The sequence below is a fragment of the Pistacia vera genome, unplaced genomic scaffold, assembly GCF_008641045.1.
Source record: "Pistacia vera cultivar Batoury unplaced genomic scaffold, PisVer_v2 Contig140, whole genome shotgun sequence".
NCBI classification, from domain to species: domain Eukaryota; kingdom Viridiplantae; phylum Streptophyta; class Magnoliopsida; order Sapindales; family Anacardiaceae; genus Pistacia; species Pistacia vera.
The window spans coordinates 1,866,663-1,972,839 of NW_022195467.1; the positions used below are offsets into that span (position 1 = coordinate 1,866,663).

Sequence of the window (106,177 nt, forward strand, 5' to 3'; positions counted from 1 at the left end):
AACAAAAGCGAGAAAGAAAGAAAATGGAAAAAGAAAGCAACTGAAAGTGATGGGCATTCATACCAATACACATTACACTAACATTAGAATTCCATTTTTTTTTTTTTATTTTACAGTATTTTTCAAATTACTACGACTGCTACGTTGTATGTATTTTTGAAGATCGAATGTGAATGTATATATTTCCAACACGTAATCAAACGACTGTACATCTTCCATTAATAACTCGGGAAACAATAAAATGTTTCTTCCGACAAAACTCCTTACCTTCTTCATCTCTAACTTAAACAGGGAACTAACTAGTTGAGTACTTGAGTTACTCTGTCACAGTTGGATTCAGATGCACGATTTTATTTTATTCAGGGGTCCATAAGTCGTTTTTAAAATTTAAGGTAAAATTTTTTTACCCTCAAAGAACTGAAATTTCACTTTTGACCCACATCTTTTACGATTAAGATAAACGGTACGGTTTCACGATTTCACCTTTATTGACTAGATAAATGGTGGGCATAGACATGGGGACAAAATCGTCTCTTTAACCACTATTGTGTGGTTAAATAGTCAATTAGGACTTTTGGGTTCAAGAAGTCTTAAGTTCGATTTATCTTAGTTGCTAGTAGGGATAACCACTGGATATTTAATTAAGTCATTAACTTCAGAGTTTTAGAAGATTAGTTGAGGTGCACGTAAACTGGTTTGTACACCTCCGATAAAAATAAAATAATAAACCTCTCTTACTTAAATGAGTAACTATACTTACTCGAGAAAATCTTTAATAAGTTAGTTCATATCTATAAATTTGATTGATTGTAAGTACCAAGTAATCTTAAGTGTGTATCCAGTAAGATTATAATTATATTTTTATCTTTTTTAACTAAATAAAACTAAAAGTGTAAATATGAAATCATGGGTGCATTTGGCTCCCTATTTATACCCATATTCCCAATCTTATTCTCCAAACATTGTTTGGCACATTATTCCAAAAATATTACTATATTTTTTAATTACTTTTAGACCCCTTAAGTTTATTAATTTCATTAAATACCTCTAGAAAAAAAAGTTTAAAAATTAACAAAAACACCCTCATCAACCCATACTTCAGATTCCGGCAATCACCGTTGATGGTAGCCGAAATCTGTACAACGACCTACACCACAACCAGAACTGGTTGGAAAAGGCCAGATTTGGCCGTCAGCGACGGCCAAAGAAATGGCCGTTGTTGACGGTCAACGACGGCCATATCTTTGGCCTTTTTCGGTCGACGACCACATCTGGCCGTAGATCTAGCCTTTTCCGGCCAGATCCGTGGTGGATCTGGTCGGAAAAGGCCATAGCGACGCTTTATGACACAAATCCGACCGGTCTATGTCGTAACGTAATTTTTCGACCAGATTCCGGCGGTGGTGGCCAGAATCTGGTACTGTAGGTAGTAGGGGTGTTTAATTAAATTAGCAAACCTAGGGGTTTTTTTATAAATTTTTAAATTTTACCTCATAATACTCCCCTATTCAACTACCCAATATTATACCCAAAATCCTATCCAAAATAATAAACCAAACGCACCCAGACTTTTACTTTCTTTTATTTACATTAAGAGAAAATCTTTACTCAGATTGTTCAAATCTGTAAACCAGAATATATATTATTATAAGTATCAAGTAATCTTAATTGCATATCTAGCTAGGTGGTGATTTTATATTTATCTTTATTGACTAAATGAACCGTAAGCTTGATTAGGTCATAATCAAGCCGAGCCCGAGCCGAGCTTAAGCCCCCATATTTTTCTCAAGCTCGAGCTCAAGCTCAACATTTGAAGTTCGGTGAGCTTTGGCTATTCCAACTCAGCTTGGCTCGATTATACCCCTAGTCAAGCTTTTTACTTTCTTAATTAAGAAGTTATAATACATCCAAAGAAAGTCTATTATAAAGTTTGAATCTATATAATGGATTTTTTTTTTTTTTTATATGTATATAAATGGACATTGGGAATTATTAAAATATGATATAATTAGAGATGTACTCTTAATTATGAACGTATTGTGCCATTAATTAAGGAATCTAAAACTCACCAATAGAGTGATTAATAGTTTATTTAATGTGGTATTTTCACATGTATTTAATATCCATAAAACAATAATGGGGGAGCCAAGACTTGGGGGCCCATGGGCCCTCAGACTTGTTGGCTGGCTCCGCCAGAGTGTTATATACTTTAAAACTTTATATAAACAATGAAATCAAATAAAAAATAATTAATTGAGATTAATATAATGTTTAATTATAGTTTCTTTTAAGAATCTTAGAGTTGTATTCTTATTTTTTTTTTTTCTCATGATTTTATTAGTATGAAGATACCAATACGAATACTATATTTCCATTATTATTCTCTTATGACAACTCTTAAGGTGGCCTTCAATTATAGTTATGATCAATAATAATTTTGGCATTTAAAATTGATTTTTTTTTTTTAAAGTTGATTTAATTATTAAAGCACTATCATGGACATTTTGAATGCCCCTGATTGGTTGATTAATTGATTCATTTTTAGCTTAAAGTATATTCAATACTAGGGGTGTTCGGTTTCGGGTACCCTGCATTTTTTGAAGGAACCGGAATTGACGATTCCTTGAAATTTGGAACCAGAATCGGAACTGACGATTCCGATTCCTGGGTACCCAGAACCAGAACCTGTAACAACGGTTCCGATCCCGGTTCTGGGTACCCTGTAAAATTACATGACCTCCCAAAAGTTTTTAAAATCGTAAAAAAACCTTTAAAAACTTACAAATACTCCCCCACCTGGCACTTGTTAACAAAAATAAAATCANCCATTATTATTCTCTTATGACAACTCTTAAGGTGGCCTTCAATTATAGTTATGATCAATAATAATTTTGGCATTTAAAATTGATTTTTTTTTTTTTAAGTTGATTTAATTATTAGAACACTATCATGGACATTTTGAATGCCTCTGATTGGTTGATTAATTGATTCATTTTTAGCTTAAAGTATATTCAATACCACCTACTAGCTTATAAATTCTTGCTACTAAGAACTATACATCTTCGCCGTAACTCTAGTTTCTGGTCAGACTTCGGTAACTCTTCCTCCTCATAGCTCTCACTAAATAGTCTCTCTCAGCTTTTCTGACTTGAGCGTTGAAGTGCTTATAGCAAGCACCACACCAATGTTTTACATAAGTTTTGCGTTTTTTTCCTTTATGTGCAGGTTCAACAGATCGTTAGTGGCCTCAACCTCACAAGACCAATCCTTCTTTATAACCAAAGAATATTTTTATCGTCTACAGTTGTCCGCCTAATCCTCAGGGTCACAGAACACTCTACAAGTCAAATGAATCAAGGTAACTGTACAAATATAACAGGTGCCTACCTTGGGACTCGAACAGAAGACCCTTGGGTAAAACTAAACCCTAATGACTAAAGGGTTTGTCATCCGATCACAAAGAGAGAGGTTAAACAACTTATTTTAGATGAGCTTACTTCAAATTTTTTAATAGAAATTTTTATCACGGGAACATAATTTAAGTTGGTAAAATTTACATTAAATTTAATATTTATTTGGGTACAATTTCATCAATTTGTATTGAAGTTTCTTTATGAGAAGCAAAATCAGTTTTAAATTTTTAATAGTGACCGACAAAAATTGATTTGGGGATTGGGAAAATGGGCAAGTGTTTTTAGATTCTGGGCCTGTTTATGAAAATGATTGAGCCTAAAGGCCCAAATCAAATGGGCCTAACTCAAAATTTAAAAAAGCCCATCTTAGTTTCATAATATTTTCTTGGCATTACTTTCACTTCATCACTTTCTTATGAAATTATTGTATTATATTCATCAAGGAAAATGTTATAGATTTATCATGTACCTGAAACTTATAGGAATTGGAAAACAAACTAGAATTGGAAAACAAACTAACCCTTGGTTAGTCGAGTGGTTCGATAGGGATTTTTGGGTGTATTACTCAAGAAGTATTGAGTTCGAACCCCTCCTTGATCACTAATACGTGTAACCACTAGAACTCTTACTCAGTCGATCATTTCAGAGTTTTGAAGGATTCGTTGAGGTGTCTGTAGACTGATCTGGACAGCTCTCATCATTAAAAATAAAAATAAAAAAACTGGAAAACAGGTACCGTTCTTATAAGATCAATAATCAATGTCAGCCACAGCTTTTATAACTTTCCTTTTAGGGTAAATGAAGAAATTCCAAGTTCCAAGAACAGCCATAGATAATTGTGAAACTCCATCTCATCTCATGCATGAATGATGAACCTTTCTTATAATTTCTTTAATAATATTCCAACAGAAACCAAGAAAATACCAGATTAGTTTCAGCTTCAACTTAATTGTTGCTGGAAATGACAGTCACATGTTATCAAAGTTATAAACACATCTTCAATTCTAAGTACATTATTCTTGTCTCTGTATTATTTCTTTACTTTTCCCTATAAGAGTCCTATCCGGATCCAGCATTAATTGTTTCTTCAGCTTTATTTTTGAGCTAATTCAGCAAGATATATATATATAATATATATATATATATATATTAAGACATCTCCATACTATGTGAATTGTGAAGGATATAACTTAATAAGGGTATAGTTAAAAAAATTTCTTATTTTATAATTCATATTTTAATAGTACAATACTAAGATTTTAATTAATATTTTAATAATATTAAGGTTTCAATTCAGCGTTTCAATTGTTTATTTTTTAAACGGATAGAAGGTCATGTTTTGAAACCAACAAAGATAACTATCCTTAATAGAATTGTAAATACAGCTACTACATGACAACTGATGTGAAGCCATAGACAATTGCTAATTGTTTTAAGCATTATAAAATTAGGACCCTCAATATCGATGAATTACAAGTTACAAATGAAGTGGATGAGAAGAATCAAAAAGTCATTGTAGAATTGAGTGATCAAATTTGACAACTTTACTACATTAATCGAATGAATATTAATATCTTTCTTAATCATCCAAATGAGTAACAAGTCATGTATGCTTTAACAAAAGAAGAAATCATTTCCACAATTAAACAAGAAGAGAAAGGAAATAATTATGAGGATGATAGTACGGAAATACAAAAATTTTCATGGTAAGAAGCTTTAAACATGCTTGAAAAGCTAGAAATGTTTTGGTTTTAACAAGAAAATGTTCATGCTAGAGAGTAATGTACCCACAAGTTAAAAGATGTAATAACAACTCTAAAGCATAAATTATTGTCCCAAACAATTTCAGATAAATATTTTATTTCATCTTAAACCTTTAATGTAACATACCATATATTTTTTTGCAATATATAGATAATTATTACTATATGGAGCCAACTTTTCTTAAGACGGGAATTATAAAAAATTATCACTTATTACAATGTAGAGTTTATTCTTATTTATAACTATCCCAAATTAGGAATATAATTTTTTATCACTATGTAAAATTTATTTCTATATAAAATATTAAATATTAGAATAAATTTTGGATACGTGAAACCATGCATCCACACAAAATACAAATTCTGAAGAAATGTAAAAGAGCATCTTCTTGTTTGAATATTAAGTTGAAATAAACAAAGCAAAATGTTATAATATATCTCATTTTCATGGATGTGATTGAAAAGTGATGAGAAATCACAATATTCATCACGGGATCACTACCTCCTTCAACCAAAAAGGACAAAAAGCACCATCTTATTGCTCAAAACATGATACCTGTCAAGCAGTGATTTTCTCTTAGATTTTGGAATTTTACCCTTAAAGAAAGGAGAAGATAGAATACATAGAAGCAATATGATCCACTATTATTGGATAAAATGTGAACGGTATATATGTACTCTCTCCTTTGGGACCTAGCTAGCTACCCAGACTTAGAAATACAAATATCCACCACCACGATTTTTTTTTTTTGTTTTAGTGATCGGAGTGTCCAGATTAACTTGTATATATCTCAACTAATCTCCTAGAATCCTGAAACTATTAGTCAGTTAAAAACTCCAATGTCTATCTTTATTAGTAGCTGTGAGGCTTAAAACTCAAAAAACCATGTAAACTTAGATCCTCCTTTACTCTTTTACTATTAGATTACCTAACGGTGGTTCATCATACAAATTTCACGTTAAAGAATTCAATTTGATTCAAATAATAATATTGTATATACAAACTTTATATATTATAATATATAAAATATATAAATAAATAAATATCGACATGTAAGAAAAGAACACCGCATTGATTTCTATATAAATTTGGAATGCGTAACATTACTTTCTCGGTATATATTAGGAACAAGAAGAATCTCTATAAAGAAATAGTTTGTGATACATCATTGACTTTGAGAGTGACCCACATGACTTTTGGTATTTTCTTTTTGTTTTTCATATTACACTACTAATGGCGTAATTTCACTTATTGCTTGTAGGAAATCTTCTATTAATTTCACCCTCTGCAAGCACTCAAAAATCATATTATGTAAAGTTCTCCATTGCTTTAACTTGTAAACACCATTGTTNAATATTAGAATAAATTTTGGATACGTGAAACCATGCATCCACACAAAATACAAATTCTGAAGAAATGTAAAAGAGCATCTTCTTGTTTGAATATTAAGTTGAAATAAACAAAGCAAAATGTTATAATATATCTCATTTTCATGGATGTGATTGAAAAGTGATGAGAAATCACAATATTCATCACGGGATCACTACCTCCTTCAACCAAAAAGGACAAAAAGCACCATCTTATTGCTCAAAACATGATACCTGTCAAGCAGTGATTTTCTCTTAGATTTTGGAATTTTACCCTTGAAAGAAAGGAGAAGATAGAATACATAGAAGCAATATGATCCACTGTTATTGGATAAAATGTGAACGGTATATATGTACTCTCTCCTTTGGGACCTAGCTAGCTACCCAGACTTAGAAATACAAATATCCACCGCCACAACTTTTTTTTTTTTTTTTTTTTTTAATAATGATCAGAATGTCCAGATTAATTTGTGTACATCTCAACTAATCTTTCAGAATCCTGAAACTATTGGTCAAGTAAAAACTCTAATGTCTACCATTATTAGTAACTGTGAGGATTGAAACTCGAGAGATTATATAAACTTAGATCCTCTTTTACTCTTTTACCATTAAACCACCTAACGGTGGTTCATCACACAAATTTCACGCTAAAGAATTCAATTTGATTCAAATAGTAATATTGTATATACAAACTTTATATATTATAATATATAAAATATATAAATAAATAAATAAATATCAAGATGTAAGAAAAGAACACCACATTAATTTCTATATAAATTTGGAATGCGTAACATTACTTTCTCGGTATATATTAGGAACACGAAGAATCTCTATAAAGAAATAGTTTGTGATACATCATTGACTTTGAGAGTGACCCACTTATATATAATGACTTTTGGTATTTTCTTTTCGTTTTTCATATTACACTACTAATGAAGTAATTTCACTTATTGCTTGTAGGAAATCTTCTATTAATTTCACCCTCTGCAAGCACTCAAAAATCAGATTATGTAAAGTTCTCCATAGCTTTAACTTGTAAATACCATTGTTTTTACCGTAAAATCTGCCAAATGCCTTAGCAAATATTATATCCGCCAAAACGATGATCGATATAGAAACTCTTTAGAAGTGTATGCATAAATAAATAAAAGTGGATATATGATTTGAAATGTGATAATGGGGCGGTGAGCAATCAGTTGGATGTTTGCAACTTTTTCTCATGATTCTGCCACCAACTTGCACTTGTCCTCACTGTCGCTGCACCTTTTTTTTTTTTTTAAAGAAAACAACTAGAGGCAGCTGGGGCTACGCATCTCTTTGGCTCTCTCTGTTCCTGCTCCTCCTGCCGTGGTCTCTGGCCATATCTTCGACAGTTACTCAGACCCCACTTCAGGATAAGATGCAGTTGGCCGTCCATCTTCATTGCAGATAATTAGTGTCATTAACCATCGTTGTTTATTAAATTTTAGGGTTAATTCATGAGTCAAGTTTGTAGAACTTATAAAAACTAATGTAAAAAAAAAATATATATATATATATATATATACAACGGTATTGAAGTTTCATGCATAAAAACATCATATACAATAGTAATATTTTCATGATGTATAAGAATATTTATGTAAAACTAGAAATACAATTGTCATAAAAAATGGGACCATATATTACAAAGTAGACCAATAATATAAGACTCAGAAGGATAAAAAATGTAACACATATATACAAACAAATATAAGGAGTTAATTATTGGGGGTTGGTGACCACTTCAACAATTAAGATGGCAGCTCGTCAACACAAGCTAGTCAACTTGAGATTGTAACTCATCTCCCCGACGCATACGGGGTCTAATAATAGTAGTTTTTTCTTTTAATAAATCTAGTATATGAACATATTAGATAAAGAGATATTTCAATAATACTAACTTTATTGATTATAGTTAAGATTTTGAATGAATTAAAGTAAATCGTGCGTATATTTTTTCTTTATTGTCTATATTATTAGACACTATTTATGTGTGATTATTTACTTATTTATTCCCTATTACTTTCTAGATTTTTTCATTAATCACATAGAAATTGTGAATTTTTCAAGAGGATTTATCGTAGACATGGTATCGATTATTTGTTGATGGTAATATCAATTGTTAATGCATTCGGTGAGTGAGAATTATAAGATAAGAAGAAAGAGGGAGAGAGAATGGAGACCGTGCAGTGTCTTTTTTGCAAACCAAGGAAGGGAACATGAACCTAAAGGGAAAGAAAGGAATCAGAACTCTGCATTTATTATTATTGTATTGAGGCGAACAGACATTGATTTACGAGTCCCTTTCACTTCCCTAGAATCAAGATCAACTACCCCCACTTTTTTTTTTTTTTCCCCCGAAACTCCACTGCAAATGCCCCATCTCCTGTATTAATTATTATATTATTAATTTTATTTCTTTTTCTTGGAGGAATATCAATTTATAGACAATTATTTTAAAAAAAAAATCTCTTTTAAATATCGTGGATAGTTTTGTATTTTAAATTTTCCCTTAAATTTATTGGTAATTAACGATAAAAAATAAAAATAAAAAAAAAAAGAAGAAGAAATTTGTCCCTTTTTGTATGTTTCATAACTTTTGTTCGTTCAAGATAAGTTTCCAGAAAAAGTGTCCAGAATTATTCTCTCCCTTTTCTTTTCTACAAAAAATGTTTGAAATTGACCCTTCAATATATTTCATGATCTACACGTTGATCCGCAACCCCACCTCTTTTCACTTGTCATTCTGTCAAACATTACTTATATGCATTTTTCACAAAATTCCGACTATGCATGAATATGCATTTTTCTTTAATTGAATTCGGACTTTGAATTACTCTAAACATATAGAATTTTAGAAGAAAAGTTTTTTTTCTATATATGACTGTCTTGTACTCTCAGTCATTCTTTCGATGAAATGAGATGGATGGCTATGAAAAAAAAATTTGTGTTACAATTTCAATTATATGTTTTTCAGAGAGAAAATTATACTGGCACTGGCTCTTCAGTCTTCAGTCGACAAGAATTAAGTTCATTCAATAAATCAAATGAATAATCGCTGCAGCAATTAATGAACTCCAGTAAATTAGTGCTCCATATATATATTCGAAAATTATTTGCTGCGATTGTTTCGTTATTTCACCGCTATTCTCGCCTTATTCCAAATACAAATAAGTGATTATTCCCTCATCATAAATTAAAAAATTATTTTAAATCCTCTAGGTTTATTAATTAACAAAAACACTTCTAACAAAAAAATTTATAAATTAATAAAAATACCCTCACCCACCCATAATCGTCAGATTTCGACAACCACCATCGATGGTGGTTAAAATCTATCACAACGACACACTGTCGATCGAAATTGACTGGTAATGAATCGATTTGACATTTTTCGATCAGATCCACTATGGATCTAGCCAAAAAAGACTAGATTTGGTTGTCAACGACGGCCAAGAGATTGCCATCGTTGACCTTCAACGACGACTAAGAGTTGGCCGTTGTTGACCTTCGATGATGACAATATCCTTTGTTGTCGCTAACGGCCAGATCTGGCTGTAGATCTAGCTAGATCCGTGATGGATTTAGTAGGTTGTGTGCTGTAACGCCAGATTTTAGACTTTGGGTGGGTGGGGGTGTTTTTGTCATTTTACAAAATTTTTATATATTAGGGTGTTTAGTTAAATTAGCAAACCTAAGGGGTTTTTCTTGTTAGTTTTTAAATTCTACCTCGTAATAATCACCTAACTCTACCTATGAATAATATTTCAAAAATACTACTCAAAATAATAAAACAAACATACTTGTACTATTTTAGGTATTGTTCATACCAATTTTATTTGTTTTTTTTAATGATAGAGGGTATTTGAATCAGTTTATACGTATTTCAATTAATCTTTTGATACAATAAAACTATCGATCAGATAAAAGTTTTAATAACTAGTAACTATCTCTATTAACAATTTATAAGAAATTTAAACTCAAAACTTCTTAAATATTAATATTTAAGAGTCTTTATCAAATCATTTATTGATCAAATAATAGTTATACAAATTTCTTTCTAATTGCTATATTTGTAATTACGTTTTTTCTTAAATTACCAGTCTAGTTTAGTTTGGATGGGAAGGTGAGAGCGAGGGTGATGGAACACAGAAGGGACCTTATCACATCATATCACCACTTTATTCTACTGGACCAAAGTTAATAATATGCTTGTAAAGCTGTCGTCGTCATCATATCATATCATGTCGTCTCCACCCTCGATACAAGATCATGCATTAATTGTTTTTATTATCAAATTTTGCAAACCGTATGGTCGTTGCCTTGCCTCTCTCTTCCCATCTCAATTCTATATAAGGCTCGCTCATTTACACTTTCTTTTTCATTATGAGTAAGATGTTATCATACATACTCTCTAGCAACCTTACATGTAGGTTTAGAAAGTATGGTGCAGCCAAGGATGACTTGCCGATCGACTCTTTGTATTCAAAAACATAAATAAATAGCTAAAGCTTCTGTGAATTAAATGTATAAATTGGCAAGTGGTCTTTGGCTACATGTTTCTTTCTGCTCCTCATGTTAGGCTTTTGGAGATAAGTTACAAGCTCTTCTGAAGGATATCACGACCAGAAAAAATTGTTCTCCTTCACAGACAGACCCTTCTTGACAGACTACGTTTCCTCTGGTTCACCATCGACCATAAAGTTCGAAGACTGCTAGCTAGCTGCATGCTCTTCAGCTAGCGTATATTTCAATATCATGGTAACGAGACATCAATCATTGATTAAACTTTTTGCTCACAGATTAATTATCTATCAAGTTTTGATGTGTTTAATACTCTCTCTTTGACTCTTTCTGCTAAAATTTGTTGCAGTGAAGATAGCTAGCAGCCAGGTAGGATTGTGTAAAATTTGTCTTTTCTGTGTATCTTTAGGAAAAAAAATTTATGCACACACTTGTGTGGAAATGTTAAACTCATCTGGTAGCTTAAAGTTCTCTCCAAATGACAGAAGTCTACAATGAAATTCACTTTTAACGATGCATCACGTGCTCCACCGCTAGTTTCTTCTCCAGCTTTCCGTAATAACCTAGAACTTGTTATATGTATATAGATGGATACATGTGATCACATTATGATAAAGACTACATATTCAAAGAGATCAGCCTGGAAATAATATATTCTTGTTATGAGTTTTTATTAATTTGAAGCTTATTAATTAACGTGCTCCTGCTATTGTTTTTTTTTTAATCTTCTTTCTTCTTTGGTGACTGTAACTATTTGTTTATATGCATTGTTACATATACATATATTTTCCCTTGTTAAAGCATGAAGACATTTCCTTCTCTCCTATGCTTGAAAGGGAATCTTCAAAGAAATGTTAACTTTGAGTGACTGGTCGGTTGGTTCTATTAATTTCCAACGACATTGGTTAGCTATTGAAGACATTTGTCTCTAAAAATTAGGAAGGGCTGGCTGTAGCAGTCAAACCTTTTGATAGCTCTTCAATTGACAAGTCGTTTGGATGTGAAAGTCATGATATTCGTAAACTGACAAACCTTTAACTTCATGTCGTCTACTCAATGAAAGTATGAATCCATCTCCTTCAAGGTCCCAAAGAGCAATTTGCATTCATTTTGAGTAACTATGAATGACGGGGTATTATTCTACCAACAAAATTATAAGCAATAAGTCTTTTACTTTATAATTAAAAATGATTTTGGGATTGCAATTTCTTAAGAAGCACTTTTGCTCAGTAATACTTTATCTAAAAAGATATTAATATAAAAGTACTCTCAAATACCTTTTAAATTATAAACAATAAATCAATCATTTTTAATTACAAAAAACTGAACCTTCATTTCCGCATACTGAGTCCTTAAAATTGATTGAGTTAACCTTGAGGGATTGGTCGGGTGGTCGAATGGTTTACTCTCTTTATTGATTTTTTTGGGTTTAAATCACTTTAGGGTCATTGACTATATTTATGGTTTTACTTAAGGTGTTCAATAGATTTCGCAGATTAGTTGAGGTACGCTTAAACTGGATGAAAAAAAAAATAAAAAAAAATTAATTGAGGTATGAAGTGTTTCAACTATAATGATAAACAAAACTTACATTATCTTGTTAACACTCACTCAACAAGACCCAACAAAAAATCAACTGGGCTTGTATCAAAAGAATGTAGTTTGGGCTTGTTGGGTCTGAAATTTTAGCCCAGCCTAATCCACCATCCAGGCTCTAAGTTTGACCCGAGTCTGATTCTGTCTCGGTTCGATCCAGAGCACTTGTTCCAATCTATTAGCTCTCGATTTTTTTGATCTGCTACTGGAAAAAAGAAATTGTGAAAGAAGTATAATAGATGAACTGATCTGGGTACTTTCAGTGTAATGAAAAGCAGGTAGTAGATGTGCTAACCAAAAATAAATGAGTCTTGAGCTTTTATTTGGCATGTATTCATAGACCAAAATTTTCCCTTCTCCACGAATGCAGTAACAAGAAATATCTATCAATCAAAAGATATAGTTCAAGAAATATCAACAATTAATCCCCATGAAAATTCTAATTCATGTTAGCCAACAGTGTGAAATTGCTTACTGATGTATAAAGATTTACATCTCATATATATGCTTCTATTCCCTTCCAGAAATGGCATTCTGTCTTCATTTTTTTCTTCTCTTTTTTTTCTCGGGGGAAAATTTCCAGTGACTTTCTTTTGTTTTTAATTGGCTTTATTTCAGGTTGTGATTCAAAATTTTCAAATCGAAGTCCTCTTCAAAATTGTATGTCTTCCAATAAAGATATGACTGTAGAATGTACTACTGCCTATACCTAATAAAAGGACTCGCTGGATAGGTGCAGAATTATCATGTATATCACCTTGGTTGAGTGTGTCTATTGTTGCAGCAACATGAAAATGATAAAAGTATTTGGTGAATACTGTTGTTTTAGTTAGCCATTGATAATTAATCTGATAAGAAAAGATGGGTGAATTCCAAATTAAAAAGAGTTGTTTGATTTATGTATCATCTTTCTATCTTAGACTTCTCATTTGTCTTTCAATTTCTTTCTTTCATCTTGTTGGGGAGAGAGTTGTAGATTTAACTCACGTTAGAGTGTGGTTACCCATTTTAAGTGCAGCGGAATAATTATCAAGTAGATTAAACATTTCCAATTTAAACACATCAAACATAAGTGTGGAAAATAAAGAAAAAGCCATATACATGGTTCCGCTAAATCTACTTTTAGCCTACATCCATGGGACTTTGTCCAGATTGAAGCAATCCACTAAGTTAAAAACACATTACAAGATATAGTTCAAAGTTGATCTAAGTTACAGTAAAAAGAACTCTCTATTCAACTTTACATTTAGCACCACACTTTGAATCCTCAACGTATAGCAATTACTTAGACCTTTTTCACGCCGGGAACACACCCGTTAGCAGCTTGTGAACCACCAAGCTTCAAGCACCGTTGCCACACTCCAACATCAGCAAAGGAACCACGTTCCGAGAGCCATCGAGACAGTGTTTGATATGGTGAAGTTTTGGCATAAATATGGAAATGAACCTTAAACCTTAAGAGAAAGAAAATACTCTAAGAAATTTAGAGTACAATAAAACAAAATATCCAAAATATTAGATTCATGCATACTAGAAAGGGTATTTTATAATGAAAATTTTCTTGCTCAACATTATAGTGCTAAGTCAACCAACAAGGACTGATGCATGTTTGTCCAATTAAGGAAAATATTCATTCTTTTGGTTTGGACCACAAAACAAATTGGGAAGAAAACTTTATTCCCTAAGACCACTTAAGAATGTTATGACACACGTAAAAAGGTCATAAAAAGTGAGAGATAGAGATAAACAATATTTTTTTTACTTTATCAGATACGTAACTCGTGCTGGGTTACAACTATCTAAAACGAGAGAGAGAGCACAAATTGTTGTGCACACACTCTCTAAACGAAATAAGTCAAGACTTAAGTTTGGCAACCAGTGTGCACACAGAACATATGTCCACACATACAATTCATAAGTTTGACAAATATGAGTTTTCCGTACATCTTTTACCCATTAACGGATTTGACTTGACAAAGAAATTCTAAGTTTAGGAAGCGAAGTGGTACATGACAACACTGAACGAGATAATACTCTTACATTGAACAGCAAGGTTAATGAAAGCAGAGTAGCCTTTATGCGTGGCATTTCTTCCTCTCATCCTCTGTTTTTAACTTTGATTCACCAGTTCTAGAAATAATCTTTTAAGTCTAGGTTGAGCTTCTCTGCGTGTAATGAGATGACATGGTTAGTCAAATACTACATTATTGTTGAGCAGATGCAGTAATTATACATCAATATTTGGATTCACATCCAAAATGTTTACTTATTTTGCATACAACATTACTCTTTCTAAAAAAAGGGTCGATCGGAACAGTGTTTTCATTAGATTGTATCGAAGAAGTATTAAATATGTGAGTATTTATTATCCCGGAAATTCCAATAAATTCAGAACTACATAAGAATGAGATCCACCATCAAATCTTTCATTATTCTAAGTACGAAAGCTTCACAGAGTCCAGTAAATCCCACACTTTAACTTGAAATACACAGAAACAATGGCAAGAAAGGAAGAATAAAAGAGAGCTTTTATTACTACAATTCACCTTACTCAGTAAAATACAAAGAAAAAAGATCCAATTTAAACTAGTGGGAAGAGATACTAGTTGTGTGAAGAGTGCAGCTACAGCTTAATTCCAAGTAGGACTGTGATATGTGTCATAGCTACCTCATAAGTGGCTGTGTCATCACCAAGTGGAGCTGACTTCTCTGGACACATTAGCAGAACGGTAAAGTCAGTTATCATACAAAAGGAATTCCAATCTTACTCTCGTGTCCTGGAAAAAAAATTGTCCCTTTGCCTTTATCGTGGATCCATTACTGATATGGTTAAGTTATTGTCTGTATTCTCTGCCCTGTTTATTCCACTCGCATTGTCCACAACAATCTTTCTTTCAATGGAAAATGCAGGCTGTTTTGGCACTGGCAATTTTACACCTTCACTTGTTGACATAGAAATAACAACTGACATGATAGGTCTGTCCATTGGATTGTGTTCAACACAAAGCAAGGCCAAGTTTATACATCTCAAAACTTGGTCCTCACAGTATGAATCACGTAGTGTTGGATTCATTAGTCCTGTGGCCACACCTTCCTTCCACAACTGCCATGCCTGTGTCAAAACAATTAAATAATTATTAAACATTGAGATAAACATATATGTTGGGTTTACACATAATAACACATAATATTAGTACTGCATTATGAACTTACATATGCAATCAGGTTAAGAGGCTGACCATCATAAAAGATAATGTTGTTGCAACTCCTACCACTTATGATCTCCAAAACTAGAACTCCGAAACTGAATACATCAGATTTCTCAGAAAAGATGCCATCTATAGCGTATTCAGGAGCCATATAACCACTTAATTTCATTTATAAAGTACAATCAGTTATTTGTAAAAAAAAAATAAAAAAAAAATAAATGAATAATCAAGTTTGTTGGAGTAGCAAATTTTAATTTCCACACAAATTCAAAGAGAGATTCTTAAATTTATGTTTACTCACCGTGTGCCTACAATTCTATTCGTATTTGCTTCAGATTGACTTTTGGTAAACACTTTTGCCATACCAAAGTCTGATATCTTGGGATTCATATCTTTATCTAGTAATATATTGCTGGCTTTCAAGTCTCTATGAATTATTCTCAATCTTGAATACTTGTGTAGATAAAGTAGTCCGTGAGCTATTTCTTCAATGATGTTAAAACATTTGTTCCAATCAAACAAATTCCTTTTAGATTCATCTGTTATAATGAAAAAAGAAAGGTTTGAGGAATGTGTAACATAATAATCAAGTAGAAGTTTCAATAATGTGAAGAAACCAAGCATAGATAGTTAAAGAAATATGCATATTTACCAAAAATATATGTGTCCAAGCTTTTATTTAGCATGTATTCGTAGACCAATATTTTCTCTTGCCCTTGAATGCAGAAACCCAAGAGCCGCACCAGATTGGTGTGTTGTAATTTAGCTGCTATTATAAGCTCATTCTTGAATTCCACTAGTCCTTGTTTGGATTTTCCTGATAGCCTCTTTATTGCTACCTCTTGCCCGTCAGGCAACAAACCCTGTACAATAATAAATAGTCATTGCTTGATATGTTAGACATAAGCCTTTTGTGAAAGCAAATATACCTTGTAAACAGGTCCAAAACCACCCTCTCCAAGTTTAGTTTCAGATGAGAAATTATCTGTAGCTAGCATAATGGATGACACTTTATATACTTTCAAATTGACGCCTTTCTTTCCATCGATCTCAAGCTCCTTTGCTTCACTCATTAAATCAAACATAAACTTTGCTGTTTGGAAATTGAAAAGAAAAAGTTTGATCAGCTTGGCATTCAATAAAATATTTAATCATATTTATTTGCTCTTCATTCCATATATATATGGTTAATTTGTTGTATATATTACCTTCTAGTTGAAATGTTCTCCGTCTAATGAAGAAAAAGATACCCAAGACGAGTATAAGGGTTAATCCAACCACTATAACAGGTGAAATCCCCATCCATTTCAATAACTCAGGAGCTGCAGCATCCAATGGTGAAATCATTTACACATATAAAAATATTGTCTTCATCTGCTTCTTTGACCATTTTTTTTTTCCAATTAAGTTTGTACGTAGTAAGATACTGAAATTATAATTATAATATTTTTTCATTGAGTTCTCATCAAACGAAATTATTTTACCTAGGCGTTTAATTCTATCTACAATAATTTACTATTTTAGAAAATTTTATCTTATCAGAGGGTTTTTTATACTTCATAATTAGTTTTTAAGAATTTTAAGGAGGTTTAATAATCTCAAGAGGATTTACAGTACCAAATTATATGTGAAATTGAATAATATATAATTTATAATAATAGTCTTTATTCCTAGGAACTACTAAATAAACCTAGCTTGGAGCTAGTAATAGTCAAAACACAATACACTCAATCTAAAATGAATACAAGGGAGAGTTAATCCATTTATAAGCGGATGAGTACTGGAATTGAGGAATTCATGAGGAAATAACCCTCCATTTCAACAGACGAATATCCTTTTTACAAAATAAAAATAAATATAATTAATAATAATAATTCTCACAAAAAAATTCTGTTTGAAATATTAATAATAGTCCATGCTAAACTGAAGACATAGTATTTTGACTAAAAACACTAAACAAGAGGTAGAGTCTGACGAATAAAACTCAACAAACAAACAAAATCCTTACTGAGGACTTGTTAATTTGATTTTAGGTTGTTGTTTTTCAAGTGAACACACAGTAGAAGATATACTTTTTGTTAATATTTTATTGCTTATTTTATTTTAGGAAACCAAGCAGTTGCGGTGGCGGAGCAAAGAAATTTCACCGGTGGGCCTAAAGCGAAGGTAAAAAACCAATAAAAGCGTTCCACTTCTACAGCTGTGTATACTATTCAATATTCAAATGCAAATCGTCAAACCTGTCAGCTTTTTCTTGTCCGGAATTGAAGGAAGCGAAGAGAGATCAAGAGCTCCAGCTTGTCCATTGATTTTAAAACTCCAGCCTAAAATATAATGAAAACTAATACGAGTACCTGTTGCAGAAGAGAAGCCAATATACATGAACTTATTGAAGATTGGTGAAAGATCTAGGTGAACAGACAAGAGGGGCAATCTTGGTTTGAAAGAATGTGGAGAGATGGTGACATTTAACAAATTTTCAGATGCATCGTAATCGATCCAAGCCAGGATTGGTTTTCCACTGTCGAGACTCAAGTTTTGTTTGGTTGAATTGTTATCGAAGTAGGCTGCAGCTGAAGACTTATCAGAGATCAAGCTATTGATGTCGATGCCAACGTGGTTGCCGTCGATGTCGTAAAACTCAGGACTCTCAACTGTATCAAACTCAACAGCAAATAAATGATTTGAAGCTTTTCCGTTATTGGTTAGATTAAAGAGGCCTAGATAAGCACCAGCTACAGTATCTTTGAGCTCTTTAGATGGTGAGATGGTGAAGGCCATGCCGTGGCCACCATCATTTGGATAGGAAGGGACGATACCTAGAGCAAATGATGAAGAGAAAGAAAAGACTTCTCCATTTGTCGAGTTCTTGAATTGGATTGGCAAGCTATAGAAGGCTTGGCCTAGTAAACGTTCACTGTCGTTTGTTAAGCAAAGAACGCCATCTTTCTCAAATTTTGCAGCTCCACTTAAGGTTAGGTTGGCGCTGAAATATTTGAATCCTGGAAAATAGAGTTCATTGTCATTGAGTTGGGATGATACTGGAATGGAGAGAAAGAGGAAAGCAGAGAAGAACATGAGAAAATTTCTGGCCATGATAAGGACAAAAAGGGAAAGAACTGTGGACGCTTGAATAAAAAACAACTTGATAAGATTTTGAAGAGGTTAAGAGGTTTGGGGTTATTATTTATCATGAGGGACGGAGGTAGAAAATTTGTTCAGAAGAGTCTGACATTGAACCATTTTAAAATAAAGAAAAAAGAGCTTTTATTATCTCTAAAATAGTAATTGATGACACTTTCTTATTATTGTGGCTCAAACCTATTGACAAATCCTACTCAAAGAAATAAGTTGTTACTTAAGCAAAACATGCGAGTTTCCAGTCTTTCTCAATTAACTGATAGATGGAGGGTTGAAGCTACCCTAGCAGGTTAATAGATCACTTCATCATAATATACATATCGTACGTCCTATGTTAAGTAAAGATTTTGAGACAATAAACTCAATTTTGTATTTCAAGTATCCAAATAAATTTTCTTTATATGAGATCTTTTATTTAATGACTAACATTATTGAATAATCATTAAGATAACATAAAACTATATTTTGATACTTACAATCATAACCAATCAATTAAGCTTATTTTTTATTTGAACTCTAATCATTCTCTATATCATAATTGGGCATACACTTTTTTTTTTTAATAATAATATTATATTTTGAATTGAATAAGATATAATTTAATCAAATAGGATAAGATTCTAAGAATATGTTTGGTACATTTTTGGAAAACATTTTTTAAAAATATTTAGATTATTTTTTAACCCCCTATATTTTAGCTAAAGACCCTGCAAAATAAAAGTTTATAAATTAAAAAAAACACTTTCACTCACCTAACTGATTACCGGTAGCTGGCTATTACTATCGGACAGTGGCTAAAAGTTATCGGAATGACGCATGATTGGTTGGATTTGACTGGTCATGCACCAATTTAGCCGTTTTTGGCCAAATCTACAGCCAAATAACGACCAAGATATGATCATTGTCAATAGCCAGATCTTTGGCTGTATATCTGACTGTTTTCGGCTAAATCCATGGTGAATATGACTAGAAACAGATAATCGGCTAGATCTGACTGATCGTGAGTCATTCTGGTGTTGACGTTGATTGTTGGCAAGCGACTGTTGCTTGAGTAGATGGAGGATTTTTTTTGTTAATTTATAAATTTTTATTAAAAAATATAATTGTTAAATATTTTGAATTGAATATAATATGATTGAATTTTGAATTAAATAATTAATATTAAAACAAATATATTTTTCATTTTTTAGGATAAAGTAGTAAAATAAAATAGGATAATACATTCCTATGTATCTAAATTCTTTTTCTACAAACATTAATATTTGATATGGACATGGGTTAGCTGACAAATCAAAACAAGACAGAGCAGGCGGTCCCCAAACTCCAACGTCTCTGACTTGTCAAAATTTGATTCGTTAAATTTTATACATGGTGCTGCTTCTGTTAGCCATTGATAAGGTAATTAATAATATTCCACAACTGATGGAGCCTGCGATAACATCAGTCAACTAGTGGAAATCGGATCAATTATACGTGGATAGAAATGCTTCACGTGGATAGAAATGCTTCCCTCGCGATAGTCGTACCGTATGTTCCAAGTCAAAATAATAATAATAATAATAATAAATAAATAAATAACTTGACGTCTGCTAGAAGATAAGAGTTCTTATAAACTCTATGCTTTACTTAGCTTATGTGTGTGCCTCCATTTCTATGTGATGATTTTTTATCAAAGAGAAGAAATGAAAGCTAATACATAAGAGAAAAATCAAGAGAATCAAAGTTTGAGAGAATTCGAATGAATTTTCGTTAATTGATAAAATGATTACAAGCTGTTTGTATACTTAGATTCCAGTAAATCCAAGGGAAAGATGAGGTGACGGGTGAGAAGAAGAAAGAGAAGAAGATGAAGTGCCATTTTGAAAATATATAATATAAGAAAAGAGATACGGAAAAAGAGAGAGTGGCAAAAAAGAAGGAGAAAAGAAGAAAGAAAAGACAAATTACATGTTGGAAATAAATATAATAAATATTATGATATCTTGACAGTCCATCTGTCAGACCGGTTGGACCGTTTAGATCGAAACCGGTCCATTACGAATCACCTTCGGTCCGTTTCGGAACATTCTTTGTAACCAAGAATTTTCCATAGCAGTTTTTTCCGTGAATAATTATGACCAAGTACGAACAAATGTGGAGTAAATTTATTTTCTTTTGAGTTGGGAGTCTTGAGTTCATTTTTGGATGGAGAGTTCGGACGTGATTGAGCGAGAGGGTCGCATGGTGTGGAGAAGACTATATTTGTTGCAGTGGGGAAGAAGTAAAGAGTAAACGATCAGAGCTTTTTGGAAGAAGATTTGCTTGCTTCATGTTCACAAGCCTGCTGTGTTGTTGCATGGGTGAATTGTCGTTTAATTCTCTGTCTGGTTTGCGAATTTTTAAGCATAGATGATGTGTATTTACTTCTTTTGTTTTATTAAAAGAAAATGAAGAATATAATTTCTTTCGGAAAAGAAAAAATGAATCGCTTTCTATTTTCGAATTAGATCTATACAAACTTTGATCATATTCTAAGTTTTAGAATTTTTCTGATATTGTTGCATTATTTGCAGAGGAAAGTAATTATACTGTCGATGAGCGGAAAAAGATTTAGTTCTAAGCACCTCGTGAACTTGAAAGGCAAAAAGTGCAAGAAATTCTAAATCATATTTGCTTATTCTCATCAATATGAGTATTGTTTCTTCTCGGTATTTGATTTGGATTTTTTTTATGCATTCTAAAACAAAGTCAGAAGATAATGATTTTGATATCATTTGCAGCGGTTGGTTATACTGCTACATATTATCTGGTTTATATTCAAATTCAAAAGAGTTGTTTGATTTTGATATATCTTCTATCTTAGACTTCTCATCGTCTTTCAATTTCTTTCTTTCATCTTTTACCCATTACGATTTTACTTGACACAAGTTTAGGAAGCGAATTGGTACATGACACACTGAACAGATAATACTCTTACATTGAACAGCAAGCTTACTGAAAGCAGAGTACCCCTCCTCTCATCCTCTGTTTTTAACTTTGATTCACCAGTGAAAGAATAATTTTTTAGGTCTAGGTTGAGCTTTTTGAGTGTAAAGATGACAGGGTACGGAAATACTACATTACTCTTGAGCAGATGGAAGTAATTATACATTATATTTGGATTCAAATCCAAAATCTTTACTAATTTGTATGCAACATTATCCCAACAAATATTGCATATGTGAGTATAATCATCCGAATCCAATAAATTCAGAACTACAAAGATGAGATCCACCATCAAATCTTTCATTATTATGAGTCAAAAGCTTCATAAATCCAGTAAATGCACGACTTTAACTAGAAATACACTGAAACTGGCAAGAAAGGAGAATAAAATAGAGCTTTTATTACTACAATTCACCTTACTCAGTAGAGTACGAAGAAAAAAGTCTTCATCGTGGATCCATTACAGATATAGTTAGTTATTATTGTATCTCTGCCCTGCTTATTCCACTCGCATTGTCCACAACAATCTTTCTTTCAATGGAAAATGCAGGCTGTTTGGCACTGGTAATTTTACTCCTTCACTTGTTAACATAGAATAACAACTGACATGATAGGTCTGTCCATTGATTTGTTCAACACAAAGCAAGGCCAAGTTAATACATCTCAAAACTTGTTCTTCACAAAATGATCATGTAGTGTTGGATTCATTAGTTCTTGCTACACCTTCCTTCCACATCTGCCATCCTGTGTCAAAAGCATTAATATTAACATTGAGATAAGCAGAGGTTGTAATTTTAACAATAAAAAGCGGCAGTGCTACATTATGAACTTACATATGCAACGAGGTTGAGAGGTTGACCATCATAAAAGATGTTGTTGTTGGACCTTCTCCACCTTATGATCTCCAAATTAAAACTCACCTGAATACATCAGATTTCTCAGAGAAGATGCCACTATAGCATATTCAGGAGCCATATAACCACTGGATTTCATTTGTAAAGTAGAACTAGTTTTTATGTAGAAAAAAATAGATAATCAGGTTCATTGGAGCAGCAACTTTAATTTCATACAAATTCAAAAGAGATTCTAAATTATAATTTACTCACCGTGTGCCCACAACTCTATTTGTATTTGCTTCAAGTGAGTTGTGGTAACACTTAGCCATACCAAAATCAGATATTTTGGGATTCTATTTTTTGTCAAGTAATATATTGCTGGCTTTCAAGTCTCTATGAATTATTCTCAGTCTTGAATACTTATGTAGATAAGTATCCTTGAGCTATTCTTCAATGATGTTAAAATATTTGTTCCAATCAATCAACTTCCTTTTAGATTCATCTGTTATAAAGAAAAAAGAGTTTGAGGAACGTGTAACATATAATCAAGCGAAGTTTCAATAATGTGAAGAAACCAAGCATAGATAGTTAAAGAAATAAGCATATATACCAAAATATATATGTTCCAACTTTTATTTGGCATGTATTCATAGACCAATATTTTCTCTTCCCCTTGATGCAGAAACCCAAGAGCCGCACCAGATGGTGTGCTGTAATTTAGCTACAATTATAAGCTCATTCTTGAACTCCACTAGGCCTTGTTTGGATCTTCCTGATAACCTCTTTTATTGCTACCTCTTGCCCTTCAGGCAACAACCCTGAACATAATAATATTCATTGCTTGATATGTTAGACATAAGCCTTTTGTGAAAGCAAATATACCTTGTAAACGGTCCAAAACCACCCTCTCCAATTTAGTTTGAGATGAGAAGTTATCGGTAGCTTGCATAATGGACGACGCTCTATATACTTTCAAATTGACGCCTTTCTTTCCATCTACTCACAGCTCCTTTGCTTCATCATTTAAGTCAACAGAAACTTTGCTGTTTGGAAATTGACAAAAAAAGTTTGATCAGCTTGGTATTCATAAAAATAAAACTCTAATATTTGCTCTTCTTCCTATATATATATATGGTTTAATTTGTTGTATATATTACCTTCTAGTCGAAATCTTCTCCATCTAATAGAAAATTAAACCCAAAACGAGTACAACGATATCCAACCACTATAACAAGTGAAATCCCCGTCCAATTCAATATCTCAGGAACTGCAGCATCCAATAGTAAAATCATTTCTCATAAAAAATTTGTCTTATCTTTTTCTTTAACCTTCTAATTTTTGCAATTAAGTTTGTCTGTAATTAGATACTAAATTAAATTATAATATGTTTTAATTGGGTTCTCATCAAACTCAATTAATTTGCGTACATCACATTTAAGTGTTTTTTTATACTTCATAATTAGTTTATAAGAATTTTAAGGAGGTTTAATAATCTCAAGAGGACTATAGTACGAAATTATGTATGAAATTGAATATATCCTAAAGAGGGTCTACAGTGTTTAATCTTTATTCCTAGCAACTCCTAAATAAACTAGCTTCGAGCTGTTATAGTCCAACACAAGTATACACTAATCTAAAATGAAAACAGTGACTGTAATGTAAATATTTTATTGTGGTGGTGGCCCAAAGCGAAGGTAACAACGAATAAACGTTCTACTTCTACATTTCAGCATTACTGATTTTCTTGATGACGTAGAATAACATTTACTATTCAATATTCAAAGGCAAATCGTCAAACCTGTCGCTTTTCGTTTCCGGAATTGACGGAAGAGAAGAGAGATCAAGAGCTGTAGCTTCTCCATTGATTTTAAAACTCCAGCCAAATATATGAGATTGAGAAGCACCAATAGAACGTGTGAAGAAGAGAAGCCAATATACATGAACTCATGAAAGATTGGTGAAAGATTGACGTTAAAAGACAAGAGGGGCAATCTTGGTTTGGAAGAATGTGGAGAGGGTGACATTTAACAATTTTCAGAGCATCGTAATCGATCCAACCAGGATTGGTTTTCCACTAATGAGACTCAATTTTGTTTGTTGAACTGTCATCGATGTAGGCTGCAGCGGAAAGATATTCGACGCCAAGCTGTTGATGTCGATGCCAACATGGTTGTCGTTGATGTCTAGAAACTCGGTATTTTGATCGATCAAACTCAACCGCAAATAAATGATTTGATAAGCTTCCCATGTTGTTTTCATTAAAGAGGCCTAGGTACTGCTGGAAAACCTCTGAGCTCTTAGATGGTGAATGGTGAAGGCCATGCCATGGCCCCGAAATTCTGGATGGAGGGCGATACCTAGAGCAAATGAGGAAGAGAAAGAAAAGACTTCTCCATTTGTCGAGTTCTTAAACTGGATCGGCAAGCTATAAAGGCTTGACCTTGTAATTGTTTAACGATATCGTGTAATCAAAAATGGTATGTTTGTTAAGCAAGAAATCCTTTTCTCAATTTTTGCACCTCACTTAAGGTTAGGTTGGCGCTCAAATCTTTGAATCCTGAAAATAGAGTTTTTTTCATTGAGTTGGGATGATACTGGAATGGAAGAAAGAGGAAACAGAGAAGAACATAGAAAATTTCTGGCCATGATAAGGACAAAAGGGAAGACGGGACGCTTGAATAAAAAACAACTTAATAAGATTTTGAAGAGGTTAAGAGTTTGGGGTTATTATTTCAAGAGGGACGGAGGTAGAAAATTTGTTCAGAAGAGTGACATTGAACCATTTAAAATAAGAAAACTCACATTATTTTATTATCTCTAAAATTAGTATCATCATATACTTTAGAGATAATGAGTTACAAAACAAAAAGGTATCTAAAACAATACTTGGAGACAACAAACATTAACATAACTTATTATGTTTTAGAGTCTATCCTTACCTTGAAAAAAGTAGTCTTTGTCATAAACGACCATAGATCTAACCCTGAAACAGTGTACAACTAACCATATTACGGTTTGATCGTATGCCATTATGACGATTTTTGATAGCCTCGCCGGTGGTCCACGGTGGTTGGTGGTAATGGCTAGTTCTAGTACAATGATATTTCTGTAAATAAGGATAATAATAGGGTAAGTTCATCCTAAAAATTTAAAAGTGAGGACAAAAGGATTTGTATGATGAATAGGGTGTTTTGTAAATCTTAACAAATATAAGCTAGTTTAGACCAAATTCTCAACGTATGTGAAAAGTCAGATAACCATGTGAAAATGGACCAGAATATACTTATAAAAATTACTTCTAGTAGACAGTGATAAAAGCTTTATTTATTAAAAAAAAAAAAAAAATTTAAGCAGTTATTAGGAACTGGCCCGCGATTCACCGATTCAAGTTCAACCGAGGCCCAAGGGAGTTGGACTGCTGGTCGAAGGGGCAAAAATATATACTCATATGTTAAATGTTTCAAAATTTCCTTCTGAAATGTCATGCTAACTTTAGATAGTACATTATGTGCTTAGATAACAAATATTGTTATATTCATTTATCAAATTGATAGATTATAATAAGGTATAAAGTGAAATCGAGAAGTTTTGGCACATTATTATTTATTTTCCTGTAAAACCGTAAAAGGTAGTTAAAATTTATGTGTTCATAAATCCAAATTATGTATTGATGACGCTTTCTTATGACGTGGCTCAATCCATTGACAATTCCTACTCAAAGAATAAGTTGTTATTAACAAAACATGTGAGTCCTAGTCTTTCTCAATAATTGATAGATGGAGCATTGAATATCATTAAACCGTTCGTTAGCAGTTAATAGATTACTTCATCAATATACATATCGTACATCTATGTTAAGTAAAGATTTTAGACAATAACTCAATTTTGTGTTTTAAGTATCCAAATACAATTTCTTTTATATTATTTTTTTATCTAATGACTAACTTATTGAATAACATTAAGATAGCATAACTATATTTGATACTTACAATCATAACAATCATTAGACTTACCTTATTTTCATTTGACTCTAATCTACTCTAAATCATAATTGGCCTGTTTGTATACTTTTTTTTTTTAATAATATTCTATTTTGAATTGGATAAGATATGATATAATCAAATAGGATATGATTCTAGAATGTGTTTAGTGCTTTTTTGAAAACATTTTCTGAAAATATTTAATTATTTTTTAACTCCTCACCTTTTAGCTAACACCCCCCAATAAAAGTTTATAAATTAAAAAAAACACTCCCACCACCTAATTGATTGCCGGTAGCAGGTTACTATTACGGACGGTGTCTAAAGTCACCGGAATGGCGCATGGCTGTTGGATTTGTTGGTCGTGCACCAATTCTGGTTGTTTTTGGCCAATCTACACCAAACACAAATGACACCAAGATATATTATCTTAACGGCCGAATCTTTACCGTATATCTACTGTTTTCGAGTCAGATCCATAGTGAATATGGCTAGACATAGACAAGTCGCCAATCTGACTGATCGTGAGTCATTCCATGCTAATGGTGATTGTTGACAAACGACTGTTGTTTAGGTGGATGAAATTTTTTTTTTATTATTTATAAAACTTTTATTAAAAATATAATTAAATATTTGAGTTGAATATATAAGATTAGATTTTAAATTAAATGTTATATTAAAACAAATATATTTTTCACTTTTAGAATAAATGTAAAAAAATAGAGTAACGTATTCATATGTATCTAATTCTTTCTCTACAACATATATTTGATACGGACATGTGTTCGTTGACAAATCAAACAAGACAGAAGCTGTCCCCAACTCCAACGTCTCTGACTTGTCAAAATTTGATTCGTAATTTATACATGGTGCTGCTTCTGTTAGCCCTTGATAAGTAATTAATATATTCCCAAACTGACTGCGTTAAAAATACATCAGCAACCAGTCTTTTTTGTTTTTTTTTTTTCATTTAAAAGGACAAAATTCTTCAAAGGATGTGCACTGACTAATTAGCAAACAACTCAACGAGTGGTCCACAGTCGAAATCGATCATTATATGTCGAATAAATGCTTCCCTCGCGATTTTCGTTCTCATGGTCCAGTTGTACCGTTTACTACGTAATATTAATAGAAATTATGCACTCAGAACTTTAACTTTTTCATACCCTAGGAATTATATATACGGTTTTTACAAAAGAGATGAGGAAATTTCCCACCAACCTTCCTACAAGGACATCAGGACTCTCTAAGTTGTTAGGTGAGGTATCCTTGTACTGCTCACTGTAACAGATTTGCTTTTGCATTGCAGTGTGCTCATCTATTGCTATGGGGCTAGGTGCAATAGCAGATCCAAAAATTCTTGTTAGGATGGTTAAATAAAATATAATAGATATAATATTCATATTCTATGTTTTTAGTTGAAATTGATATAAAAGAAAAAAATTACTTATAAATTTTTTTAAATAATTGGAGGAATACTCTAGATTCACCCCTGGCTAGTTTGTTCTCTTATTGGGTTGATTGGATGCCAGTTGTAGTCTTATTGTTGGTCAAGGTGTTACTCCTTTCCTTATGTATTTTCATTTTCTCTCACAAATGAACTCATTGCTTAGCATCAAATTAACTTATTATAACCCCCTACTGAGTGGTATGAATGTACAAGAGTAAATGAGGATCTAATATGATTTCTCAGTTTGAGTCTCATTGATGACAGAAGAGTAAAAGGAGCATCTAACATTGTCGTTCGAGTTTGAGTCCCCACGACCTCTACTAAAGTGATCACTAGAGTTTGTATCCGACTGATGGTTTCAGAGTCTCAAAAAAATTAGTTAAAGTGACGCAAACTGATCTAAACACCCCTAAGCATAAAAAATAAATAAATATAAATACTTGATGTCTGCTAGAAGATAAGAGGTCTTATAAACTCTATGCTTTACTTAGCGTATGGTGGGTGCTTCCATTTTCTATTGATGATTTTTGATAAAAGAGAAGAAATGAAAGCTAATACAGAAGAAAAATCAAGACAATCACAGTTTAAGAGAATTCGAATGAATTTTTCGTTAATTGATGAAATGATTACAAGCTGCTTTATATACTAGCAGAAATGACAGTTACACGTGTTTGGTGACTTCTTGAAATGTAAACTTGGGATTAAGTTCAATCATTCAGATACCAAAAAAGATATAGATAGAAATAGTGTTCTATTTATGAGTTGGAAAGCTTCACAGCTTGCGTAATCCAAGATTTAATCGAAAAACACGGAAACAAACGAAATCCCTCTTATTTCTGTTATTCTCCTTGCTGTGGAATCTAAAAAGAAAAGAAGTCGGATTTACACCAACTTAGGAAAGAACTTGCTGATTCACCCCTGTTCTCCCTGTCCAGAACGTTATACTATGAGCTGTCATGTCTGCGCCATTAGTCCTCCGAGGCATCACCAGTTGGAGCTGACTTGCCTTACACATCAACAGGTTTAACTCCATTTCTTTCACTTTCTTCCATTGGCTTATAATTGCTTCTGCAACTTCCCATATCATCACAGATATAGGGCCACGATTTCATAGATAATTGCTTCTGCAACTTTATATTGATTTTTTAAAAATGGACTATAGATAGAAATAGTGTTCTATTTATTAATTTGATGGAAACAATTTCTTAAAAATGTGTACACATCTTTATGAAAATTCCAACTAATTAACCTTGTATAAGAATGGCTTTTTCATTATTATGAGTTGGAAAGTGTTGGTTTTGAGGCCGGGAATTCTAAAAAAGATAAGGAGATACAATTGGAAATACTGAACTTCACACTTTCATTACCTACAACTACCATTCAGATTTTTAAATTTAAAAACAAAGTTGGCCACTTAATACATCCTTAATCTAAGCTGATTACACCAAATCATGCACACACAACACACTTCAGCAGCTTCAATCTCGGCAGCAAGTGGGAATGCAGCAGCAATTTGGTGCCAAAAACTCATTCAAACAAACTAACTTCAACTGATTTCCAGCAAATTATCATACTTCAACAGAAGCTTCACAGATTCCGGTAAATCAGAGATTTAATCAGAAAAACACTGAAAGAAACGAAATCCCTCTTATTACTGCTATTCTCCTTCTGTGGAATGTACAAAAGAATCGATTTACACAACTTAGAAACCTAATACCTGATTTCACGCCCTGTTCCATGTCCTCGAGTCATCACCAGTTGAGCTGACTTGTCTTGACACGTCAAACAGGTTGTAAACTCATTTATTTCACTTTCTTCCATCGGCATTAATTGCTTCTGCAACTTCCCATATCAATATTCATGCCTGCTTCAGCCTTCATGCCTGCAAGACAAAGATTAAATCAGCAAATAGGGCCACGTTTGATACCCTGAAAATATATGTTATGAACCTTATTATTGTAGATATATACAAGTATTCATGTAGAAAAATGTACATGCCTCGCCTTCATCGTGGATCCATCTCAGATATGTTAAGTTTATTTTGTATTTTCTGCCCTGTTTTTCCTCGCATTGTCGCACAATCTTTCTTTCAATGAAAATGCAGGCTGTTTTGGCACTGGTAATTTTACACCTTCACTTGTTTACAAAGAAATAAACCAAAAATTAGGTCTGTCCATTGGATTGGTGTTCACCAAAAGCAAGCCCAAGTTTATGCATTTCAAACTTGTCTCACACATGAATCACGTAGTGTTGGATTCATTAGTCTTTGGCTACACCTTCCTTCCACAACTGCCATGCCTGTGTCCAAACACATTAAATAATTAATAACATTGAGATAAACAAGTTGTAATTTTAACACATAATAAGCACATACTACATTGTGAACTTACAATCAAACAGGTTGAAGAGGTTGACCATCATAAAGAATTATTGTTACACCTCTCAACTTAGATCTCCAAAACTAAAACTCCGAAACTGAATACATCGATTTCTCAGAGAAGATGCCACCTATAGTTATCAGGAGCCATATCACCACGATTTCATTGTAAAGTACAATCAGTTATTTGTAAAAAAAAAAAATGAAATCAGTTCATTGGAGCAGCAAACTTTATGACAACACAAATTCAAAGAGAGATTCTTAAATTTATGTTTACTCACCGTGTGCCCAAACTCTATTCGTATTTGCTTCAAGTTGATTGTGATAACACTTTTGCCATACCAAAGTCAGAATTCTTGGGATTCATTATTTTGTCAAGTAATATATTGCTGGCTTTCAGTCTCTAGAATTATTCTATCTTGAATACTTAAGATAAAGTAGTCCTTGAGCTATTTCTTCTGAGGTTAAAAATTTTGTTCCAATCAAACAACTTCCTTAGATTCATCTGTTATAATGAAAAAAGAAGGTTTGAGGACGTGAACATAATAATCAAGAAAGTTTCAATAATGTGAAGAAACCAGCATGATAATTAAAGACATATGCATATACCAAAATATATGTGTCCAAGCTTTTATTTGCATGTATTCGTAGACCAATATTTCTCTTGCCTTGAATGCAGAAACCCAAGAGCCGCACCATATTGGTGTGTTGTAATTTAGCTACTATTATAGCTCATTCTTGAATCCACTAGTCCTTGTTTGGATCTTCCTGATAGCCTCTTTATTGCTACCTCTTGCCCGTCAGGCAACAAACCCTGAACAATAATAAATAGTCATTGCTTGATATGTAGAACATAAGCCTTTTGTGAAAGCAAATATACCTTGTACAGGTCCAAAACCACCCTCTCCAAGTTTATTTCAGATGAGAAATTATCTGTAGCTAGCATAATGGATGACACTTTATATACTTTCAAATTGCGCCTTTCTTTCCCATCGATCTCAAGCTCCTTTGCTTCACTCTTATTCAAACATAAACTTTGCTGTTTGGAAATGAAAAAAAAGTTTGATCAGCTGGGCATTCATAAAATATTTAATCATATTTATCTTTGCTCTATATAACAGTTAATTTGTTTGTATATATTACCTTCTTGAATGTTCTCCTCTAATGAAAAAAGATACCCAGACGAGTATATATTAATCCAGCCACTATAGAAGTGAATCCCCGTCCATTTCAATACTCAGGAACTGCAGCACCAATGTGAAATCATTTACCATATAAAAATATTATTGTCTTCATCGCTTCTTTGACCATTTTTTGTTTTTGTTTTTTTGTCAATTAAGTTTGTACGTAGTAAGATACGAAATTATAATTATAATATTTTTTATTGAGTTCTCATCAAACTAAATTTATTTCATACTAAATTATTTCATTGAATTATATTATTGTATGTAATGTAATATTTTATAGCTAATGTTATTTATGCAAATATATATTCTATATATATTTTGTTTTTTTTCTTTAAAAAAACGGAAACAAGCAGTGGCGAGCAAAGAATTGTACTGGTGTCCTAAAGGAAAAGGTCAACAAGAATAAAGGCGTTTCTACTCTACAGTTTGTATATACTTTTAAAAATTTCAGCATAATTTTCTTGATCAAGTAAATAACAGAATATTGGGTCCGTTGTTTTTGTTTTTGGATGATTTTGAGAATAATATTGGATAGTTGAATAGGGAGTATACGAGGTAAAATTTAAAATTTAACAAAAAAAAACACCCTAGGTTTGCTAATTTAACTAAACAACCCCAATATATAAATTTTTATAAAATGACAAAAATACCCCCACCCACCCACAGTGCCATATTTCAGCCACCACCGACAGAATCTGCTGAAAAATGACTTTACGATGCAGATCGGTCAGATATGACGGGTAGAGCTTCGATATGTCCTTTTGCCGATGATCTGGCCGGAAAAGGCTAGATCTAGGGCCAAATCTGGCTGTCGACGGTTGCAAAAGTCCAGATTTGGCCATTAACAATAGCCAAGATTGGCCGTCATTGTCGTCAACCGATAACCAAGATTTGGCCATCACTGATGGTCAAATCGTGAATCACTGGTCATTTTTGATCGTTTGTAAGCCTTTGTGATAGATTCTGGCTACCAGTGACGGTAGTTGCTAGAATCTAGCAAGTATGGTGGATGGGGGTTTTTTATTAATTTTTAAACTTTTTTTGGAGGTTTTAATGAAGTTAATAAGCTTAAGGGGTCTAAATAATTAAAAAAATATACTAATATTTCTCAAATAACAAACCAATAAAGTGTTTTGGGAATGATTGGGAATGGATAAAATAATAAACCAAAGGAGACTATTCAAAGGCGAATTGCCAACCTGGTTTTCTTTTTCTTGACCGGAATTGAAGAATAGAATGGAGATCAAAGCTCTAGCTTCTCCATTGATTTTAAAACTCCAGCCTAAATATCAGAGAACTAGAAGCTGTCCTGTTGCAGAAGAGAAGCCAATATACATGAACTCATGAAAGATTGTTAAAGATTGACGTTAAAGCAAGCCGGGGCATCTTGGTTGGCAGAATTTGGAAGATGGTGACATTTTAACAAATTTTCTGATGCATCGTAATCGATCCAAGCCAGGATTGGTTTTCCACTCGTGAGACTCAAATTTTGTTTCGTTGAACTGTCATCAAGGTAGGCTGCAGTAAAGAGACATTCGAACTCAGTTGTTGATGTTCGTTGCCAACTGGTTCCGTCGATATCTCCGACTCAAGATTTTGAAATGTATCAAACTCAACGGCAAATAAATGATTTGAAAAGCTTCCACTATTGGTTCTAGAAAGAGTCCTAAATGTCTGACTTGTGTTACCATTGAGTTCATGATTGTGAATGGTGAAGGCGATGCCATGGCCACCAAGTTCTGAAACCGCGGACGATACCTAGAGCAAATGACGAAGAGAAAGAAAAGACTTGTCCATTTGTGGAGTTCTTGAACTGGATCGGCGAGCTATAGAAGGCTTGACCTTGTAAAATTACTGGTATCGTTTGTTAAGCAAAGACTGCTTTTTTCTCGATCTTTGCATCTCGACGTAAGTTATGTTGGTGCTCAAAATCTTTGAATCCTGGAAAAAAGATTCATTGAGTTGGGATGATACTGGAATGGGAGAGAAACAAGAGAGCAGAGAAAAATCTGAGAAAGTTGGCCATGGAAGGACAAAAAGTGAAAAATACTATTAACTGGAAGAAACCTTATTGGGGAAACATATTTTATTAAGGAGATAGTGAGTGGTAAGTTTCCAAGAAGGGAGATAGTAGTCCATAGCGATTCATGTAAAGTCCATAAAAGCGGCAATAGACTTAAATTGAATCCTGTATGGATTTATCTCTTTGATATTGTCAAGGCCATAGTCACATACCCAACCCACCCCATCAATCTATGGGATAAAAAAAAACCGTATATTGTAGGTTTTCTATTCGGTGACCCATGTGGAGAAAGTCTTCAAACTTAAAATCACTTAACACCGTACAATGGAACGCCAACACCACAGACTGTTGAAATTGGTTATTTATAAAGTTAAAAGAAAAAATTGTGATTATTTATAAACAATAAATGATTCACCAAGACAAATTGTTTCATTTGAATCAACATGTTGTTTCATGGAACAGTGCAATGTTTTCAAAGGCATTGTTTCATGAAATAATCAATGTTCAAACTCTATATAAAGCAAGATGGAAGTTCTTTTGAGACACCAAATAATCAAAACATCTTATCTTCCTTCTTTTCTTCTCTATTTGGAACTAGCAAAAAAAACTCAAAAGCATTCTCTATTAATTGTGATGTTGCATTATAGTTTGGTGCAGATTCACAAAAGGCTTGTCAATATCCTGAAAGCGGTTTGCATTAGAAACCCCACAAGCATTTAAAGGGTCAAATATCGCTTTTTGGAAAGTGTAATTCTTACGTGTTTCAAGTCTCTTTATTGAATTTCCCCAACATCCAAAAGCTATATTTCACTTCAATGGAGACTGGAACAACAGTTTTCACCACAAATTGATGAATCAAGATTTGGTGCGACTTGATCGTTTTGATTGGATACGAATTTCACTCGTTGGCAGACAAATTGCGTTTTTCTGCTTACTGCTTTGAAGATCATCTATACTCTTGATCCTGATTTGCCACCACTATGCCAGAGCCCACTGATAAGACAACCGATGAAGTGAAGAACCAGGAGAAGATGAAGATGATGAATTAATCTGCCATGACACATTTTGAACGCCTTGTCAGACACACTCTTTTGATCTCTACTCCAACATGAAATTTGCCAAGGATATGGAATGCTCTAGAATTCAAAAATAAGGTTCAGGAGGAAGGTACCAGAAATTTCTGATTTCTAAGTATTTTGATTTTAAATTTCTTGACGATAAACCTTTCTTGCCTCAAATTCATTAATTACAATCATTGTCATAAGTTAAAGACTACAAAAATAACTTCCTGAATAATTTCAAGTTTGTGCTATAATTGCAAAATTACCACCACTTGGAAAATTTATAGGAAGAGGTTCTTCATAAAAGTGAAGATTACTCTTTGGAAGAGATTTAGAAACATTTTTCGTATTAAGGAGAATCGCGTTTAAGAGACAAGTCTTGAGGAAACAAATTTTGATCTTTCTAAGGCAACAGGTAATATGTGTGAACAATCCAATCATTTGGTACTCTTCAATGTTTAGGTACCCATTTTAAAGTGCAGCAGAAGTTTTTACCAAGTTGATTAATGGTTATCAAGTTAAGCATGAATCAACATCCATAAACATAAATGTAAAGCACACTAGCATAGACATGGTTAGCTAAAACCACTCTTAGCTTGCATCCATGGGACCTTCGTCCAAATTGAAGCAAATCCACTAAACACAAACATTACAAATATAGTTCAAAGTTGATTTTACTACAACAAAGAGAACTCCCTGTTCTAGTTACACTAACCACCCTCTGAATCTCTAATGTTTTGTTGCTTTCAAGAATCCTTTACATTGGAACACACCCAAAGAACACTTGAGCTCCACCAAGCTTTACAGCTGAAGCCACGCTCCAACATTACAATGGAACCAAATTCCAGCAACCATTCAATCAGTATATGAGATATGGTGAAGGTTTGGCACATAAACGAAGTAGACCTATTCAAGAAAAACTCTCTTAAATTTTCAGAGCACAACAAAACAAATATCAAAGGTTAGTTTCACAAATACACAGAAAGAAGAATATAACGAGAGTTTTCCTTACTCAAACAATTTGTGCCAAGTCCGCAACAAGGGCTGACTCTGTTTGTCCAAATAAGGAAAAGATTCCTACTAAGGATGGCTCGTACCAACTTCAAGTTCTAGCCTACTTTAACTTCTACTCCATTGAAGCTTTGTCTCCTTCACTATCTTCTTCACACGTTTCCAATTAACTCATGTGCCAAGTCCTACCTCATTTATTGTTCTTCCAAATAAGGATCCTCTTGCATTGTCTCATCATCACATTTGTTTCCTTTAGGTTCAATAATGTACTATAGATTTTAACTTTCAGTAGATAAAAACTATAGAAAGTACTTGATCTTTCTATACCAGCATTGTATCCTCTATTGATGTAGCACCTATTACAATAAAATACTGTTTTGCAATCCTCTGTTGTTGTATAAATCCTTTAGAACTAAAACAGATGTTTTCAATCTTTTCCTGTCTAGAAAACTGATATTATATACGACAAAATGACTTGGTCATACCCAATTTCTTAGATCTTACCAATATTCTTAAAACTGGGATTCCTTTTCATACAAAAACTGGTCTCACATCTATCCAACTTGTCAATTTGGCAAGCGCATCATCTACCTATCCGAAGTCCACTTTTCAGCCTCTAAACCCCTAATCCTATACTCAACCTTTGGGGATCTTCATCTATCCCTGTTACCTGAAGGTTTTAAATACTACATCCATTTTTAGACGATCATACCAAATTCACTTGGATTTTTCCTTAAAACCAAGTCTAAAAACCTTACACAATCTTTACTCAATTTCACAAGGTTGTATCCTTGTCCACACACTAATCAACCAAATGGAAGGTAGAGAGAAAATTAGACACCTAGTTAACAAGGATTATTCTTCTTGCCCAAGCTAGCATGCCATTAAAGTTTTGGTGGTGCATTTCCAAACAACTACCTATCTCCACATAGTTTTCCCACACTTGTTTTGGACAACTTTATCCCCTTTCAAAAATTATTCCATACTGTCCCTAACATTCTACCATAAGAGTTTTTGGTTGTGCTATTACCCCTTTATTAGACCTTATAACACTCCCAAATTTAACTTCCATACTACTACACAATTACTTTTATGTTTAGGTCTACAATAAAGGTATAAGTTCTTAGCTCCTTCTGGCAAAATTTACATTTGCAAAAGTGTTAAGTTTTTGATGAATCAAACTTTCCATTCCAAAATTCTGCCATTTCAACTCCAGTTTCCATCTATTCCCACCATTCATTTTTGAGTCATATTTACCTTCCTCTACTGTTTTTCAACTTGCATGAACCTACTACTGTGATTGATTCCTCTCCCATGTTGTCTACACTCTCACTATCCTCTTACAAATGATCATTGAACATATTAACCAGACACATTCCACTCCAGTTCTGTCTTAGTCAGTCAATTCAACCTTCTACAACCTCCCAGTCTATGATTCTCAAGTCACTAAAAATGTTGAACTATCTCTTGTCTCCATAGCTTCTAAACTGGGATGCCCTTATTCACTTTTTAACCATCTCTTCTAATAACGCCTTTGACACTTACCACTTATAGTGACCTTATCTTTAGTAGCACCTTTACCCTTTGAACAATACCCATCCTTGATAACTAGAGCAAGGCCAAAGCCATAACATTGCTCGACTGAACCTCCTCATCTCTAGATACCAGAGAACAGTCATTGTTCAAAGCACTCTCCCCTCCATCTTGGAAAGCTGCTATGTAGGCTAAGTATGATGCCTTACTGTCTAACGAACCCAGGAGCTTGTTCTAGCCACCTCTGAGATGCTCCAGTGGGTTGCAAATGGGTTTTTAAGATTAAAACTAATCTTGATGGTTGTACCGAGGTTTAAAGCTCACTACAAAAAAAGGACATTCTGCACCATTTTTTTTAGCAACTAACCAAAGTTAGTTTGCAAAAGGCTAAATTTACCAACTAATTGCCTTAGTCGGACAAGAGCCAACTCAATTTTGGGGTCCACATGTTCCAACTTTTGGCGTCTAAAGTTAATGTTCTGCGACTATTTTGTTAGTTGCGACAAGTTGCTTTAGTGACTAATAAATTTAGTTACAATTTTTGGTTGACCATTTTTTCCCTCCATATTGACATTTTGCATCTAAATATTTTATTTTGCATCTACATTATTGGTTACAAAAAAACCTTTTTTGCAACTATCCTTTAGTTTGCTAAATATTGTTGCAATTAATTGAGAATGTATTAGTAACTATTATGATTAGTTATCAGAAAATTAAATTACCAAAATCCCTCTTTGGACAATAATTACAAGGGCCCTGAGGCATTTTTAGCAACAATGTTTGTGTTAGTTGCAAAAATTATATACAGCAACTAAATTCGGTTTAGTTGCCATTTAAGTTGAAAAATTCTCTTCCCCCCCAAAAATTATTTGTTCCCGCCAACTTGCAACATAACTAATTTTTGCTGACTAAAAATTAGTTCAAATTGATTTGTTTGCAAAATATAATTATATTAAAAATTAAAACAACTAATTACTAGTCATTCTTTTCAAGTTTATTTACAAAAACCCTAACCTATATAAGCAAACCTTTTCCCAAATTCCCAATCTTCTCCACGACGCAAATCCCTACCCTATTTCCCAAATTAAACCTTTCTCCAATTTCCCCATATTCCCAATCTTCTCCACGCAGAACCAAATCCCTACCTTATTTCCCCCAATTCCCAATCTCATAACCTTACCTACCTCTTCTCTTCCTCCACGCAAATCCCTCCCTGTTTCCCAAATTCAATTTCTTCTCCACGCAAATCCCTGGCGATTACCCCAATAGAAGAAGTTTCAGTTGCTGCTCATTTGATGGATTGATGCACCACGTCAGACTTGGTATGTATTGTGTTAGGAAACTGTTTATCTGATTTCAGCTCTACTGGGTTCTAAATCTTTGTACATTCTATGCGCAAAATACAAACTCCCTTTTGTAGCTTATTTAATTTTCTCTCTATGAATACCCCATTTATTTTACATCTAAAGTCAGTGCCATGCTTTTTCTTTTTCTTGGATCATTCTAGTGTTAGCTTATAATATCTATTAAAATACATTGGTGCTGCTCGTGGATCATATAAGAGATAAATAGCTAATTCTGGGTTGTAGAACTAGAACCAACGACAGTAGCTTCTATTCGGGTTTACTGAAGAATGCCACAATAAACTTCTTGATTTGAAGTCTAATGTCATACATCCATTTCTATATATATATATTTACTATGCTCTGAGGTTGATGATTTTACCAAATACTGTAATTGCCTTGAAAATGACCGAGCATCCTTGTAAGTTATACTAAATTGCAAATCAAGGGGCTTTTAGTTATATGCTATTTTATTTTATTCCTCAATCGAGGGTTTGCTCCTCCAAGAGGTTAATGCTTGCTCATTCATGACTAAAGTGATCTGACTTTAGTAAATGTGCATTGTAATTGTATATGATAATTATCTTACTTTCATTATTGTTGTGTCGTTCTTTTATAACCTAATCAAACCCAGCTGCTTGGTTTCTCTCTCTTTCACGTGTGCTCAATGAAATTACAATTTCCCTGCAATATGATATATGTATATTTCATGGTCATAGAGTGCGGTTGAAACAGTTATTCAACTTGCAGTCTGCATCAGATTGCACATAAATCAATGTGTATTTATAAATCATTAAATAACTTGTGGATATGAATTATTGGTGTAGTTGTGTAACATTTGCTTCGTTTTCAATATTAAACTGATATCTCATTTCCCATGGGATTTCAGATTAATGGTTCTCTTTATAGATGTTTTATTTCTGTATTTTCTTATTTGTACTTAGTCTTATTATCTGTTGAGTCTTGTTTGTTGGTGACTGACTGAACATGGTCTGGACATGCTATTTCTGATGTAATGTTCTGTTGATATCAATATAGAGAGTACTTCATTCTGGTTCTGGATTTGATTGTGGATTGTTGGACAGATTCTTGCTGTGTTGAGTAATTTGCAGGTCGGGTTCTGTCTTGTTTACTCTTGTTTTTTTTATTGTTTAACCCTTAATCTAACTAGATAGGCCACGACAACACAATATTTAAGGCTGAAATAACTGAAAAAAAGTGATTGTTATTAATTAATTAATAAAATAAACAATTTGTAATTTATTTTATGTGGTTTTAAATTAGTTTTAAATAAAAAGAGTTTTAATTTGATTTCTTGATCTCAAGTTGAAGAAAGCATTGATATGGCTTTTCCCAGAGACAATTTCAGAACAAGAAGGTAGCCTTCCTTTGCAAGTTTTTTTATATTATGGGTTTATTTATTCAACTTAACCTTATTAAATTAGAATATTTATAAATTTTATTAAGCGATTCAAAAATTCTAATTTATTCTCCTTTCAATGGTGATTATTTTAATTAAGCATAATTTGCAGTCAGGTTCCTTGACTTTATTTTAGCCTTTGCTGCTGTCATCTTAATTTGAGTGTAGTATTATTTTATCTAAGGAAAATGACATATTCTTGATAAATATAAATTATAACCCAATTATTTTGTTGTAAAAGGTATTTAAGAATCTTAAGTTGACTTGAGACCGAGGCTAGAGAGTGCGGGCACCACCTCTCTACTAAAACCATAAAACAAGGTATAGTTACGTACATGATAATTAATTAATCATTTGATCTTTTATACCCATTACATTCTCACTAGTACTATATTCTTGTATGATGAATGTGGTTTATTTGGGTTGAGTATTGTCCTTTGTGATAGAACAATTTATGATACTGCAATTTATGTTTTGTTTGCGAACCTGAGGTCCACATGGATAGAAGATGATTTGGTTGTCTAATAGGTGTGCGATGAATATATTCAAGGAATTGACTCTTCATAGACATTGCAAACAACATTTTGACTGAGGGAAGACCCTCTGCCCAGTAGATCTTGTTTGAATACAAGATCACATGATATATACACCATTCAGCACTTGTATAGACATGGGTTTTTCAAAAGTTATGATGTATGGACTTTCACGGGGACACTTGAATGTTGGAACCATATTTGATGTCGGTCTGGCGACAACAGTCGACAATGAATATAAGATGATGATGACATCATGGACATCTTATGATGCTCTCGTGGTCAGTAAACTGCATATGGATGGGGGATTCATCAAATGTAGTGGTAGTACAACCCATATTTTAGGACTGTAGACTATGAGAAATTTGATGACATGTTTGCATTGCTCAACAAGAATTGTATCCAGGGTGCACCAACATGTCATCCTAGAGTTCATGTTAAATTGTTGCATATAAAATCATACTCACATGACTGATAATCAGTGATCTTATAATACAGTTGATAAAAGAGTGTGTACCTAAAGGATCCAATCTCCCCGAATCTACTACGAAGCTAGAAAAATATGCAACAATTAGGCTTAGGCTATGAATCAATACATGCATGTAGGTTTGATTGTGCATTATTTTGGAAGGAGCATGCAGAATGCTGATAATGTCCTGTATGTGATGAACCAGATATAAGTTAATGATGAAAAGGGCAAAAAAATTGGCACATAAGGTTTGTGCATTACTTCCCACTGAAACCTAGACTCCAACGCTCTTCATTTCACGGCACACGCTGAAGATATGGTGTGGCATAAGGAAAAATTATTAAATCAGAAGATATGTTGAGGCATCCTGCTGATTCTGAATCTTGGAAAGATTTGACAAGATAACCCTTCATTTTGCACAAGATGCCCGAATGTCCGGATGGGTATTGCAACTGATGGTTTTTAATCATTTTGGGAACATGAGTTATCTTAAGCATGTGGCCAGTGGTACTTGTCCCGTACAATTGCCTCCATGGAAGTGTGTGGAAGACCCTTACTGTATGATTTCATTGCTCATTCCAGGCCTAAAGCACCTAGAAGAGATATTGATGTGTATTTGCATCAATTGAATTGAAGAATTAAAAGAGTTAGGTTGATGGTGTAGATTAATGATACAGCTCGGGGAGAACATTTTTCGTTTACACGCCGCTGTGATGGGTCAATTAGATTTTTCCCGCCTTAGGCAATTTTTCTGGATGGAGAACCAAAGGCTATAAGGCTTTTCGTATGTAATGAGAATACTTCATCCCAATTGTTGCGAAGTAAATATGCTACATGGACATCGGCGATTCTTGTCTCCAGATCATCGGTGAGGTGAGCAAGCAATTCGATGGGAAAGAGAAATTAGATCTCCGCAAACTATTATTCGGGGAGAAATTCATGAACAACAATCTCATGTGAACGATGTGCGTTTCGGGAAAAATTTTATATCAGTTGATAGAGGTAGAAAAAGAAACAGAGTCCTGGTGCATCAATTGGACAAGAAAAGTATATTCTTTGAGTTGGAATACTGGTGTAACTTAAAATCAGACATAACCTTGATGTGATGCACATTGAAAAAAAACATATGTGACAACATCATTGGTACATTATGAACTGAAGGGAAATCAAAAGATACTGATAAAGCTAGACGGATTTGGCTGATATGAACATACGCACAGAGTCATTTGCAACCTCAAGGTGATAGATATTTGAAACCACAACATGTTATACTCTTACATTAGATGAGAGAAGACAATTTTGCCAGTTCCTGAAATCATGAAGTTTCCACGACGATTATGCAAGTAATATCTCCCGATGTGTCAATGTGAAAGATAGCAAGGTTCAGGGTTAAAGAGTCATGACTGTCATGTCCTACACAACAACTGCTGCCCGTTGGATACTCCATTTTTGCGTCAAGACTTTTGTACTGCACTTGTTGAGTTGTCCTACTTTTCCAACAATATGTGTCAGGACGTTGTCTGTAAATGATCAATAGATTGGAACAAGATTAGTCCTAATTCTTTGTAAGCTTGAAATGGTTTTCCCTCCTGCATTTTTGATATTATGGTTCATTTGGCTATACACCTTCTATTGAAGCTAAATTGGGGGGTCCAGTTGGATATCGGTGGATGTATCCAATTGAGGTTTTTGGGAAAATTGAAAAATAGTTAGAAACAAAGCTAGACGGAGGGCTCTATTATTGCGAAGGGTTATTTGGTGAGAAGCACTAACATTTTGTTCATGTATCTGTGGGGAATTGAAACTGATTTAATTGAGTAGAGAGAAATGATGACAGTTTGCATGGACAACCAGAAGGAGTAGTATCAGTTTTCTGTCAAGGCTCGTCCATGGGGTTCAGGAATTTACGCACTTCCACCAATGAATTGCAAAAGGCTCTTGGTACGTCTTGAACAATTGTGAAGAACTGCAACCTTTTCTAGAGTGAGTCCCTTTTAGTTAGTTGAAACCTGTTGACAAACAAATGTTTTAAACTGATATAACTTGAGCATTATAAACCATAATTGTCTCTTTCTTTATGTAACAAACAGAGAACACTAAAAGAGTTGGAGGCCCTAAATTGTGATAACATATTCAAAACACAAGAACAGTTATTTCATAATATGGTTTGCAGATCGTGTAAGTATGCCTAATCGTTTATAAAACATCCAAACAAGGTTTAAATATGTTTTAGGTATGTGCTTATGATTTGGAATTGATGTTTTTTGTGTAGATGAACACCTTGCATGTTGACAGTGCAATGATACACTAAGGAACTGTATTTCTTATCTTGTGGTCCTGATTTTCGTGTTAAATGTTTATAACAATTGTATTGTCAATGGAGTGCGTTTCCATAACCATGATCAATCACATTGTCGAGTTCACAAAATTGTGGAGTGATGGTGCCAGGGGAGCATAATGGTGATCCATTGATTTTTATGGTGATTAAGTGGTGTGTTAGAGCTAAATTATGTTAATGGGTTTTCGGGTTATGTTATTCAAGTGTAATTGGTTTGAACACTGATGCAAAAAAAAAGAGGATACAAAGGATTATCATCTCACTTGTATTATGTTGGGAAATTGTGGTATGAAAATGACCTTTTATACTTACCATTCAAGCTCAACAGTATTCTATGTTGATGTTACAAACTCGGGACTAAATTGGAAGTGGTTCGAAAAGCTCAACATAGAAACCTATGGATGTACCAGAGATGGATACACACAATGAAGAAGGAGGATATTGTTCCTGTCAGGAGATGATTGTTTGACAGGGGACATTCATTAACAGGATATTGATCCTGACTGGTTGATGCAACATTACACATGTTGAGCTGAAGTGGTGGGAGATGATGCCAATGCTGATGTTGAAGAAGAAGATGATACATTGATTGTATATGTACTGATAATGAATATGATTTAATGAGTGGTTCTGATAACAACTTCTGATGGTATGCTTGTATGATTATATGTACTCTTTACTATTTTCTGAATGTGTAATGTAGTTAATGATCTAATGTCGTGAGATTAATTGTAACATTGACATATATCTACCTGTACAGTTTCTCTTATGTTATGTTTCAGAGTCCGAAGATGGCTTCCTGGTAGAAGAAGGACCGTAGCTAGACGTGCAAATGTTTGGTTCAAGAGAATCATAGTCTTGTACCGCACCTGAAATTGCTACATCCTGTTAAAGTTATGGATATTGGTCCATATAGCATACTGAAATATATACTTGGATTTTAGATATCGGTACAATGTTTGTTTAAAATTAAGAATACATTTTACTTTACCAATATGTAAAACCTCCTTGTGATAACATAGTATTAACTTTGATGCATTATTTGATTTGTGTAGAGAATATAGTGGCGAAGAACGTGAGAGGGAAGACTAGAGGATTGTTGATGTGAAGCTCCTACAACCAGCACAGTCAAGTTGCATGTAGACTTTCAGAAAAGAAGATGGGTACCTCTGGAGTAATGCATCAAAGTTGAGTACTTAGGTAGGAATAGTTGCAAGGATCTCATGCCCCCGTAAGAGTGCTTACTGGAAGAAAGTTCCGTACGATTCGAAAAAACAAATGATTGCTCGGATCACGGTAATGTAGTTTAATATCATTATCATTGTCATACTTCCTTACGAAAAATATATAATACCCATATAAGTTTAATGCATGTACATTATGGATGATTTAGACCAATTTTGACATTGATGTCACGGAGCCCCATGTACGAAATGGCTGAACACAAATTGTGTAAGAGATTCAACAGCTTCCGGAGTGCCCTACACAAGAAATTCAAAGCATATGCTACTAAGGAGGAAGCATTACAGAATAGACCAGAAGAAATTAAAGATCCTGATGATTGGATATATCTTTGGCCGTTTTTCGAGTGAAAAGTTTCAGGTAGGTCAACATTGCTTTAATGCTGTTATATATGTATTGTATTTTAATTTCCTGATTTTGTGGTGTTAGGCACGGTGCAAAACTTACCTCTGAGAACGCGGTCGAAGATGAGGTGTAACCACCGCGGTGGTTTCAAGAACTTTATCCAGCACAAAAAGGAGAAGGTATTTAATATGATTCACCTATACAAATATACAAACATTGTTCCTGTTTACTAATTTATTTCAATTTATGGTCAATGACGATATGAATTTTAAGGCGCAACAAGTTTGGAATCTGTCGGTCCTAATTATTTCATGACACTCGTTGGAGCGCGAAGAAAGGGTGAATTAATGAACAAGCAAGAGAGCTATATGTAAGTTGATTCATTTTTCGTAACTGTTCCATATTGCCATGCTGGATTTGTTTTTATTTAAGTCTCATTGCATTTCTCTGTCATCTTGATCACCTGTAATTATGTTGCTGCTTATGCATTTGTTTGATATTGGCATTTGTTTTTCCTGAGTGTTACCAACTTTATAACTTTGCTGTGGTTGGCTAGTAGGAAAAACTTGTATCATGGTTTATAACTTTGGCTGTGGTTGGCTATATGAAAAACTGTATCATGGGCTAGTATGAAAACTTGTATCATGGTTAAACTTTGCTGTGGTTGGCTAGTAGAAAACTTGTATCTGGTAGTAGGAAAAACTGTTCCACTTTTAGTATGATTTTTCTGAGTTCACTACACTCCCGAGAAACATATACATGGGGATTTTTTTATGAGTAGCTGCAAAAATTAAAAAGATAAAATTATGAAGTAATTTCAGATCATTCTGCAACAATAAAATGAGATGCCTCCAAAGAATCTATATCCTTTATAGAGCATTAATTTGATTAAGTTGTCTCTCAATTTACATGCTACAGCTAAAACCTAGATCCATACAGAGATATCAATCTCTTTGTTCTCATCTCAATGCTGCATGTAGGCATTGTACATACATAAATTACAGTATTATAATTATAATGTGTTGTTAGGCTATGCATTTTGATCAGAACTTTGATATGAAGAATCCATTACTTATTTTGTAATGAGAACTGAATGAGAATGGGGAAAGCAATTAGATGAAAAATACGTTGACACCATCAGTTATCCATCAATTGATAATTTTTTGCTGTATGATGGTACATAATTGACAATACATTAAACAAAACACCTTTTAACACCTAAACACTTTTTTTACCACGGTACTCTTTTATTTATAAACAATATAATTTCATTTGTAGGACCCAATTATGCCTAGTAGAACTGATATATTAACTTTGACCTCCAATAGTAAAAAGAATCCATCTATACATCCATAGATCTGTTTAGTTTTCCTCAAGATCCATCAAATCAAATTTTCAGATAGCCATTCCAAACTTTTGTTTCAACACAATTACCATGTTTGCATGTCATAGAAGTGCACAGCTGAACATATACAAGTAAGCTGTTGCTTATATGTGTATAAGACAAACTTATGTTAGAAATTTCCTTTAGTATTAGATTGATATGTTTTGAGATCCTTGCTTCTTCTTACTCCGTCACTTATTTTTCTTTGCTGCTGTTGTATTCTTTTATGTTGCTATTTAGTTCGTTGGTGACTTATTGATTATGCATTCAATTGATGGTAGAAAAATGATAGAGCTGCAAGAGGAAACACAAGCAGGGAACGTGAAAAAACGAAGCTGAGATATTTGAGGAAGTTCTGGTAAAGCTTCCGATTTAACAAGAATTTTGCATTTTCACAGATGAGCATCAATCCACTGCAGCAGAAGCTGAGTTAGGTGCATCGGCAACAACACGAAAATACGATTAAACAGTTGGAGGACCAGCTAATCTTATTTGATCAACAAAAGATAAAATAAAAAGCCTTGAACACCAACAATTCATCCGTTAGAGATGATGAAGCAGCTAACTATAGCCCTTGAGCTAAGAAATCTGATAAAGCTCCACTCGCAACACTTGCCTCTCTAAGTGATGATGACTCGTCCTCATCAGCTACAGCTATTTCAAATACTGGAAGTGGTGACACTTGACATGCTAACGGTATTGAGGTTTTTTTGTTTTGTATGGACAAAGATATTTGTACATGGGGGTAACCATCTTTTTAGGATTGTTTGCATATATGTGTTATATGGTGTACATGGGTGGGCATTTTTTTGTTAGTTATGCACAGATAGATAGGTAGAGAAGAAAATATGGGTGCATGCTGTTCTTTTGGTTATGCACATGTGATGTGCATTTTGATTTTTATTGCTCATCATGCATAAAAATCCTGTATGGACTATATATATACGTATGAAAATATGATTTTTGATTTAGTGATCAGATTTTTATATTGTTTCTATTATTTTGTTCATGTTGAATGTATAATGTAGGTCAATACAAATGCTGAAAAAACACATTCTGCAACTAATTTTTTAGTGCAAATAGTCATTTAGCATAATTGCATCCGTTGGCGTCATATGAAAGCTCAAAAAAAACACATTCTGCAACTAATGTTTAGTAGCAAAAGTAATTGTAATAATGTTTCATATTCAGCGTCTAAAAAATAGTCCGATAACATTTTGGATTTCACATTCAGCGTTTAAAATGATAACAATTAACCACTAAATTTTTGTCACTAAAAGATACATTCGCACTAATAAAATAGTCAAAAAACTATTGGATTTCACATTCAGCGTCTAAATATAACAATTAACCACTAAATTTTGTCACTAAAAAGATACATTGGCCACTAATAAAATAGTCACAAAAACTTATTGGATTTCACATTCAGCGTCTAAAATGACTATAATAACTACTAAATTTTAGTCACCAAAAGATTATTCGGCCACTAATAAAATATGTCGCGAAAACCTATTGGATTCCACATTCAGCATCTAAACTTACTATAATTACAAACTAATTTTAGTCACCAAAGATACATTCGGCCACTAATATAGTCGCGAAACCGTTGGATTCTACTTCAGCATCTAAAAGAGTTACCATTAGCCACTACATTTTGGTCACAAAAGATACATTCGTCGACTACTAAATAGTTGCAAAGCCTTTACGAAATTACCTTACACCTTTGGCGTCTAATTTGTGTGGGATTCGCGACAAATTATTAGACCTAAAACTAACATTTTGCAACTAATTGATTAGTCCTATACAATTTTACCAAATTACCCTCAACTTTTAGCGTTTAAGTGGGGGGACTATTTTGAACAACATTTGCCACACTATTTTGATAGTCCCAAAAAAAAACTTTTTGCGTCTAAACCACAATATAGACACGCTATGAATCTGCGACCAGCCTACTGCAACTAAGGGGGCGACAACCAATTTAGACGCTAAAAATGGGCTTAGCGTCTAATGTGACTTTCTGCTGGTCTAATTTTGTTAGACGCAGAATGCTAGTTTTCTTGTAGTGGCTAGGTTAGTTGCCAAAGGGTTTCAGTAGACCCTAGCATAGACTCTCTTGAGACATTAGTCCTGGTTAAATCTCCAACTATTAGATTTATTTTGAATTTGGCAGTAAGCTGGATGGATATACTACAAGTTGACATCATAATGCCTTTTAAATGGAGATCTTCAAGAAAAAGTCTATATGGTACAACTTAAAGGATTGTCAGTACATAGTATCCTCTCATGTTTGTAGATTGACCAAAGCTCTTTATGGTCTAAACAGCCCCTTGGGGCCTGGTTTGATAGCTTAAAAGCATTCTTGGTTGAGACTTTGTTCATTCTCTAGAAGATCCTAGTCTTTTTTGTGTATCAAAAAGAAGGCACATTGATGTAGTAGAGATGATATACTTCACTAAAGTGACTCCGGCTGGTTCAGAAAACTATTTTTGACCTTAACACTCAATTTGCATTGAGACTTTAGATCTCTCATGTATTTTCTTGGATTTGAGATGACAAGAAATAGGCAAGAATTCATATGAATTAGGAGAAATATGCAAAAGATCTACTGGTTAAAACAAATATAATGGATTGTAGCCTTGTTCTACTCCAATGGTTGTTGTGGCTAAACTTGCTCTTGAGGACAATGAACTTTTTGACAATCTAGCACTTTACAAAAGTATAGTGGGTGCATTGCAATATTTAACTTGTCTGGCTTGATATTTCTTCCTCAATACACAGTTTAGTCAGTTCTTAAAAGCCCCTACTCAACTGCACTGGCGGCATGTAAGGCTGTTGTGATATCTCAAATGTACCTCAACTTTTGGCCTTTAATTCTGTCCCAACCATAGACTAATCTGGATATTACACTGATGCCGATTGGGCTTGCAATCCACTGGACAAAGGTCTACTAGTGGCTGATGGTGTGTTCTTGGTTCCAACCTATTCAATGGAATTCAGGAAGTAAAAGTTGTGGCTCTCTCTTCCACTGAGTAGAGTATAGAGCCCTTGCACAAGGCTCAATTAAAATAGACTTGTTTCGGTAGTCTCTTTTCTGAAATTGTCTCAAATTGACTGAAAAACCTGTCATCTGGTGGTGACAACTAGAGTGTTTTCTCTTGCTTCAATTTTGTTGCTTTATGGCAGGACTAAGATATGTGACTAGATGCTCACTATATATGGGAACAGTTTAGCAAATAAGGTTAAGGTTCAATATGTTCCAACTGAGTTCAAAGGCTGATATATTCACTAAATCACTTTCAACTTCTAGGTTTGAAACACTTCGGAGAAACTTAACTTAAAGGCACCTGCTAATGTATAATTAGTGCAGTGGCATACTTTTCACTTGAACTTAATCATACGCTAAATCATAATTGGGCCAATTTGGTACATTTTTTTTATTTTTTTTTAATATTTTGAATAGCATAGGATAGGATTTTGAGAATATGTTGTACATCCTAATCATACGCAAATCATAATTGGGCCCATTTGGTACACTTTCTTTTTAATAATTCTATTTGAATAGCATAGATATGATTTAATCAAATAGGATAAGATTTTGAAAATGTGTTTGGTACATTTTTGGAAAACATTTAGATTAATTTTTAAACCCCCTACTTTGTTAATCTAGCTAACAACCACCCCGCCACCCCCCCCCCCCCCCGAATAAATTTATAAATTAAAAAAAGAAAACCCCCTACCCACCTGACTAATTGCAGGTATTGGCCACTATCATTGAACGGTGGTTGGAAGTCCCGGAATGAGCATGATTGGTTGGATCTGGCTAGTCATGTGTCAATCTTGCCATTTTCGGCCAGATCTTGGCCAAATGACTGTTAAGATATGGCCGTTGTTAACAACTAGATCTTTGGCCGTAGATCTGGCTGTTTTCAGAAACCGACAGATCAACCAAATCCGGTCGATTGTGCGTCATTTGACGTTGGTGGTGGTTATTGGTGAAGACTGTTGCTTGGGTTGGTGGGGGATTTTTGTTAATTTTTAAACTTTTATTAAGAATATAATTATTAAATATTTGGGTTGAATAGAAATGATTGAATTTTGATTAAATCAACATTTTCCTGTCGCCGGAATTTCAATCAACCTTCCTACAGGAACGTCAAGGACTCTTTAATGTTTTAGGTGAGGTGTCTTTGTACTGCTCATGTAACAGATTTGCTCTTGCATTGCAGTTTGCCCATCTATTGCTATGGCTAGTGTTGTTCTCTTATGGTTTTGATTGGATCCAGTTGTAGCCTTATTGCTGTCAAGGTATTACTCCCTTTCCTTGTATTTCATAATAATCATTGCTTAGCATCAATTAACTTCCTCTCTACTAAAGCTAAGAGTTCTTAACTTTATGCTTACTTACCGTACGTGTGTGCCTCCATTTCTATTTGAAGACCTTTGATCCAAGAGAAGAAATGAAAGCTAATACAGCAGAGAAAATTCAGAGTCCTAAGTTTGAGAGAATTCGAATGAAATTTTCATGAATTGATAAAATGATTACAAGCAAAATGACTGTTACGCGTGTTGGCAGATACTTTTAATATCCTTGGGGTGTGAATTATAACTGAAAACTAAGGGAGGTGTGGATATTAGTCATCGTTTCTTTTACCGAGGAAGGGTGGAAGAAACAAACAGAGAAACAGACATTCAATGTGTTTAATCACAATTTCACATGCTACTCTATAGTCTATTGGAAGACAATAAAGACATTCATCTTTTGCGTTTTGACTTGGTATGTGAAGTGCATTTTTAAGGCATTGTGGGGCATGCAGCATAGGAATATTTTTTTTTTTTTTTTTTAAATGTAGGCGATTTCAATCCCTTTAAAATAATGTGTGTGATGGAATGTCACCTAAGGCTGAGACAAACTTCAGGTACTGTTTACATTTTATAATATTAACTCAGTCATCATTGACCATATATATTAAAAAAAAAATTGTTTAGTTGACTTGGAATAACTAATGTCAATTAAGGAGCTTTATCAAATACTCATGTTTTTTTTTTTTTTAATACCATTTTTAATCATCCCACCTCCTAACTTGTGACATATTTATTAAAACTTATACACAAATCATACTTTACATATAATAAATAAGACATTGACTTAGAAAAAAAATTGAGCAATGTTCAATGATTGTCATATTTTTTTTGAATATAAAGTGATAACTGTATTAGTAAAATAGTCATTTCATTCGCTGAATTAAACAAATACTCATGCGTGCATTGTTGCCATCGTTTTCGTGCATTATCTACAATGTTCTCCGGCTCATGCATCCAACCCTTACGTTCACCAACTCCTCCCATTTTCTACACCTTTTTAGCATTATTCAAACCTAACCTGCTTCAAACACACTCAACCACAAATGAACCTAAATACCATTTTACATGACCCGCTCTTCATCAATGTATGAACTTCACTGACGAAAGTACACTCCATTATGTTCTCTTTCCTTTCCTTCAAACCAACCTCTTTGACTTGATCATGGGTGCATGAAGGAAGAGATGAGATGAGAGTTGCGGAGAATGGGAAGGATTAGTAATATATGAGAGAGTTTGTTTTGTTTTAGGATTCTTTGGGTTTATATGAAATGCAATTTTTTTTAAAAGAATATATAGGAGGGTTTATTTTTTGAGACACTTTTAAGAACAAGTTATTTTTCAATTGACACCAACAACAGGCTTTTAATATAATTTCCGATTAAAAAAAAATTCGCGACTACTACAAATTTGTTAATTCATAAAGATGGATTAGTAATTGAACCCCATCAAATAAAATTTCTAACTTCACTAAACTATCTAAAATCATTATCTTATACTATTGAGAGATTAGTACCATTGACTTAATTATCTTAAATTGAAAGTTAAGTTGTCGGGGTGCTACATATATTTTTATCAATGTATTTTTTTTACATTAATATATAGTCGGGTTTAGCCCACTTGGTAGGGGACCTGCGCGAACGGTGCGAGAATTCCCCGAAACTATTAGGGATCGGGACAGGCCGGATCACGAAATCTTCAGCCTTGGACAGAGGTAGCCTCGCCCTGACCCATTACTCTCAATATATTCTATATTATAAGGATAATTGATATATGTAATCCAGTAATAATGATTTACCACAAGTTTTACCTCCTTAAGTTTTAAAATCATAGTTCTAATTTAAAAAATCACAATTTAAGTTCACTGTTTTAAAAATATATCGCTATTGAAATTCTTTAATTCTTCTATAAAAGATAAAATAGTTCTACATAAATACGAAATAAAGTAATTAAAGATCAATTGAATACTAAATCAATATTTGATACAATTTAATTAAGACTGTAATCTACTTAATCTACTGGTAGAAGTTATATATTTTTATTGTCATCCATCATCATATTTTAAAAACAATTTTATATTTTGTAGATTAATTCCTCTCGATATCTTTACTAATTAGAAAAATGTTAGTGCATTGAATGACTATTTTCACGTTATAAAATTTATTAGATACCGCCTTACACTCATTATTATTGTTTCCTGGCCATAAATTTAATAAAAAGACAAAATTACTTTTACAAATAAATTTATAAATAAAAATGATACAAAGGATTTTCATTTTGTATACTAACTCTCGACAAGTTTGGTTACAACTTGTCTTATCTATATACATAAGTAAGTTAATTCATTAATTTTTTCCAAGTCGTGTTAAATATAAACATCATATGAAACAATGATTATGATATGTATAATTAATAATAATTAAAAAAGATTAATTTTAACATAATATAGTATACAATTTAAAACACTTGAATCATCCACATTTATTATGAATAATACATGAAAGCAAAAAAAGAGAGATTCACATAAGTTATAAAATGATCAACAATAAAAGACCAATGTAATAAATAAATGAAGGTTCTTATATATACTCAAAAACTCTGTTCTTCATCTTGTAAAGATTCTGTAAATGTAGAATGGGTGATTATATTAATTAATTAATTGACTAAATGTTATGTATATAACGTTTCATTAAAAAAAAACTAAATAACAAAAGAGATAATATTATTTTAAAAAACATACTAAAATCATAGGGTGACTATTTATTGTACTATATAATGATAGTTTGTGGCACGTAAGATGATGACAGTATAAAATTTAAATATATTATATATTGAAATAATGTAAAGAGTATTATTTATTTAAAATGAGTCCACCCATAAATTCTTGGATACCATAGAAGCCCAGTTGCGTTAGGCCAAGCCTGTGGAAAAGTTGCACTAAATGGGCCAAACAGCCGAAATCTGTTATACCTGTATCCTGCGAAGACCTCGTTGACCCTGCCGTTGACTCCATTGACCCGTGACCAAGCTAGCGGGCCGGCAATGGAGGGGCGCCCATCCCAAGAGAGCAACCATCCGACTAAGGTTTGGTCCTGTTTTTTCCAGATTGATATTCTGGATTTTGAACTCTAATGGCATTTTCTGTTCTTCGATTTTGTGTAATAATGGATTGCATACGCTCAATCAGGCTATCCAGCATTAGCTTTGGTTGGAGAATGACTTGAGTTTTCCGGTTTTGAAATTGTAAAGTTCTAATTTTTTGGAACTGTGAATTAAATGAAGCTGAGGATTTTTTTTTTTTTTTTTTTTTGAGATGATGCTGATGAAGCATTTTATTAGTGCTATATTCTGCCATTTTGATTCGAACCTGCTCTGATACCAGTGAATTTTTTATACTTCGTTGTCAAAAGAAAATATGCAGAGTTCATGAACAGAAAATTGAGAGCAAAAACCCAGAAAATTAGCACTCAGAACTTTAACTCTTCATATCTTAAGAATTAACAATACATGTTTTTACAAAAGAGATGAGGTAATTTCCAGCAAACTTCTTACAAGGAACATCAAGGACTCTTTGTGTTTTAGGTGGTTGTCCTTGTACAGCTCATGTAACAGATTTGCTTCTCTGCAGTGTGTATCTACAGTAATACTAGCTTACACCACCTTCTCACATCACTCTTCACATCATGATGTGGCACTGCCATGTCTCAAAAAGCCACACATTTTCCCCTAAATTATTAAAAAAATTAAAAAAAAACCTAAAATTTCGTTTGCCCTAATCTAATCCCCTGAATCTAATCTCTCTCCCAAAACAAAATCATCTGAATCACCTCTCTTCTTCCCCTAAATTAGAAATCTCTCTCAAAGCCCCAAATTCAATTCTCAATTTGTTCTGCATTTCCATCTGCTCATTCTCCGTGAGAAGGTATGCTTTGTTATTTTTGGCTTGTAAGATTTGAGTAAAAGAAAGAGATTTGAGAAGTTTGGGCTTGTAAGATTGAGTAACACACATATCTTATTGAATGATTTTATCCAGTTTGGGCTTTAGCAAATGAAGTCTTTTTTCTAAATTAACTTAGGAGTTAGAGACCTACTCTTACCCAATAGGAGATTTGAAAGTACCAATGTCTTGATAATGAAATCGCATTCATTCATGGAGCAAGAAGAATGGTTCTTTGTCTTGTGATAATACAAGCACATCCTTATCTTGCTTCAGCCTATAGTTTCCCGGTTTCAATTATCTGAATACCAATGTCTTTATCTTCTAGTAAGCGAAAATTCAGTTCTAAAAGTTCATCATTTCAAGACCAGTTTTTACTTAGGCCAGAAACTGATATGGCAATTACAAATAGATATCACCTAATTTGTTCTCCATGACATGCTAAGTCCTTCAAAGTAAATACTATAGCAACAGTTTCAGTAAATTGAATCTGGAGTAGTTATCTAATAAGTTTGGAATGCCTAGAATGACAATATGTAATTGATCAAGTTTTCTGGAGATTGATATGAAGACCCTCCTTGCTTATGAATTCATGGAATGGATTATTGTTTATGTCATGTTTGATTCCCCCTTGTACATGCCTGCCTAAAGTTTGAAGATCAATGCAATATATGATCTTTTGTTAGAGTACATGTTTGGAATTTTGGTTCAGTTTTCATGAAAATTGAAAGGATAACACAATAGAATGAACTTAAATATATCATAAGTGCACTATTTTTTTTATGGATCCCCCTTTTTTTTGCTCTTGTTATGCTCAAAATCCAATTGCTTGAAATGTTGTGACATGCTTTAATATAGGTTTTATGTTTACATTAAAAGTTTTTGTATGTGCAACTTCTTAATTGAGCATGCAACCACCACCAATCACAACCGTTTTACACATCAGTGTCTCTTGCAGCACGACCAATTCAAACCGCACCACTATCGTAAATGGTCGTGTTTGCTTATCCTCTTCCACCACCACTTTAAAGATGGAGGAGTGTAACTTGAAAAAAGCAGAACCATTCTCTCAATTCAATATGTGGAGGTAAGTTTATCTTTGTAATCTCTTTTTATTCATTAATATGATTGTAATTCCTTAATGGCATTATTTCTACCTTTTTCTTAGTATTATGTATTCTAATTTTAGGCTATTATAATTTCAATATATTAGGTAATGATTTTCAAGAAATGGAAGATAACAAAGTCTCGAAGAGGAATGCAAACCTGAACCTGAATGTTTTATGAATCTTTGATAAGTTTTTCCAATACTACAAGGACTATGGGAATACAATGGGGTTTGAAGTTGCTATAAGATCTTCAAGAAAAGGAGTTGTTGGGGAGTTGATTTAGGCAATGTGGCTTGTTCTGTGGTGGGAAGCGAGAAAGTAACTCCAGAATGTTTGTAAAATGGTACCATTGACAAAGTGTTTGTAAGACTCGTGGTATTGCATCTCGATTTCTGATGGAAATGGGAAATAGTGTCGATCATCTATGAGCCAAACCATGAATTCAGTAGTCCTAGCAAACTAGATTTTTCAAGAGCAATCGAATTATACAGCCGTATGTGAAAAAGAAGCTTGAAGTGAATGATAGGGCTGGGTTAGACCTAATAAAAATTAATTCCTTGTTAGTTGAAGCTGGTGGTGCTTAGAATTGACTTTCTTACAAAAGGATTGTAGGAATTACATTGAAAAGGTTAGGAGGACCTGACTTGGTGCTGGGGATGCTACTACAATCCAAAAATATTTTTAAGATGCAAAAGTATAATCCAAATTTCTTCTATGTTATGGATTTAGATGAGGATGGTCGATTGCAGAATGTTCTATGGGTGGATGCAGAAGTAGGGCCGCATTTAGGGAATTCGGTGATATTGTCACATTCGACATGACTATTTGACTAACAAGTATGATATGCTTTTGCTGCGTTTTCGGTGTTGACCATCACGGCCATTCCACATTGTTAGGTTGTGGGTTATTCTCCCTAGGACACACAAACTTTTGTTGGCTTTTTGAATCTTGGTTTTGTGTATGTGGAATTCTGCTCCTAAGACTATATCACTGATCAGGACAAGGCAATGCAAAATGCAATCGAGATTCATGATTTGCATCAGAATTATGGCCAATAATTGATACCCAGCATGGTGTAGAGTTAAATTGTGAAAAAGATGTTAAGGTACTTTCAAAAATCAGAAACCAGAAAGAAAACAGGGGAAAGAGATGCGCAACTCTGTCTAAAAACAAGTATCCAGTGTTCTTTCTTTTCTAACTAGAAGACGAAGCTAAGCTACTTTAACATCTTCGTCTTAAGCACCGTATTGGTAAAAACTAAACATATTCAATTTACAAACTGACCCCTCACACACATACTTCAGTCTAATATCCCTTGTTAAACTCAGCATCTTTCTTCACTTCAGTCTCAATATCCCTTGTTAAACTCAGCATCTTTCGTATTGGATAAAACAACCAGCAGCCTTCAGCAACCTTTAGTCTAATATCCTCTGTTAAACAGAACATCTTCTATATTGGACAAAGCCTTTTCAACTTCCTGCAATCTTCAGTCTAATATCACTTGTTAAACTCTGCATCTTTCGTATTGAACAACAGCACCCTTCAGTTACACACCTTCAGTCTAGTATCCTTTACTAAACATACTACAATTTCACATTAGAGGACTACAACAACACAACTCACAACCCTGTACCAGAGTTCATGAAACATCCAAAAACAATTGCAAAATAGCAACAATATTTGACACAAAAAAAAACACAGACAACATCCTCCATCTTTCGTATGGAACAAAACAGCACCCCTTCAGTTCACACCCTTCATTCTAGTATCCTTACTAAACAACTGCAATTTCCATTATTAATGACTACAACAACCACACACAGACCCTGCACCGAGTTTCTAAACATCCAAAAACAACTGCAAAAATCAGCAACAAGTATTGAACAAACACAAACACCATCCTGCATCAGACTTCATGTAACATCCAAGATCAACTGCAGTCCTACATACCAGAAAAGTCATAGCCATAGCAAGCAATCAACACAACCAACCATTCCTTATAATTATTCTGGTAAGTGGGCAGAGACATTGAGCTTGTCCTGTAATAAGGTAAATCTGCACCAGTTAAGGATTTAGTTATACTCAGCCTTTTGATACTCTGAAGCAACATACTAACCAACAGATTTTTGCTTGCAACAGTTCTCTTACATAGTGTACGTTGTAATTACAGTTGATATTCGAATTGATAGAAATATAAACAATAGAATTAAAACAAATACATCAGTTGTATTAGAGGTGATATATAAGAAAATTAAAGGATTCATACCTTTATTGTGGATCTAACACATCTGTTAAGTTATTTATTGTACAATTCTCTGCCTTAATTTCTTGGAATTGTCTTGATCAACAGGTATTCTTTCAGTAGAAAATGCTGGTTGCTTTGGCTTTGATAATTTTACAACATCACTTCCTCACATACAAATACAGCTGACATAGAGGGCCTGTCCACTGATTGTGCTCTACACAAAGCAAGGCCACATTAATGCATCTCAAAACTGGTCTTCAAAACATGAATCACGTAATTTTGGATGAACTAGTTCTAACACTGCTCCTTCTCTCCACAATTCCCAGCGCTGGAAAAAACCATTAAATTAAACATTGAGAAATCATTTGTTGGTTTTAATGCATAATTAAATAATGACCAGATAATAGTAGCAACATGAAAATGATCAAAAAAATTCGTGATACCGTTGTTTTCATTAGCCATTGATAATTTCTGATAAGAAATATATGACCAAGATAATATGTAACATTATAACCAACCCAGTAGTGGTTACTATTAGCGTTGTTTCATGTGTATATATGGATTTTTGTTTTTCTCAGTTTGTAAGGGGTGATTTGAGATTAAAAGAAAAATCTTAACGTTACGAGTTATGAAAGAGAATTATTATTTTTTATAATTATGAATATGTATGATAGATAATATGTAATTTAGATATAATTTACATATAAATTAAATTATTTTTATTGTAATAGCTTTTAATTTTTTTTTTAATTGTTATATTGATTTTGAATGATTTTGTATAATACTCATTTTAAAAAAATGGACTCTGATTTTAAAAAAAAAAATTGCCCATATTGCATTGTGGCTGCTTCAACCACTGAGATTATGACTGTGAATTAATCATCATCACAATTTTAATTTATTTACTATACCTACACCAAACAATGAAAGAGAAAGAGATAATATCTCAAAGAATCAGAAGTGAAAAATGAAATTCATACAAACTTAATAAGCAAAACCTTTGTAAAACGCCCAATAAGAGGCCAAATCTTATAATACTTATTATTATATCAGCAAATTTGAATCTTTGTAACTTACGATATTTTCCATTGCAGTTTTTCCGTGTGAATATTATGACCAAGTATGAACAAATATGGAGTAAAATTTATTTTCTTTTGAGGGAGACTTAGTTACATTTTTGGATGGAGAGTTCGAACGTGATTGAGCGAGAGGGAGTCGCATGGGATGTGGAGAAGACTATATTTTGTGCAGTGGGGAAGAATTTGAGAAAGTAAAACGATCAGGCTTTTTAGGGAAGAAGATTTGCTTGCTTCATGTTCACAAGCCTGCTCGTGTTGTTGCATTGGGTGAATTGTCGTTAATCTCTGTTGTTGGCGAATTTATAAGCTAGATGATTGTATTACCTCATTTTGTTTTATTTAAAAGAACAATGAAGAATATTAATTTCTTTCGGAAAAAAAAATGAATTGACTTTCTATTTTCGAATTAGTCTTATCAAACTTTGATCATTTCTAAGTTCTAGAATTTTTCTGATAAATTTGTTGCATTATTTGCTGAGGAAAGTAATTATCGGTCGATGAGCGAAAAAGCATTAGTTCTAAGCACCTCGTGAACTTGAAAGCAAAAAGTGCAAGAAATTCTAAATCAATTTTGCTTATTCTCAATCATATGAGGTTGTTTTCTTCTCGGTATTTGATCTGGATTTTATTTTTATGCATTCTAAAACAAAGTTAGAAGAATAATGATTTTGATATCATTTGTAGCGGTGGTTATACTGCTACATATTACTGGTCTTATATTCAAAATTCAAAAGTTGTTTGATTTTGATATCATCTGTCTATCTTAGACTCTCATCTGTCTTTCAATTTCTTTCTTTTCATCTTTTACCCATTAACGATTTTACTTGACACAAGTTTAAGAAGCGAAGTGGTACATGACACACTGAACGAGATAGTACTCTTACATGAACAACAAGCTTACTAAAAGCAGAGTAGCCTTTATGGCAATAATGCTCATTTCCTCCTCTCACCAGTGAAAGAAATAATCTTTTAGGTCTAGGTTGAGCTTTTCTGAGTGTAAAGAATACACTGTACGTGAAATACTACATTACTCTTGAGCAGATGGATTAATTATACATTAAATGGATTCAAATCCAAATCTTTACTTAATTTGTATGCAACATTACTCTTCTTAAAAAGGTCGATATGAGCATGTTTCATTAGATTGTGTCAAACAAATATTGCATATGTGAATATATACATCCTGGAAATTCCAATAAATTCTAACTACATAAGAATGAGATCCACCATCAAATCTTTCATTATTATGAGTCGAAGCTTCACAATACAGTAAATGCATGACTTTAAACTAGAAATACATTGAAACAATGGCAAGAAAGGAGGAATAAAAAGAGCTTTTATTACTACAGTTCACCTTACTTAGTAAACGGAAGAAAAAGATCCATTTAAACTAGTGGGAAGCTTTCATCGTGGATCCATTACAGACATAGTTAAGTTATTTATTTATTCTCTGCCCTGCTTATTCCGCTCTTCTTGGTTGGGACCGGCATTCCTCGGATGCATCTCATCACTGCTTCCACATCGGCCATCTCTTACTAGTACTTGTTCCATAGGAGAAGGGGACGCCACTAGGTCTCCCGCATGACCGGCCATTCTTTGCAATTGTATTCGACACATTCTGTTGGACCGTCCCGTGCGCTGTGATTTGGTGATTCATTGCTTCGCGCAACACCTTGGTAGCCTGGATCTTCGTTCATTCCTTCTGGTTGAAAATCTCCCATGGTAACAGTTCTGTGTTGTTCACCCTACATGATGTCAGTCGAGTCGTCTGATAGTCACTTGGTTCATCAGGATGGACGGGCTCGAGTTTGTTTGGTTTGTTGGGTTTGGTCGTTCAACCTGTGTGGGTGAGCCGAGCCGAATGGGTTTTGTTGGGAAGGTTGATTTGGAGGTAAGGTGGGACGGTAAGATGGGTTGGTCTTGTGGGTTCAGGCTTTCTGTCATTGGACTGTCTTGATCTTGAGGCTATGAGGGTCGGACGATGATGGTGTTCTGTTGGCGTATCTTTACCTCCATGTGTCAGGACAAAATCATCGACTTGCCGATGATTTAACAGACGCGGCCTTTTTCCGGAGACTGAGGGTTGGTGCTCTGGCGTATGGAAGGTGTTGTATGGATGGAACAGGGGGACTGATTGGGGGGTGCCTGGCCAGGTAGGAACTCTAGATCATAGAATTGACTCATTTTCTCCTTAAGCGATTGGTTTTCGGAACTGATGGATCGTTTTCGGCCCGATTGCATTATTCTCGGCTTCCAGTGCAGCTACCTTGTCCGAGTCTGTTGCATGAAAGCGGCCAGAGCCTCCAGTTTGGCCTCAAGCCGGGATTAGCGTTTTCGGAGTTGTCAGCCATGGAAAGTTCCTCTACGTAGCAAGGTTCGTCGAGCCATGACTGCTAGAGGCCCCACGTGGGCGCTAACTGTAGACGTAAAAATCTACCTGTATGGAGGGGGTCTGATCCCGTGAGTGAGGCCACTAGCGATCCCTATAACCTGCACACGTAGAGAAACAAACGCGTGAAGCGAACGGGAAACACTAGGGTGGTGTTTGCCGTAGGCACTCCGACGCTCAATTCAGCAAGGCTGAAAGAGGCTAGTATAGTGAGGGCTGGAGTAGAGAGGTACCGGAAGTCTAGTTGGAGACTGTGATTACGGTAGTGATGTGAAACTCTCAAGTTGGAGCTTTGTTTGAAGGTGTTAATGTAATGTATCCTTTGTGAGAGATCGACCACTGTTTATATAGTGACTATCTGGTCTCCCAATCTTGGTAGGAGTAGGAGTCCTAGTGTGACTCTGATGCAACCCTTAGAAGAGTTAGGGCGGTGGTGATCTGTCTTACCAGCTCCAATATGAAGTGTCCGAACAGGAAAGTCCCTTTGAGTGAAAAATGATCAAGACCAGAAAGTACTTCGAATGGAGATTGATCGAATAGGAAATGATCAGTGGAGGTCTGGGTCCGAACTCGTCTATAGACTTAGAAAGTGAGCTGGAACTAAGAGCCATGCCCAATGTTTGGGCGAGTCATATCTCGTATCAAATGGGACTAATCTGGCTTGTTCCTCTTTGGGATTGGGCTAGTCTCTTCCTCATTGGTGATCTTGTTTTCCTATTTAGGCCAAGAACATTTTTGGCCCTAAACATCTCAATCATTGACCATTATATTAAACAAAAAAAAATTCTTTAACGTAAATTAGATGACCAAACTAATGTGATTCGTCAAATTTTTATGCGTGTGCTGCTTCTGTTACCATTGATAAGCTAATTAATAATATTCCAAACTGTAGAGCCTGCGTTAATATATATCATCATTCAACCAGTCTTTCATTGTAACTGTCATTTCGACAAATTGTTCAAAGAATGTGCACTGATAATTAGCAACAGCTCAAACGAGTGGTCACTAAGTCGAAATCGAATCTATATTGTGGATAGAAATGCTTCCCTCGCGATTTCCGTTCGCTATGGTCCAATTGTACCGTTTTGACTATGTAATATTTAATGAAAATTAGCACTCAAACTTCTCATATATGTTAGGAATTAATATATACACGGTTTTTTACAAAAGAGATGAGGTAATTTCCACCAACCTTCCTACAAGGAACATCAAGGACTCTCTATGTTTTAGTGAGGTTCCTTGTACTGCTCATGTAACAGATTGCTTTTGCATCGCACTGTGCTCATCTATTGCTGTGGCTAGGTGTTGTTCTCTTATTGGTTGATTGGATCCAGTTAGCTTATTGCTGGTCAAGGTATAACTCCTTTCCTTCTGTATTTTCATTTTCTCTCACAAAATGAACTCATTGCTTAGCACCAAATTAACTTATTATAACCATTAATGGTAGTCTGATGATAAAGAGTAAGGAGGATCTATAAATCTCTCAAATTCGAATCCCATTGATGACAAAAAAATAATTTAATTATTATATTGATTTTAGAATGATTTTGTATTAATTACTCATTTTAAAAAATGACTATTGATTTTTTTTTAAAAAATTGACCCAGATTGCACTGTAGCTGCTTCAACCATTGAGATTAATGACATGTAATTAAATCATCAATCACAAAAGAAAAAGAAAAAAAGACACTACATTATATGATTTAACTATAGCTTACATCCACAAATGAAAAAAAAGACGTTAATATCTCAAAGAATCAGAGTGAAAAATAAAATTCTACAACTTAATAAGCTAAAACCTGTGTAAAAAATCCCAAGAAGAGCCAAATCATATAATACTTTTTATTATATCAGCAAATTTGAACTCTTTGTGACTTAAGATATTTTCCATTGCAGTTTTTCCGGTGTGAATAATTATGACCAAGTAAGTATGAACAAATATGGAGTAAAATTTATTTTCTTTTGAGTTGGGAGCCTTGAGTTACATTTTTGATGGGAGAGTTCGGACGTGATTGAGCGAAGGGGTCGCATGGGATGTGGAGAAGACTAATTTGTTGCATTGGGTGAATTGTCGTTTAATCCTCTGTCTGGTTTGCGAATTTATAAGCTAGATGATTGTATTACTCATTTGTATTTATTTGGACTTTGTTTCCTCGTTGTGTTTTATTAAAAGTAATAAATGAAGAATATTAATTTCTTTCGGAAAAGAAAAATGAATTGACTTTCTATTTTCGAATTAGATTTTTATACAAACTTTGATCATATTCTAGTTTGAGAAGTTTTTCTGATAAATTTGTTGCATTATTTGCAGAGGAAAGTAATTATACTGTCGTGAGCTGAAAAAGCATTCAGTTCTAAGCACCTCGTGAACTTGAAACGCAAAAAGTGCAAGAAATTCTAAATCAATTTGCTTATTCTCAATCAATAAGAGGTATTGTTTCTTCTCGGTATTTGATCTGGATTTTTTTTTTATGCATTCTAAACAAATTAGAAGAATAATGATTTTGACATCATTTGTGACGGTTGGTTATACTGCTACATATTATCCGGTCTTATATTCGAAATTCAAAAGAGTTGTTTGATTTATATATCCTGTCTATCGATCTTAGACTTCTCATCTGTCTTTCAATTTCTTTCTTTCTCTTTTACCTATTACTATATTTTCTTGATGGCGTAGATAACATTACTATTCAATATTCAAAGGCAAATCGTCAAACCTGTCTGCTTTTCTTTGTCCGGAATTGACGGAAGAGAAAGAGATCAAAAGCTGTAGCTTCTCCATTGATTTAAAACTCCAGCCTAAAATATAATGAGAACTACCATAGAACCTTTGAAGAAGAGAAGCCAACATACATGAACTCATGAAAATGTTGAAAGATTGACGTTAAAAGACGACGGGCAATCTTGGTTTGAAGAATGTGAGAGATGGTGACATTTAACAAATTTTCAGATGCATCGTAATAGATCCAAGCCAGGATTGGTTTTCACTTATAGACTCAAGTTTTGTTTCGTTAAACGGTCATCGAAGTGGCTGCAGTTGAAGAGACATTCGAAATCAAGCTGTTGATGTCGATGCCACATGTGGCCGTCGATGTCGTAAAACTCAGACTTTGAACTGTATCAACTCAACAGCACAAATGATTGATAAGTTTCCCACGTTGGTTTCAATTAAGAGGCCTGTACTGACTTGGACGACCATTGAGGTCTTTTTCCTGAGATCGTGAAGGCCAGGCCATGGGCACCAAGGGTTGGATATTGAGGACAACACCTAAGCAAAAGAGGTAGAGAAAGAAAAGACTTGTCCATATGGGAGTTCTTTAACTGGATCGGCAAGCTATAGAAGGCTTGACCTTGTATTTGTAGACCGTATCGTTTGTTAAGCAAAGAGCGCCATCTTTCTGAAATTTTGCAGCTTGACTTAAGGTTAGGTGGCTCAAATCTTTGAATCCTGGAAAATAGAGTTCATTTTCATTGAGTTGGGATGATTCTGGAATGGAGAGAAAGAGAAAGCAGAGAAAACATGAGAAAATTTCTGGCCATGGATAAGAAAAAAAAGGGAAAACTCTGGACGCTTGAATAAAAACAACTAGATAAGATTTTGAAGAGGTTAAGAGAGTCAAACTGAAAGAAAATCAAAGAAGAAGAACCAGTAAGTGAGCTGGTTCGATGTTCTGTATTTGTTAACTGAAAGAGAAAGCTACAGTCTGTTTTATATAGGAATTTAGACAGACTAAACGGCACCGCATGACAACAAGTCTTTGTACCTAATCAAAATTACCCTTATTGTATTTGTCAACACTCAACATTCCCCCTTAAACCAAGCTACATACATAAAGATCAACTTGTTTCTTTCACTTGAACATTCTCCAGAGCTAAACTTATTAGAGAGCAATTCTTGTTGTCTTCTGAATTTTTCTGAACTGAACTTGAAGATTGAAAAACATCTCTGATCACAATCAATTCTTAATCACTTCTTATCAACTCCCAGCAGTAGACAACAACCCATTTCTTATCAAATCACAGCACAAGACAAAGTACACACACACACCATTTTTTAATCAATCCACCAGCAAGACAAAGACATATCTCCTTCAGCAACTTAAAAACTGATACTGCAACATCACACAGCAGAACCCTTCTTTATCTCTACAGTTCAAATACAACACATTCTGATACTGCAACATCAAAGACATATCTCCTTCAGAAACTTAAAATTGATACTGCAACATCACAGCAAAAGTACTTCTTATCTCTGCAGCTCCAAAAAAAAAAAAAAAAAAAAAAATCTTCAACATTCTGCAACAAACATCAGAGCAGCACCCATTAACGGATTTTACTTGACAAAGAAATTTCAAGTTTAGGAAGCGAAGTGGTACATGACAACACTAAACGAGATAATACTCTTACATTGAACAGCAAGCTTACTACTGAAAGAAGAGTAGCCTTTATGCGTGGCATTTCCTCCTCTCATCTTCTGTTTTAACTTTGATTCACCAGTGAAAAAAATAATCTTTTAAGTCTAGGTTGAGGTTTTCTGATGTAACGAATGACATGGTACTGAAATGCTACATTACTCTTGAGAAGATGGAAGTAATTATACATTAATATTTGGATTCAAATCCAAAATCTTTACTTAATTTGTACCTTTGTATCCCTGTTCTTTTATTTGAGATACATTTTCGTGTCAATGCCTCCATGCTAGTTCTTGAAATAATACTTAGCATCCAATGTCATATTCATATGGGAGAACTTAAAGAAGAAATGAGCTGCTAGTGCTTCAAGAATTATGAAGCTGGCCTAACTAATAATTATATGCTTACTGTCTTCAAAGTGGATGGCAACAAGAGAGTATAGATAAATTATATCACACCTAGAAATCCCACCACAGTTGTCTGGCTGATCAAGAGGTAGGCAATTTGTATTACCCCTGGATTATGCAAAAATGACAAACGAGGTTTAGTAACTCAAGAATTGCAGCAGCTACTCTAAATCATAAACAGTGCCCTCCCTATCCTTCTGTCTCCGTCTCTGACGCCGCATTGCACCTATGCGCATTGAACCTATGAACAGTTGCTCACTCTTTTTGGTTTCTTTTTAGTAAAATAGTTTGAATGCTTGTCTTTTCCCCGTCAAGGAGAGGGTTTTGGTTTTAAAATGGGTGTGCCATTTCTTTTCAGGTATTATATAGGCTTAGAGGCTCTGAGAACTCATATTGGCACTGCCTGGGCATTCTGTAGCAGTTAATTGTGTGAGCTGGAATCCAGCAAATCCTCACATGTTGGCTTCAGCCATGATGATCATACAATCGAATTTGGGCCATGGAAGTAGTCGTAAGTACCAATGCTATACTTTTAAAATTCCTTGGGAGTCTCAGACATAATGTTCTTTAGTTCGTTAACATTTGTGTAAATTCTACAATCATTGTGCTTTGTTCATTGCTCCACGGTAGACAATAAGCAAGTCATTAATGCAGCTGCTGTCTGCCAACACTTAGGATCTCACTCCTGTTATTCCCTGCTGATGATTATGGTGCCTAATTTCTTCGCACAAAATATACACTTGTATTACTATACATAAGCTTCACAAATATTGCATATTAATCTTCTTTAAAAAGGTCGATATGAACGTATTTTCATAGACGGTGTCGAAACAAATATTGCATATGTGAGTATATATCATCCTGGAAATTCCAATAAATTCAGAACTACTAAGAATGAGATCCACCATCAACTTTCATTATTATCAGTCGGAAAGCTTCACAAAGTCCAGAATGCATAACTTTAACGGGAAACACACTTAAACAATGGAAAAAGGAAGAATAAAATGAGCTTTTATTACTACAATTCACCTTACCCAGTAAAACAGGAAGAAAAAAGATCCAATTTAAACTAGTGGGAAGTCTCATCGTGGATCCATTACAGATATAGTTAAGTTATTTATTGTATTCTCTGCCCTGCTTATTCCACTCGCATTGTCCACAACAATCTTTCTTTCAATGGAATGCAGGCTGTTTTGGCACTGGTATTTTACTCCTTCATTTGTTAACATAGAAATAACAACTGACATGATAGGTCTGTCCATTGTTGTGTTCAACACAAGCAAGGCCAAGTTATACATCTCAAAACTTGGTCTTCACAATATGATCATGTAGTGTTGGATTCATTAGTTCTATGGCACACCTTCCTCCACAACTGCCTGCCTGTGTCAAAACCATTAAATATAACATTGAGATAAGCATGTTAGTAATTTTACAAATAAAATAGCAGCGTTCTACATATGAACTTACATATGCAACGAGGTTAAGAGGTTGACCATCATAAAGATGTGTTGTTGGACCTCCTACCACTTATGACTCCAAATTAAACTCCAAAACTGAATACATCAGATTTCTCAGAGAAGATCCCCCTATAGCGTATTCAGAGCCTATAACCACTGTTCATTTGTAAAGTAGAACTAGTTTATATGTAGAAAAAAAATATGAACAATCAAGTTCATGGAGCAACAAACTTTAATTTCCATACAAATCAAAGCGAGATTCTTAAATTTATGTTTACTCACCGTGTCCCACAACTCTATTTGTATTTGCTTCGATTGACTTGTGGTAAACACTTTTGCCATACCAAATCGATATTTTGGGATTCATATTTTTGTCAAGTAATATATTGCTGGCTTTCAAGTCTCTATGATATATCTATCTTGAATACTTATGTGATAAAGTAGTCCTGAGCTATTTCTTCAATGATGTTAAAATATTTGTTCCAATCAAACACTTCCTTTTAGATTCATCTGTTATAATGAAAAAAGAAAGGTTTGAGAGACGTGTAATAATAATCAAGAAGAAGTTTCAATAATGTGTAAGAAACCAAGCATAGATAGTTAAAGAAATATGCATATCTACCAAAAATGTGTCCAAGCTTTTATTTGGCATGTATTCATAGACAAATATTTTCTCTTCCCCTTGAATGCGAAACCCAAGAGCCGCACCAGATTGGTGTGCTGTAACTTAGCTACAATTATAAGCTCATTCTTGAACTCCACTAGGCCTTGTTTGGATCTTCCTGATAGCCTCTTTATTGCTACCTCTTGCCCGTCAGGCAACAAACCCTGTACAATAACAAATAGTCATTGCTTGATATGTTAGACATAAGCCTTTTGTGAAAAGCAATATACCTTGTAAACAGGTCCAAAACCACCCTCTCCAAGTTTAGTTTCAGATGAGAAACTATCGTAGCTAGCATAATGGATGACACTTTATATCTTCAAATTGGCTCCTTTCTTTCCATCGATCTCAAGCTCCTTGCTCACTCATTAAGTCAAACAACTTTGCTGTTTAAAAATTGAAAAGAAAAAGTTTGATCAGCTTGGCATCAATAAAATATTTAATCATATTTATTTGCTCTTCATTCCATATATATATATGGTTAATTGTTGTATATTACCTTCTAGTCGAAATGTTCTCCATCTAATGAAGAAAAAGATACCCACGAGTATAACGATTGATCCAACCACTATACAAGTGAAATCCCGTCCATTTCAATATCTCAGGAGCTGACACGTAATATTGAAATCATTTACACATATAAAAATATTGCCTCATCTTCTGCTTCTTTGACCATTTTTTTTTTCATTGAGTTCCATCAAACCAAATTATTTTACCTAGGCGTTTAATATCTACAATAATTTACTATTTTAGAAATTTTATCTTATCAGAGGGTTTTTTATACTTGTAATTAGTTTTTAAGAATTTTAAGGAGTTAATAATCTCAAGAGATTTATAGTACCAATTATATGTGAAATCGAATAATATATAATTTATAATAATATCTTTATTCCTAGGAACTCTAAATAAACTAGCTTGGAGCTATTATAGTCAAACACATCACTAAATCTAAAATGAAACAAGGGAGAGTTAATCATTTAAGCGGATGAGTACTGGATTGAGGAATTCATGAGGAAAACCCTCCATTTCAACAGACGAATATCCTTTTTCCAAATATAATAAAATAATTAATAATAAATCTCAAAAAAATTCTGTTGAATATTAATAATAGTCCATGCTAAACTGAAGACTAGTATTTTGACTAAAAACACTAAACAAGAGGTAGAGTCTGACGAATAAAACTCAACAAACAAACAAAATCCTTACGAGGACTTTTAATTTGATTTAGGTTGTTGTTTTTCAAGTGAACACACAGTAAAAGATATACTTTTTGTAATATGCTTATGATATATATTGATATATATATATATTTTTTTTTTTTTTTTTTTTTTTTTGAGGAAACCAAGCAGTTGCGGTGGCGGAGCAAAGAAATTTCACTGGTGGCCTAAAGCAAAGGCAAAAAACGAATAAAGAGTTCCACTTCACAGTTGGTACTTCATATTTCAGCATATGTTGATTAGTAGAGTACATACTATTCAATATTCAAATGCAAATCGTCAAACCTGTCGCTTTTCTTGTCCGAATTGAAGAAGCAAAGAGAGATCAAGAGCTCAGCTTGTCCATTGATTTTAAAACTCCAGCTACAATATGAGAACTAGTACATACCTGTTGCAGAAGAGAAGCCAATATACTGAACTTATGAAGATTTGAAAGATCTAGTGACAGAACAAGAGGGCAATCTTGGTTTGAAAGAATGTGAGAGATGGTGACATTTAACAAATTTTCAGATGCATCGTAATCGATCCAAGCCGATTTGGCGTGGCGTTTGGAGTGGGTTGGAGATGCCCTTACTATCAGCTGTCATGTCGGCGCCATTAGTCCTTGAGTCATCACTAGTTGGAGCTGACTTGTCTTTACACATTTATTTCACTTTCTTCCATTGGCATTAATTGCTTCTGCAACTTCCCATATCAATCACTGAATCACAGATATAGGGCCACGATTTCATACAATAATTGCTTCTGCAACTTTTGTATTGATTTTTAAAAAATGGACTATGATTTTTTTAAAAAAAATTGACCCAGATTGCACTGTAGTTGCTTAGATTAATGGCATGTGAATTAAATCATCAATCACAAAAGGAAAAAAAATAAAAAAAGGATACTACAATTTTAATATGATTTAACTTATAGCTTACATCCACCGATGAAAAAGAAAGACGTTAATATCTAAAAGAATCAGAAGTGAAAAATAAAAATTCATACAACTTAATAAGCCAAAACTTAGTGTAAAAACCCCAAAAAGAGGCCAAATCATATAATACTTATTAATTATATCAGCAAATTTGAATCTTTGTAACAATATTCTGAGACTCGAACCGGATCAGATGGTCGAACCGATCTAATTGGATTTCATTTATATTTCCCGTTTGAAAAGAGTGGAAACCCAGATTTTTGAATCAGACCGTTTCAAACCGTGGTTAGACCGTATTACTGTAGCAAACCAACGGTCCAACCGATATAATAAAGAAATCCGGTCCACATCAATCCGCTACTTAAAAATATGAAAAAAATTAAAAAAAATTAAAAATCACAGACACAAATCAATGTGTCAAACCCCCAAATTTTAACATTTCCATTTGCTCTTGCGAGATGTCTGCCACTTTTAAAATTTTGCTTTTTGCTTTTGCCTTTTTCATTTTGGTTTAGCTTTTTTTTTTTTTTTTGGTTTGCTATTTGCCATTCGCGATCTCCAGTCCAGTCCTCCGTTCGCGATCTCGGATCTCCTTCAAGTCTTCACTCTTCAAGTCCTCTTCAATCATCGCGATCTCCTCCTCTTCAATCAACTTCTTCAGGCTCCAGTCTAGTCCTTCATTCGCGATCTCTTTCAAGCTTTAGCTTTCAGCCTTCAAGTCTTCAAAAGATGCCGAAGAAGAAAAGAGAAGAGGAGGTGAGAAAAGAGAAGAAGAAAGAGAAGAGGGGGTGAGAAAAGAGAAGAATATGGAAGAAGTAAAGAAGAAAGAGAAGAGACGGCCAGAGAGAGGGTAAAAAAAAAAAAAAAAGAAAAAGAAGAAAAAGAAAGATGAGGTGACGGGTGAGAAGAAGAAAGAGAAGAATGAAGTGACATTTTGAAAATATATAATAAAGAAGAAAGAGATAACGAAAAGAAGAGAGTGAAAAAAACAAAGGAGAAAAAAAAAAGAGAAAGACAAATGACATGTTAGGAAATAAATATTAAAATATAATATTTGATGATATCGGTCAGATCGGTTGGATCGTTCAGACTGGAAACCAATCACTTGACCGAGTCACCTTCCAGTCGGTTTCGGAACATTCTTTGTAATTTAAGATATTTTCCATTGCAGTTTTTCCGTGTGAATAATTATACCAAGTATGAACAAATATGGAGTAAAATTTATTTCTTTTGAGTTGGGAGTCTTGAGTTACATTTTTGATGAAGAGTTCGGACGTGATTGAGCGAGAGGGAGTCGCATAGGATGTGAAGACTATATTTGTTGCAGTGGGGAAGAATGTTGAGAAGAGTAAAACGATCAGAGCTTTTTAGGGAAGAAGATTTGCTTGCTTCATGTTCACAAGCCTGCTCGGTTGTTGCACTGGGTGAATTGTCGTTTAATCCTGTGTCTGGTTTGCGAATTTTATAAGCTAGGATGATTGTATTACTCATTTTGTTTTATTTAAAAGGAACAAATGAAGAATATTAATTTCTTCGGAAAAGAAAAAATGAATTGACTTTCTATTTTCGAATTATTCTTATACAAACTTTGATCATATTCTAAGTTTTAGAATTTTTTTGATAAATTTGTTCTTATTTGTAGAGGAAAGTAATTATACTGTCGATGAGCGGAAAAAGCATCAGTTCTAAGTCAAGCACCTCGGAACTTGAAAGGCAAAAAGTACAAGAAATTCTAAATCAATATTTGCTTATTCTCAATCAATATGAGGTATTGTTTCTTCTCGGTATTTGATCCGGATTTTATTTTTATGCATTCTAAAACAAAGTTAGAAGAATAATGATTTGATATCATCTGTAGCGGTTGGTTATACTGCTACATATTATCTGGTCTTATATTCAAAATTCAAAAGAGTTGTTTGATTTGTGATACATCTGTCTATCTTAGACTCTCATCTGTCTTTCAATTTCTTTCTTTCATCTTTTACCCATTAACGGATTTTACTTGACACAAGTTTAGGAAGCGAAGTCGTACATGACAACACTGAACGAGATAATACTCTTACATTGAACATCAAGCTTACTGAAAGTAGAGTAGCCCTCCTCTCATCCTCTGTTTTAACTTTGATTCACCAGTGAAAGAAATAATTTTTAGGTCTAGGTTGAGCTTTTCTGAGTGTAAAGAGTGACAGGGTACGTGAAATACTACATTACTCTTGAGCAGATGGAAGTAATTATACATTAATATTTGGATTCAAATCCAAAATCTTACTTAATTTGTATGCAACATTACTCGAAACAAATATTGCATATGTGAGTATATATCACGGGGAATTCCATAAATTCAGAACTACGTAAAAATGAGATCCACCATCAAATCTTTTATTATGAGTCGGAAAGCTTCATAAATCCAGTAAATGCACGACTTAACTAGAAATACACTGAAACAATGGCAAGAAAGGAAGAATAAAATAGAGCTTTTATTACTACAATTCACTTACTTAGTAGAGTACGAAGAAAAAAGTCTTCATCGTGGATCCATTACAGATATAGTTAAGTTATTTATTGTATTCTCTGTCCTGCTTATTCCCTCGCATTGTCCACAACAATCTTTCTTTCAATGGAAAATGCAGGCTGTTTTGGCGCTGGTAATTTTACTCCTTCACTTGTTAACATAGAAATACAACGACATGATAGGTCTGTCCATTTGATTGTTCAACACAAGCAAGGCCAAGTTAATACATCTCAAAACTTGGTCTTCACAAAATGAATCATGTAGTGTTGGATTCATTAGTTCTATGGCTACACCTTCCTTCCACATCTGCCATGCCTATGTCAAAAGCATTAAATATTAACATTGAGATAAGCAGAGGTTAGTAATTTTAACAAATAAAATAGCGGCAGTGCTACATTATGAACTTACATATGCAACGAGGTTGAGAGGTTGACCATCATAAAAGATGTTGTTGTTGGACCTTCTACCACTTATGATCTCCAAAATAAAACTCCGAAACTGAATACATCAGATTTCTCAGAGAAGATGCCACCTATAGCATATTCAGGAGCCATATAACCACGGATTTCATTTGTAAAGTAGAACTAGTTATTATGTAGAAAAAAAATGAATAATCAGGTTCATTGGAGCAGTAAACTTTAATTTTCATACAAATTAAAAAAGAGATTCTTAAATTTATAATTTACTCACCGTGTGCCCCAACTCTATTTGTATTTGCTTCAGAGTGAGTTGTGGTAAACACTTCAGCCATACCAAAATCAGATATTTTGGGATTCATATTTTGTGTCAAGTAATAATTGCTGGCTTTCAAGTCTCTATGAATATTCTCAGTCTTGAATACTTATGTAGATAAAGTAGTCCTTGAGCTATTTCTTCAATGATGTTAAAATATTGTTCCAATCAATCAACTTCCTTTTAGATTCATCTGTTATAAAGAAAAAAGAAAGGTTTGAGGAACGTGTAACATAAATCAAGCAGAAGTTTCAATAATGTGAAGAAACCAAGCATAGATGGTTAAAGAAATAAGCATATATACCAAAAATATATGTGTCCAAGCTTTATTTGGCATGTATTCATAGACCAATATTTTCTCTTCCCCTGAATGCAGAAACCCAAGAGCCGCACCAGATTGGTGTGGCTGATTTAGCTACAATTATAAGTCATTCTTGAACTCCACTAGGCCTTGTTTGGATTTTCCTGATAACCTCTTTTGCTACCTCTTGCCCGTCAGGCAACAAACCCTGAACAATAATAAAAGTCATTGCTTGATATGTTAGACATAAGCCTTTTGTGAAAGCAAATATACCTTGTAAACAGGTCCAAAACCACCCTCAAGTTTAGTTTAGATGAGAAGTTATCGGTAGCTTGCATAATGGACGACGCTCTATAACTTTCAAATTGACGCCTTTCTTTCCTCTATCTCAAGCTCCTTTGCTTCACTCATTAAGTCAAACAGAAACTTTGCTGTTTGAAATTGACAAAAAAGTTTGATCAGCTTGGTATTCAATAAAATAGAAACTCATAATATTGCTCTTCATTCCATATATATATATATATATGGTTAATTTGTTGTATATTACCTTCTAGTCGAAATCTTCTCCATCTAATAAGAAAATTATACCCAAGACGAGTACACGATTAATCCAACCACTATAACAAGTGAAATCCCCGTCCAATTCAATATCTCAGGAACTGCAGCATCCAATAGTAAAATCATTTACTCATACAAATATTGTCTTGATCGTTCTTTAACCTTCTTAATTTTGCAATTAAGTTTGTCTGTAATTAGATACATAATGAAAATAATAATATGTTTTAATTGGGTTCTCATCAAACTCAATTAATTTGCGTACATCAATTTACTATTTTAGAAGGTTCTAAATATCTTATCAAAGGGTTTTTTTTTATACTTCATAATTAGTTTATAAGAATTTTAAGGAGGTTTAATAATCTCAAGAGGATCATAGTACGAAATTATGTATGAAATTGAATAATATCCTAAAGAGGGTCTAAATTGTGTTAATCTTTATTCCTAGCAACTCCTAAATAAACCTAGCTTCGAGCTGATTTTAGTCCAACACAAGTATGCACTAACTAAAATGAAAACAAGTGAACTGTAATGTAAATTTTATTGTGATGGTGGGCCCAAAGCGAAGGTAAACACGAATAAAGGCGTTCTACTTCACATTTCGCATTACTGATTTTCTTGATGACGTAGAATAACATATTACTATTCAATATTCAAAGGCAAATCGTCAAACCTGTCTGCTTTTCGTTGTCGGAATTGACGGAAGAGAAGAGAGATCAAGAGCTGTAGCTCTCCATTGATTTTAAAACTCCAGCCTAAAATATAATGAGATTGAGAAGCACCAATAGAACTTGTTGAAGAAGAGAAGCCAATATACATGAACTCATGAAGATTGGTGAAAGATTGACGTTAAAAGACAAGAGGGGCAATCTTGGTTTGGAATGTGGAGAGATGGTGACATTTAACAAATTTTCAGATGCATCGTAATCGATCCAAGCCAGGATTGGTTTTCCACTAATGGACTCAAGTTTTGTTTAGTTGAACTGTCATCGATGTAGGCTGCAGCGGAAGAGATATTCGACGCCAAGCTGTTGATGTCGATGCCAACATGGTTGTCGTTGATGTCTAGAAACTGGTATTTGATTCGTATCAAACTCAACCGCAAATAAATGATTTGATAAGCTTCCCATGTTGGTTCATTAAGAGGCCTAGGTACTGAGCTTGAAAACCTCTGAGCTCTTTAGATGGTGAGATGGTGAAAGCCATGCCATGGCCCCGAAATTCTCGATAGGAAGGGACGATACCTAGAGCAAATGAGGAAGAGAAAGAAAAGACTTCTCCATTTGTCGAGTTCTTGAACTGGATCGGCAAGCTATAGAAGGCTTGACCTTGTAATTGTTTACCGGTATCGGTTGTTAAGCCAAGAATGGTATTGTTTGTTAAGCCAAGAATGCCATTTTTCTCAATTTTTGCAGCTCCACTTAAGGTTAGGTTTGCGCTCAAATCTTTGAATCCTGGAAAATAGAGTTTATTATCATTGAGTTGGGATGATACTGGAATGGAAAGAAAGAGAAAAACAGAGAAGAACATAAGAAAATTTCTGGCCATGATAAGGACAACAAGGGGACGCTTGAATAAAAAACAACTTAATAAGATTTTGAAGAGGTTAAGAGGTTTGGGGTTATTATTTATCAAGAGGGACGGAGGTAGAAAATTTGTTCAGAAGAGTCTGACATTGAACCATTTTAAAATAAAGAAAAACTCACATGCCATTAAATTAATTTTTAGTGGAAATAGTCTATTTTATCATCTCTAAAATAGTACACATACGAAGCCTATATACTTTACTAGTACCTGCAGCTTTTTTTCTTCTCAAATTTAGTAATTGATGACGCTTTCTTATTATTGTGGCTCAAACCCATTGACGAATCCTAAATAAGTTGTTACTTAATCAAAACATGTGAGTTTCTAGTCTTTCTCAATTTTGTGTTTTAATTATCTAAATACAATTTCTTTATATTAAATCTTTTATTTAATGACTAACATTATTGAATAATCATTAAGATAACATAAAACTATATTTTGGTACTTACAATCATAACCAATCAATTAAGTGTAACGTTATTTTTCACTTGAACTCTAATCATACTCTAAATCATGATTGGGCCCATTTAGTACACTTTTTTTTTTTAATAATATTTTATTTTTAATTGAATAAGATATGATTTAATTAAATAGGATAAGATTCTAAGAATGTGTTTGGTACATTTTTTTAAAAATATTTAGATTATTTTTTACCTTACATTTTAGCTAAATACCCTATACAATAAAAGTTTATAAGTTAAAAAAACACTCCTACCCACCTAACTGATTGTTGGTAGCTGGCCACTACTATCGGACGGTGGCTAAATGTTGTCGGAATGACGTATGACTGATTGGATTTGGCTTGTCATGCACCAATCAAGCCGTTTTTGGCCAAATCCAGATCTTTGGTTGTATATCTTATTATTTTCGAATAGATATATGATGAATATGGCTAGAAACAGACAAATCGACCAAATCTGACCGATCGTGAGTAATTCTGGTGTTGATGGTGATTGTTGGCCGATGACTGTTGCATGAATGGATGGGGGATTTTTTTTAATTAATTTATAAACTTTTATTCAGAAAAATAATTATTAAATATTTTAAGTTGGATATAATAAGATTGGATTTTGAATTAAATAATTAGTATTAAAACAAATATATTTTTCACTTTTTAAGGTAAGATAGTAAAATAAAATTGGGTAGTATATTCATATGTGTTCGTTGACAAATAAACACAAGACAGAACAGTCGTCCCCAAACTCCAACGTCTCTGACTTGTCAAAATTTGATTCGTCAAATTTAATCAATGGTGCTGCTTCTGTTAGCCATTTGTAAGCTAATTAATAATATTCCAAACTGATGCAGCCTGCGTTTAATAATATAACATCAGCCAATCAGTGGATTTAGCTGAAAAAGGTCAGATCGGTGAATTATCGACCAGCTCTAATCGGTAATTCACTGTTATGGTAGATTTTGGCTACCGTCGATGGTAGTTATCGGAATTTTACAAGTATAGGTTGTAGGGGTGTTTTTGTTATTTTTTAAACTTTTTTTAGGGAGTATTTTATGAAATTAATAACTTTTGGGGTTTAAAAGTAATTAAAAAAATTAAATAATATTACTGAAATAATGTTTCAAAAATTATTTGAAAAATAGGATTGGGAATATGGAAAGGAATAACAAACTAAACACGGTCTAAAAAGAGATGAGGTAAATTTCCACCAACCTTCCTACAAGGAACATCAAGGACTCTCTAATATTTTAGGTGAGGTGTCCTCGTACCGCTCATGTGACAGATTTGCTTTTGCATTGCAGTGTGCTCATCTATTGCTGTGGCTAGGTGTTGTTCTCTTATTGGGTTAATTGGATGCCAGTTGTAGTCTTTTTGCTGCTCAAGATATAACTCCTTTCCTTCTGTATTTTCAAGATAACTTCCTCTCTACTAGAAGCCAAGAGTTCTTAACTTTATGCTTTACTTACCGTACGTGTGTGCCCCCATTTCTATTCGAAGACCTTAGATCTAAGAGAAGAAATGAAAACTAATATTAGGGGTGTTTAAAAGAACTGGTTAGAATTAGAATCGATAGATACTTTAGATTTGGTTCCAGTTCTTATCCAGAACCAGTCATCAATGGGTAGGTTTCGATTCCAAATTTTTGGAACTGTTACTGTTAGGAACTGAAACCTGAACTGGAACCGGAACCAGAACCGGAATCATTGTTACAGGTTCTGGTTCTGGTTACCTAGAAATCGAAACTGTCAATTCCAGTTTTGGTTCCAAATTTCAAGAAACCATCGGTTCTGATTTTGGTTTCGGTTCCTTTAAAAAGTACAGGGTATCCGGAACTGAACACCCCTAGCTAATACAGCAAAGAAAATTCACAGAATCTAAGTTTGAGAGAAATTGAATGAATTTCCATGAATTGATCAAATGATTACAAGCAGAATGACTGTTACGCGTGTTTGGCAGATAACTTTTAATATCTTTAGGGTGTGAGTGACTTAAATTGAAAACTTAAGGGAGGTGTGGGATAATAGTCATCGTTTCTTTTCCGAGGAAAGGGTGGAACTTGGAAGAAACATACAGAGAAACAGACATCCAATGTATTTAATCACAATTTCACATGCTACTCTATATGTCTATTGGAAGACATAAAAGACATTCATAATTTGCGTTTTGACTTGGTATGTGAAGTTCAGTATAAGGCAGTGTGGGGGCATGCAGCATAGGGAATATATATATATATATATATATATATTTTTTTTTTTCAATCACTTTAAAATAACTTTAAAATAATGTGTGTGATTGAATGTAACCTGAGACGAAACTTCAGGTAATGTTTACATGTTACAATATTTGACTCAGTCAATCATTGACCATTATATTAAAAAAAAAAAAAAAATCTTTAACGTAAATATAGGTGTTATCATTTACTTGACATGGAATTAACTAAGGTCAAATTAAGGAGCTTTATCAAATACTTCGTGATTTTTTTTAATATATTTTTTATACCATTTTTAATCAATCACCCCCTAACGTGTGACATATTTATTAAAATTTATACACATAATCAATACTTTTACATATTAAATAAATAAGACAATTGACTTAGAGAAAAAATTGAGCAATGTTTAGTGATTGTCATATTTTATATTTGAATATAAAAGTGATAACTATATTTGTAAAATGGTCATTTCACTTGCTGAATTAAACAAATACTTCATGCGTGGCATTGTTGCCATAGTTTTCGTGAATTATTTACGATGAAGTTCTCCAGCTCATGCATCCAACCCTTAACCTTCACCGACTCCTCCCATTTTCTACACTTTTTTAGCATTATTCAAACCTAAACTGCTTCAAACATAATCCAACCACAAAATGAACCTTAAATACACATTTTACATGACCCTGACTTTCATCAATGTAATGAAACTTCCCTGACGAAAGTCCACTCCATGATGTTCTCTTTTCTCTTTCCTTCAAACCAACCTCTTTGACTGGATCATGGGTGCATGAAGAAAAAGATGAGACGAGAGTTACGGAGGGATTAAGGGAATGAGAAGGATTAGATAAGAATATGAGAGAGTTTATTTTGTTTTAGGACTTTTTGGGTTTTTTATGAAATGCAATTTTTTTTTTTAAGAATATATAGGACTATAGGAGGGTTATTTTTTGAGACACTTTTAAGAACAAATTATTTTTCAATTGATACCCAACAAGAGGCTATTTAATATAATTTCCGATTAAAAAAAATCAGCGACTACTACAAATTTGTTAATTTCATAAAAGATGGATTAGTAATTGAACCCCATCAAATAAAAATTTCTAACTTCCACTTTCCTAATTTCAATAATTTTTTTTTTCCCAATAAACTATCTTAAAATCATTATGTTATACTATTGAGAGATTAGTACCTTAAAAGTCAATTGTCTTAAATTAGAAGGTTAAAGTTGTCTGGGTACCACATATATTTTATCTAATTTATGTTTTTTACATTAATATTAGATACGAACGTTTAGCCCATTTGGTAGGGGACCTGCGCAAACGGTGCAGGAATTCCCCGAAACTATCAGGGATCGGGACAAGGTTAGGATCAAGAAAATTCTCCAGCCTTGGGGATGGAGGTAGGCCTCGCCCTGGCCTGTTACTTAAAATATATTCATATATATAAGGATAATTGATATATGTAATCCAAATAATAATGATTTACCACAAGTTTTACCCTTCTTTAATTGTTTAAAATCATAGTTCTAATTTTTAAAATCACAATTTAAGTTCACTGTTTAAAAAAAATATATATCGATATTGAATTTCCATTAATTCTTGTATAAAAGATAAAATAGCTTTACATAAATACGAAATAAAGTAATTAAAGGTCAATTTAGAATTATTAAGTTAAATATTTGATACAAATTTAATTAAGACTAATAATCTATCTTAATCTAATGGCAGAAGTTATATATTTTTAATGTCATCCATACATCATGTTTTAAACACTAATTTTTTATATTTTGTAGATTAATTTCTCTCGATATCTTTATTGATTAGAAAAATGTTAAGTGCATTGAATGACATTATTTTCACAGTTATAAAAATTTATTAGATACCACCTCTAACACTCATTATTTATTGCTTCCTTGCCATAAATATAATAAAAAGACAAAATTACTCTTTACAAATAAATTTATAAATAAAAATGATACAAAGGGATTTTCATTTTGTATACTAACTCTTCGACAAAGTTTGGTTACAACTTGTCTTATATATATAATCATAGGTATGTTAATTCATTAATTTTTTCCATGTCGTGTTAAGAATAATAAACTATCATATGAATACTGTACATGAGTTATGATATGTTTCATTAATACATACCTAAAAAAAGATTAATTTTAACGTATTATAGATATAAAATTTAAAACACTTGAATCATTCACAAATTATTATGACATAATACATATGAAAGCGAAAAAAGAGTGATTAAACCATAAGTTATACAATAATCAACAATAAAAGACCAATGTAATAAATAAATGGAGGATTCTTATATATACTCAAAAACTTTGTTCTTCATCTTGTAAAGATTCTGTAAATGTAAAATTGGTGATTATTATTAATTAAGTAATTGACTAAATGTTAATGTATATAACGTTACATTTAAAAAAAACAATAATAACAAAAAGAGATTTTTTCAAAAAAAATAAAAAGAGATAATATTATTTTAAAAACAATACTAAAATACGTAGGGTAACTATTTATTATACTATATAATGAATAGTTGTGGCATGTAAGATGATGACAGTATATATGAAATTTAAATATATTATATAATTGGAAATAAATTTAAAGAGTATTATTTATTCAAAATGAGCCCACCCATAAATTCTTGGATTACCAATAGGAGCCCAGCTGCGTTTAAGGCCAGGCCTGTGGAAAAGTTGAAACCCAAATCTGTAATACCTGTAACCTGCAAAGACCCCGTTGACCTAGGCGGGCCAGGCCGGGGATGTGAGTCAGCAGGGGTGAGCGGGTCCTTTGTACCAATAGGAGCCCAGTAGATAATAGTTTTGGGTGTGTTTGATTCAGTATTTTGGATAGGATTTTGGGGATAAGATTAGATAGTTGGATAGAGTTATGATTACAAGAATAGGATTTGTAGAATATGTTTTTGGTTGAGTATTTTGACCTTGATATTTGTGTTGAATATTTGATTAATATATTTTTTATAAATGATTTATTAATATAATATTTTGTTGAATTTTGTTAAAATAATATATTATTATATATATAACTTATCAAGTTACATTTTAATAATACTAAATATTTTATTGGTAATTTTATCACCCGTAGATATTAAGAAATAAAAACCCATATTAATTTCAAGTACTAATCTAACTGTTTAAAAACATTATATTAATACATATATGACAAAAGTACTAATTATCAACCCTTATAATCATTCTTATATGTATACTTCATTAACAATTATGACATGATCTACTGAGTACACAATACATTCGTTATGTTATCCTCTACGCGTGAAAAAGGAAGGCTGTAAACAAAATTCAAACGTGTCATAAGCTGTCAAAAGGGAACGCGTGAAAATGAGGAAGGCTGCAAAAAGAAAATTCAAACGGTCAAGCTATCAGAAAAGTGTTGGAATAGGTTTTTGAAGATCCTATTGTCTAAATATTAAACCAAACACTATTCTCAAAATCCGGCTTAAAATATGGATGAAAATATTCATCCAAACGCAGCCTTTGTTTCCTTCCCACTCTCCCCATTTTAGTAAGATATTTGAGAAGATTTCAATTCACTCCCCCAATTAATTCCAATAACTTCTAGATTTATGTTGTTTATACTATTTTTTTATTTATTATTTAAAATTGTTTATGATAATATTATTTGTTGTATTGTTTTTTATTGCATCTAAGTAACTAATTATTAATCTTAAGCATGTGTAATATAAAATATGAATCAAGAAATAAAAAACTTATGAAAAATAGATACATTAGTTCAATCTCATAGCAGGTGACCAGCGTAACATTCCACAGCTATGATCACCTACCTAAATCTTGGAAGCGAGAGAGATATGAACCTGAGACCATGCGCCTTAACCACACATCCCAATACTCGTACTACCACTTGAGTTACCCAATTGTGTATTATCTCATAGAACTCTCGATTTAAATGATCAATGTAAAACCAATCTTTTTATCTTTTTATTTTTTTGAAAAATTAACTTATAGACAGGTGTAGAACCACTTTCTCCTAATTTATTTTCAGATGAGAAACTATTTGTAGCGTCCATGATGGATGAAACACTACATACTTTTAAATGAATCTTTTTGCTTCACCCATTAAGTCCAGTTGGAACTTCTCTGTTTCAAGTATCTACATACTAGAAGGCTACCAATTAGGAAAAATATCTCCTGAATTCATGCTCTGCTAGTTGTGTGAAGAGTGCAGCTACAGCTTAATTCCAAGTAGGACTGTGAGATGTGTCATAGCTGTCTCATAAGTGACATATTAGCAGGACGGTAAAGTTAGAATCATGTAAAAGGATTTCCAATCTTTCTTTCTTGTCTTTATCGCGGATCCATTACAGATATAGTTAAGTTATTTATTGTATTCTCTGCCCTGTTAATTCCACTTCGCCTTGACTCCTACACAATCTTTCTTTCAATGGAAAATGCAGGCTGTTTTGGCACTGGTAATTTCAGACCTCAGCTTTTGTTGGGATTTTTTTTGGTGTATTAATTTTACGGACTAGTTTAGCTTGCATCTCAAGAGCTGCATTGGCATGCATTCTTTCAAGTCTAGCTTCATGGTTCAGGAGAAGGGTAAGCTTCTTGGAGTGAAGGTGTTCTTCCTAGGAAGATTGATGGCCACAACAGTTTCATACTCAATACCTAATCCTCATAGAATTTTTAAGACAAGATCTTCTTCAGAGATGGATGTCCAACTAGACTGAGTTCATCACCAGAGTCTTTCATTTTATTAAAGTAGTCTGTAATGCAGTTGCCCTTTTCTTGTGTTCTACATTGCATTTTGAGTGTAAACTCTAGATTTAGACTGAGATGCATAGAAGTTTTCCAAGGCAATCCAAACCTCATAAAAGAAGTTGCACTCGGATATCTTCCTCAGAAAGTATCAGAAATAGATGACATTATCAATTTTGTGTTAATTCGTTTTTTTATTAATCAACCAAATTGGTTTATATAATAACCAGTCCCTGACTATAAGGGAAATTACATGGAATATCCCATTGACTTCGGGATTACAGAACAGAAATTAAATCAACAATAAGAGGAAACTAAATCAAGATATACTAGGAAAGAAACAATACAAAGAGAAACTAAATCAAGATATACTAGAAAGCAAATACAAAGATATGGAAAGTCAATACGCCCCCTCAAGTTGGAGCATGGAGTTTTCGAATGCCCAACTTGCCAACCAAGAACTGAAATTGTTGCTTGCCAAGCTTTAGTAAATAAATCAGCAACTTGATGGCGCGAAGGAATGAAACGTATGTTAACAATCCTCGTTGATGCAGTCTCTAACAAAGTGACAGTCAATTTCAATGTGCTTTGTTCTTTCGTGATAAACGGATTGTTAGCAATATGCATGGCAGCTTGATTATCACAGTACAAGTGAGTAGAAGAAGAAAGTGAGACCGTTAAGTCTGAAAGCAATTGCTGCAACCAAATTAACTCACATGCAGTAATAGCCATAGATCGATACTTTGCTTCTGTTGAGGATCTTGAAACAGTCGTTTGTTTCTTGCTTTTCCAAGAGATGGGAGAATGGCCAAGGAAGATGAAATACCCACTGAGAGATCGCCGAGTTAAAGGGCAACTTGCCCAATCCGAATCACAATAGCTGAAAGTGATAAGGAACTTGTAGAGAAAAGAAAATACCTTGACCTGGTGTTGTTTTGAGATATCTCAAACCAAAAACAGCTTGCCAATGACCTTGGTGAGGTTTTCACAAACTGAGAAAAGACATGAACTGAATAACAAATGTCAGGCCGAGTGATGGTCAAGTAAATCAATGTCCTACTAGACGACGATAGGAGCTTGGATCATGAAGAGGTGGACTGTCATCAAGTGCTAACTTGTGATTTTGTTCAATGGGAAAATGGCAAGGTTTTGCACCAAGTAAACTTGCTCCTGTAAAATGTCCAATGTGTATTTTCGTTGAGAAAGAACATGCCTTCGGGAGAGTGAGCAACTTCAACACAAGGAAGTATTTAAGAGTACCAAGATCTTTGATGGGAAACCAAGATTCTAAATACCACTTGATTGATTGAGATGCACATTGTCATTGGCTGCCATGACCACATCATCAACATAAACAAGAACCACAAGGAAAATTTTCCTCGGCGGTATGTGAATAATGAGCTGTCAGCTTGGATTGAGTAAATCCATATTGAAGAATAGCGATGGAAAATTTTGCAAACCATTGCCGAGAGGCTTGTTTTAGCCCATAACAAGATTTCTGGAGTCGACATACCCGTGAATCATTATTGGATAAATAACCCGGTAGGTTTCATGTAGACTTCCTCCACAAGATCCCCGTGGATAAAGGCATTATGAACATCTATCTGATGTAAAGTCCAACGTTTGATTGTTGCAACTGCTAGCAAGGTACGAACGTGGTGAGTTTAGCAACAGGTGCAAACGTTCAGTATATCCAATCCCTCCACTTGAGTGTACCCTTGGCTCAAGGCGTGCCTTGTATCGTTCTATGGTCCCATCAGACTGTATTTAATTCGGTACACCCACTTGCATCCAACTGCTCTCTTGCCAGGAGGTAATTCCTCAAGGTCCAAGTGTTGTTTTGTTCAAGTCCTCTAACTCATTCTTCATTGCTTCTTGCCACCGAGTATCTTTAATTGCTTGTGTATAAGTTGTTGCTCATCATTGGTTGAGAGTCAGCAAGAAAACAACGATGTTGTGAAGAAAATGGAGTAGGAAAGATAATGAGATAAAGTAAGAAGCCCTAGAAAACCGTTTGGCATGAATTGGGATGTGTCTTTATATTTTCCTGGCATTCAACAATGTAATCCTTGAAGTGTGCTGGCATCTTTCTTTGTCGGTAGGATGAGTGATTGCAATGGGTACTAGATTAGGAAGGTCATGGGAAATTGGGGCTTGATCATTCCTATATTGAATGTATGGTTGTATTGTCATTATCTACAACCCTCTCATCATTTATGTTGTTTTGAGAAGCTCATTGGTTGTATTTTCTCATCAATTCGGCAGCCAGATCTATTTCACCATCCTTATTAACTCCCTGCTCATGATGATCTATATGTCAGGTTCTATGATAGACACAGGTTAGGTGATAAGATGGAAGATTTTGTTGGGGAATATTTGAAACGGGAAGATGGTTTCATGGAAACGACATCTCTTAGACAATATTCTATAGTTTTCAAATGGTAAACTCTATATCCTTTCTGACCATAAGGATATCCAATGAAATACAAGGATTAGCTCGTTCACTAAATTTATCACTAGACCTTGGAATAACCGAAGCATAACAAAGATACCCAAAAGCTTTAATGTGAGTAATTTGGCTTCCGAGATAACAAGATTTCATAAGGCTTTTCCATTTAAGAGTGGTGTGGGTGCATAATTAATCAAATAGGCTGCTGTAAGAACACACTCACCCCAAATTTTATAGGAATCCTTCTTGAAATCTTAAAGCTCGTGCAACTTTTAAGGATGCCTATGTTTGCGCTCTACTACTCTCCGTTTTGTTGAGGGGTAGAACACATGAAAATTGTTGAACAATCCCTTTTTCTTGACAAAATTGTGAAATTTGTGAGCGGTAACCTCAGTCCCGTATCACTTCTAATCTGCTTGACATGAGAATCAAATTGCTTGTGAACCATGGCAATAAATGAGACTAACAAATGACCAACTTCAGTTTTATTTCTCATTAAATAAACCCATGTAGTTATACTAAAATCATCAACAATACTAGGAAATAATGAGCACCAGACAAAGATGGATTTTTGTAAGGTCCCCAAACTCACAATGTATAATCAAAGGTTTCTGAGTTTTAATGAACTATTAGGAAAAGAATGTCGAACTTGTTTCGCACGATGACAATATCGCAACAAAATTCTTCATCTTGTGAAGATTTAAACCATCAATAGAACACATTCGATCAAAAGAAAGGTGACCAAGTCGTTGGTGCCATAACTCAAAGCTTGTATCCTGAACCACATTTGCAGATGCAGCAGTCACACGATTGCCCTGAAATAATAAAGACTATCCTTAAGCCACCCATGCCAATCAGCTTCCTCGTGGCTAGGTCGTGTAAGATACAAAACGTGGAAAGAAATGAGCAACACAGTTTAAGGCATTAGTTAATTTGCCTATGGAGATGAGATTCAAGAAAAAGAAGGTAATACAAAACATTGCTTAATTTAATGTTAGGATTAATAGTGACTTCTCCATAGGATTTAACTGGGACAAAAGACCATGTGGAATGGAAACAGGAAGGTTAAAATCGACTTGTGTTTATTGTGTAAGATACTCTTCTGGCAAGTCATATGGTCGAAGCACCTGAGTCCAAAATCCATTCAACACTACCATTGGAAAGAGAATTTGCCTTACCAGCAAAATTTGCAATTGGATTCAAGTTCTGTGTCTTGTCAGATTCAGCAAAGACATGAGTTGGGTATATTGTTCTTTGGTGAGGCCGCCGATTGAGATCTAATTGATTGTCCTGTCGTGTTCATGGTTTGTGTTTGATTTGCCATCTTTCTCCGTGTCGATTTGGTTTTGTTCTTTTCCCACCAATCCGGGTAGCCATGTAATTCAAAACATGTCTCCTTTTGTTTTTTTTTCTTGCAATGTTCACATACAGCTTTATGTGTTCGGTTACCATTAAGGTGGAAAAAATGGGCCGGGTTAGCGGGCTACCCTAACCCGGCCCGTAAAAAGAGGGCTCAAACCGGCCCCCTTAATGGCCGGCCGGTTGAGCCCAACCCGTCAGCAACCCTCGGCGGGCTGGGTTACACAATGGTAACCCGGCGGCCCGCCGGGTTGCTAATTTGTCCTCTTTGCAAGAGCCCCCAACCTGGCGGTTGCTGGCGGGTTGGCTATTGCCAACCCGCAGGTTGGCCCCAAAAAAAAAAAAAAAAAAAAATTGTAAATATTTTTATTTTTTTCAATTACACTTTTACCCTTGAAATCTAGCCGTTTTATAGCCGTTGGAGGGGTCTTTTTCGTCATTTTCTTTCCCTATTTTTTTCTATAAATTGGACCTAAACTCTCATATTTTTCTCACAACTCAAATTCTCTCATTTTCTCATATTCTCATTCTAATCTCTATTCTCTCAACTCTCAGTCTCAATTATTCATTTATTCTCTTAATATTTTTGTTATCAATTTGCTCTTATTTTAATTTTTATTAGGTTTTGCAATTTTCAATTCATATTCCAATTTCCATATTCCAAATCTCTTTCTTTAATTTTTATTTCTTCTACATCTTTTTTTTTTTCAACTACAAGTCTACAATGGATAGATTTTCTCTCCCATCAATTTCAATGAGGAAGAAAACTATTATCCTAGTCCTAGTCCCGCTGATTTTACTATGAATGCAGGAGATTCAATAGTCCCGCTGTCCCATCCCAGTCTCAGAATCCGATACACCTCAAAATATGCCGTCGATTCCAACAGCGCCCGTGGTTCTAGAAGTCGTCCTCGTAATCGTCGTCCTCGTCCAACTTCATCTCAAGCTGAGGCGGATCATCAACTGCCGTCGAAAGCGAAACAGACACACATCAACGTTTGGGCCCATTTCGCACAGTTTTACGAGACAGAAAATGGCGTTCAAGTCAAGAAAGCAAGATGCAAATATTGTGCAAATGTTTATAAAGCTGATTCAGGTAATGGTACAGTACTTTAAAAAGGCATGCTAATAAACATATTAATCAACATGGAAATAGGAAAGCATCAAACTCAATAACTAATATGGTACTACTTGGCGTTATAATTCTGATGTATATAGGGAACAGTTAGCTTTATATATTGCTGCTGCATCTGATCAACCTATTAATATGGCAGAAGATAAATATTTTGAAAGATTTGTTCAAAATTCATTTTTTCCAGGATTTAAAAGTTATTCTAAAACTGCAACTAGAAATGATTTAATAAAATTGTTTAAAAAAATGAAATTAGAATTAAAAATAAATTTCATACTTGTCATATAGTGTGGCTTTAACCGCTGTATTTGGAGTGGTGAGTTAAACAAGATTAATTTGTGTGACTAGTCATTATTTTGATAATGAATTTAATTAAATAAATCTTTATTAGGATTTAGATTAATGGATGTGATCATGTGGTTTAGAAATCTATAATAAAATTATTGAAGTTTTAGAAGATTATGATATTATTGATAAAGTGATAAGTTTAACTTTAGATAATGCAAGTTCTATAGTAAAGCTATAGAATTTTTTCAAAATAATTATCTTTTATATAATAATTTGAAGTTTTTTCACCAACGTTGTGCATGTCTGTTATTAATTTAATTGTGAAAAGTGGTATGAAACAATTAAAAAAAAATATTGATAGAATTAGGGAATCTTTAGCTTGGATTACTAGTAGTAATAAAAGAAATGCTGAATTTCAAGAAGCTTGTATAAAATCAATATGTCTCCTAGAACTTTTGCATTAGATATGCCTGTTAGATGGAATAGTACTTATTTAATGCTTGATTCATGTTACCTTATGCTAATATAATTAGTTATTTTGTACAAATAATAGAGGCCTCATCATTTGGTAGAAAATGATTGGAAGATAGCTAAGTATTTCATTCTTTTCTCAAATGTTTTTACCAAGCCACTTAACAACTTTCTGGTGTATTATCCTACTAGTCCATTGGTAATACTGCAATTATAAAAATTTCCGAGTTTATTACAAAAAACAAAGATGATGAAATTTTACATGCACCAATAAAGGCAATGGAAAATTTTTTTTGAAATATTGGAGACCCGTTCCTTTTCTTTATTGTTGTGCTATATTTGATCCTAGAATTAATTACACGTTTAGAAAATGGTCTGACAATTTAAGTAAAATTTACAAAACGAATCATATATCAATCAAATAGTAGAGGTAAAAAATAGTCTTTTCGAAGTATATTTCCAATATGAAAACAGGTATGGGAACCCGCAGTCGCAAAGAGGCGAAATATCCAGAGAAGCTGTAGCAGAAGAAACAATGAAACTTATTCTCTTGAATGCACTGAATAGGCCGAAGAGGACCCGAGTCCGAAGCACACCTCCTCTTCAGACGCACCACCACCACCAACAACACAACTATATGCTGTCCTCCATGGAGTCGCAGAGTAATGAACTTCAACAATATTGGCAGCCCCCGAAATGTTTTCAACAGGTCACTTTGATCTCTTAGGTATTGGAGAGCCAAATGTATTTTCCGGTATTATCAAGACTTCCTTGGATGTTTTCGCTTTTCCTGTCTCAACCGTCTCATCCGAACAAACATTTATTGCAAGTGGAAGGATTTTAAATGAAAGGAGGACTAAACTTGCTCCAAAAATGATTGAAGTCCTCACATGTCTTCGAGATTGGGAACGATCGCGCCATCAAGATCAATACGAGGTTATCGACAATGCTTTAGTAGAATCATTTCAATTTTGTAATATAGATGATACAGATGGGAGGTCCTAGTGAACCACCCCCAATTTAGTTGTTTTGTAAAATGTAATTTGTAAATTAATTGTCAATTATTGCACTCTTTTTTCTTTACCAAGTTTTTCTCTCATTGGTTTTTCTGGGGAGGTTTTTAACGAGGCAATAATAGTTTTAATTTCTTATTTTATTTTTTGATAAATGAATAAGTCTAATTTTTCTAATATTCATTTTATGTATTAAAATTGAATTAATATTTGAATGTTAACAAAAAAAAAATTGAATTATTGATATTTGAAAAGTTAACTAAAAACAATTATATTTATAATTATTTATTGAAAAGATAAATTAAAAAACAAAAAAAAAAAAAAAAACACAAAAAAAAAAAAATCGGGCTAACCCGCCCGGACCGTGCCTAACCCGGCGGGTTAGGGCTGGCGGGCCGGGCTGGGCCAGCCACTTTCCCTAAATTGGCGGGCCTAACCTGGCCCGCCTTTGTTGGCGGCGGGTTGAGCCCCGCCGCCAAACATTGTAACCCGCCGCGGGCCGGGTCGGGCCGGGCCGGGCGGTTACCTTCCACCTTTAGTTACCATTGTTGCTTCGTGTCACAGCCTTCAGTTGTTTTTGGATCAGCAAATGCAGCTGCTTCAACAATGGTTACCCTCTTGTCTTTGCATTTGTTGTTGCTTTTCTTCTTGTGAACAAGTGCATAAGATCGGCTAGCGAAGAAGAGGACCAGTGTTTAGGATTTGAGATCTCACCACATTATATTTTTCATTTAATCCCATCAAGAATTGATGAACCTTTCTTTTTTTCTTTCTCAAGCAATTGCTTTGGCCGAACCGCAAGTGCAAGGCGGAATTTGAGAATAAGCGTTGTACTCATCCCAAAGTCCCTTAAGCTTTGTGTAATATGCAGCAATTGACATATCCTTCTGCTGCGTATTCACTATCTCAGTTCTTAGTTGATGCACTCGAGGTGCATTTCCTTGTGACAAACGTTCTTCAAGATCGACCCATATCTCCCTACTGTATCAAAAAAACAACACGGTCATGAAGAGATGAGTCAAGAAATTAAATATCCAGAGATAATCATGGAGTTGTTTTTTATCCATATTGCAAGATCTGCTGAATCTGTTTCTAGTCGCAGCAAAGTTCCATCAACAAAGCCAATTTGTTCTTGGCAAGTAATGCATTGTACATGGCTCTTCGCCATGTTGGATAGTTATTTTCTTTGAGAAGACATGAAACTAGCACGATTCCCGGATTGTCAGATGGGTGTAAGACATATGGGGATGATAAATCATTCATGGTTTGTTTGGTGTTTGCGGTGATTGATTGGGTTTTTGCAGAAGAATGTTAGCTAGAATCATCAGACATGATGAGGAGAAGCGTGCCCTAGATGGCCTGCTCTGATACCATATCAATTTTGTGTTAATTCGTTTTTTTTTATTAATCAACCAAAATTGGTTTATATAATACAGCAGTCCCTGACTATAAGGGAAATTACATGGAATAATCCTATTGACTTCGGGATTACAGAACAAGAAATTAAATCAACAAAATAGGAGGAAACTAAATCAAGATATACTAGGAAAGCAAATACAAAGAGGAAACTAAATCAAGATATACTAGGAAAGCAAATACAAAGAGGTATGGAAAGTCAATAGATAGCAACCATCCGAGTAAGGTTTGGTCCTGTTTTTTCCAGATTTCATATTCTGGATTTTGAACTCTAATAGCATTTTCTGTTCTTCGATTTTGTGTAATAAATGGATTTAGCATAAGCCTTGTTCCATCAATCAGGCTCTCCAAATCATTAGCTTTGGTTAGAGGTAGAGCCATCTTAAGAATATTTGTGACCTTAGGCAAAAGTTACTTTGAGAGCCTTCTAATAATATAAACATATATTTAAAAAATTATTTCAAATTTATTTTCTTGCCTTTTGAGATGCAAAATCACTAGGAGAGATGGACGATGACCGGTGGGGGATTATTTCAAATTATATACTATTTTTATTTTTATAATATATTAAAAAATAATAATAAAAAAATTGGCCCTTTTTTGCCCTATTTTTTGGGGGCCCTAGGCAGATGCCTCTAGCTACCCCTTGAGCCGGCCCTGGTTGGAGGTTGACTTGAGTTTTCCGGGTTTTGAAATTGTAAAGTTCTAATTTTATTGGAACTGTGAAATTAAATGAAGCTGAGGAAAAATTGTTTTGTGATGATGCTGATGAAGCATTTGCATTAGTGCTATATTCTTTGATTTTGATTCAAACCTGCCCTGATACCACGTGAGTTTTTATACTTTGGCTATCAAAAGAAAATATGCAGAGTTCATGAACAGAAAATTGAGAGCAAAAACCCAGAATATTAGCACTCAGAACTCAACTTTTTCATATATCTTAGGAATTAATATATACACGGTTTTTACAAAAGAGAATTCTTCCTACAAGGAAAATCAAAGATTCTTTTATGTTCTAGGTGAGTTGTCCTTGTACAGCTCATGTAACAGATTTGCTTCTGCATTGCAGTGTGATCATCTATTGCTATGGCTTGGTGTTGTTCTCTGATTGAGCTGATTGGATTCCAGGTGTAGTCTGATTGCTGGGTCAAGGTGTTACTCCTTTCCTTTTGTATTTTCATAATAACTCATTGCTTAGCATCAAATTAACTTCCTCTCTACTAGAAGATAAGAGTTAGAGTTCTTAACTCTATGCTTTACTTACCGTACGTGTGTGCCTCCATTTCCATTAGAAGACTTTTGATCCAAGATAATGAAGTTCAACCATTCAGATACAAAAACAGGTATGATAGAAATAGTGTTCTATTTATTAGATTTGATGGAAACAATTCTTAAAAATGTGTAAACAATCTCGTGGAAATTCCAACTATTTCATAACTGTATAAGAATGGTTTTCATTATTATGAGTTGGAAAGCTTCTCTTAGGATCCTACTGTCATAGGGGGAAAGGGTAGACATATGGTTTATAAGGAATTAGATGCTCTCTCTTGCAAGCTTCCAATGAGAATTCTATCCAATATCACAAAAGGCCCACTATCAGTCCAATTCCTATTAATTTGAGAGTAGGTTTCTGTCAAAAGATATCAGAGTCAAACCCTAGCCTGTGTTCTAGAAAGGGTAACCTGGGAAAAGGCTACTTGAGAATCATAGCTAAACCTTGTTTAAGCCCATGTTTCAGAAGAGGTGACCTGGGAGAGTAGGTCAAGAGAGAAATGCCATAAGTAGCCTAGAGTGAAGCTGTCCAGAGTGGGCCAACATGGGGCTACTTGGGAAGAGGTAGCTTGGGAGAGTAGGCCAAGAGAGAAAGGTCGTAAGTGGCCCAGAGTAGGCCACCCAGAGTGAAGTTGTCTAAAGTGGTGCAATGTGGAAGTTGGGTCTTGAAGCATATGAGAATCTTAGGATCCCATCTTGAGAGGGAAAAGGGGTAGGTATGTGGTTTATAAGGAGTTGGGTGCCCTCCCTTGGCAAGCTGGTTTTCCAAATAAAGTTCTATCCAAGCCTACAAAAAGATCATTGCCCAACCCAATTCCTATCAAAAGCCCATTATCTAGTCTAATTCCTATCAATTTGACAGTTGGTCCTAACCCAATTCTTATCAAAGACCTACTGTCCGGTCCAATTCCTATCAATTTGGGAGTAGGTTTCTATCAGCTTCACGGATAAATGCAATATCTAATCAGAAAAACATTGAAAGAAAACGAATCCCTCTTATTATTGCTATTCTCCTTATTGAGGAATATAAAAAGAAAAGAAGTCAGATTTACACAACTTAGGAAAACTAATTACTCGATTCATGCCTTGTTCTCCTATCAACAGAACGTTATACTATGAGCTGTCATGTCTGCTTCATTAGTCCTTGAGTCATCACCAGTTGGAGCTGACTTGTCTTGACACATCAACAGGTTGGAAAACTCAGTTATTTCACTTTCTTCCATTGGCAGTAATTACTTCTGCNCTCGTGGAAATTCCAACTATTTCATAACTGTATAAGAATGGTTTTATTATTATGAGTTGGAAAGCTTCTCTTAGGATCCTACCTTCATAGGGGGAAAGGGTAGACATGTGGTTTATAAGGAATTAGATGCTCTCTCTTGCAAGCTTCCAATGAGAGTTCTATCCAATCTCATAAAAGGCCCACTATCAGTCCAATTCCTATTAATTTGAGAGTAGGTTTCTGTCAAAAGATATTAGAGTCAAACCCTAGCCTGTGTTCTAGAAAGGGTAACCTGGGAAAAGGCTACCTGAGAATCATAGCTAAAACTTGTTTAAGCCCATGTTTCAGAAGAGGTGACCTGGGAGAGTAGGTCAAGAGAGAAATGCCATAAGTAGCCCAGAGTGAAGCTGTCCAGAGTGGGCCGACATGGGGCTACTTGGGAAGAGGTAGCTTGGGAGAGTAGGCCAAGAGAGAAAGGTCGTAAGTGGCCCAGAATAGGCCACCCAGAGTGAAGTTGTCCAAAGTGGTGCAATGTGGAAGTTGGGTCTCGAAGCATATGAGAATCTTAGGATCTCATCTTGAGAGGGAAAAGGGGTAGGTATGTGGTTTATAAGGAGTTGGGTGCCCTCCCTTGACAAGCTGGTTTTCCAAATAAAGTTCAATCCAAGCCTTCCTATCAAAAGCCCATTATCTAGTCTAATTCCTATCAATTTGAGAGTTGGTCCTAGCCCAATTCTTATCAAGGACCTACTGTCCAGTCCAATTCCTATCAATTTGGGAGTAGTTTTCTATCAGCTTCACAGATAAATGCAATATCTAATCAGAAAAACATTGAAAGAAAACGAATCCCTCTTATTACTGCTACTCTCCTTATTGAGGAAAATAAAAAGAAAAGAAGTCGGATTTACACAACTTAGGAAAACTAATTACTCGATTCATGTCTTGTTCTCCTATCAACAGAACGTTATACTATGAGCTGTCATGTCTGCTCCATTAGTCCTTGAGTCATCACCAGTTGGAGCTGACTTGTCTTGACACATCAACAGGTTGGAAAACTCAGTTATTTCACTTTCTTCCATTGGCAGTAATTACTTCCGCAACTTCCCATATCAATATTATGCCTGCTTCGACCTTTAGTGCCTGCAAGACAACAATTAAAAAAAAAAAAAGGACAAAAATTAAAAACCAAAAAAAAAAAAATAAAAAAAAAAAATAATAAAAGAAAAAAAAAAAAAATTATGTAAGAAAAAATGTACCTGACCAAGCCTTCATCGTGGATCCATCACAGATATAGTTAAGTTATTTATTGTATTCTCTGCCATGTTTATTCCACTCGCACTGCCTACAACAATCTTTCTTTCAATGGAAAATGCAGGCTGTTTTGGCACTGGTAATTTTACACCTTCACTTGCTAATAACAAAGAAATAACAACCAAAAAATTAGGTCTGTCCATTGGATTGTGTTCAACACAAAGCAAAGCCAAGTTAATGCATTTCAAAACTTGCTCTTCACAATATGAATCATGTAGTGTTGGATTCATTAGTTCTATGGCTACACCTTCTTTCCACAACTGCCATGCCTGTGTCAAAACCATTGAATATTAAACATTGAGATAAACAGAGGTTAGTAATTTTAACAAATAAAAATAACAGCAGTACCACATTATGAACTTACATATGCAACGAGGTTGAGAGGTTGACCATCGTAAAAGATATTGTTGTTGGACCTCCTACCACTTATGATCTCCAAAATTAAAACTCCGAAACTGAATACATCAGATTTCTCATAGAAGATGCCACCTATAGCGTATTCAGGAGCCATATAACCACTAGATTTCATTCATAAAGTAGAACTAGTTATTATGTTAAAAAAAAATGAATAATCAAGTTCATTAGAGCAGCAAACTTTAATTTCTACACAAATTCAAAGAGAGGTTCTTAAATTTATAGTTTACTCACCGTGTACCTACAACTCTATTAGTATTTGCTTCAGTGTGAGTTGTGGTAAACACTATTGCCATACCAAAATCAGATATTTTGGGATTCATATTTTTGTCAAGTAATATATTGCCGGCTTTCAAGTCTCTATGAATTATTTTTAGTCTTGAATACTTATGTAGATAAAGTAATCCTTGAGCTATTTCTTCAATGATATTAAAATATTGGTTCCAATCAAACAACTTCCTTTTAGATTCATCTGTCATAATGAAAAAAGAAAGGTTTGAGGAACGTGTAACATAATAATCAAGCTGAAGTTTCAATAATGTGAAGAAACCAAGCATAGATAGCTAAAGAAATAAGCATATATACCAAAAATATATGTGTCCAAGCTTTTATTTGGCATGTATTCATAGACCAATATTTTCTCTTCCCCTTGAATGCAGAAACCCAAGAGCCGCACCAGATTGGTGTGCTGTAATTTAGCTACAATTAGAAGTTCATTCTTGAACTCCACTAGGCCTTGTTTGGATCTTCCTGATAGCCTCTTTATTGCTACCTCTTGCCCGTCAGGCAACAAACCCTGAACAATAATAAATAGTCATTGCTTGATATGTTAGACATAAGCCTTTAGTGAAAGCAAATATACCTTGTAAACAGGTCCAAAACCACCCTCTCCAAGTTTAGTTTCAGATGAGAAATTATCTGTAGCTAGCATAATGGATGACACTTTATATACTTTCAAATTGACGCCTTTCTTTCCATCGATCTCAAGCTCCTTTGCTTCACTCATTAAGTCAAACATAAACTTTGCTGTTTGGAAATTGAAAAGAAAAAGTTTGATCAGCTTGGCATTCAATAAAATATTTAATCATATTTATTTGCTCTTCATTCCATATATATATATATGGTTAATTTGTTGTATATATTACCTTCTAGTCGAAATGTTCGCCATCTAATGAAGAAAAAGATACCCAAGACGAGCATAACGATTAATCCAACCACGATAGCAAGTGAAATCCCCGTCCATTTCAATATCTCAGGAACTGCAGCACCCAATAGCAAAATCATTTACTTGTATAAAAATATTGTCTTGATCCGTTTCTTTGACCATTTTTATTTACTCAATTAAGTTTGTATGTAGTAAGATACAGAAATTAAAATTACAATATTTTTTCATTGGGTTCTCATCAAACTCAATTATTTTACCTAGGCGTTTAATTCTATCCACATCAATTTACTATTTTAGAAAGTTTTAAATATCTTATTAAAGGGTTTTTATACTTCGTAATTAGTTAGGTTTAATAATCTCAAGAGGATCTATAGTACGAAATTATATATGAAATTGAATAATATCCCAAAGAGGGTCTATAATAATAATAATATTTATTCCTAGCAACTCCTAAATAAACCTAGCTTGGAGCTAATTATACTCAAAATACAAGTATACACTAAATCTAAAATGAAAACAAGTGAACAAGGGACAGTTAATCCATTTTATAAATTATAAAGAGGATGAGTACTGGGATTCATGAGGAAATAACCCTCCAATTCAACAGACGAATATCCTGTTTACAAAATAATAATAATAATTCTCTCATAAAAGTTTTCTTTGAAATATTAATAATATAGTCCATGCTAAACTGGAGAAATAGAATTTCGACTAAAAACACTAAGAAAGAGGTAGATTCTGATTAATAATAATCCTTACTAAGGACTTGTTAATTTGATTTTAGGTTTGTTGTTTTTCAAGTGAACACACAGTAAAAGATATATTTCTTGAATTAAAAAGTTTTTGTTTGGTATTTGTAAATACTTTATTGCTAACGCTACTTTATGTAATATTTTATTGATAGATATTTCGTTTTTTTCAAAATGGAAACCAAGCAGTGGCGGAGCAAAGAAATTGTACTGGTGGGTCTAAAACAAAGGTCGACAACGAAAAAAGGCGTTGCCGCGTTCTACTTCTACAGTTTTGTAAACATTACTATTCGATATTCAACGGCAAATCAACAAACCTGTCTGCTTTTTCTTGTCCGGGATTGGAGGAAGGAAAGAGAGATCAAGAGCTCTAGCTTCTCCATTGATTTTAAAACTCCAGCCTAAAATATAATGAGAACTAGCAAGCAGTCCTGTTGCAGAAGAGAAGCCAATATACATGAACTCATGAAAGATTGCCGAAAGATTGACGTTAAAAGACAAGAGGGGCAATTTTGGTCTGGAAGAATTTGGAGAGATGGTGACATTTAACAAATTTTCAGATGCATCGTAATCGATCCAAGCCAGGATTGGTGCTCCACTCTTGAGATTCAAATTATGTTTCGTTGAACTGTCATCGAAGTAGGCTGCAGTTGAAGAGACATTCGAATTCAAGCTGTTGATGTCGATGCCAACATGGTTGTCGTCAATATCTCCGAACTCAAAATCTTGAACTGTATCAAACTCAACAGCAAATAAATGATCTGAAAAGTTTCCCAAATTGGTTAAATTAAAGAGGCCTAGGTACTGACTTGGAAGACCTATGAGGTCTTTAGATGTTGAGATCGTGAAGGCGAGGCCATGGCCACCAAGTTCTGGATATTCAGGGACAATACCTAGAGCAAAAGAGGTAGAGAAAGAAAAGACTTGTCCATTTGTGTAGTTCTTGAACTGGATCGGCGAGCTATGGAAGGCTTGACCCTGTACACGAGAGGTATAGTTTGTTAAGCAAAGAATGCCACTTTTCCTTATTTTTGCTTCTCGACGTAAGGTTATGTCGGTGCTCAAATCTTTGAATCCCGGAAAAAAGAGTTCATTGAGTTGGGATGATACTGGAGTGGAGAGAAACAAGAGAGCAGAGAAAAATATGAGAAAGTTGGCCATGGAAAGGACAAAAACTGAAAGATATTAGTTTGGAAGAAAACTTATTGGGGAAACATATTTTTAGAAAGGAGACAGTGAGTCGTAAGTTTCCAAGAACAAGAAGGGAGATAAGTAGTCAAAAGCGATCCATGTAAAGTCCATAAAAGCGACGCTGGAATGAAATTGAATCTCTTATGATTTTGTAAAGACCAACCCCAACCCCAACCCCAACCCCAACCCCAATAAAACCATGGGATAAAACGCTAACAGTCAGAGTTTCACGTGACATATCGGAATTTACCCTTCATCCTTAGGAGTAAACCACATATTCCCACCCAACGTTTGACGAAATCCCGTTGGTACTACAAGTTTTATTTATTCCAAATTTTCACCCTTAAAATAATACTATTAATATTTTTTAGGGTAGTGAGGATACAATTACCATAATACCCTTAACCCTAAATTAATAAATCATGTTTTAACCTCTAAATTATTAAAATTATAAAATTAACCATTTTATGTTGAAATTATTTTAATTACACCCTCAGTGACTGTGCATCGTCTTGGCTTTCATCGGATCTGGGCTATTTCCGATGGCGGCAAAACCCCTAGTCACCTCCATCACCTTCCCCATCATCCGTCATCCAAAACCCCTCTGATTCCTGACTCAATGGGCCCTCCAATCGTCGGTGCTGTTAGGCTTAGGTTTTCATCGTTCTTCGCTAGATTCAGATCGATTCCGATGACGAAAATCTAATTCGACGTCACCACTACAACCAGAATCTCCTAATCTTCAAAAGCCCTCTGTCCCAGCAAGCGTTTAGTGGCCATTCGCCGGTGGAGACCGACGAAAACCAGTCGCATGTGGTGGCTGTTGTGGCTGGCGATCGGCGGGTGATGAGGGGCTGTCAAGGGTAAAGTTTTGTAGAGGGGAGGATGACGGTTTGAATGGTGTTGGCAAGGGTGATTTTGGGTGGAAGAATCACCGGAAAAATGCGAAAAACGTCGACAGTGATGTTGCTAACGTGTGCCGGAGCTTTGTTAGGGGAGACGATCTGCTAATGTGCGCCTCCTCTGTGAAATGACCAATTTATCCCTAAGCCGTTATATCTAACCATTTTCTGTTACTTTAAGGGTGGGAATCTGGAATAAATGAAACTTGCAGTACCAACCTGAGATTTCATCAAACCTTGGGTGGGAATATGGCGTTTACTCTATCCTTAGTGACGTGTTATGTCAACTCTTCTTTTTCACGTGTTATGCCAGCTCTTTTTCTCGTAATAAATAAATTACTAATTAGTGCCCACCAGTCCACACTCCACAACTCCACACCCAGCAAAAATAAACAATACAAGTATATAACCTTCTTGATGAACTGATTAAGACTACACCGGCAAAATGGGCATTGTACCCGTGGTCCACCGGTATCCATGTATTTCAAATAGGTAGAGGTTAATATATCTATAGCCTATAGGACATGTGGAAACAATACCCGTATCCGAATTTACCTTTTTTTTTTTTTTTTTTTTTGGGGGGGGCCGGACTGGGTATACCTGCTAGTATCTACATTCTACAGATATCCGGAAAAAAAATTAAAAAACAAAACAAAAAGGGTATTATTATCTATTTTAATTATGTGTTTAATATTCTTATAAGATTTATTTAAAAATAGAATTTTTTTTAGATTAAAATATGAATTTCATAGTATTAGTCTTTAACTTTTATCAAAATAAAACTTAAAAATAGAATATTTTTTTTTAGATTAAAATATGAATTTCATAGTATTAGTCTTTAACTTTTATCAAAATAAAACTTACATCACCAAGAAATTCTTGTTGGTGAAGATTTAGAAACAGTGGCTTCTAAATGATTATTGTATAAACTTAGAGGCTGTTTGGTTGGAGGTTATATAAGATTACTCCAATAATGTCATCTTATATTACTGATATTATCATGTTTGATTGTCAAGTAATATAAAGTTCTCGTAATCTTCAATATTCAATAATCACTATTGATTATATAGGTGGTAATCTGAATACCACCCTCTTTTTAGGTTTTCTTATATTACTTGGTAATCTTATTTTTATTACAGTTTTACTTCTAACTATTAAAACTCTTCGACAAGAATGCCTAAAACAATTTACATGAACCTACCATAACCACCCTAGCCACCCAAGAGGATCGCCAACCGCCACTGGTAGTCACTAGAATGGCGAACTCACTGGCCAATCGTTCGCCAAATCAACCTTTTCTAACCAGATATCCATGTCGGATTTGGCTGAAAACAGCATGGATGTGGCCGAAAATGGTCGTTTCCAACCAGATCCATGCGCATGACCGGCCAGATTTGATTAATCATCGTTACGCCAACTGTCGATAGTGGTCGGCGACGATCGATGGTGATGGGATGGTGGCCGAGATGTTTTTGTTGAATTTTAAATTTTTTTGGTAGCTAGAATGATAAAATGCAAATTAATAATAATAATATTAAAATATAAGGGCAATTTATTAAAAGGATCTCTCTAGAAATATTTTATTACTCCCAACCAAACATTTCAATATAACACATCCATCAATTTAATCTATCTCACCAAACATATTTTCAATAAGATTTCCCGTAATTTTCAAGGTAATCTATCTTTTCATTAACATAACATTCCAGTAATACAATATTTCCTAAATCAAATGCACCGTTATATTTTAATCTAATCCCTGTACTACTTACTGATTCGATTTGATGGAGATAAGGATTGTCTTCATTCTTAAAATGATTAAAATAAGGGTAATGCTAGAGGTTCAAAGAAATTTATAAAGATTTTTTGTATAAAGTGATATGACAAGGAGATGAATGGAAGAGTGAATATGATGACTTTGACTTTTTTTATTTACTTTTTCATTCATCTCCTGCCACATCACTTTGTACAATAAATCTTTGCAAATTTCTTTGTACCTTTAGCATTACTGTAAAAATAAGAAGAGTAATGTTACACCTACAACCTTTCTCACAAATTTTCTCTCACAATCCCGACATGGCACCTCACAATTGGTCAGTCGCAATTTATCAAGTGGGATTCGTTACGAGCTGATTAATTACGAGCTACCACGTTGGGGTTGTGAGAGAAAGTTTGTAAGAATAAGTTGTAGGTCTAGCATTTTCCAAATAAATATTGGGAAAGGGGTTGGTAAAGCTAGCTCTTCTCTTTATGTTTTGCTTTTTTCTCTTATTGGAATGCGGACATGTTCACATGGATTGTTGGGTAGATGTTTCTCCATATTATATTGAATTATTGAGTCATTTGGGTTTAATTACCTGAAATTATGTAATAGGACTAATTAATGCAAGTAATTGCTAATTAGTTGACTTGAGCCAAATTCAGTTTGCCTTTATCAAGTCTTCCCCTCTTTTATCAACTTTCCAGTATAAAGAGATGAGACTTTGAAACAAGTAATAATAGATACGCAAAAAGCAAAAGGAAATAACTGATTTTTAATTTTTTCTCTTTTTCAAAATATATCGTCCATATATTAAAATCAAACAATAAAACAAGAATTCGATGGGAATTCAATGGGATAGCCTCAGAAAATGAAGGTTAGTATAAAAGGAAAATAGTAGTTATCCTCAATTATTAGGATTCATTCATAACAGTTTAATTATGTATGATACTTATCCGATATATTGATATTTTGGAAATAGTTATGGAAATGCGGTAACATTAATCCATGTGTAAAGTGTATCATAGTATGCATAAACATAGAGTTTGCAAAAAGCTCGAGCCCAAGGATCAGTCCTTGTAGGATCGATCCCGGGCCTTGGGGAAGGGTGACCAGGCCCAGGCTGGTCCCTCCTCCAAGGCCCAAGCCTGGGACCGGTCCCAAACCTGGGTCTGGTTAATTTCATAATATCCCTTACAAAATAACCAAAACCTCCTAACAAATAACCAAAACCTCCCTATAATATTGAAATAAATAATAAATTTAGGGGGTAAAAGAATTAAAACCATTATAAATTTATAACCATTCATCTATATTTATTTACTAATTAATTAAAAATTTACAAATCACCCCTCGATAAATTAAAAAAACCCCCTTACATAATTATTATTACCCCAAATATATAAACAATTAGGGGGCTAAAATAATATTTACCAAGTGCACATAGGACTGGTACCGGTTTTGACTCGGCTTGTACCCACTCGGCCCACCGGTTTCCACTTGGCCCACTCGTTTGCCAAGTCTGATGAAGACCAAATCAGCCACAAATAAATTAAGACAATAAGACATTGAATAATGAATAATACTAAGAGAAAACGACATATTCCCACCTCAGATTTAGCAGAATCCCAAGTTGATACCCCTGGTTGCATTTATTCCAGATTCCCACCCTTAAAATAACAGTGTTTCCTTTATTTTAACAGATTCTCAACTTTTCACTATAGCGCGATGTATGTTAGCACGCTAAAGTACATCTTCTTTGTTAGAAGATGGGCTCATGTTAGCAAAAAATGGCTCACATTAACTACATCCAAGGCGACAGTTTTTGGCTTTTTTGGCCAATTCCCAAGTCCAAAATCACTTCCGAGACCACCGTTGGACTCCCCACAATCTCCTCTACAAAACCCATACCATCACTTGCTGACCTCACTAACCATCGTTTCTGACCACCTCCAATAGTCATTAACAGTGCTAGTTTAAGGGTGGGAATCTGTAATAAATGCAACAAAAGCGTATCAACTTAGGATTTTGCTAAACCTCAGGGTGGAAATAAATAATATATCTTTTTTTTTTAATAAACTACTCCACAATTATTATTTTTTTACAAACCAAACAAGTAAACTCAATCAAAATTTTATAAAAAAAAACCTTAGGTTTTCTAATAATCCTTATATTGGCGGGTTTGGTATCCAGGTGATCCATGTGGAGAAAACCTTCAAAATTAAAACTCAACTTAACATCGTGCAATGGAACTCCAAGGTGCTGAAGTGTAAGACGATTGCAACAAAAAAGAAACAGGCCTAGAGAAGGCTAATTATTCAATATCAATTGAACTTGAAGCAAATCTGATAAAATACATTATAAAAAAGGGTGGGAAAAACATATTTCCAGTTTTCTTTTTACGATTCCAACGACAAGCGTTCACCGAGCCGAGTTACCAATTTCCCTATTCACTAAAAATCCTAGAAATTGAAATGATGGTCGATGAACAATTGAAGGCTGAGATATTGGGGTTTCAAAGAGGAAGAGTCAGTGAGTGCAATTATGGCGATGAAGGTGATTTCCAGTGAGTGAATAGACCGAAAAAAAAAAAAAATCAACAACGGCAATGACCGCCTTTTACTAGCGATTAGCAAGGCCAAGGGGGTGGGGTGAGATAGGTTTTGGTCAGGAGGCTGAGGGGAGTAATTTCGTGGTGATGGGGAGGGTTGTCGATGTCAGTGGTGGTGAAATCTGGTATAAATCGAATCGATTACGACCAGATCTTGGGTAGATTTTCTGGGGAATGGCTCAAGGGATTGAGATTGCATTTGGTGTGTTGCCGTCGCCAACTAGTCGATATGCCATTTGTATTTGGGGTGTGTTTGTTAAATTTCAAACTGTATGAATTTAACTATAATTTTTATGGTTGTATTTGCTAAATTTTAAACTTTTGGACACCAGGTTTAACCGAATGGTCAAACTTATCAACCCGAGACCTGGCAACTTTGTCGAGTTTCATCTCGGGTCGGTATTAAAACATTGGTGACTGGTGATTTAGGGGCGATTGTGGGCGGGGGTGATATGGGTTTCCATGTGTGGGTTACGGAGAAGTGTTTGGTGGTGTAGCTAGTGTCCAATGACGTCGAAATTAGTCAAAATAGCGTGAGAGGCAATCATGTCGATTGTTGGAAAAATGGCACAAGACTAGTCCAAAAAATGTTGATCAAGGCTAGAAAAAGGTGGAACAATGCTAAAGGTTAACCAGGCAACACAAAGGAGACTAAGCAATCGTCAAAAGACACTACAAACGGCCTACAGAGGCATCGACAGTGGTGAGGATTTGGGTTTGGCTTGGGAATTTTTTCAAACAAGTGGAGTGCCAACAACTTCAAAGCTTCAAACTCCCACACTTGAATTCAAACAATCCTAGAAAATCAACACAAAACACATCAGTGACAAGCACAATTGACCTCCAATCAAACACACATTCTGTCTCCTTTCAAAAACTTCAAAAACAAACTCTAATGAAACCCAATTTCACCAAAATCGCAAAACCCTAATGGAGGGTTCAAACGGCTAACGACAAACAACTAGGGTCAGGGCTATTGGGGGTTTTGGAGGTAGGAGGCCGCTAAGTTGATCGGTGGTCTCAAGAGGGATTTTCGATGCTGGAAGCAACTGGAAAAGGGTAAGAATCGCGCGAACCAACCATATATGGTGGCTAGCGAATGGAGGGGTTAAACAACGAGAGTGGGAGGGGTTTTGGTGAGCAAGTGATGGGGAGTATTTTGGTGGTGGTGGGAGGGCTTAACGACGCTAAATTCAGGTTAAAATGGCCTGAAAATGGCGGTCGCACGATGGGGCAAGAAAAGAAGAAGAAGAGTAAAGAGTATTTTCGTTTTCACAATTAATATCATCCTATTTAACGGAAATTATTAACGGAATATAACATTTTGGTAGTAAAGGTGTATTTTAAAACTTTTTTAATAGAAAAGTGTCATTAGGCCATTATTTGAGTGAGAAAAAGTCGTTTGCTCTATTTTATTTCATTTAAGGGTAAGAAAGTAATTTTAAAAGTTTGAATCACTATCTTTTAAAAATAAATTAAATTATTATTACAAATAAAAATTAAAAAACTAGCAAAATTTTTGAAAAAAAAAAAAAGGGACTCGTTCTTCAACCTTTTGTTCGATCTTAAATGTTTATGACCATGCTCAGTGGACCATC

General features: G+C 34.1%; 1 protein-coding gene and 1 long non-coding RNA gene across 2 annotated transcripts; both read right to left on the minus strand.

Moving 5' to 3' along the window:
• Window positions 1-15,491: 15,491 nt before the first annotated feature.
• Window positions 15,492-99,277, minus strand: LOC116123208 (L-type lectin-domain containing receptor kinase S.4-like). Its single transcript, XM_031409006.1, has 7 exons — window positions 98,434-99,277; window positions 97,348-97,461; window positions 97,065-97,228; window positions 96,788-96,998; window positions 16,199-16,436; window positions 15,902-16,055; window positions 15,492-15,800 (listed from the first exon to the last, which is right to left on the minus strand). The coding sequence occupies exons 1-7, from the start codon at window positions 99,275-99,277 to the stop codon at window positions 15,492-15,494; spliced, it is 2,034 nt and encodes a 677-aa protein (XP_031264866.1).
• LOC116123112 lies at window positions 74,587-75,574 on the minus strand. Its single transcript, XR_004127001.1, has 3 exons — window positions 75,499-75,574; window positions 74,818-74,929; window positions 74,587-74,701 (listed from the first exon to the last, which is right to left on the minus strand). It is a non-coding gene; the product is annotated as an uncharacterized LOC116123112 (long non-coding RNA).
• Window positions 99,278-106,177: the final 6,900 nt, after the last annotated feature.

Bases quoted from the DNA above. Each gene is read 5' to 3' on its own strand.
- LOC116123208 (XM_031409006.1), bottom strand. From the start codon at position 99,277: ATGGCCAACTTTCTCATATTTTTCTCTGCTCTCTTGTTTCTCTCCACT. The intron at 97,229-97,347 runs GTAATATATACA...ATTTCCAAACAG, and splicing joins GCGAACATTTCGACTAGAAG to CAAAGTTTATGTTTGACTTA. The intron at 96,999-97,064 runs GTATATTTGCTT...ATTATTGTTCAG, and splicing joins GTTTTGGACCTGTTTACAAG to GGTTTGTTGCCTGACGGGCA.